This window comes from Electrona antarctica, assembly GCF_951216825.1.
Source record: "Electrona antarctica genome assembly, chromosome: 6".
Taxonomy (NCBI): Eukaryota; Metazoa; Chordata; class Actinopteri; order Myctophiformes; family Myctophidae; genus Electrona; species Electrona antarctica.
In genome coordinates this window covers 9155260-9273702 of record NC_136811.1, presented here as the reverse complement: position 1 = coordinate 9273702, position 118443 = coordinate 9155260, and the positions used below count along the sequence as shown (strand labels likewise).

The 118443-nt window shown below is 43.1% G+C and overlaps 4 protein-coding genes and 1 long non-coding RNA gene across 11 annotated transcripts; 2 read left to right on the top strand and 3 right to left on the bottom strand.

Moving 5' to 3' along the window:
• Positions 1-1304: 1304 nt before the first annotated feature.
• LOC306924931 (PHD finger protein 20-like protein 1) lies at positions 1305-15438 on the bottom strand (the record flags this gene model as incomplete). Its single annotated transcript, XM_079503612.1, has 6 exons — positions 1305-2615; positions 6612-6715; positions 8859-8992; positions 9974-10337; positions 11528-11723; positions 15381-15438. The coding sequence occupies 6 exons, from the start codon at positions 15436-15438 to the stop codon at positions 2473-2475; spliced, it is 999 nt and encodes a 332-aa protein (XP_079359738.1). The 3' UTR covers positions 1305-2472.
• On the top strand, positions 12858-14291 carry LOC306924341 (E3 ubiquitin-protein ligase TRIM35-like; the record flags this gene model as incomplete). Its single annotated transcript, XM_079502833.1, has 1 exon — positions 12858-14291. One exon carries the CDS (start codon positions 12858-12860, stop codon positions 14289-14291), a length of 1434 nt encoding a protein of 477 aa, XP_079358959.1.
• A 20040-nt stretch (positions 15439-35478) lies between the features above and the next one.
• LOC306925600 (PHD finger protein 20-like protein 1) lies at positions 35479-90026 on the bottom strand. 7 transcript variants are annotated; one of them, XM_079504528.1, is made up of 22 exons: positions 89888-90026; positions 86961-87048; positions 83074-83320; positions 82133-82217; positions 79678-79766; positions 78411-78626; positions 77671-77779; positions 73798-73959; positions 72940-73098; positions 70648-70707; positions 68190-68492; positions 64171-64449; positions 63171-63224; positions 62571-62663; positions 61568-61750; positions 57136-57323; positions 54552-54651; positions 50684-50879; positions 47781-48144; positions 46515-46648; positions 42567-42670; positions 35479-37325 (listed from the first exon to the last, which is right to left on the bottom strand). In XM_079504528.1, the coding sequence occupies exons 2-22, from the start codon at positions 87041-87043 to the stop codon at positions 37183-37185; spliced, it is 3351 nt and encodes a 1116-aa protein (XP_079360654.1). In that variant the 5' UTR covers positions 87044-87048; positions 89888-90026; the 3' UTR covers positions 35479-37182. The 7 variants fall into 7 exon arrangements, with proteins under 7 accessions (XP_079360654.1, XP_079360653.1, XP_079360657.1 ...); XM_079504527.1 differs by lacking the exon at positions 35479-37325 and adding an exon at positions 40331-40584; XM_079504531.1 differs by lacking the exon at positions 35479-37325 and adding an exon at positions 40331-40584 and having other exon boundaries at positions 46515-46645.
• LOC306924340 (E3 ubiquitin-protein ligase TRIM35-like) lies at positions 51402-53375 on the top strand (the record flags this gene model as incomplete). The annotated part of the gene is made up of 3 exons (XM_079502832.1): positions 51402-51520; positions 51883-53027; positions 53331-53375. The coding sequence occupies exons 2-3, from the start codon at positions 51948-51950 to the stop codon at positions 53373-53375; spliced, it is 1125 nt and encodes a 374-aa protein (XP_079358958.1). The 5' UTR covers positions 51402-51520; positions 51883-51947.
• A 15549-nt stretch (positions 90027-105575) lies between the features above and the next one.
• LOC306925623 lies at positions 105576-111372 on the bottom strand. The gene is made up of 4 exons (XR_013790273.1): positions 111196-111372; positions 109873-109966; positions 107173-107329; positions 105576-106406 (listed from the first exon to the last, which is right to left on the bottom strand). It is a non-coding gene; the product is annotated as an uncharacterized lncRNA (long non-coding RNA).
• Between the last annotated feature and the right edge of the window lie 7071 nt (positions 111373-118443).

The following is a 118443-nucleotide window of genomic DNA, read 5'->3' as shown; positions in this document are numbered from 1 at the left end:
TGTAATATTGAACAAAAAGGAAAAAAAAAAAAAGTTTATACAAGGTGTCAAAATACTAAATGAACATGTTAATAATTTCTCTCTTCAAGTTAATTTGTATTCTTGTTTGTTAACCAAGAGTTTATCTTTCGCAACTTTTAACTCTTTTCACTTTAGAAAAACTGTACAAAAACGGAAATCTACAGCCTGCATGACATCACTTGCTTGTCACACACATACATACATACATACTGTACACAGGCCGGGCTGTCACTCTGAATTGTGTGTGTGTGTGTGTGTGTGTGTGTGTGTGTGCGTGTTTGTACAGTACACATAACCATCTATGAATCTGGTGATGGTGTGTGTGTGTGTGTGTGTGTGTGTGTATCAGTCAGTATCGGTGTCAGTCTGTGTGTCACCAATTTCGAACACATTGTCCACATTTTAGTCCAAGTAACTTACTGGACGTACGCGACGTACAAAGACAGTGGATTTCTCATAGACTCCATCTTTAAATATCTCTCTCGCTGCTTCATGTAAGGCTGTTGATTGTGTAGCATTTGTTTGGTTTATTTTCCTTCTTTTTTTTTTTTTGCCACGTCAGAAGATGAAACCATCCATCACAGCAGGGATGGGCAACTTTGACGATGGAGAGGGCCACTATATTTCCACACTCAATCCCTCTGGCCAGATATTACTGTCGTAGCAAAAATAGCCGATCTACAAGCTCAAAACGCGTCGCAAGCGCGACGCGTTTTGAGCTTGTAGATCGGCTATTTTTGCTATATTCGAATTGAAATCTTGAATTATTTTTTGCTATTTTTGAATTGGAATCCTGAAAATTAACATTTTTATGTAATTTCAAATGCCTTTAATTATACTTGTGTTGAGCAATGAGCTACTAATTTAGACTGAAGTAATTAAAGTGGGTCATGTTTGCAATGTGTTGTGGAATTGTAACAGCTGAAACCAATATTATATCAGTATTCTGACATTAACCCGAGGGCCGCATTAAGTGAAGGTGGGGGCCACATGTGGCCCCCGGGCCGCCAGTTGCCCACCCCTGGTTTACAGTACCATAATTGTCGTGTTGTCACAGGTTCTTGTCTCATCATGATTGGTGTATAGGGTTTAAATGGCTTGTGGGGGTTTGGCTGGGCTTGGACTGAGATTTGTCTTTTAACCCATTTTGGGGCGGGAATCCCTGTTGGGTGTTTTAAGCATTATGTTATGCTTTAGCTATTGAAAAATAGCAGACCTACAAGCTCGTAGCGCGCTACGAGCTTGTAGGTCTGCTATTTTTGAAAAAACGTGAAAATGTGGCGCAAATCTTTGAATATATATTCTTTCAGAATACTTTTTTTTTAAAATTTCTACGTCAGCTTTGGAATGATCCCACCTCACTTTAAGGGGGATAATTAGATTTATTTTATTCATCCAAAATGTTTCCAAAATAGCCAATCTACAGGCTCACAAAGTGTCGCATTGCGACGTGTTGTGAAGCGGCACAAATTGCAGATCGAACCATCTTGGGGCTACTTTTGAAATGGCGCTTCAAATGTTTAACCAGAATCCTGCTTGTTCTATTGTGAGGAGGACATATACTACGTACGATGACGTGGTTGCTTTATTGTCATGTGTGTACATTGTACGTACATGCAGACATAGTAAATGTACATCGAAAAGTGGATTACTCCGATACTATTTAACGGGTACAGACGAGAACAGTCAAGACGAGACAAGTGAACGCCAGAGCGTCGCTCTCCACAGGATGTTCACACGGCAAAATCCGACACAACACCACCTCCCGTAACATCTCGTTTTTTACCACCTAATTAATACCCTGTACACTTAATTGACCCCAGGGGGTCTATCCTTGGGTCCCTCCTTTTTTCACATCTACACAAAGAATATTTCCCGCTGAAAATAGCCAATAGGCTAGAACTTATGCCGAACCTGTTCGCCTGTTTTGGCTGAATGTTTGCCTATTATGCCGTGCCCGCAATGGAGACGCTAGGGCTCGTGTGGTTATGGCGTTTAACCCATTTCGGGCGGGAACCCCTTTTGGTGTTTTAAACATTATGTTATAATTTAGCTATTGAAAAATAGAAGATCTACAAGCTCATAGTGCGCCACAGAGTGGCGCGCTACGAGCTTGTAGGTCTGCTATTTTTGAAAAATCGTGAAAATATTTATTTCAGAAAACTGGAGGATTTAGAATAATTTTTTTAAATTTTGAGGTCCGGCCTAAATGGGTTAAAAGTACCAGAACCTACTGAGTGAACACAGAGGGAAGTGTTGACAGTCGTTCACATCGTCCTCACAAATAGAAAAGACAGTATTTCGGGTATAGAAATCGATGAAGACGCCGCCCTTTAAATAAGACAATCTACAGGCTAGTGGGTCTGCCAGTTTGTCACTGTGCGTGTGTGTATGTGTGCGTGCGCGCGCGCGTGTGTGTGTGTGTGTGTGTGTATATGCATGTGCATTATGTCAGACAGAGCAGAGTGCACTAATATGCTGCAGCTTGCTAAGGTCCGCCAGTAGCTGTTTGATTGACAGCTTGAGCTGCGGGAGGCGGGCCAAAGGGTCCGGCGGTTCTAGGCCTCCTGATAGGTCCAGCCAGGATTCTAGAACTGCCAATGGAGAGGGAAGCAGGAGAGTGATGTCACCACATGAGTATCAACACCACATTATTAATATATATTATTTGTTATTATTATTAGAACGATTACCGGCCGCCATTCCAACACTGTACTGACTTAACAAAACAAATGCCTTGATTCATCATCATCATCATTTTTCGACCGCGGTCGAGATCGTGGATTTCACAATATTACGCCAGACTTCCCGCTCCTTCATTGCCATCCCCAGTTTCTGCTTACTGATGCATGTGTCCCTATAACGATGACATCAGGGAACGACAGTTTTTTCTACCTCTGGTCTGCTTTGAGGCAGGACTCCAGAGACGAAGGGAAGATATAAGCTCATTGTCAGCTCTGTAGCAGTGGCCGGCAAACTGTGTTCTTCTGGATCGGACTAGTGAAGAGACACGGGGAAGGTTGCCGTACATTAGATTAGTCGATGGGTGGCTCTTCCAAGACAGATTTTGCGCTCTCATTAGAAGGAGGGTGTAAGTGACTTATACTTTATCGTATAAGGACAAGGTATTGTTTCGAGGAGCCCAAGTCGGTAGACCACCTTTCGACCACAAGGTCACCGCCAACTCGGCGTATGAGTAGCACAAGCTTGTGTGGGGCAAAGTCAATGGGGTACGTGCTGGGAGCTGATGTATAGGTGTTGCGCTCCTCAGCAATCCATCTCCCAGAGGTCTAGCGCATTGCGAAACAGGGATAGACTCCATCTCCCAGAGGTCTAGCGCATTGCGAAACAGGGATAGACTCCATCTCCCAGAGGTCTAAGCGCATTGCGAAACAGGGATAGACTCCATCTCCCAGAGGTCTAAGCGCATTGCGAAACAGGGATAGACTCCATCTCCCAGAGGTCTAAGCGCATTGCGAAACAGGGATAGACTCCATCTCCCAGAGGTCTAGCACATTGCGAAACACGGATAGACTCCATCTCCCAGAGGTCTAAGCGCATTGCGAAACACGGATAGACTCCATCTCCCAGAGGTCTAAGCGCATTGCGAAACAGGGATAGACTCCATCTCCCAGAGGTCTAGCGCATTGCGAAACAGGGATAGACTCCATCTCCCAGAGGTCTAAGCACATTGCGAAACACGGATAGACTCCATCTCCCAGAGGTCTAAGCGCATTGCGAAACAGGGATAGACTCCATCTCCCAGAGGTCTAAGCGCATTGCGAAACAGGGATAGACTCCATCTCCCAGAGGTCTAAGCGCATTGCGAAACAGGGATAGACTCCATCTCCCAGAGGTCTAAGCGCATTGCGAAACAGGGATAGACTCCATCTCCCAGAGGTCTAAGCGCATTGCGAAACAGGGATAGACTCCATCTCCCAGAGGTCTAAGCGCATTGCGAAAAAGGAATAGACTCCATCTCCCAGAGGTCTAAGCGCATTGCGAAACACGGATAGACTCCATCTCCCAGAGGTCTAAGCGCATTGCGAAACAGGGATAGACTCCATCTCCCAGAGGTCTAAGCGCATTGCGAAACAGGGATAGACTCCATCTCCCAGAGGTCTAAGCGCATTGCGAAACAGGGATAGACTCCATCTCCCAGAGGTCTAAGCGCATTGCGAAACAGGGATAGACTCCATCTCCCAGAGGTCTAAGCGCATTGCGAAACAGGGATAGACTCCATCTCCCAGAGGTCTAAACGCATTGCGAAACAGGGATAGACTCCCGCGCTCCTACTTACTAAATAGCCGTTCTACATGTTGGCTTCTCCGTTGACTATCGGTATTAAAATGTATGCATGTGTACAACGTTTCAAAGCATCGCACCACGATTCCCAAGGAAGCGGGACCATTTTAAACCAAGTGTTCTAGGTGAAATAGGTCCAAACATTTTTGGGAGAATAAATAAATAGAATAATAAAAAGTGGAGGAAAAAACACAACATCAACATTCCCCCTGAATTAAAGGACCACTTCACCACTTTTCCACCATCTCTTCATATAATTGGTCCTCACTAATGTTCATGATAAAACACCACCATTTTTTCCTACTCAGTCCGTGTCTCATAGGAGGGCTTTGGGCAGTTCGGACACCCGTCCACCAGTGACATCATCATTAGGCAGATTTTTTTTAAACAAGATTTGTTTTAAAATATATTTAGATTTGTATTATCGTGAGCAATGTTCCCTCTAAATTTTTTTCGGTCTGAGCAAACACTCAAACCTCCTGAGCAGACATCAGCAACTACTGAGCAAACATTACGTCACCTTGACACCAACTATCCAAACGTTAGATAACGCTAAGTGAGCGCCCCTCACTTCACACAGGTGGGATTTTTTTCTTTTTTCCAAATGGATTTTGGTATACGAGTGAATCAATGTATAGTTACATAAAGTTACGCAAGTTACAACATTTTTATTTTATAAAAGGTGGTAGGCTAGCAATTTTAAGAATATTCAGTTAGTCTATATCAGTGGTTCTCAACCTTTTCAGGCTGTGACCCCCCAAAGTAATCATATTTGAACTGGGGACCCCCCCACCCAGACAAGCAACAGAATGGTTCCACAGATAAATATTGTGAAAATAGCCGATCTACAAGCTTGTTGTGAACTTGTAGATCAGCTATTTTCACAATTGTTGCCTCTTTCTTTATCATTTAATAATCTGGCCAATGTTTGACCAGTTTTTATAGCATGGTTTGCTGATTACTTTTGATGCAGAAATGGTATTTTTTTCTTTTAGAGCCTTTGAGGTATTGTAAAAGTCTTAAAAGTCCTTAAATTGTCACTTCACTGTCATCTGGGGTCCCCCCCCACCCCCAAATAATGTGGGGACCCACAGGTTGAGAACGACTGGTAGGCTATATGAATACTCAATATTGCTTTACATGGGGGGGCATGAAAAAACGGAAATAATGTATTGGGACACACACACACACACGCTCACACACACACACACACACACACACACACACACGCTCTCTCACACACACACACACACACACACACACACACACTTTGTTGGTTTGTGTTTTTGAACTCCTAGTTTCTCAGATTGTCGTCAAACTGTATTAACAGATTGGAGAATTACAGAGAGGTTCCATATGGGGCTAGACCGCTAGAGATTAACGTTAGCTTCCACATGTTTCATTCACAAGCACACCGGACTGTCTGGAGGCTTGTTGTGCTGTAGTGATAACAACGTTAGCTAACCAGCTAACGAGAAGCTAACGTTAGTCCCCCTCTCTTGTTGTTGCGCACAGCCGTGCTTTTATCCACACTTCCATCCGTTCGCCTTTTAAATCAAAATGTCCCATCAACGCACGGGTCCAAGCAACGCCATCTTATCTGGTTCTTGGGGTTTCATTAACACTGACTGCTGCTGCTGCTGCGTCTCCACCTCTAAGTCCCCACTCGCGCGCTACGCAGTCACACACAGGAGGAGTAGCCTCGGTCCCAGGCAGGAGGAGAGGAGAGGAGACCATAGAGTAATAAAAGGAGGGGAGGAGACCTATCTGTCGCGGTCGCCTCGCCTGTGTAGCCTAATCTAAATAAAGTGTAAAGTAAATAAAAAAGAAAGTGTGGGCAAATGTCGACTCGGGATAGGTAGCCTATTATTACTGTAGTGATACTCTGGGCAATTTATTTTTTAAATAAAAACTTTTTTTTTTTACACCAGCGTCTGTGTCTGTGCACGACAGATTTCAGTTGTGCGCGGGGGCATTTAGCCATGTGCGCGCACGGGCGCACCTTAGGGGGAACATTGAGTGAGAACGATGGCTTCAACTTTTGCATTGCAACTTTTCAGGAAAAGAAAGCCTGCCGTTTCTATTAGCTTGGATTCACCATCGATGATGTCACTGGTGGACGGGTTTCTGAACTGCCCACAGCCTTCCTATGAGACACAGACTGAGCAGGAAAAAATTGTGGTGTTTTATCATGAACATTAGTTAGGACCAATTATAGGAAGAGAAGTTGAAAAGTGGTGAAGTGGTCCTTTAAATGATCCATTATGTTTTTTTGACCCTCTTACCGTCCAGTTCTTTCTCTATGTAGTCCATTCTGGAAGCCAGTTGGTTCTGGACGTCCTCGATGTGGGTGAGCAGGTTCATCTGCCACTGGACACACGTCCTGGTCCTGAAATACCACAGACGGGGGGCGTTAACCCAATTAGACCTGCGGACGATTCTACAAATGTCTGCTAAATCCTGACAGCTTTCCTGTTTCTATGTCAATCGTTCTCGTACATTTTCATGTCAAGGACCCCCAAAAATATATGTAATTGGCCGCCAACCCTCATCTGAAAATATGTTATTCCAGGGACCCCCCCCCCCCCAAGAAGCAAAGATTTGAGTTAAAAAATAGCAAGCTCGTAGGCCACCTCCTTTCACCTGGGCCAGGCTCTGCCAGTGGGCCTAATGAGGCCAACTCCTTTCACCTGGGCCAGGCTCTGCCAGTGGGCCTAATGAGGCCAACTCCTTTCACCTGGGCCAGGCTCTGGCAGTGGGCCTAATGAGGCCAACTCCTTTCACCTGGGCCAGGCTCTGCCGGTGGGCCTAATGAGGCGAACTCCTTTCACCTGGGCCAGGCTCTGCCAGTGGGCCTAATGAGGCCAACTCCTTTCACCTGGGCCAGGCTCTGGCAGTGGGCCTAATGAGGCCAACTCCTTTCACCTGGGCCAGGCTCTGCCAGTGGGCCTAATGAGGCCAACTCCTTTCACCTGTGCAATTGCCAGCCTCAGCCAATTGAGGCTCAACCAATCAGGTAAATGGTAAATGGTAAATGGTGCATTTATATAGCGCCTTTATCCAAGGCGCTTTACAGAGATTGTGCATTACATTCACCCATTCACACACCGATGGCGACGGAAACCATGCAAGGTACCAACCAGCACATCAGGAGCAATTAGGGGTTCAGTGTCTTGCTCAAGGACACTTCGACACCAACTTTGGGGGAGCCCGGGTTCGAACTGGCAACCTTGCGGTTACCATCCAGCCACTCTACCCCTGAGCCACCGCCGCCCCTGCCAGTCGGCCGAATGGGCTCTATGCAGCCAACACTTCCGCGTTCAGTTTGGGCCGCCGGAACGCTTCCGGTCGGCAGAAACTCATTCACTGTGAACGTACGGTCGTGATTTTGTAGGAATAAAGTTCAGTACTTTATACAACACTATTTCATTTGATAATGTGATGGCATAGTTTTTCATAGTTTGTATTATTTGTGTTGCGACGTTGACATGATGACATGAGTTAGAAACGTCTTAAATCTCCTGTTAAAAACGAGAGCTCTTCATGGATTTCTCCGTTGTTGCCATGTCTGCATGTTGTAAGCGACTTGGGGCTTGGCTTCTTTTCATAGACCTGTATGCTTATTTCTCTCACACAATCTGGCGACACCAGCTGTTATACACAGCAGTGTAACAACCGGTGTTGCCAGATTGTGTGAGAGAAATAAGCAATCAGGTCTATGAAAATAAGCCACTCCACAAATGAGCTACTATAATACTTAATATGTATATACTAAGATTATAGGACATCGGCAGCTACTTGAGAATAGCAGATCTACAAGCTCACAATGCGTCGTTGTGAGCTTGTAGCTCAGATATTTTCCAAAATAGTTTTTGTTTTATACAAATAAAAAATTAAAACCTGGCACAAAACATTCAGATGGGGGTCCGTGTGCACAAATACATGGGGGTCCTTGGCTTTATGACAATGTTTGAGCATAATCACAGGTTTAAACAACATTAGGGAACAAGCCTAAATAAGCATACACTTCAGAAACAAGCCCCGAAAAACCTAACCTGTCAATATTTTCAAGCAACTTTACTGAAAAACAAGACCAAAGTCGCTTATAACAAGCGGACATGGCAACAACGGATAAATCCATGAAGAACACAAATAATACAAACTATGAAAAGCTATGCCATCACATTATCAAATGAAATAGTGTAAAGTACTGAACTTTATTCCTACAGAATCACGACCGTACGTTCACAGTGCATGAGTTTCTGCCGACCGGAAGCGTTCCGGCGGCCCAAACTGAACGTGGAAGTGTTGGCTGCATAGAGCCCATTGATTGCCAAGTACACTTTTCAGTTTGCAGTCTTCACACACACAGGCACATACACAGATCTCCATGTGGGACACCGGGTGCTATGACAACATATATCATTAGGCTCCCAAGTTGCATCGTTCCCAAGTAGGCCGGTGGCCGACTGCGACGACGGGCACGTACAGGGTCTAGTTGTTTTTAAGTGATGGAAGCAAGGCCGACCTACCTGGCTCTGGCTTGGTGCTCTGCCTGGGACAGTCTGACTGGACTGATGGATGTTCTGGAGGGTTCTACTGGACCTCCTGGTGTGTGTCCAGCCTCCACCCAGTTTGGACACGGAACCGCCACCGTGCTCTGCTGCTGGACGACCAACACAGTATGAAATTATTGTGACATCAATGACATCCGAGAATGAGTTTCACTTAGTGTTTGTTTTTTTTGGCATGAAATCATTACATCATGATTTCCATTAACCCATTTAGGCCTGACCTCAAATTTTAAAAAAAGTCTTCTAAATCCTCCAGTTTTCTGAAATAAATATTTTCACGATTTTTCAAAAATAGCAGACCTACAAGTAGATCTGCTATTTTTCAATAGCTAAATTACAACATCATTTCTTTCCCATTTTGACCTGAGATCAGATTCTAAAAATGTCTTCTACATCCTGACAGTTTTCTGAAAAAGCTATGTTTCTATGTCAGTCGTTCTTAGATTTTTTCAAAAATAGCAGACCTACAAGCTCGTAGCGCGCCACTCGGGTGGCGTGCTATGAGCTTGTAGGTCTTTGAATATATATTCGTTCAGAGCGAACGTTTTTAACTCAAATCTTTGCTTCTGGCAGGGAGGGTCCCTGGAACAACATATTTCCAGATGGGGGGGTCGGTTAACCTGACTCCACCAGATGGGGCAGCAGAGAGTACCCTGAGTTTCCCCACTCCTGCTCCCATCTGGGAACTCTCAGGCAGACTTGATGCCCGGCCACAAAACGGCCTGGCCATTCAGTGGCAGCTAGAGGCGGGATCAAGGCAGCACTGTGTATGCCTTGATCGTTTTGTGGCCGGAGCATCAAGTCTGCCTGAGAGTTCCCAGATGGGAGCAGGAGGGGGGAACCCAGTGTACTCTCTGCTGCCCCATCTGGCGGAGTCAGGTTAGGGGTCGGTGGCAAATCATATATAATTTCTGGGGTCCTTGACATGAAACATTGAGAACCACCGATACAGAAACGTGAGGTTTTTTTCAGAAAATTGTCATGATTTAGAAGACATTTTCTAAAATGTCGACGTCAGGCCTAAATGGGATAATATTGATACTAAGGGTGTCCCTAATGGACGGTGATCGTACCCGTGCGTGCTGCTGCATGGCGCTACAGCCAGCAGAGTCCCCACCACCCCCAGCTGGGCCCGGGGGGTGCAGGGAGCCCTCAGGGCTGTGCACCGGGTCGGCTGGTTTCTGGTAGCTGTGCTCGCTGGTGATGTAGGTGTCGAGGAGGGGGGCGTCCGACGAGGAGGAGGAGGAGGAGGAGGGGGGCGGCTGGGGCAGGGGGTGCGGCTGAGGTAAGGGGGAGGAGCCGTGGGGCAGCGGCGGTAAAGGAGGGAGGCGGGGATCCAGGAAGTGCAGGCAGTCGGGCAGGCCTCCCATTGGCTGGTGCTCGTCCGAGTTGACCCAGGAGCGTGCCCAGAGCTGTAGGCTGGGACTGTGGCAGTCCCTGGAGAGCCACGCACGCACGCACACACACACAGTGACACACACACAGTGACACACACACACACACACACACACACACACTATGAGGACATCAACATTTTAGGACGGCGATTCTTAACACCCTGAACGCCCAGGACGAAGTTATTTGTCCTTTCTATTAGTAACGCCCGACGCTCAGGACGAAGTATTGTCCAAAAGACGAAGTTTATTGATACGGGAACGGATCGCATGGCTGTATAGCCCAGACGCGCCTGCTGGGCAATCCTCGGTGACGCGCAAGAGTGAGACGTCATCGAAAAACTCCCTCCCCTGTTTAGCTGATGAATCGATCGACTCTAGAGTGGTGTGGCTATTGTTAGCTGCTACACACACATCAACCACTTCCGCCGGTCCGTCCGGAAAAGGGGTCCGTGTTTAAAAATCGACTGGGCGCATGAATGTAATGGATTAAATAACCCTGGCCGCTGTAACCCTAAAGCCGAAAATAGCAGATCTACCTTTGAGATATTTTTGGTTTGTACCCAAATATAAAAATAAGGCAACCCTTTGTCATCGCGATGCCTTGTGAGCTTGCAGATTCGACCATGTTTTACTTTGATGCCAATAAAGTATTGAATGCAAGAGCCTTGCATGTAACAGTATTTTGATATTGCGTGTTTTAACATGTCTTACTGTACGATGTCAATCTTCAGAGTGAGAGTGCATGTATGTGCACGCACGCATTTTGGGCGGGAACCCCTGTTGGTGTTTTAACTAAGCATTACGTTATACTTTAGCTATTGAAAAATAGCAGATCTACAAGCTCATAGCGCGCCACCGAGTGGCGCGCTATGAGCTTGTAGATCTGCTATTTTTGAAAAAACGTGAAAATGCGGCACAAATATTTGAATATATATTCTTTCAGAGCGAACGTTTGTTTTTATTTCGACGTCAGGCCTAAATGGGTTAACCCATTTTGGGGGCGGGAACCCCTTTTGGTGTTAGCATCATGTTATGCTTTAGCTATTGAAAAATAGCAGATCTACAAGCTCATAGCGCGCCACCGAGTGGCACGCTTACGAGCTTGTAGGTCTGCTATTTTTGAAAAAAAGAACCACCGACATAGAAACACAGCTTTTTCAGAAAACTGTCAGGATGTAGAAGACATTTTTTTTAGAATCTGATCTCAGGCCTAAAATGGGTTCGACGTACTGCAGTATGTCCATCTTGAGGGTCAGGCCGTGCAGGACATGTCGGAGGCTGAACAGGTCGGCCAGCAGCTGGTGGGTGGAGACGATCCTCTGGCTGTTCTGCTTGGAGTAGTTCTCCGACAGGACGGACAGGCCGAACATGTGACCCTTCGCCAGCCAATCGCGGTCGTGGCGGTACTTGGCGCTGCACCTCTGGCCTGCGGGGGGGGGGGGGGGGGGGGACGACACACACACAATGTGGACACCATAACATGATAAAAATATAGAGTAATATACATAACAATATAATTTATCAAATCTACGGTGACATGAGATTCATTTCCACGTCTCCGTTTGGCTCTTCACCTGTGGAATGAACGCCAAAATAAACCCAATCGAACGCAGAGCTGTCAAATAATATAATATATATAAAGTGGCACAAATTGTGAAAGTTTGTCAGAGTTCATCAACTTACTTATCCGACTATTCAGATTCTTAAAAAAAACGCCTTCTAAATACTGACCTAAGTTTTCTGGCATTTTTGAGGGGGGCTAGCCCCTCCTACGCATGTCCAGCTTTTGGTATGTGTCCAGTCTGTCCACACATTTTAAATTCCCGTTGACAATGAATGGAGAATCTCACGTCATAGTGTCTGAGAAAATAGACGGTGTCTATTTATGTCGTGATGATGTACGATGATAAGAGCTCCCCTCACTTCACAGTATTCTGGAGTAGCCATTGAGTACTAATACTCTTATAAGTATACAAGCAGTTATTGTGGAGTATCCATTGAATTAATGCTCTCATATTTATTTCTGCCTGGGAGCCAAAGTACAACCACTGAGTAATCTACAAGAACATGAACTTTGAATCATTGTCTTATTGTGTTATTGTGTGTGTGTGTGGTCTTGTTATCGGAAGGTCGCCAGTTCGAATCCCCGGACCAGCACGTTAAAATTACCACCGCTGAAGTGCCCTTGAGCAAGGCATTGAACCCCTACCATGAAATGTTCTATGAGCAGGGTCTGGCTGTAAACAAGCATCTCGAGCTTAGTCCATTCACCCTGGGTAAACAAAGAACTTTGCTTTGTGGGTGTGTGTGTCATTCCTGTTATCAGAAGAATATGAATCAAAGTCCATTTCCTTCTATAGTCGTCTCAGCATTTTCTCTTCTCGCAGACATTGTTGCGTTGTTCAGATTATGGGTTTTATCATGGGTAGGCTAACAACTATTTATAACTACTAATACTACTATTGATACTCATGTTATTGTTGTCGTTTGTCTAGTATTCATCTGGTGTGACAACATCCCCAGGGAACATTCCAGATCAGGTGTGCGACCGGCAGACAAAATGGCTTCACGTTGTACTCGTCAGGAAGAGGAGCTGAGCTGTCCCGTGTGTCATGACATCTTTAAACATCCCGTCGGGCTGTCCTGTGGACACAGCTTCTGCAAAGGCTGTGTGCAGGATTGGTGGACGGCAAGACCAACAAAAGAATGTCCCGTTTGTCAGAGAAGATCCTCCAAGGACTTTCCTCCTTTTAACTTTGCACTGAAGAACATGTGCGAGAACCTCTTGGAGGAGAAAGGTCGGAGCTCCTCGTCGGTGAGCTCCGAGGACCTTTGCACCGCACACGGTGAGAAGCTCAAGCTTTTCTGTCTGTACCACCAACAGCCGGTGTGTCTCGTGTGTCGCGATTCAGAGAAACACGCCGGACACAAGTTCTTACCCGTGGACGAAGCATTCGGACGTTGCAAACAGAAGGTCCGGAAATCACTGAAGCCTTTAAAGAAGAAACTGAAGGTCTTTGATGACGCTAAAAAAGGTTACGACATAACAGAAAATCACATCAAGGTCCAGGCCAGGAACACAGAGACGCAGATTAAGGAACAGTTTGAGAATCTCCGTCGGTTCCTACAGGAGGAAGAGGAGGCCAGGTTGGCCACTCTGTGGGAGGAAGAGGCTCAGAAGAGTCAGGAGATGAAGGAGAGGATTGAGGCTCTGAGCAGAGAAACGGAAACCCTCTCCGATGCAATCCAAGCTGCCGAGGACCTGCTGAGAGCAGACGACCACGTCTCATTCCTGCAGAACTACAAGACCACCATGGAGGGAGTCCAGCTCACCCGGCAGGACCCACCGCCGCTCTCAGGAGGAGCGCTGATAGACCAGGCCAAACACCTGAAGAACCTGACCTTCAGAGTCTGGGACAAGATGAAGGACATCGTCTCCTACACTCCTGTCAGCCTGGACCCCAACACTGCTAGTCCATATCTCATGGTGTCTGACGACCTGACCAGTGTGAGACATGTAGAAGAGGAACAGCAGCTTCCTGATAACCCAGAGAGGATTGACTGGTGTCCGTGTGTCGTGGGTTCTGAGGGCTTTACCTCAGGGTCCCACAGCTGGGATGTTGAGGTTGGAGACAATGCAGTCTGGGTAGTAGGTATGTGTGTTGAGTCTTACTGGAGGAATAGAGACACTGGGAGTGGACACCGATGGTCGATACGGTTCAGTGAGGATCAATACACAGCATACTTCATATTAGGGCGTTATGTTGAGGAGAATCTCTCAGTGAACCAGAAACTCCGGAGGATCAGAGTCCAGCTGGACTGGGACAGAGGACAGCTGTCCTTCTCCGATCCTGATTCTAACACACACCTACACACCTTCACAAGCACCTTCACTGAGACACTGTTTCCACTCATTAATATTGATGATTATGACGGTCCGTCTCTGAATATGTTACCAGGGAAGATCTGCGTCACTCTGGAAAACCACAGTTAGAACGTCTGGGCTGGCGTCCGATAAAAAAAAATCCCACCCGTGTGAACTGAGTGGTGCAACTCCCCTCTCCCCCTGCCCCCCCCCCCCCCCCCCCTCTCTGTCATTAGCAGGCAACAGTGCAGCACTATCTCTCTCTCTCCGTTTCTGGCACAACAGCGCCACTTTTGCCCCTACTGGTACTCATAGTCACATAGTTGAACCAATACATAGGTGAACCAACACATAGGTGAACCAACACATAGGTGAACCAACACATAGGTTAACACGGACATTGCTGTTCCTTGGAGTGGTTGCACCACTCAAGAACGTACAGAATATATTGATCTGGTAATCTGGTATTGATTAAGGGCTAGTATTTTATGTTAGGTTGTTAATTATTATTTTAAATCGGTTGCAGTGATTATTTAATTAATGTATTGTTTCAAATTACTTTGACAGACAGGAAAAATAATTCCTGATAAAATACTTTTTATTTTGTAGTGCAGGGGTCTTCAACATGGGGTCCGGGACCCTTAGGGGGTCCTCAGAGTTACTACAGGTGGGCCAGCAAAAATCTTTGTGTGATAGAAACTTAATTTTAGCACCTCCTATGCCCAGCTTTGTGTGTCTGTGTGTACCACGGAATGTGATGATTGTATTGGCTGAGCACGGAATGTAATGCATGATGATGTATGATGAGCACACATCACTTCACTTCAAGTGTGATTTTTCAAATGTTAATTCAAATATTACAAAAATCACACCCGTGTGAAGTGAGGGGCGCCCTTATCATACATCATAATACTTGCGTCCTCACCTTCGTCTTCAATGTTTGTGTTTATATATTATCGTGATGTGTTGTGCACTTGTAGATCAACCATTTCTGGTATTTTGTAAATTTTAATAAAAATCATTAAACGTGTTTTTATTTGTATATTTAATTTATTTGTCTTATCCGCCCTGCGCATTTTAGGATTACAAAGCCCAACAGGCAAACAGAAATACAAATTGCAATGTTCCAATGTTCAATGCAAAACACACGATTAAAAATCGTTAATCGCAATCATGTGTGTGACAATAATGAATGGTCAATTTAAAATGTGTCATTACCTGGAGGATCTCTGCAGATGTAACAGATGTACTGGTGTCGTATCTGGTGGAACCACATTTCATTAATATAGCCTAAATCATGTTAAACTAGACATAGACTAAATTGTTTCACATCTAAATTTGTAGGCCTGATTAATACTAGCTATAGAACTGACCAACAGGGTAGACATTTAGGCACCAGTTCACAGCTTGCATGCTATGAAAATAGCTATTGATCTCTTGTTGATGATGAGTAGGCGGCCAGGGGCTCCTGCTGTGCTTACTGTGACCACACCTATAGTGACCTGGGACCATTAAGGTTTGGGTGTCAAACGACTGTCTGCTTGAACTATTCAAATGTGTATTGGGCTTGTATAAAATCTACTGAAATATCTGTCTGTGTGTCAGTGGCCCCACACAAGCCGTCAGGCTGGTGGGGTGATCAGCTCTCCAAGGTAGAGAATTAATTTCGAAATGGACAAGAGGACAGTGTCAACAAACAGCGGCCGTATAGTGTGCAGTGTACTGATCACACATTGCACACGACACGGGCCAAAAAGGACACACTCCGTGCTGGCGCGTCAAGGAACTGCAGCCTTGTTGCCTGTGCGTGGTGACTGATGAACATTGAGGTTATGTGTTGTGAAAGTGATTTTAATTGCATACTAGGCAAATTGGACAGCCGAGAAAAATATATTGCAGTGTAGTATAGGATGTTTTTTCGCTTTATAGTGGTGTCTAGTATTTAATGTGTTGATTAGCTTAGTCATTGTGTAAGTTAGCTTAGTAACTCTACATAAGGGGAGTTTCATCTTAAGTTTCACCCGGCTGCAAGTATACGACTAGTGGGGGGTAAGGATCAATCAACATTTCAGATTCGATTTTAATAGAACACTAAAAGATTCTACTTATGCTGAACCGAAATGTAGTTATGTATAAAGTGTGTAATGAGAATTGCCTGAAGAAGTTATGTAACCTTGAATTCCGTCTGTCTCTGTAACCATTTTAATTCTAATGTAATTGTTTCACATCTAGAACTGACCAACAGGGTAGACATTTAGGCACCAGTTCACAGCTTGCATGCTATGAAAATAGCTATTGATCTCTTGTTGATGATGAGTAGGCGGCCAGGGGCTCCTGCTGTGCTTACTGTGACCACACCTATAGTGACCTGGGACCATTAAGGTTTGGGTGTCAAACGACTGTCTGCTTGAACTATTCAAATGTGTATTGGGCTTGTATAAAATCTACTGAAATATCTGTCTGTGTGTCAGTGGCCCCACACAAGCCGTCAGGCTGGTGGGGTGATCAGCTCTCCATGCAGGAGAGCTGATCTGTACTTTGTCTTTGCAATAAACTGGACTCGGAAACCCTCATTCATTAATCTGTCTCCGACTTTCTTCTGAGTATTTTGGTACGTTTGTTTATGGGCTTTATAGAGAGAAAAGCAGTCTCTCTGTTTAGTTCAGATACTTCACTGGTCTGGGATGCTGTCTTCCAGGAGACCCATGCACGCACTGTGCTGCCAACACATGCACTCCTCACACTACAGCACACACACACACACACACACACACACACACACACACACACACACACACACACACACACACACACACACACACACACACACACACACACACACACACACACAGTTAGCATGAGACAGGTCAATAGTGTGTGTCAGTGTGTCAGGGTGTTGGGGGAGTAGTAGTCGCCTGGCTAGTTTTGGACTGAGACCATGCACTCCTTGTGTTTTTAGTGCTTTTTCCTTCTTTTTCTTTTTTTTACTGTGGAAGGGTTACAGTGAAGCCACTCATCACTGCCCTCTTGTGGGCATCTCACTGACAACTCTGAATGTAGATCCACTGAGAAAAGAACGGGAGCAGAAGTTTCTTTCTTGTCCTCTCCCTTCCAATTTTCTCTTATCTTAAACCCATTTAGGCCTGACCTCAATTTAAAAAAAATCTTCTAAATCCTCCAGTTTTCTGAAATAAATATTTTCACGATTTTTCAAAAATAGCAGACCTACAAGCTATGAGCTTGTAGATCTGCTATTTTGTTGTTTAAAACACCAAAAGGGGTTCCCGCCCAGAATGGGTTAAAGAATATTTTTCCTCTCAGGGGAAAAATATAGGGTTGTCACAAGGACAACATTTAAGTTGACGATTTATTGTCATACAAATAATTGCGATTAATGACTTAATTAATGACTCTTAATCGCAATTATCTGAGTGACAACTAATGGCCAGGTGACTAATGGTAACAGCCTTGGATGAGTGGTTTTGAGTGGTTTTCAACCAGTGGTCCGGGGACCACCCGTCTCAGAGCATATCAGGTGTGCATAAGACTTTGTTACCCCTTTTGGTTTGTTACTGTTAAGTAACTTGAAAAATAACCATACAAACTGCATGAAAGAATATTGTGATATCGTGTATCGTGATACTGCTTGAAAAAATATCTTATTCTTGATACTATATTTTTTCCATATGGCCCACCCCTATAGCCTGGCTTGGCCAGCCTCATAGCAGGGATTCACTGAAGATTCTTCCCCGCATATGAGTCTGGACTCGGGCTCATTGGCAGAGAGTATGCGGAAGCTGGAGAAATCAGAAAATGATCGGGGCCAATCAGTGACTGTGTTTCAACGGCTGTCTGTACAACAGTGAAAAGCAGCCTCTGATTGGTTCAAGTGTATATGGTGACGTAACATTCATGCTGCAGTACTTTCAAAACAACAATGGCTGCCCTCAACGCAACAAGTTTAAAAGTTTACACAGAAACGATAAGAACAGCAGTTATTTCAGATATAGACTGACATATATCCGACATATCTCGCTCACGTATAAAGTAGAAACTATAACAGACCTTGTTGTTTTTAGCGTGGTATGAGGAGCGGACCAGCGCGTGTGGTGACGTCAGCTTTTTGTTACGCTGATTGGCTAGATGGATCTGTCTGTCAAGGAAACTACTAACGCCCACTTTTCAAGCTGCCTATGGCCGAAGTCCAGACTCATATGCGGGGAAGAATCTTCAGTGAATCCCCGCTATGAGGCTGGCCAAGCCAGGCTACCACCCCTCGGCCTTGACTATATTGTTTCTATATCGCCCACCCCTAGGCATTGATACTATATTTTTTGAGTGGTGTAAACCACTCCTACAACTGGCTTTTGTGTGCAGAAAAAAATGAGCATGGTTGCTATGTTCAAAATAATTTCTGACGTAATTAAATCACACCCGGGTGAACTGGATGACCGTAGCAACCGTGGTCATTTTCTCTGCGCAAAAACAGCCAGTTGTGAAATCACATCCGGGTGTGATACATACATTTATCAAAAATGATAGCTTTTTTTACTTAACATATTTTGTGTGATTTCATTACGTCAGATCGGAGCTGATCAGGGTATATAATACCTTACCTTATATAATACTTCACATCGGACAAAAACTCCAGGTGAATCAACTTCATGTTCACAAATCATCACATCAGAAGACGAGTCTACCTACGAGTCTACTTAGCGAAAGATATTGCCGAGACAGACCCTCCTGACCAGACCCGAAGACGACCCTATCAGAATCAAACAAGGCCAATAGACGAGACGGCTGCTTTTTGCCGGGACAGACCCTCCTGACCAGACCCGATCTTTAAAGACGGTGGGAGCCCAATAGACAAGACGGCTGCTTTTTGCCAAGATAGACCCTCCTGACCAGACCCCAGCCAGACCCTCCTGACCAGACCACAGTTCATAGCTGATTAGGCTGACGAGTCTACCACCGAGTCTACCTAGCGAAAGATATTGCCGAGACAGACCCTCCTGACCAGACCCGATCTTTAAAAACGGTGGGAGCCCAATAGACAAGACGGCTGCTTTTTGCCAAGATAGACCCTCCTGACCAGACCCCAGCCAGACCCTCCTGACCAGACCACAGTTCATAGCTGATTAGGCTGACGAGTCTACCACCGAGTCTACCTAGCGAAAGATATTGCCGAGACAGACCCTCCTGACCAGACCCGATCTTTAAAGACGGTGGGAGCCCAATAGACAAGACGGCTGCTTTTTGCCAAGATAGACCCTCCTGACCAGACCCCAGCCAGACCCTCCTGACCAGACCACAGTTCATAGCTGATTAGGCTGACAAACACCCCAGTTGAATCAACTGCATGGTCACAGATCATTTTCAAGGAAAAGAATATCAGAAGACGATACTTTCCATTCACATAAAATGAAACAACATAAAATTGATATTAAAAAAAAAGCCACTCTGCTCCAAATTAAAACTACAGACAGAAGTGACGAAGAAAAACGTCAAATTCAGCGATTACGAAATTCAATAAGAAGAGTAGAAAAAGAAAGACCAAAGAAGAAAAAAATGACACAGAAAGAGGTTAGAAAGAAAAACAGAGAAAGGACGACACTCGGAAGAACTAAAAGGAAAATACTTGGAAGACCTAAAAGAACACCTCAACACAAAGAACTTGAAAACAAAAACATTGTAACACATATGAAAACCACTCTGCTCCAAATTAAAACTACAGACAGAAGTGACGAAGAAAAATGTCAAATTCGGCAGTTACAAAATTCAATAACAAGAGTAGAAAAAGAAAGACCAAAGAAGAAAAAAATTACACAGAAAGAGGTTAGAAAGAAAAACAAAGAAAGGATGACACTTGGAAGGACTAAAAGAACACCTCAACAAAAAGAAAACATTGCAACATACAGGAAACAAGCCAGGATGCAGAAAGGGCAAACACGACAAGACAGGCTAGAAAATTTCAGAAGGTATGTCAAATATGGTCCGGTCTTCCCGTGCTGTTGTTGTGAACAAATGATGTTTGAAAATGGAGTTACCATCATTGATGACAATATCATTAGTTCTATTGAAAGAACATGCAATGACAAAATTGTCAATTTATTTGAAGACATTTTTGAAAAGAAATTGAAGAATCCTAAATTCAGTGTCTACATTGATCTTAACACAAACTGGTATCTCTGTCACACTTGTAAGAAATATCTTTATAAAGGAGAAATGCCACCCATGTCAGCTGCTAATGGTCTGAAGGTTATCTTTGTACCAAGCCATCTCCAACTGTCAGAATTGTCAAATAATCTTATTTCCAAGAAGATCTTGTTTCAGAAAATATTCAGACTTCCAGTTTCGTTGATGCCAGCTGTGAAAGACAGACTTATTAACATTCCCATAGGAGACGATGATGTGATGAACACTTTGCAAACTCTTCCCAGGACTCCATCTGACGCTGGTATAATTATCATTGATGTGAAGCTGAAGCGCAAGAAGACATACGAGAATTATGTTCATCACACAACTATAAATCCTGTACAACTGTTCGAAGCAATGCAGTTTTTGAAGGACAGTGCAAACCCTCATTATCAATTCTACTCAGATCCTTCCATCTTCCGAAAGAAATGTGAACAGAGGGACCTTCTAGGATCACACCTTCTCTACATAAATGAAGATGCAATTATGGATGAAAGTCTTGATGAGGTTAATGATATAATTATCTCCGATGATATTGATGACATATCCATCATTCAACAACACGTATCGCAAAACAGTAGGGACACCAATGGGCAGGATGTTGATACAGCAGACTCGGTAGAGACAAATGAAATACAAAATGATGAAGAGAAAGAAGAAGCAGAATACAGAGAGAATGACCCGATCAGAAAGTTTCAAATTGATTATGACGATTCAGTCTGTGTAACGGCAAGATGTCCAGAGGCATTTCACGATGAAAACCAGCAGAGAGATTCAAATGTGCTTGTATTTGCGCCTGGTGAAGGAAAAATTCCAGAAAATATCCTATATAGTAAAGACTGGGATTCCATGGCTTTTCCAATGAAGTATCCAGATGGAAAATTCAACTTACACTATCCAAGAGAAGTTAAACTCACTGATCAATATTACTTTATTCAAAGATTGAGAAATATGGATTCAAGATTCAGAGATGATCCCAGCTACCTTTTTGCAGCTCTTTCTTATATTGAAAAGAAACAGCTTCAGAGAAACATAAATATTTCCTTCATGAGAGGAAAGAAGTCCATCTCAACATCGGGAGAAACTATGTATAACCTTGAGAATGCTTTCTCAGTGTTTGACAGTATCTCCAACACTCCTAGTTACCACAAGAAAGGCAAATATGAAATGATGGCCAGATTGGATAATCTTGGTCCATTCCAATTCTTCTTCACTTTGAGTTGTGCAGATATGCGCTGGGAAGAAAATATCACTCCTATTCTAAGAGAAAGGGGTTTGAGGATTGAATATATACTGCAAAAGAAAATCAAAGAGAGTGATGGAGAAGAAGAGGAAGAAGAAATAACTATTGTCCATTTCAATGGAGGTCAGTCTTCTCTTCCTTTGTATGAGTATCTACAAACAGAAGAAGGACAGTCAATCCATGAGATTCTTCGAAACAATGTTGTCACTGCCACAAGAAACTACAAGCATAGAGTGCAGGCCTTCATTAGAGAGATTATGCTAAATCCTCATAATCCAATGTCCGTGGAATACTACTCAACCAAGCTGGAGTTCCAAGGCAGGGGAGCAGGTCATAATCATGGAGTTATCTGGGTGGATATGGAGAAAATGGAAATGAAAATCCATAATGGAATACATATTCGTGACATTGAAGATGTGTTTACGAAGAATGAAACTGTGGACATCCATATAATAATCAAAGAACTTCTTCACACTGTCATTGTTAAGAAGGACAGTGTAGAAGAAGATAAGAGACAAACTTTGATTCATATTCTTAATAAACTTCACTTAACCACTTTGACCTCAGAAGATCTTCTCAACACTTTCAAATTCTTTGGCCTGAAGTCGGCTTTCAAGAAATTTCAAACCCTCGATGACTTACACGAATATGAGGAAAGAGCCGTTATCAACTTTGCTAACACGTTTACTTCCGTCACCCTCAGTCCTGCTGTTGTCGGAGAAAAAGTATCTAAAATTGTAAAAGCAGTAAACTGCCACAAACACACAAAAGCCTGCAGAAAATATAACACCACCTGCAGATTCTCTTTCCCGAAATTCCCTGTATGGACCACAGTGATAGCTTCACCCTGTAAAATGATAGGTGATGCATTCAAAGCAGATACAATAAACAGAAAGAAACGCAAAGACTTACTTGAAGCAGTGAAGGAAATATTGCTTGATGACAAGGTTGTGTCCAAAATCTTTATGCAATTTCCCACCATCAATCCACATGACAAACAGGAATATGAAACAAAACGAGAGAAGAGGATTAAGGAAGTCCTCAAAATGGCCGGTCTGAATGATACCAACTTTGATTCCTATCTCGAAGCTTTGAAGACAAGTACAGGAGGCTACTCTCTCATTATGGCAAGGGACATAGACGAAATCTTTGTCAATAATTACAATCCTGAGTGGACTGAAGCCTGGAATGGTAACACTGATCTGCAAATTACATTGGACTACCATGCTGTGATAACCTACATCTCTGAATATTACACAAAGGATGACACTGGAACAATGAAGTTTCTCCTTGATGCCTTAAAAGAAACACAATCAAGTACTCTAAAAGAAAAGATGTTAACACTCATGAATACCTTCATTTTACATCGACAAATGGGAGAAGCAGAAGCAGTCTATAAGTTATTCCCAGACTTCCATTTTAGAGACTCCAATATAATTTCAGTCTTTGTTCCCACAAATCGCAGAGAAGAGAGATACAAGTTTCTCATTAGAGTTGACGATGATCCACAGTACACTCACATTCCAAAGGTTAATATTCCAGGAAAGGAAGGGGAATATGTAGAGAAACATGACATTGTGTCCAAATATGAAAGAAGGGCAGTAGATATGGAAGATATTTGCTTGGCCCAATTTGCCAAAATGTACAGTACTGCTTGGAAATTCGCAGCAGACGAAGAGCATCCACAACGAATTTCTCCATCATCTGCCAATCCTAAAGATAAGCTACATTTCTTCATCACTTCCCGGGAAGGAATATCTGATAAACCCCTTCCACCAATTTTCCCATTAACACACATACATCCAGATGAACCACCATACATGAGGAAGAGGAGCAAACCTGCTGTAATGAGACTTCACAAGTTCAAGAAAATCACAGATACACACTCATATTGGTTTTCAGAACTGCTCCTATATAGACCATACAGACAAGAGGAAGACATTGACAAGATATTTCGAAGAATTGATAGTATTTTAGATGAAAATGACAAAAATGCAGAATACACAAAGCTACAGCAAGAGATAATAATGGTTAAGAGACATGTCATGGAACACCTAAACAGCGTGGAAGAAGCAAGGCTGGCAGTACAAGAGTCTTCACGAAATACAGAGGTGGAGGCCATGTTAAATCCAGAAGGGGAGCAAGACATTCTTGACTGTAATCTGCTAGGTCCTCTACCTCATCCAGATTTTCATCACCTTGATCCTGATAATCATGCACTACCACAAGAATGTAATCAATCGGAAAAAGTATTTCGACCTATTGAAATAGACGCTATAGACATCCTTTGGACAAAAACAAGAAACCTTGACTATCATCAGAGGAAGGTTGTGGAAAAGGGCATAAAATATGCAAGAGATCTTGTTAAGGCATTAAAAGAGAAAAATCCTCTACCAAAATCTCCAATGCTGATGGTAAATGGTGGGGCAGGTTGTGGAAAATCTACTGTCATCAATATCCTGAAACAATGGCTTCATCAGATTCTACATAAGACTGGTGACAACCCAGAATACCCACATGTGTTGATCACTGCCCCAACTGGAACAGCAGCCTCTAAAATCAGAGGTCAAACACTACACACAACGTTTGGGTTCAACTTCGGTAATCAGTACTATCCATTGAGTGATAAGAAACGCGACAACACAAGGATAGAGCTTAAGAACCTTAAGGCGATCATTGTGGATGAAATTTCCATGGTCAAAGCAGATATGCTCTACATGCTTGATTTTCGACTTCGTGAAATCATGCTGCAACCCGAAAAGATATTTGGAGGTCTTGCAATGTTCTTCTTCGGTGATATAATGCAGCTCAAACCATGCCAAGCAAGGTATATTTTTGATGAACCCCAGTGTGAGGACTACAAAATACCCTTTCAGATCCGACCTCATTGGGAACTGTTTGAAATCATCACATTAGAGGAGAATCACAGACAAGGAGATGACCATACATATGCTGATATTCTCAACAGACTCAGAGTGGGTCACCAGACTGAAGAAGATCTAATAGTTCTAGCTACCAGAATCAGACCTGAAGGCCATTCCGACACAGTTGGTGCAACATACATTAGCGCTACTAATGCAACAGTGAACAAACAAAATAATCTGAGACTAAATGAACTTAAAACAGAAATGATAGAAATTGAAGCCATTAATCATCATCCAACAATTCCAAACTTTGAACCTAAACTCAATGTAAAAGGAACAGTTGGGAATTCAGCGTTTCTCCAAACCTTGAGGCTCAAGATCGATGCTCCGGTGATGCTCATTCACAATCTGGATACTCTTGATGGTTTGACCAATGGTTCAAGAGGAACCCTTGCTGCAGTCATCAAAGACGAACAACAAAGAGTAATCAAACTGATGGTTAGATTCTATGAAGAATATCGAGGGGCAAACAGGTGTATAACACAAGCAACACTCCAGTCAAAGTACCCTGGCTGTACACCAATAGAAAAAATTCAATTCACATACAGCCTCTCAAAAAAACAAACTCATGCATCCAGCATTGCAACAGTCTATCAATTCCCAGTAGTAGTTTGCTATGCTACAACATGTCATAAATTCCAAGGACAAGAAATTCCAAAACCCGAAAAAGCAGTTATGGATTTAAGAACAATCTTCCAGCCAGCCATGGGATATGTCATGCTAAGCAGAGTCCCATCCTTAGAACAACTCTACATACTCAACTCTCTACCAAAGGAAAAACTACGTGCAGATACAAAGGCCCTGCAGGAACTAGAGAGAATGGAGAATGTTTGCATTAACATGAATCCTACAGAATGGGAAAAGACACATGCACGGTCTATGAAAGTAGCAGCTCTCAACTGCCATTCCTTATTGCCAAAACTGCCCGAAATTCAAGTAGACCCAATTCTGACTTATGCTGACATTATATGTTTAAGTGAAACATGGCTCATAAACAACAACAGCCATGACCAATATTTGCAGATTAATGGCTTTTCACTTCATCTAAACAATATCGGACCTGGCAAGGGATTAGCAACTTACTACAAACCAGAAAAAGTTAAACATCATAAAGATTTTAACCATGACAATATGCAAATCACAATGATGAGTTCTGCAGACATAGACATAATCAGTGTCTACAAAAGCAAAGGTAATAACGCCTTGGTTCAACATTTGATACAGTTAATCAACTCAGAGAAGACAACCCTGATCTGCGGTGACTTCAACATATGCTTTGCTGAAAACTGCAACAATCATGTTTCACAATCACTTCATAAAATAGGCTTCACTCAAATCATACAAGAAGCAACCCATTATGATGGAGGACACATAGACCACGCCTATTTCCGCAATAACAAAGAAGTCACTGCACATCCCTCTTTGTACAGTCCATACTACACAGCCAAAGACCATGACGCTTTGTTGATAACACTAAAGACAACCACGAATACTCAAGGTATGGAATAGAAATTATGTACCGGAATGTACACGGCACCCGGGATCAGTATAGGTTGGCGCCTCAGTTACGCTGTTCCACTGAAGCCGTCTCCACCTTACATCATACTGTCTGAATATGTATGTACCTGTAACTGGTTACACATACTGAAGAGCATGGTTACTATGGTTATTGTGTGACCTCATTGACGTCACAGACATCACGTCAGAGTGATCTCAAAATAACTTATAAGCAATGTCTATCATTATTCTTCACCAGATGTTAATATTGTTTGTAAGAAATTTTATAAGACTATATAAACGCATAGTGAGCTGCTCTTTGCCAAAATAGATGCCAAGAGACACCTTCCTGACAAAACTACATATTCAGAGATAAGACACCTGCAAAAAGATCATTTGGTCTTAAGTCTAGGAGAATTTGTAGCCAAGGAACCAAGGAACATCTTTAAAGACGGTGTCAAGACGGACCAAGATAGACCTCCTGACCAGACTAGATATTCAGAGATAAGATACCTGCAGAGAGATCATTTGATCTTGAGTCTTGGAGAATTTGCTGTCAAGGAATCAAAAATCTTTAATAGAATTTTAGAGTCTTGAAGATTATTGAAGATAGGATAGAGGATATTACATCACAGGAACCAAAAATCTTTAAGAAGGTGTTGAACATCTTTAAAGACGGTGTCAAGACGGACCAAGATAGACCTCCTGACCAGACTAGATATTCAGAGATAAGATACCTGCAGAGAGATCATTTGATCTTGAGTCTTGGAGAATTTGCTGTCAAGGAATCAAAAATCTTTAATAGAATTTTAGAGTCTTGAAGATTATTGAAGATAGGATAGAGGATATTACATCACAGGAACCAAAAATCTTTAAGAAGGTGTTGAACATCTTTAAAGACGGTGTCAAGACGGACCAAGATAGACCTTCCTGACCACACTAGATATTCAGAGATAAGATACCTGCAGAGAGATCATTTGGTCTTGAGTCTTGGAGAATTTGCTGCCAAGGAACCAAAAATCTTTAATAGAATTTTAGAGTCTTGAAGATTATTGAAGCCAAGATAGAGGATATTACATCACAGGAACCAAAAATCTTTAAGAAGGTGTTAAACATCTTTAAAGACGGTGTCAAGACGGACCAAGATAGACCTTCCTGACCAGACTAGATATTCAGAGATAAGATACCTGCAGAGAGATCATTTGGTCTTGAATCTTGGAGAATTTGCTGCCAAGGAACCAAAAATCTTTAATACAGTTTTAGTCTTCAAAACTCTTGAAGCCAAATATCTTTAAAGACAGTGAAAGACGATATTGTTGACAGACGTACCTGAACAGACTAAATAGTCACAGATAAGATAGTCAAAGTCTAGACATACTTAAAACAATGGAATTATCTACAGATGTATCTCCTAATAAAAGAAGTAAAAAGAACAGTAAGGAGATAACTAACATATTGAATTTAAGTTCATTATCAAAACATAATAATTGGACAATTTTGGTACAAGTGCTTAGTAAAAGTCAAGAACGTAAATATAAAAATGGAATATACTTCCATTTTCAAGTTGCAGACAACAGTGGAAGAATTAAGATATTAGCATTTGATCAACAATGCAAAAAGTTTTTTAATTTGATTGAAGAAGACAAGAGCTATTTAATCTCTGACGGACAATTTAAAAGTGTAAACCATACATTTTATAAGGGTAGTGATGAATATGAAATTACACTGACATCAAATACAGCAATTATTCCATTTACTGATAATTTAGATATTCAGCTACCAAATTTTACTTTCACCAAGATTGCTGATATAGAATTTTTAAATGTAAGGGATGTTATAGATGTAGTGGGAGTTTGCATTCATTTCTCAGAAGTCGAAATTTGCAATACACGTTTTGGAGAACGTAAGAAAAGAGAATTACTACTAATGGATTCATCAAAAAAGATTATATATACAGCTTGGGGAGATTCAACTGAAATGGATACTATGTCTCCTTTTCCTATTTTAATTTTAAAAAGAACCAGCGTAACTATGTTTAAAGAGAAACAGTTGAGTGGAAATACAGATACTATATTATACAGAGACCTTGATATACCAGAAGTTGTTGAATTAAGATTATGGTTTGAAAAAGAAGGTAAGGAAGAAATATTAAATGAGAAACCAATAGAGTTAAAAGATCTTTCTTTTAATATGAACAGTGAACATAACTTAGAAACAGTTATATTAATTAGTTATTTTGGAACGATTACTGATTTTAAGTTGGAAGATTCGTCAATGGGTAAATGTAAAAGTTGTGATGATACTGTCATTGCATTGAAGAATAAACAGTACTTTTGTTTTGGATGCAATGTCAAATCTGTGACCTGTAAATCAGGATTAAAGATAATTTTAAAAACACAAGATATAGCAATGAAGAATGAAGAGCTATGGATAACTTGTCAACATGATATTATTGCCAAAATGTTGGGTGAGTCCGAAGATTATTTAATTGAATTGAATATTAATAATAGGAATAAGTTTATTGAACATTTAGATGAATTAAAATCAGAGATTGTTTCGTTTAGAATTAGTATTAAAATAAACACAAATAACACAAAGAAAAATGTAAGTATCTCAGCATTAGAAATAAATAAAATCGATAAAAAACAATGCAAGTTAATTGATTCTTTACATAAATAAATGTGATTATAATAACTGATATATATTTTTTTTATATAAATTTTTTTAATATTTTTTTTATATACATTTATCAAAAATGATAGCTTTTTTTTACTTAACATATTTTTTTTTCAACTAACCACCAGAGAAACAGAGATGCTCAATACTGAACTCAATAGCCTAGATCTAGGAAAGTGGTCACTCAGTTCACGCGGCTGTGATTTCATTACGTCAGACATTACGTCAGACCACAACTGATCATGCTATATAAAACCTTACACCACTCAGTTCACACGGGTGTGATTTTTTTTTCCATATCGCCCACCCCTAGGCCTTGACTATATTTTTTCCATATGGCCCACCCCTAGGCCTTGACTATATTTCTTCCATATCGCCCACCCCTAGGCCTTGACTATATTTTTTCCATATGGCCCACCCCTAGGCATTGATACTATATTTTTTGAGTGGTGTAAACCACTCCTACAACTGGCTTTGTTGTGCAGAAAAAATGAGCATGGTTGCTATGTTCACCCTGTTCACCCGGGTGTGATTTCATTACGTCAACTGGCTTTGTTAGTCTGTGCAGAAAAAATTAGCATGGTTGCTATGTTCACCCTGTTCACCCGGGTGTGATTTCATCACGTCAGACATGATTTCATTACGTCAGACAGGCTATATAAGACATTACACCACTCAGTTCACACGGGTGTGATTTTTTCCATATGGCCCACCCCTAGGCCTTGACTATATTTTTTCCATATCGCCCACCCCTAGGCATTGATACTATATTTTTGAGTGGTGTAAACCACTCCTACAACTGGCTTTTGTGTGCAGAAAAAAATGAGCATGGTTGCTATGTTCAAAATAATTTCTGACGTAATTAAATCACACCCGGGTGAACTGGATGACCGTAGCAACCATGGTCATTTTCTCTGCACAGAAAAAGCCAGTTGTGAAATCACATCCGGGTGTGATTTCATTACGTCAGATCAGAGCTGATCAGGCTACATAATACCTTACCTTATTTCATTACGTCAGACATTACGTCAGACCACAGCTGATCATGCTATATGAAACCTTACACCACTCAGTTCACACGGGTGTGATTTTTTCCATATGGCCCACCCCTAGGCCTTGACTATAGTTTTTCCATATCGCCCACCCCTAGGCCTTGACTATATTTTTTCCATCTGGCCCACCCCTAGGCCCTGATACTATATTTTTGAGTGGTGTAAACCACTCCAACAACTGGCTTTGTTAGTTTACGTGTCCACGTGTCCACGTGTTTGTTCGTACCAAAAAAATGAGCATGGTTGCTATGGTCACTCAGTTCACACGGGTGTGATTTCATTACGTCAGACATTACGTCAGACCACAGCTGATCAGGCTATATAATACCTTACACCACTCAGTTCACACGGGTGTGATTTTTTTCCATATCGCCCACCCCTAGTCCCTGATACTATATGTTTTCCATATCGCCCACCCCTAGGCCTTGACTATATTTTTTCCATATGGCCCACCTCTAGGCCTTGACTATATATTTTTTCCATATCGCCAACGCATAGGCATTGACTATATTTTTTCCATATGGCCCACCTCTAGGCCTTGACTATATTTTTTTCCATATCGCCCACGCCTAGGCCTTGACTATATTTTTGAGTGGTGTAAACCACTCCTACAACTGGCTTTTGTGTGCAGAAAAAAATGAGCATGGTTGCTATGTTCAAAATAATTTCTGACGTAATTAAATCACACCCGGGTGAACTGGATGACCGTAGCAACCATGGTCATTTTTTCTGCACAAAAAAAGCCAGTTGTGAAATCACATCCGGGTGTGATTTCATTACGTCAGATCAGAGCTGATCAGGCTATATAATACCTTACCTTATATAATACCTCACATCGGACGTCAGACATTACGTCAGACCACAGCTGATCATGCTATATAAAACCTTACACCACTCAGTTCACACGGGTGTGATTTTTTCCATATGGCCCACCCCTAGGCATTGATACTATATTTTTTGAGTGGTGTAAACCACTCCTACAACTGGCTTTGTTGTGCAGAAAAAATGAGCATGGTTGCTATGTTCACCCTGTTCACCCGGGTGTGATTTCATTACGTCAACTGGCTTTGTTAGTATGTGCAGAAAAAATTAGCATGGTTGCTATGTTCACCCTGTTCACCCGGGTGTGATTTCATTACGTCAGACAGGCTATATAAGACATTACACCACTCAGTTCACACGGGTGTGATTTTTTCCATATGGCCCACCCCTAGGCCTTGACTATATTTGTTCCATATCGCCCACCCCTAGGCATTGATACTATATTTTTTCCATATGGCCCACCCCTAGGCCTTGACTATAGTTTTTCCATATCGCCCACCCCTAGGCCTTGACTATATTTTTTCCATCTGGCCCACCCCTAGGCCCTGATACTATATTTTTGAGTGGTGTAAACCACTCCAACAACTGGCTTTGTTAGTTTACGTGTCCACGTGTCCACGTGTTTGTTCGTACCAAAAAAATGAGCATGGTTGCTATGGTCACTCAGTTCACACGGGTGTGATTTCATTACGTCAGACATTACGTCAGACCACAGCTGATCAGGCTATATAATACCTTACACCACTCAGTTCACACGGGTGTGATTTGTTTCCATATCGCCCACCCCTAGTCCCTGATACTATATGTTTTCCATATCGCCCACCCCTAGGCCTTGACTATATTTTTTGAGTGGTGTAAACCACTCCTATTGAGTGGTGTAAACCACTCCTACAACTGGCTTTTGTTTGAGTGGTGTAAACCACTCCTACAACTGGCTTTTGTGTGCAGAAAAAAATGAGCATGGTTGCTATGTTCAAAATAATTTCTGACGTAATTAAATCACACCCGGGTGAACTGGATGACCGTAGCAACCGTGGTCATTTTCTCTGCGCAAAAACAGCCAGTTGTGAAATCACATCCAGGTGTGATACATACATTTATCAAAAATTATAGCTTTTTTTACTTAACATATTTTGTGTGATTTCATTACGTCAGACATTACGTCAGACCACAGCTGATCATGCTATATAAAACCTTACACCACTCAGTTCACACGGGTGTGATTTTTTCCATATGGCCCACCTCTAGGCCTTGACTATATATTTTTTCCATATCGCCAACGCATAGGCATTGACTATATTTTTTCCATATGGCCCACCTCTAGGCCTTGACTATATTTTTTTCCATATCGCCCACGCCTAGGCCTTGACTATATTTTTTCCATATGGCCCACCCCTAGGCATTGACTATATTTGTTCCATATCGCCCACCCCTAGTCCCTGATACTATATGTTTTCCATATGGCCCACCCCTATAGCCTGGCTTGGCCAGCCTCATAGCAGGGATTCACTGAAGATTCTTCCCCGCATATGAGTCTGGACTCGGGCTCATTGGCAGAGAGTATGCGGAAGCTGGAGAAATCAGAAAATGATCGGGGCCAATCAGTGACTGTGTTTCAACGGCTGTCTGTACAACAGTGAAAAGCAGCCTCTGATTGGTTCAAGTGTATATGGTGACGTAACATTCATGCTGCAGTACTTTCAAAACAACAATGGCTGCCCTCAACGCAACAAGTTTAAAAGTTTACACAGAAACGATAAGAACAGCAGTTATTTCAGATATAGACTGACATATATCCGACATATCTCGCTCACGTATAAAGTAGAAACTATAACAGACCTTGTTGTTTTTAGCGTGGTATGAGGAGCGGACCAGCGCGTGTGGTGACGTCAGCTTTTTGTTACGCTGATTGGCTAGATGGATCTGTCTGTCAAGGCAACTACTAACGCCCACTTTTCAAGCTGCCTATGGCCGAAGTCCAGACTCATATGCGGGGAAGAATCTTCAGTGAATCCCCGCTATGAGGCTGGCCAAGCCAGGCTACCACCCCTCGGCCTTGACTATATTGTTTCCATATCGCCCACCCCTAGGCATTGATACTATATTTTTTTCCATATCGCCCACCCCTAGGCCTTGACTATATTTTTTCCATATCGCCCACCCCTAGGCATTGATACTATATTTTTTCCATATGGCCCACCCCTAGGCCTTGACTATATTTCTTCCATATCGCCCACCCCTAGGCCTTGACTATATTTCTTCCATATCGCCCACCCCTAGGCCTTGACTATATTTTTTCCATATGGCCCACCCCTAAGCATTGATACTATATTTTTTCCATATGGCCCACCCCTAGGCCTGTAATGATTTAATTACGTCAGACAGGCTATACCTTACACCACTCAGTTCACACGGGTGTGATTTTTTCCATATGGCCCACCCCTAGGCCTTGATACTATATTTCTTCCATATCGCCCACCCCTAGGCATTGATAATGAGAGGGGTTGAAAACCACGGACCTGGATCATGGAGCCATTCTCCTCGTCCACCTAGCACACGAAAGGCAGGGCTTGACATTAACCCATTTTGGGCGGGAACCCCTTTTGGTGTTAGCATTATGTTATAATAATAATATTGAAAAATAGCAGATCTACAAGCTCATAGCGCGCCACCGAGTGGCGAACTACGAGCTTGTAGATCTGCTATTTTTTTTAAATCGAAGAACGACTGACATAGAAACATAGCTTTTTCAGAAAACTGTCAGGATGTAGAAGACATTTTTAGAATCACATTTTGCACCACTCAGTTCACACGGGTGTGATTTCTTACTTGAGAGCTACTTTCAAAATGACCAGCGCGACAAAGTCTATCCACCCAAAAAATATATCATTGCTGAAAATAGTTTAAAAAAAATTACCTGAAGGGGCTTTGGAATAGCGGCGCTGGTGTTACATAAGACAAGCGCACATGGAATGGGAAATAGCGGAAATGGAATTGGTACCGTTTTGTTTTGTCTAACTTTGTAATGCATCTGACGTTTGTGCGCAACACTTGAAAACAAAGCATTGCATTGTGGGTTTGAGCCGACAGGCCCCATTTAACAGCTTTACTTATTAATACAAATATACATGAATGGTGAGATCAATTCAATTCAAAAGCAGCAGATCTACAAGATCAAAGCGCGTCACTTCACGCAGTGTTTCGAACTTGTAGATCTTTAAAATAGAAAAGGAGACAGCTCGTGGTCCCGATGCCAAAAATACTTTTTTTGTATTGCTTGTAGATCTGCCATATTTGATACTTTTGTCACACTGTGGTTAGTCCAGTAGGCTTAGGGCGTTCATTTACCAAACACACCAACGTTTTAAATCAAAATTCGTAGATAAAGAGGCTTCTGCCCGACAGCAACGATGTAGGTAAGCTACTCAACGATGTAGGTAAGCTACTCAACGATGTAGGTAAGCTACTCAACGATGTAGGTAAGCTACTCAACGATGTAGGTAAGCTACTCAGCATCACAACGTAATTAAAGGACAACTTTAGTTGTTTTGAGTGGTGCAACCACTCCAAGGAACAGCAATATGTGACTCGTGTTAATGTGTGTGACTCATGTGTGACTCATGAGTACCAGTAGGGGCGCTGTTGTGCCAGAGACAGAGAGAGAGTTTTGCACTGTTGCCTGCTAATGAGAGAGAGAGAGGGGGTGGGGGGGGATTTGCACCACTCAGTTCACACGGGTGTGATTTTTACTATACTGTGTTGTATGGCTCAACATGTCACCCCCTTCACATTCAGTAGATCCCGTGATCTTTTGTGGCCAGATGTAATTTCCTGGTGTCTAGTAGGACTATAGTAAATAATAAAAAAATAAATCGCTATAAAATGGTGTCAAAAAAATACATATTTAGGCCCATGTTCGAATGCCAATCCCAACCCCCCGGTCAAAAATAGCTAAAACGAAAGAAAAAAATTGACACTCATCATTTACTTTCTCTAATAACAACCTAAAACATGAACCTTGGTTGAAAAAAAACTAAAATAAAGTTGTCCTTTAACATTCACGTGTCTGGTGTTGACAGAGAAAAACGAACACAGTTATTATCCAGAATACTTTTATTGGTCTCATGTGCATGTAGGAAACCTCATAAGAATGACCTTTAAATAAAACGCAATGTACAGCGGTATATGTAATATTGAACAAAAGGAAAAAAAGTTTATACAAGGTGTCAAAATACTAAATGAACATGTTAATAATTTCTCTCTTCAAGTTAATTTGTATTCTTGTTTGTTAACCAGAGTTTATCTTTCGCAACTTTTAACTCTTTTCACTTTAGAAAAACTGTACAAAAACGGAAATCTACAGCCTGCATGACATCACTTGCTTGTCACACACATACATACATACATACTGTACACAGGCCGGGCTGTCACTCTGAATTGTGTGTGTGTGTGTGTGTGTGTGTGCGTGTTTGTACAGTACACATAACCATCTATGAATCTGGTGATGGTGTGTGTGTGTATCAGTCAGTATCGGTGTCAGTCTGTGTGTCACCAATTTCGAACACATTGTCCACATTTTAGTCCAAGTAACTTACTGGACGTACGCGACGTACAAAGACAGTGGATTTCTCATAGACTCCATCTTTAAATATCTCTCTCGCTGCTTCATGTAAGGCTGTTGATTGTGTAGCATTTGTTTGGTTTATTTTCCTTCTTTTTTTTTTTTGCCACGTCAGAAGATGAAACCATCCATCACAGCAGGGATGGGCAACTTTGACGATGGAGAGGGCCACTATATTTCCACACTCACTCCCTAGGGCCATATATTACTGTCGTAGCAAAAATAGCCGATCTACAAGCTCAAAACGCGTCGCGCTGCGACACGTTTTGAGCTTGTAGATCGGCTATTTTTGCTATATTCGAATTGAAATGTTGAATTATTTTTTACTATTTTTGAATTGGAATCCTGAAAACGAACATTTTGATGTAATTCCAAATGCCTTTTAATTATACTTGTGTTGAGCATTGAGCTACTAATTTAGACTGAAGTAATTAAAGCGGGTCATGTTTGCATGTTGTGGAATTGTAAACAGCTGAAACCAATATTATATCAGTATCCTGACATTAACCTGAGGGCCACATTAAGTGAAGGTGGGGGCCGCATGTGGCCCCCGGGCCGCCAGTTGCCCACCCCTGGTTTGCAGTACCATAATTGTCGTGTTGTCACAGGTTCGAGTCTCATCATGATTGGTGTATAGGGTTTAAATGGCTTGTGGGGGTTTGGCTGGGCTTGGACTGAGATTTGGCTTTTAACCCATTTTGGGGGCGGGAATCCCTGTTGGGTGTTTTAAGCATTATGTTATGCTTTAGCTATTGAAAAATAGCAGATCTACAAGCTCGTAGCGCGGCACCGAGTGGCGCGCTACGAGCTTGTAGGTCTGCTATTTTTGAAAAACCGTGAAAATGTGACACAAATCTTTGAATATATATTCTTTCAGAAGACTTTTTTTCAGGCCTAAATGGGTTAAGCTTTGGAATGATCCCACCTTACTTTAAGGGGGATAATTAGATTTTTATTTTATTTATCCAAAATGTTTCCAAAATAGCTACAGGCTCACAAAGTGTCGCATTGCGACGTGTTGTGAAGCGGCACAAATTGCAGATCGAACCATCTTGGGGCTACTTTTGAAATGGCGCTTCAAATGTTTAACCAGAATCCTGCTTGTTCTATTGTGAGGAGGACATATACTACGTACGGTGACGTGGTTGCTTTATTGTCATGTGTGTACATGTACGTACATGCAGACATAGCAAATGTACATCGAAAAGTGGATTACTCCGATACTATTTAACGAGAACAGTCAAGACGAGACAAGTGAACGCCAGAGCGTCGCTCTCCACAGGATGTTCACACGGCAAAATCCGACACAACACCACCTCCCGTAACATCTCGTTTTTTACCACCTAATTAATACCCTGTACACTTAATTGACCCCAGGGGGGTCTATCCTTGGGTCCCTCCTTTTTTCACATCGACACAAAGAATATTTCCCGCTGAAAATAGCCAATAGGCTAGTACTTATGCCGAACCTGTTCGCCTGTTTTGGCTGAATGTTTGCCTATTATGCCGTGCCCGCAATGGAGACGCTAGGGCTCGTGTGGTTATGGCGTTTAACCCATTTCGGGCGGGAACCCCTTTTGGTGTTTTAAACATTATGTTATAATTTAGCTATTGAAAAATAGCAGATCTACAAGCTCATAGCGCGCCACCGAGTGGCGCGCTGCGAGCTTGTAGGTCTGCTATTTTTGAAAAATCGTGAAAATATTTAGAAGATTTTTTTTTAATTTTGAGGTCAGGCCTAAATGGGTTAAAAGTAGCTCTCTCAGAACCTACTGAGGGAACACAGAGGGAAGTGTTGACAGTCGTTCACATCGTCCTCACAAATAGAAAAGACAGTATTTCGGGTAAAGAAATTGATGAAGACGCCGCCCTTTAAATAAGACAATCTACAGGCTAGTGGGTCTGCCAGTTTGTCACTGTGCGTGTGTGTGCGTGCGTGTGTGTGCGTGTGTGTGCGTGCGTGTGTGTGTGTATATGCACGTGCATTATGTCAGACAGAGCAGAGTGCACTAATATGCTGCAGCTTGCTAAGGTCCGCCAGTAGCTGTTTGATTGACAGCTTGAGCTGCGGGAGACGGGCCAAAGGGTCCGGTGGTTCTAGGCCTCCTGATAGGTCCAGCCAGGATTCTAGAACTGCCAATGGAGAGGGAAGCAGGAGAGTGATGTCACCACATGAGTATCAACACCACATTATTATTTGTTATTATTATTAGAACGATTACCGGCCGCCATTCCAACACAACACCATGAAGGCACTGTACTGACTTTAACAAAACGAATGCCTTGATTTATCATCATCATCTTTTTTCGACCGCGGTCGAGATCGTGGATTTCACAATATTACGCCAGACTTCCCGCTCCTTCATTGCCATCCCCAGTTTCTGCTTACTGATGCATGTGTCCCTATAGCGATGACATCAGGGAACGACAGTTTTTTCTACCTCTGGTCTGCTTTGTGGCAGGACTCCAGAGAAGAAGGGAAGATATAAGCTCATTGTCAGCTCTGTAGCAGTGGCCGGACTAGTGAAGAGACACGGGGAAGGTTGCCGTATATTAGATTAGTCGATGGGTGGCTCTTCCAAGACAGATTTTGCGCTCTCATTAGAAGGAGGTGTAAGTGACTTATACTTTATCGTATAAGGACAAGGTATTGTTTCGAGGAGCTCAAGTCGGTAGACTACCTTTCGACCACAAGGTCAACGCCAACTCGGCGTATGAGTAGCACAAGCTTGTGTGGGGCAAAGTCAACGCGGTACGTGCTGGGAGCTGATGTATAGGTGTTGCGCTCCTCAGCAATCCATCTCCCAGAGGTCTAGCGCATTGCGAAACAGGGATAGACTCCATCTCCCAGAGGTCTAGCGCATTGCGAAACAGGGATAGACTCCATCTCCCAGAGGTCTAAGCGCATTGCGAAACACGAATAGACTCCATCTCCCAGAGGTCTAAGCGCATTGCGAAACAGGGATAGACTCCATCTCCCAGAGGTCTAAGCGCATTGCGAAACAGGGATAGACTCCATCTCCCAGAGGTCTAAGCGCATTGCGAAACAGGGATAGACTCCATCTCCCAGAGGTCTAAGCGCATTGCGAAACAGGGATAGACTCCATCTCGCTACGAGCTTGTAGGTCTGCTATTTTTGAAAAATCGTGAAAATGTGCCTCAAATTTGGAATATATTTTTTCAGAACGAATGTTTTTAAGTCAAATCTTTGCTTCTGGAGGGTCCCTGGAACAACATATTTTCAGATGGGGGTTTCTTTCAGAAAACTGTCAGGATTTAGAAGACTTTTTTTTTTCAGGCCTAAAATGGGTTAACATTCACGTGTCTGGTGTTGACAGAGAAAAACGAACACAGTTATTATCCAGAATACTTTTATTGGTCTCATGTGCATGTAGGAAACCTCATAAGAATGACCTTTAAATAAAACGCAATGTACAGCGGTATATGTAATATTGAACAAAAATGAAAAAAAAAAAAAGTTTATACAAGGTGTCAAAATACTAAATGAACATGTTAATAATTTCTCTCTTCAAGTTAATTTGTATTCTTGTTTGTTAACCAGAGTTTATCTTTCGCAACTTTTAACTCTTTTCACTTTAGAAAAACTGTACAAAAACGGAAATCTACAGCCTGCATGACATCACTTGCTTGTCACACACATACATACATACATACATACTGTACACAGGCCGGGCTGTCACTCTGAATTGTGTGTGTGTGTGTGTGTGTGTTTGTACAGTACACATAACCATCTATGAATCTGGTGATGGTGTGTGTGTGTGTGTGTGTGTGTGTGTGTGTGTATCAGTCAGTATCGGTGTCAGTCTGTGTGTCACCAATTTCGAACACATTGTCCACATTTTAGTCCAAGTAACTTACTGGACGTACGCGACGTACAAAGACAGTGGATTTCTCATAGACTCCATCTTTAAATATCTCTCTCGCTGCTTCATGTAAGGCTGTTGATTGTGTAGCATTTGTTTGGTTTATTTTCCTTCTTTTTTTTTTTTTGCCACGTCAGAAGATGAAACCATCCATCACAGGGACAGTTGGTTGGTTTACGGTACCATAATTGTCGTGTTGTCACAGGTTCGAGTCTCATCATGATTGGTGTATAGGGTTTAAATGGCTTGTGGGGGTTTGGCTGGGCTTGGACTGAGATTTGGCTTTTAAGTTGATCCAACAACTCGCGGGAACCACTTTTGTTGTTTTAAACATTATGTTATAATTTAGCTATTGAAAAATAGTAGACCTACAAGCTCATAGCGCGCCACCGAGTGGCGCGCTACGAGCTTGTAGATCTGCTATTTTTGAAAAATCGTGAAAATGTGACACAAATCTTTGAATATATATTCTTTCAGAAGACTTTTTTTTCCAGGCCTAAATGGGTTAAGCTTTGGAATGATCCCACCTTACTTTAAGGGGGATAATTAGATTTATTTTATTCATCCAAAATGTTTCCAAAATAGCTACAGGCTCACAAAGTGTCGCATTGCGACGTGTTGTGAAGCGGCACAAATTGCAGATCGAACCATCTTGGGGCTACTTTTGAAATGGCGCTTCAAATGTTTAACCAGAATCCTGCTTGTTCTATTGTGAGGAGGACATACTACGTACGATGACGTGGTTGCTTTATTGTCATGTGTGGACATGTACGTACATGCAGACATAGTAAATGTACATCGAAAAGTGGATTACTCCGATACTATTTAACGAGAACAGTCAAGACGAGACAAGTGAACGCCAGAGCGTCGCTCTCCACAGGATGTTCACACGGCAAAATCCGACACAACACCACCTCCCGTAACATCTCGTTTTTTTACCACCTAATTAATACCCTGTACACTTAATTGACCCCAGGGGGTCTATCCTTGGGTCCCTCCTTTTTTCACATCGACACAAAGAATATTTCCCGCTGAAAATAGCCAATAGGCTAGAACTTATGCCGAACCTGTTCGCCTGTTTTGGCTGAATGTTTGCCTATTATGCCGTGCCCGCAATGGAGACGCTAGGGCTCGTGTGGTTATGGCGTTTAAAAGTAGCTCTCTCAGAACCTACTGAGTGAACACGGAGGGAAGTGTTGACAGTCGTTCACATCGTCCTCACAAATAGAAAAGACAGTATTTCGGGTAAAGAAATCGATGAAGACGCCGCCCTTTAAATAAGACAATCTACAGGCTAGTGGGTCTGCCAGTTTGTCACTGTGCGTGTGTGTGCGTGTGTGTGTGTGTATATGCACGTGCATTATGTCAGACAGAGCAGAGTGCACTAATATGCTGCAGCTTGCTAAGGTCCGCCAGTAGCTGTTTGATTGACAGCTTGAGCTGCGGGAGGCGGGCCAAAGGGTCCGGCGGTTCTAGGCCTCCTGATAGATCCAGCCAGGATTCTAGAACTGCCAATGGAGAGGGAAGAAGGAGAGTGATGTCACCACATGAGTATCAACGCCACATTATTAATATATATTATTTGTTATTATTATTAGAACGATTACCGGCCGCCATTCCAACACAACACCATGAAGGCACTGTACTGACTTAACAAAACGAATGCCTTGATTTATCATCATCATCATTTTTCGACCGCGGTCGAGATCGTGGATTTCACAATATTACGCCAGACTTCCCGCTCCTTCATTGCCATCCCCAGTTTCTGCTTACTGATGCATGTGTCCCTATAGCGATGACATCAGGGAACGACAGTTTTTTCTACCTCTGGTCTGCTTTGAGGCAGGACTCCAGGGAAGATATAAGCTCATTGTCAGCTCTATAGCAGTGGCCGGCAAACTGTGTTCTTCTGGATCGGACTAGTGAAGAGACACGGGGAAGGTTGCCGTATATTAGCCCATTTTGAGCGGGAACCCCTTTTGGTGTTAGCATTATGTTATGCTTTAGCTATTGAAAAATAGCAGATCTACAAGCTCACGAGCTTGTAGGTCTGCTATTTTGACATATAAACATAGCTTTTTCAGAAAACTGTCAGGATGTAGAAGACATTTTTAGAATCTGATCTCAGGTCAAAATGGGTTAGATTAGTCGATGGGTGGCTCTTCCAAGACAGATTTTGCGCTCTCATTAGAAGGAGGGTGTAAGTGACTTATACTTTATCGTATAAGGACAAGGTATTGTTTCGAGGAGCTCAAGTCGGCAGACCACCTTTCGACCACAAGGTCACCGCCAACTCGGCGTATGAGTAGCACAAGCTTGTGTGGGGCAAAGTCAACGCGGTACGTGCTGGGAGCTGATGTATAGGTGTTGCGCTCCTCAGCAATCCATCTCCCAGAGGTCTAGCGCATTGCGAAACAGGGATAGACTCCATCTCCCAGAGGTCTAAGCGCATTGCGAAACAGGGATAGACTCCATCTCCCAGAGGTCTAAGCGCATGCGAACCAGGGATAGACTCCATCTCCCAGAGGTCTAGCGCATTGCGAAACAGGGATAGACTCCATCTCCCAGAGGTCTAAGCGCATGCGAACCAGGGATAGACTCCATCTCCCAGAGGTCTAGCGCATTGCGAAACAGGGATAGACTCCATCTCCCAGAGGTCTAGCGCATTGCGAAACACGGATAGACTCCATCTCCCAGAGGTCTAAGCGCATTGCGAAACAGGGATAGACTCCATCTCCCAGAGGTCTAAGCGCATTGCGAAACAGGGATAGACTCCCGCGCTCCTACTTACTAAATAGCCGTTCTACATGTTGGCTTCTCCGTTGACTATCGGTATTAAAATGTATGCATGTGTACAACGTTTCAAAGCATCGCACCACGATTCCCAAGGAAGCGGTACCATTTTAAACCAAGTATTCTAGGTGAAATAGGTCCAAACATTGTTGGGAGAATAAATAAATAGAATAATAAAAAGTGGAGGAAAAAAACACAACATCAACATTCCCCCGGACTTAAAGGACCACTTCACCACTTTTCAACATCTCTTCATATAATTGTTCCTCACTAATGTTCATGATAAAACACCACAATTTTTTCCTACTCAGTCCGTGTCTCATAGGAGGGCTTTGGGCAGTTCGGACACCCGTCCACCAGTGACATCATCATTAGGCAGATTTTTTTTTAAACAAGATTTGTTTTAAAATATATTTAGACTTTTTATTATCGTGAGAACGATGGCTTCAACTTTTGCATTGCAACTTTTCAGGAAAAGAAAGCCTGCCGTTTCTATTAGCTTGGATTCACCATCGATGATGTCACTGGTGGACAGGTTTCTGAACTGCCCACAGCCTTCCTATGAGACACAGACTGAGTAGGAAAAAATTGTGGTGTTTTATCATGAACATTAGTTAGGACCAATTATAGGAAGAGAAGTTGAAAAGTGGTGAAGTGGTCCTTTAAATGATCCATTATGTTTTTTTGACCCTCTTACCGTCCAGTTCTTTCTCTATGTAGTCCATTCTGGAAGCCAGTTGGTTCTGGACGTCCTCGATGTGGGTGAGCAGGTTCATCTGCCACTGGACACACGTCCTGGTCCTGAAATACCACAGACGGGGGGCGTTAACCCAATTAGACCTGTGGACGATTCTACAAATGTTCTGAAAAACCCCATGTTTCTATGTCAATCGTTCTCGTACATTTTCATGTCAAGGACCCCCAAAAATATATGTAATTGGCCGCCGACCCTCATCTGAAAATATGTTATTCCAGGGACCTCGTAGCGCGCCACTCGGTGGCGCGCTACAAGCTTGTAGATCTGCTATTTTTCAATAGCTAAAGTAAACATAATGCTTAAAACACCAAAAGGGGTTCCCGCCCTGAATGGGTTAACTACTCACTAGCGTGACGCAGACAACGCAATTAGGTTGGGGGCCCAGAGGCATTTGGGGGCACATAGCCGTCCACCCGTGCCGTCGGTAAAATAAAATGATAAATACAGATGCAACTAGAAAAAGTGCCCTTCTGGGCACAGGTCTCCACCAGGAGGATAGGACTGTGTGAGATGTTTGGCAAAATGTTTAGGAGTAATATAAACATGTTTGCCTTTGATGGCAATTGGATGATTTGAGGCATTTTGTTCCAAAAATGTGTTTTGCAAAAATCAACCTGTTGGTGGCGCTATAACAGGCCAATGTGAAAAGGGTGGGATATATTTCTCAGCCTAGTAAGAAAATGTGTGAAAGATTTCACGTAAATTGCATGGTGCGTTCATGATTTGAGGCTTTTGTTCAAAACGGGGCAATCTTGCAAACTGTGAAAGCCAATTATAGCCAATTAGGATGGAATATGAAATATCGGACGGATCCGACTTGAGCACATGACCATAGAGATACTGTGTAACGATTTGTGAGATTTTTGGACAGAATCTGGAGGAGTAATATCAAAAAATGTGTTTTACAAAAGTCGGCCTCCTGGTGGCGCTATAAAAGGCAGATGCGGAAAATGCAGGTCAAAGGTTTGTCCTTGGCCTCTAGGGAGTGTGCATGCAACGTTTCACGCAGATCGGTGCAGTTTTAGGTAAAAGGTGAAAAGCTGCCTCATGGTGGCGCTATAACAGGCCGTTCTGGAAAATGCGGGGCAGAGGTTCATCGTTGGCATCCAGGGAGTGTGTGTGCAAAGTTTGGCATCGACCGGGTTAACGGTGCCGGAGATTAGCTGGTAACGGACGGACGGACGGACGGACGGACGGACGGACGGACACACACACACACACACACGGACGGAGTGCAAAACATACTCTCTCCCCATGCCTTCGGCCTGGTGGAGACAATGACAGTTGAGTTGACCAAAGTTTGGCGGAGCCTGGTGGTGGGCTACTGCTAGCACACACACCATAGGCACCATTATGCATCGATGTACATACATCGTTAAACCTCAGAACTTGATTTTATTCCATAAATCAATGCTATTGAACACCCTTTACGTCGTGTGTGTCGTTTCGAAAATATTTAACCAATGGAAAGTAGTACAAAAACGCATTGGACAAAACCTCTTAACTCCATTGGACGCTCAAACGGTCTGCTAAAACGGCTATAACTCCACCACCTCTCTCCTTCTCATGCAAGCAATTGACAATATCTAAAGTCACAACACCGACTTTGATGAGGCAGTGTTGCATTGTTTAAAAACATATATGGTTTTATTAATTTCCTTAAAAATGTATATTTTTGGCCTGGGTCATGGCTCAGTGGTCCAGGCACCTTGGCTGGTATTCCAGTCTGGCAGTGTGCCGCAGGTTCGACTCCCGATCCCGACGGCCTTTACTGCATGTCTTCCCCCCATCTCTCTCCCCATTTCCTGTCAGCCTACTGTCTGTCCCTCCATAAAATATATAAAATAAAGGCGAAAGCCACAAAAAAAACATAAAAAAAATATATATATAATATATTTTTTTTTTTTTCATTTCCTTAAAAATTAACATTTTACACACTTAACTGCGGTAACGTGTGTGACAAATCGGACGACTTTTATGTCTTTGGGACTCATTCAAATGACCACCAGTGAGTCCCGGGACTCACTACCTGTACATTGAAAACCTCGTTACATCACTGTGTGCATACCCTCTATCCTACTATAAATGCGCCACGTCTCTGCGTGCGTGCGTGCGTGCGTGCGTACGTACGTACGTGTGTGTGCGGTTGTAATGCACGTAACTCGAGAACCGTTAGACCCACCGACTTCACATTCGACACACACGTTCCACACCCCCACAGGGAGTGCAGTGCCAGGTATCGAGTCGGTCGGACCCACGGTTCTCCAGAACCACCACAAAAGGCTCTGGTCAGGCTCTGCCAGTGGGCCTAATGACTGAGGCCACCTCCTTTCACCTGGGCCAGGCTCTGCCGGTGGGCCTAATAAGGCCAACTCCTTTCACCTGGGCCAGGCTCTGCCAGTGGGCCTAATGAGGCCAACTCCTTTCACCTGGGCCAGGCTCTGGCAGTGGGCCTAATGAGGCCAACTCCTTTCACCTGGGCCAGGCTCTGCCAGTGGGCCTAATGAGGCCAACTCCTTTCACCTGTGCAATTGCCAGCCTCAGCCAATTGAGGCTCAACCAATCAGGCCCTGCCAGTGGGCCGAATGGGCTCTATGCAGCCAACACTTCCGCGTTCAGTTTGGGCCGCCGGAACGCTCCCGGTCGGCAGAAACTCATTCACTGTGAACGTACGGTCGTGATTTTGTAGGAATAAAGTTCAGTACTTTATACAACACTATTTCATTTGATAATGTGATGGCATAGTTTTTCATAGTTTGTATTATTTGTGTTGCGACGTTGACATGATGACATGAGTTAGAAACGTCTTAAATCTCCTGTTAAAAACGAGAGCTCTTCATGGATTTCTCCGTTGTTGCCATGTCCGCATGTTATAAGCGACTTGGGGCTTGGCTTCTTTTCATAGACCTGTATGCTTATTTCTCTCACACAATCTGGCGACACCAGCTGTTATACACAGCAGTGTAACAACCGGTGTTGCCAGATTGTGTGAGAGAAATAAGCAATCAGGTCTATGAAAATAAGCCACTCCACAAATGAGCTACTATAATACTTAATATGTATATACTAAGATTATAGGACATCGGCAGCTACTTGAGAATAGCAGATCTACAAGCTCACAATGCGTCGTTGTGAGCTTGTAGCTCAGATATTTTCCAAAATAGTTTTTGTTTTATACAAATAAAAAATAAAAACCTGGCACAAAACATTTAGATGGGGGTCCGTGTGCACAAATACATTGGGGTCCTTGGCTTTATGACAATGTTTGAGCATAATCACAGGTTTAAACAATTAGGGAACAAGCCTAAATAAGCATACACTTCAGAAACAAGCCCCGAAAAACGCGACCTAACCTGTCAATATTTTCAAGCAACTTTACTGAAAAACAAGACCAAAGTCGCTTATAACAAGCGGACATGGCAACAACGGAGAAATCCATGAAGAACTCTCGTTTTTAAGACGTTTCTAACTCATATCATCATGTCAACGTCGCAACACAAATAATACAAACTATGAAAAACTATGCCATCACATTATCAAATGAAATAGTGTTGTATAAAGTACTGAACTTTATTCCTACAGAATCACGACCGTACGTTCACAGTGCATGAGTTTCTGCCGACCGGAAGCGTTCCGGCGGCCCAAACTGAACGCGGAAGTGTTGGCTGCATAGAGCCCATTGATTGCCAAGTACACTTTTCAGTTTGCAGTCTTCACACACACAGATCTCCATGTGGGACACCGGCTGACAGTTAAAACGGGTGCTATGACAACATAATCATTAGGCTCCCAAGTTGCATCGTTCCCAAGTAGGCCGGTGGCCGACTGCGACAACGGGCACGTACAGGGTCTAGTTGTTTTTAAGTGATGGAAGCAAGGCCGACCTACCTGGCTCTGGCTTGGTGCTCTGCCTGGGACAGTCTGACTGGACTGATGGATGTTCTGGAGGGTTCTACTGGACCTCCTGGTGTGTGTCCAGCCTCCACCCAGTTTGGACACGGAACCGCCACCGTGCTCTGCTGCTGGACGACCAACACAGTATGAAATTATTGTGACATCAATGACATCCGAGAATGAGTTTCACTTAGTGTTTGTTTTTTTTGGCATGAAATCATTACATCATGATTTCCATTAATGACATCCGAGAATGAGTTTCACTTAGTGTTTTGTTTTTTTTGGCATGAAATCATTACATCATGATTGCCATTAAAACGTATTTAACCACTAAAATAATTTGTTGTCCACTACCTAAATCATACATGGGCAACTGGCTTAATGAGTAGTATTACAATGTTATTGTCTTTTTTTTTATGTCCAATGTATTTGTAATTAGTTCATAAAGTTAACAACTATAATTTGAAAAGGCATTTGAAATTAAATTAAAAATATTACTTTTCAGGATTCCAATTAAAAAAATAGGGGAAAAAAAGCAAAAAAATAGCTGATCTCAGGGCCCTCTCCATCGTCAAAGTTGCCCACTTCCCTGACCTAAATAATGGATAGTAGGGACGTCCCGATCCCATTTCTTTGCTCCTATATCTGCCGAAACCAATTCTTCCCGATCCAATATTTATCACTTATCACAATAGTACACAATATCCCAAATCACAGACAATATCCCCAAGTCTAATCCCATTCACGGGCGGGAACCCCTGTTTGGTGTTTCAAGCATTACGTTATACTTTAGCTATTGAAAAATAGCAGATCTACAAGCTCGTAGCGCGCCACTAGGTCTGCTATTTTTTGAAAAATCGTGAAAATGTGGCGCAAATATTTGAATATATATTCGTTCAGAGCGAACGTTTTTAACTCAAATCTTTGCTTCTGGGGGGGGGGGGGGGGGGGTCCCTAGAACAACATCTTTTCAGATGGGGGGGGGGGGGGGGTCGGGCGGCAAATCATATATAATTTCTGGGGTCCTTGACATGAAACATTGAGAACCACTGATACAGAAAAGTGAGGTTTTTTTTCAGAAAATTGTCATGATTTAGAAGACATTTTCTAAAATGTCGACGTCAGGCCTAAATGAGATAATATTGATACTAAGGGTGTCCCTAATGGACGGTGATCGTACCCGTGATACTAAGGGTGTCCCTAATGGACGGTGATCGTACCCGTGATACTAAGGGTGTCCCTAATGGACGGTGATCGTACCCGTGCGTGCTGCTGCATGGCGCTACAGCCAGCAGAGTCCCCACCACCCCCAGCTGGGCCCGGGGGGTGCAGGGAGCCCTCAGGGCTGTGCACCGGGTCGGCTGGTTTCTGGTAGCTGTGCTCGCTGGTGATGTAGGTGTCGAGGAGGGGGGCGTCCGACGAGGAGGAGGAGGAGGAGGAGGGGGGCGGCTGGGGCAGGGGGTGCGGCTGAGGTAAGGGGGAGGAGCCGTGGGGCAGCGGCGGTAAAGGAGGGAGGCGGGGATCCAGGAAGTGCAGGCAGTCGGGCAGGCCTCCCATTGGCTGGTGCTCGTCCGAGTTGACCCAGGAGCGTGCCCAGAGCTGTAGGCTGGGACTGTGGCAGTCCCTGGAGAGCCACGCATGCACGCACACACACACACAGTGACACACAGTGACACACACACACACACACACACACACACACACACACACACACACACACACACACACACACACACACACACACACACACACACACACACACACACACACACACACACACACACACACACACACACACACACACACACACACACACACACACACACACACACACACACACACACACACACACACACACACACACACACACACACACAATGAGGACATCAACATTTTAGGACGGCGATTCTTAACACCCTGAACGCCCAGGACGAAGTTATTTGTCCTTTCTATTAGTAACGCCCGACGCTCAGGACGAAGTATTGTCCAAAAGACGAAGTTTATTGATACGGGAACGGATCGCATGGCTGTATAGCCCAGACGCGCCTGCTGGGCAATCCTCGGTGACGCGCAAGAGTGAGACGCCATCGAAAAACTCCCTCCCCTGTTTAGCTGATGAATCGATCGACTCTAGAGTGGTGTGGCTATTGTTAGCTGCTACACACACATCAACCACTTCCGCCGGTCCGTCCGGAAAAGGGGTCCGTGTTTAAAAATCGACTGGGCGCATGAATGTAATGGATTAAATAACCCTGGCCGCTTAAAGTGTTAACTGTAACCCTAAAGCCGAAAATAGCAGATCTACCTTTGAGATATTTTTGGTTTGTACCCAAATATAAAAATAAGGCAACCCGTTGTCATCGCGATGCCTTGTGAGCTTGCAGATTCGACCATTTTTGACTTTGATGCCAATAAAGTATTGAATGCAAGAGCCTTGCATGTAACAGTATTTTGATATTGCGTGTTTTAACATGTCTTACTGTACGATGTCAATCTTCAAAGTGAGAGTGCATGTATGTGCACGCACGCATTTTGGGCGGGAACCCCTGTTGGTGTTTTAACTAAGCATTACGTTATACTTTAGCTATTGAAAAATAGCAGATCTACAAGCTCATAGCACGCCACCGAGTGGCGCGCTATGAGCTTGTAGGTCTGCTATTTTTGAAAAATCGTGAAAATGCGGCACAAATCTTTGAATATATATTCTTTCAGAGCGAACGTTTGTTTTTATTTCGACGTCAGGCCTAAATGGGTTAACCCATTTTGGGGGCGGGAACCCCTTTTGGTGTAAGCATCATGTTATGCTTTAGCTCAGCGCTACTCAACCCGCGGCCCGCGGGCCGCATGCGGCCCGACCAACAGATCTGTGCGGCCCGTCATGATAATGCCAATACAAAGATTTTTGCATGTAGAAAAAATATTTCTAGCGTTTCTAACCACAAGAGGGCGATCATGTGTAAGCTATTGAGCTGTTCTACTCTACCTGACAAAAAGTGGGCGAGTTGTCTTCATTCATGTCGATCTACAAGTCCACAAGTAGTGTATCCACAACGCGTTGATAATTTGTAGATCGGCTCGCGTTCGGCACGCAGCGCCGTCATACGAGGAAGTGAGTGCACAACAAGTCACAGGGCGCGCAAACAAAACAGGCTGCATGTAAACAGGCTGCAGCAACATGGCGAAACGAAAACTAGCAGATGAGCACAGAGTGTTTCAGGAGAAGTGGGAAGAAGAGTTTGCATTCGTGGAAATAAACAACAAGCCAGTGTGTCTCCTTTGTCAGAGGCCAATTGCAGTCGCAAAACGTGACAATATTAAGCGTCACCATACCACACTTCACGGGGATTTCGGTGACGAATACCCACCAGGTACCAACATAAGAAAGGATAAAATACGCTCACTTATTGCAGCCTTACGTGGGCAACAAAACACGCTGAGAGTCAGCTGTAAAGAGAGTGACAGAATTACAGAGGCGTCATACAAAGTGGCGTGGAATGTGGCGAGAAGCAAAAGACCTTTCACTGAAGGAGAGCTCATTAAAACATGTTGGCTGGACGCGAGTGAGTCACTGTTTGCCGATTTTAAAAATAAGGATGCTATCATCAAAAAAAAAAAGCAGTTTTCTATGCATTTCAGGGGTACTGTGGGGTTTGAACCCCCAATGTTTTTATTGGCTGTGCCAAAAAAAAGCAGTTTTCTATGCATTTCAGGGGTACTGTGGGGTTTGAACCCCCAATTTTTTTATTGGCTGTGCCAAAAAAAAGCAGTTTTCTATGCATTTCAGGGGTACTGTGGGGTTAGAAACCCCAAAATTGTTTTGGCCGCGCCGCTTTGCGGCGCGTCCTGGTGTCGCCGCAGAATGAAATTTCTGGGAGATCCTGTAAGAAAGGAAAGCCACTTTCACCCCTGGGCTTGCGGCCCTTGGACTTCTGGCATTTTGCTGAGTGGCCCCTGGGCCATCCAAAGTTGAGTAGCCCTGCTTTAGCTATTGAAAAATAGCAGATCTACAAGCTCATAGCGCGCTACGAGCTTGTAGGTCTGCTATTTTTGAAAAAAATCGAAGAACCACCGACATAGAAACCCAGCTTTTTCAGAAAACTGTCAGGATGTAGAAGACATTTTTTTTAGAATCTGATCTCAGGCCTAAAATGGGTTCGACGTACTGCAGTATGTCCATCTTGAGGGTCAGGCCGTGCAGGACATGTCGGAGGCTGAACAGGTCGGCCAGCAGCTGGTGGGTGGAGACGATCCTCTGGCTGTTCTGCTTGGAGTAGTTCTCCGACAGGACGGACAGGCCGAACATGTGACCCTTCGCCAGCCAATCGCGGTCGTGGCGGTACTTGGCGCTGCACCTCTGGCCTGCGGGGGGGGGGGGGGGGGGGGGGGGACACAATGTGGACACGATAACATGATAAAAATATAGAGTAATATACATAACAATATAATTTATCAAATCTACGGTGACATGAGATTCATTTCCACGTCTCCGTTTGGTTCTTCACCCGTGGAATGAACGCCAAAATAAACCCAATCGAACGCAGAGCTGTCAAATAATATAATATATATAAAGTGGCACAAATTGTGAAAGTTTGTCAGAGTTCATCAACTTACTTATCCGACTATTCCGATTCTAAAAAAACGCCTTCTAAATAAATAAGAACATGAACTTTGAATCATTGTGTTATTGTGTTATTGTGTGTGTGTGTGTGTGTGTGTGTGTGTGTGTGTGTGTGTGTGTGTGTGTGTGTGTGTGTGTGTGTGTGTGTGTGTGTGTGAGAGTCATTCCTGTTATCAGAAGAATATGAATCAAAGTCCATTTCCTTCTATAGTCGTCTCAGCATTTTTCTCACACCGACATTCACTCGTCAGTCTGAGACTGCGACACGAAAAGCTATCCGAGACAAATATCGATCAATCAATAAATAAATAGAACAATTAATAGACGGACGGATCAACAACCTGGCAGACCGACACCGCTATCTGCTACAATCTCCACCGAGGTAAGAACAGAAGGATTATAAACAAGAATGACACTCGAGTCATAACTGGCCGTCTCCGTTGTGCATATTTTTCCCTTTATTTTATTTTACCCCCCAAAAACGTCTGTCACAACCTCCCGGACGTTGTTTTCGATCGTTTCAGAGGTTCTTTTGTTGGTTCAATCACTGTGTTTTGTTATGGCTTTCCTTTAGCTCCAGTTAGCTCAGAACATTAGCTTCTGCTGCCACTCTCGCTCCAACCGCTCTTCTCGCAGACATGTTGCGTTGTTCAGATTATGGGTTTTATCATGGGTAGGCTAACAACTATTTATAACTACTAATACTACTATTGATACTCATGTTATTGTTGTTGTTTTGTCTAGTATTCATCTGGTGTGACAACATCCCCAGGGAACATTCAAGATCAGGTGTGCGACCGGCAGACAAAATGGCTTCACGTTTTACTCGTCAGGAAGAGGAGCTGAGCTGTCCCGTGTGTCATGACATCTTTAAACATCCCGTCGGGCTGTCCTGTGGACACAGCTTCTGCAAAGGCTGTCTGCAGGATTGGTGGACGGCAAGACCAACAAAAGAATGTCCCGTTTGTCAGAGAAGATCCTCCAGGGACTTTCCTCCTTTAAACTTTGCACTGAAGAACATGTGCGAGAACCTCTTGGAGGAGAAAGGTCGGAGCTCCTCGTCGGTGAGCTCCGAGGACCTTTGCACCGCACACGGTGAGAAGCTCAAGCTTTTCTGTCTGTACCACCAACAGCCGGTGTGTCTCGTGTGTCGCGATTCAGAGAAACACGCCGGACACAAGTTCTTACCCGTGGACGAAGCATTCGGACGTTGCAAACAGAAGGTCCGGAAATCACTGAAGCCTTTAAAGAAGAAACTGAAGGTCTTTGATGACGCTAAAAAAGGTTACGACATAACAGAAAATCACATCAAGGTCCAGGCCAGGAACACAGAGACGCAGATTAAGGAACAGTTTGAGAATCTCCGTCGGTTCCTACAGGAGGAAGAGGAGGCCAGGTTGGCCACTCTGTGGGAGGAAGAGGCTCAGAAGAGTCAGGAGATGAAGGAGAGGATTGAGGCTCTGAGCAGAGAAACGGAAACCCTCTCCGATGCAATCCAAGCTGCCGAGGACCTGCTGAGAGCCGACGACCACGTCTCATTCCTGCAGAACTACAAGACCACCATGGAGGGAGTCCAGCTCACCCGGCAGGACCCACCGCCGCTCTCAGGAGGAGCGCTGATAGACCAGGCCAAACACCTGAAGAACCTGACCTTCAGAGTCTGGGACAAGATGAAGGACATCGTCTCCTACACTCCTGTCATCCTGGACCCCAACACTGCTAGTGCATATCTCATGGTGTCTGACGATCTGACCAGTGTGAGACATGTAGAAGAGGGACAGCAGCTTCCTGATAACCCAGAGAGGATTGACTGGTGTGTCATGGGTTCTGAGGGCTTTACCGCAGGGTCCCACAGCTGGGATGTTGAGGTTGGAGACAATGCAGACTGGGTAGTAGGTATGTGTGAGGAGTCTATCTGGAGGAATAGAGACACAGGGAGTGGACACTATTGGTCGATAGAGTTCTGTGAGGATCAATACACAGCAGCACACTTAACATGTTGGACGATGAGGACTGTTCTCTCAGTGAATCAGAAACTCCGGAGGATCAGAGTCCAGCTGGACTGGGACAGAGGACAGCTGTCCTTCTCCGATCCTGATTCTAACACACACCTACACACCTTCACATTCACCTTCACTGAGACACTGTTTCCACTCATTTTTACTGATGATTATGACGGTCCGTCTCTGAAGATGTTACCAGGGAAGATCTGCGTCACTCTGGAAAACCACAGTTAGAACGTCTGGGCTAGCGTCCGATAAGAAAAAACGTACAGAATATATTGATCTGGTAATCTGGTATTGATTAAGGGCTAGTATTTTATGTTAGGTTGTTAATTATTATTTTAAATCGGTTGCAGTGATTATTTAATTAATGTATTGTTTCAAATTACTTTGACAGACAGGAAAAATAATTCCTGATAAAATACTTTTTATTTTGTAGTGCAGGGGTCTTCAACATGGGGTCCGGGACCCTTAGGGGGTCCTCAGAGTTACTACAGGTGGGCCAGCAAAAATCTTTGTGTGATAGAAACTTAATTTTAGCACCTCCTATAACCAGCGTTGTGTGTCTGTGTGTACCACGGAATGTGACGATTGTATTGGCTGAGCACGGAATGTAATGCATGATGATGTATGATGAGCACACCTCACTTCACGCAAGTGTGATTTTTCAAATGTTAATTCAAATATTACAAAAATCACACCCGTGTGAAGTGAGGGGCGCCCTTATCATACATCATAATACATCATCTCATTCCGGCCAATTAGAACTTGCGTCCTCACCTTCGTCTTCAATGTTTGTGTTTATATATTATCGTGATGTGTTGTGCACTTGTAGATCAACAATTTTTGGTATTTTGTCAATTTTAATAAAAATCATTAAACGTGTTTTTATTTGTACATTTAATTTATTTGTCTTATCCGCCCTGCGCATTTTAGGATTACAAAGCCCAACAGGCAAACAGAAATACAAATTGCAATGTTCCAATGTTCAATGCAAAACACACGATTAAAGGAGCATTCAGTGATTTGGGTGATTTGGAAAACCACCCAGTCCGCCCGGCAACAAAATGTGCACATGCACGCCCTACAGTGGGGGGAAGTGCAACAGGCCAACAGCATGTGCACCAAGGCCCGCCCCCAGTCGATCATGATTGGAGGAAGGCCCCTCTCATCCTGATTGGATGAAGGCTTTGCCACCCGCCACCAAAACTGAAACTAGGGTTTTTTGACCCCAGGGGCTCACTGGGGACAGGGAGGAACTCCTTATATGGTCAGCACACTCTATAGTAGGGAGGATTATCCAGAAAAGTTATATTTGAATTAAGTAAAATCACTGAATATACCTTTAAATCGTTAATCACAATCATGTGTGTGACAATAATGAATGGTCAATTTAAAATGTGTCATTACCTGGAGGATCTCTGCAGATGTAACAGATGTACTGGTCTGGGATACTGTCTTCCAGGAGACCCATGCACGCACTGTGCTGCCAACACATGCACTCCTCACACTACAGCGCACGCACACACACACACACACACGCACACACACAGTTAGCATGAGACAGGTCAATAGTGTGTGTCAGTGTGTCAGGGTGTTGGGGAGGGGGGAGTAGTAGTCGCCTGGCTAGTTTTGGACTGAGACCATGCACTCCCTGTGTTTTTAGTGCTTTTTCCTTTCTCTTTTTTTTTTACATTGTTAAGTGAAGCCACTCAACACTGCCCTCTTGTGGGCATCTCACTGACAACTCTGAATGTAGATCCACTGAGAAAAGAACGGGAGCAGAAGTTTCTTTCTTGTTCTCTCCCTTACAATGTTCTCTTATCTTTAAAGAATATTTTTCCTCTCAGGGGGAAAAATATAGGGTTGTCACGATGACAACATTTAAGTTGACGATTAATGACTTAATTAATGACTCTTAATCGCAATTATCTGAGTGACAACTAATGGCCAGGTGACTAATGGTGACAGCCTTGGACACGTGGACGAGTGGTTTTCAACCAGTGGTCCGGGGACCACCCGTCTCAGAGGGTACAAAAGACTTTGTTACCCCTTTGAGTTTGTTACCGTTAAGTAACTTGAAGAATAACCATAAAAACTGCATGAAAGAATATTGTGATATTGTGTATCGTGATACTGCTTGAAAAAAGATCTTATTCGTGATACTATATTTTTTCCATATCGCCCACCCCTAGGCCTTGACTATATTTCTTCCATATCGCCCACGCCTAGGCCTTGACTATATTTTTGAGTGGTGTAAACCATTCCTACAACTGGCTTTTGTGTGCAGAAAAAAATGACCATGGTTGCTATGTTCAAAATAATTTCTGACGTAATTAAATCACACCCGGGTGAACTGGATGACCGTAGCAACCGTGGTCATTTTCTCTGCGCAGAAATAGCCAGTTGTGAAATCACATCCAGGTGTGATTTCATTACGTCAGATCAGAGCTGATCAGGCTATATAATACCTTACCTTATTTCATTACGTCAGACATTACGTCAGACCACAGCTGATCATGCTATATAAAACCTTACACCACTCAGTTCACACAGGTGTGATTTTTTCCATATCGCCCACGCCTAGGCCTTGACTATATTTATTCCATATCGCCCACGCCTAGGCCTTGACTATATTTCTTCCATATCGCCCACGCCTAGGCCTTGACTATATTTTTTCCATATCGCCCACCCCTAGGCCTTGACTATATTTTTTCCATATCGCCCACACCTAGGCCTTGACTATATTTCTTCCATATCGCCCACCCCTAGGCCTTGACTATATTTCTTCCATATCGCCCACGCCTACCACGGACCCGGATCATATGGAGCCGTTCTCCTTCGTCCACCTGGCACACGCAGGCAGGGCTTGACATTAACCCATTTTGGGCGGGAACCCCTTTTGGTGTTAGCATTATGTTATAATAATAATATTGAAAAATAGCAGATCTACAAGCTCGTAGCGCGCCACCGAGTGGCGCGCTACGAGCTTGTAGGTCTGCTATTTTTGAAAAATCGAAGAACCACTGACATAGAAACATAGCTTTTTCAGAAAACTGTCAGGATGTAGAAGACATTTTTAGAATCTGATCTCAGGTCAAAATGGGTTAACGCTTGTCCTGTTGTCCTGTACAAGTAATAAATGCCTCTTTGTCTGTTGTTGACAAGTAACTCTCGGTCTCACCTTTTCTGTGGCGCTCCTATAGCAGCCTACAGTATTGTGTGGCATTATTGTCTGGCTTTCCTAATAAATCACCATTCCAATATTGGAAATAGCCTATAGAATGTCTGTGATCTTACATTCTGTGATCTTACATTTCATGTATTTCAAATACACAACTGTAGATCGGTCCTATCCGCGCACAGGTTAGCAGACTGACCACGTCGGCATTTAAACTTCTAGCAATGCGTGTGTACTTTACCCTGGACCCAGAGTAACAAACATGCATTCATGAAAAACAACTTACAATTTGTCGATTTAAAATGTATTTGTGTGTGTGTGCTCGAGCTCCGGACAAGTGACTCTTGTGCCCCGGGCAAGTGATATGGGAAATGTACTTGTCCGAAGGACGACAAGTGCCTCAAAAAGTTGTTTTAACTAAGCATTATGTTATACTTTAGCTATTGAAAAATAGCAGATCTGCAAGCTCATAGCGCGCCACCGAGTGGCGCGCTACGAGCTTGTAGGTCTGCTATTTTTGAAAAATCGTGAAAACGTGCCTGAAATCTTTGAATATATATTCTTTCAGAGCGAGTTTGTAACTCAAATATTTGCTACTGAGAGGGTCCCTGGAACAACATATTTTCAGATGGGGGTCGGCGGCCAATGTCATATATATTTGGGGTTCCTTGACATGAATATGTTTGAGAACAACTGACATAGAAAAATGGGTTTCTAATAAAACTGTCAGGATTTAGAAGACTAAAAATTTCGACGTTAGGCCTAAATGGGTTAAACTGTCCTAATGGTGACAGGCCTGGTATAGAGACCGACCTGGATCATGAAGCCGTTCTCCTCGTCCATCTGACACACGCAGCGCACGATCTCCTGACACGCCTCGCTGAGCTCGTCCTCCTGCAGCGGCACGTCCTCCTCCTCCAGGTCCAGCTCCAGCTCTTCCTCCGCGCTGTACGGCAAGGACTCCGTGGTGGAGTCCTCGGGGAAATCTCCCTCAGACAGATCTATACCATAAAATAAAAAAAAACGCACACATTATTAACCCATTTTGACCCTGGTAACGATTCTACAAAATGTCTTCTAAATCCTGACAGTTTTCTGAAAAAAACCCATGTTTCTATGTCAGTCGTTCTCAAACATTTTCATGTCAAAGACACCCAAGATTATATGTAATTGGCCGCAGACCCACCCCCCATCTGGAAATATGTTGTTCCAGGGATCTCCCAGTAGCAAAGATTTGCGTTAAAAACGTTCGCTCTGAAAGAATATATATTATTCAAAGATTTGCGGCACATTTTCACGATTTTTAAAAAATAGCAGACCTACAAGCTCGTAGCGCGGCACTTTGTGCCGCGCTATGAGCTTGTAGATCTGCTATTTTTCAATAGCTAAAAGTATAACATAATGCTTAACACCAAAAGGGGTTAAACAAGTCTTCTAACTGTCAGGTAAGGACTTTCTGTGGTGGAGTCCTCGGGGAAATCTCCCTCTGACAGATCTACCAAATAACCAGTAACAACTTCTAACGTGGAACAGTCAATCAAAAAATCAAAAAATAATAAAAGAAAACGTACAAAATCAAAATCTCTAAAGAGAGAAAAAACAGCAGTTGCGGAGCTGTAAAATGGTGCATTTATATAGCGCCTTTATCCAAGGCGCTTTACAGAGATTGTGCATTAATACATTCACCCATTCACACACACCGATGGCGGTGGTGGAAACCATGCAAGGCACCAACCAGCACATCAGGAGCAATTTAGGGGTTCAGTGGTCTTGCTCAAGGACACTTCGACACCAACTCTGGGGGGAGCACGGGTTCGAACTGGCAACCTTTGCGGTTACCATCCAGCCGCTCTACCCCTGAGCCACCGCCGCCTGAGCCACTGTCTTTTAAGGCGTTTTTTTATTCAATAAATACATTGGTGTGGTACGCTGCAGAGCGGGCAGCACAACGCATGCGTTTGGGGCGGTCAAGCCTTCATCAGCGTTGCATGCTACATTAGTGTCCCATTTATAGTAGTGACCCTAAGACGACGCCGTGACCTCAGACAACAAAGTGAAATCACGTTAACAATTGAGCAGTTGAGACGAATAACAGTCCAAGTCCATACTGTATAAATTATGGATAAGGGGTCAGGACAGCTATGCCTTTTTCGGGGAGGGATCGGAAATAAATTATGGTTTTTGACTGTTATTCGTCTCAACTGCTCAATTCATACACAGCAAAATTCACAATAATACACATCAGAGGCCTTGAATAAATATAAGCACATAATAGATTATTATTATTGAGAGTATCAGAGTACCAGACGTTTAGACAAACATATGAAATCACTTAAAGGGATAGTTCAGATTTTTTGAACTTAAGTTGTATGAAATACTTGACATTAATATAGTGGTTGCAACTGTATTAATTGATTGCCCGAGTCCCAGGGTGGGAGTTCTGCTCTGGTTTTGGTGAAATATCAAGTAGTTCCGGTCATTTTGTGGGGGGCACTGGGGGCCACGCAGTAAAAGTAAATTAATCCACAAAACTAACGTAATTTGTATTGTTGACCTATTTCTAAAATATTAGTGCAACTTTCGTTATTTTTTTACCCCTCTATCACACAGAACTATGTTTTTTGTGTCCATATCACTATGCCCAAAAAATAGTTCCATGTGATAGAGGGGTCAAAGTTGAACGAAAGTCGTGCTAATATTTTAGAAATAGGTCAACAATACAAATTACGTTCGTTTTGTGGATTCATTCAGTGCCCCCCACAAAATGACCAGAACTACTTAATATTGACCAAAACCAGAGCATAACTCCCACCATGGGACTCGGGCAATCAATTAATACAGTTGCAACCACTATATTAATGGCAAGTATTTCATACAACTTAAGTTCAAAAAATCTGAACTATCCCTTTAAGCAAAATACACTAAGATAATCAAGGTGTAAATGCATCACCAGACAGAACCAGAAGCCTCCCATCGATGTCCACCCAACCTCTTTCAAACGGTCAACATCCAAAAAAAAAACCCAAAACATTGAACATTATTGTCTGAATGCTGGCCGTCCCGAGTAAGCAGAAACTTTAAGCTTGGGGAGGAGGCCTGCCAAGCCTTTGCTCTCGCAGCCCCGACAAGCTGTGGAGCAGCATTCCCTTCTCTGTCTGGTCTTCTGAAACACAGGCTTTCAGGACTCGTTTTGTGTTATTCACAAGCGTTTAAATCCCCTGGTGGTTGAATTGAATTATTATGCTTAATTGTTTTACTACCATCCACTGTGACTGTCCGTTGTTTAGTATTATTTTGACCCGAGGCCGATTCCACAAATGCCTTCACACACTTTCAAGAATGTTTAAAACATTTTCAATATATATATATAGGGCCATTTTATAGTGTTGTCCTGTACAAAATCCATCTAATCCATTGACCTTGGAGCTGTAAATTCAGTTCATTGATAAAACCCTCAGCCACTGTGTGTCACTCAAAACCTTCATATGCTACGTGGTTGGACTGCTCCTTTAATATGTAAACCATCCCATTTTTTTGTCTTCATTTATTTACCCAGGGAAGTAGCTGAGCACAGGTGCTCATTTGCAGCAACGCCACCCCCCCCCCCACACACACACACACACACACACACACACACACACACACACACACACACACACACACACACACACACACACACACACACACACACACACACACACACACACACACACACACACACACACACACACACACACACACACACACACACACACACACACACACACACACACACACACACACACACACACACACACACAGAGGAGCTGGCCAGTACAACCACAGTCTTATACTGTTGGCCACTAAGCAGCTCCAGAGGGAGCAGTTGGGGGTTCAGTGCCTTGCTCAAGGGCACTTCAGCGGTGTTGGGTGAGTGATGACAATCACTTCCCCACCCAGATTTTTCCTGCCCGTCCGGGGAATCGAACCGCCAACCTTTCGGCAACAAGGGTGCTCCTCTAAATCTTGGGGCCACCGCTGCCAAAATGATTACTTGTGTATGGCGAGAATGTGACAAACAAATCATGGGAGGCTGGCAGTGGTTACATTAACTTTAAAGAAAACAGTCCACGCTGTTGTTACGGGTGAGGCAGATGTATTGTCCGTTCAACATGGACAATATATTTAAAATAAACAAATAATTGTGTTTCTATTCTGCGTGATTTTAACTTGAACACACACACACCGACCGACTAACGCAGCGTCCAATCGTAAACCGCCATGGACAGAGGCCTTTTGATGTTTTATATTGATTCAGTTTGAGGGAATCAAACCACTTCCGGTCTAGGAGACACACAGGAAGTGGTTGGTCCGTTCCCCCTCGTTGACTTGAATGGTGTTACAGTTGGAGGCCATCGATATTGTCCTTTTCTTTTTGCTGAGGTTTGCGTGATCTGCGCAAAAGGACAGTTAACCCATTTTGGGCGGGAACCTCTTTTGGTGTTTTAAACATTATGTTATAATTTAGCTATTGAAAAATAGCAGATCTACAAGCTCATAGCGCGCCACCGAGTGGCGCGCTACGAGCTTGTAGGTCTGCTATTTTTGAAAAATCGTGAAAATATTTATTTATTTATAGGATTTAGAAGGATTTTTTTAATTTTTTAGGTCAGGCCTAAATGAGTCAAATGATAAGGGACAATATCGGTGGCACCCAACTGTAGATAGAGGGTACGCGCATGCCATCATCATACCCGGAGGTTATGGCGGGAACGCCTACTGAGTGGGGAAAAAAAACGTTTCGGGCCTCGACAGCCCCAATACATCCAAACAGAAAAGTCCTATCTGATTGCATTAAACGATGTTAAACGACATTAAACTCACTTTGCCACTCGATTTCCCAATCACTTTATACATGCGCACACGCTCTATGGTCAGGTGTGCAAATTTTCAACGTGTGCCACCGCCATGCGGAGAAGTACGAGATGGGCTTCATACAAGGACTATTAAAGGAGGGCAGGAAGGTGGACTCCATGTTGCTCCCTGGAAGGAAAGAAACATGCGCAGTTGAGACCAAGGCAGCTGAACGGCGGAAGTGTTGGCTGCATATAGCCCATTGTTGCGCATGTTTCTTTCCTTTCCAGGGAGCAACATGGAGTCCACCGTACGGTCTTCGCTTCCTAACCTTATTTAATTAACCTCGGTTTCATACAGGAAGTGTGGTTGGTTGGTTGGTTGGTTGGGGGAGGGGTGTTACGTTACGTACTCTCTCCACTGAGGTCCACCTGCAGGATGGCGCGGGGACAGACGAGGTGCTTGGAGGACGACGAGGAGGAGGAGGGGGCCGGCAGGGAGACGGCGGTGTTGCCGCCGCCATGTTGACGATGATGCACAGAGGAAGAAGAATGCTCCAGGAGCGACAGTGACAGGCCGTCGTAGTTATGGTAACCTGGGTTGGAACAGGCACGCGCGCACACACACACACACACACACACACACACACACACACACACACACACACACACACACACACACACAGTTAGATAACAGTTTATCTTACCTATCCACTTTGTGTCTCATGGCACATAGGGCCTCTTTGGCAGTGTACGCAGGGTAAATGAAATAACACATTTCATGTATGTACACTGTGAATGTACAGTAGCGAACGCCCCTTAACCCATTTAGGCCGAAATTAAAAAGAAAATCTTCTAAATTCTGACAGTTTTCCGAAATACCTATTGTTTCTGTATCAGTGGTGCTCAATATTTCATGTCAAGGACCCCAAAAATTATATGTAATTGGCCTCCGACCCCCCCATCTCAAAATATGTTGTTCCAGGGACCCCCCAGAAGCAAATATTTGAGTTAAAAACGTTCGTTCTCAAAAACATATATATTCCAAATTTGCGCCACAATTTCACGATTTAAAAAAAATAGCAGACCTACAAGCTCGTAGCGCGCCACTCGGTGGCGCGCTATGAGCTTGTAGATCTGCTATTTTTCAATAGCTAAGGTATAACAATGCTTAAAACACCAAAAAGGGTTCCCGCCCAAAATGGGTAAAACTACGAACATAGCGAGCGAGCCTCCTAACATGCATACAGTCCAGCTGACCAACACGAGTATTTTTATCGAGTATCGTTCCAGGGACCAGAACATGCATGTTGGAACATTCACTGCGCGTTATCGTTGTCAGGTCCGTCTATGAGCCTTTTGACATGACGTAGAAGCGGTAAATTATGGGTAATGTAGTTGTAAACGTTTATTTACAGTGCTGCTTTGACTTTTTCTTCTTTTTCTTCTTCTTCTGTTTCAACTTGAACGGGTCTCTGTCTCTCCGATCTCGTCTGTCCTTCTTCCTCCCTGTGGACAAACAGACAGACAGACTCCATTAGCAACCAGACAGACAGACTCCATTAGCAACCAGAAAAACAGACAGAAAAGACAGACAGACAGACAGACAGACAGACAGACAGACAGACAGACAGACAGACAGACAGACAGACAGACTCCATTAGCAACCAGACAGACAGACAGACAGACAGACTCCATTAGCAACCAGACAGACAGACAGACAGACAGGCAAGACACAGTCAAACTCACAGAGACAGATACACACAGGGCAGCACAGACACACACGCAGCACAGACACACACAGGGCAGCACAAACGGGCGGGCGGGCGGGCAGGCAGGCAGACAGGCAGGCAGGCAGGCAGGCAGGCAGGCAGGCAGGCAGACAGACAGACAGACAGACAGACAGACAGACAGACAGACAGACAGACAGACAGACAGACAGACAGACAGACAGACAGACAGACACACAGACAGACAGAGACAAAGACACAGATATACAGACGGACATATACAGACCTAAGCTCAGGTGCTTGGCGTCCATTTTCAGTCTCTTCTCCATCTTGATTAAACCTGGAGGTAGAAGGTCAGAGGTCACGCAGGTTTCATCCTTATCATAACCATGTGACTCGCAATAAGGACATCCATTAACTCAAATATGGTGAGTTTTAAATGTCAGAAAGACTGACCACCTGGCTGCATTTAAGTGCAGGATTCAACTCGTGGTTTACATTGCGATCGTCTCGAGTAATTGCGATTAGGCAAACTATTGCGTGATAGGAGGAAACAGCCACGCCAATGGGATTAAACAGCCGGTATCTGATGAATTGAAAATGGAGGACCCTGATGTAAACAAGTCTTAGTGCTTTTTTTTCCTCCTGGTTTTATCCTCGTGGCAGTTTTTGTATTGACCTGTACTTTCATTGAACTGTACCAGTTCTACAAACGGTTAACCCATTCAGGGCGGGAATCCCTTTTGGTGTTTTAAGCATTATGTTATGCTTTAGCTATTGAAAAATAGGAGATCTACAAGCTCATGAACGTGTAGGTCTGCTATTTTTTTGAAAAGAAATCGCGAAAATGTGGCACAAATCTTTGAATATATGTTCTTTCAGAGCGAACGTTTCTAACTCAAATCTTTGCTTCTGGGGGGGTCCTTGGAACTACATATTTTCAGATGGGGGTCGGCGGCTAAATACAGATAATTCTGGGGGTCCTTGACATGAAATAGTTTGAGAACCACTGACATTAGAAACATAGGGTTTTTTCAAAAAAACTGTCAGGATTTAGAAGACATTTGTAGAATGTTTTAAACATTATGTTATAATTTAGCTATTGAAAAATAGCAGATCTACAAGCTCATAACGCGTGGCGCGCTACGAGCTTGTAGGTCTGCTATTTTTGAAAAATCGTGAAAATATTTATTTCAGAAAACTGGGAGGATTTAGAAGATTTTTTTTAAATTTCGAGGTCAGGCCTTAAATGGGTTAATGCAATTTCAATGAATCAAAAACCCTACCTGGCTGTAGAGGGTTGCTAAGCAGGCCGGGGTGTGGATGTGGGTGTTGGTGGGGATGGGGGTGTGGGTGTGGGGGCTCCAGCCTCAGCTCCCTGGGGGGAGGAGGAGGGGGGGACAGCGCCAGGGAGCAGGGGTGGGGGGCGAGGGGGGGCAGGGAGGAGGAGCAGCACAGCTCGGCGCTGTTGTCCGAGCTCACGGACGTGGACGAGCGCTTCTTCTTCCCGCACGACCGGACCGTCGACCGCACGTCCTCCAGATGGAAGGCCTGGGGAGAGAGCGCTGTACACACACACAAACACACACAAGCGTTGAGCGCGCACACACACACACACACACACACACACACACACACACACACACACGACTCGATTTAGAGAAGTGGTTCTCAACAGTGATTCTCAACCTCAGAGATATTGTAATGTGGGGGCCCCAAATAACTGCCATAACTGTGCAGAACCGAGAGTGCTATACTTCTCCAGTACAGCAGTGCAGAACCGAGAGTGCTATACTTCTCCAGTACAGCAGTGCAGAACCGAGAGTGCTATACTTCTCCAGTACAGCAGTGCAGAACCGAGAGTGCTATACTTCTCCAGTACAGCAGTGCAGAACCGAGAGAGTGACACATTCTTTTGGATGTAAATTGTAAACTGCGCAGCTTTTTAGCTTTCTTTGATCGGATTTGCGGATCGGTGAATTTGGACGATTTTATTCGGCCATCGATCGATCAGAGCATCTCTATTGTATTGATATGAGATTATTATAAAAATCTAAATTTAAAAAACAAAACTTGGAAGAGTTTTTATCGTGATAGCGATAAATAGGAACTTAATTATTTTAATGGGATGGGACGAATATATTGTCCGTGCAGAACGAAGCTGATAATAATTACATATATTTGCGGAGTCCCAACGGCATGAAAAACAAAGAATGCGTTCTCTTTCCTGTCCCGTTTCACCTCAACCCTGAGCTTCTCGCTCTCTCTCTCCAGGACCTCACAACCACAAGTCCCTGACTGTAACAATATCACTGTATTTAAACTCCTTCAGTGCCACCTGGTGGACACCAGGTTTGGTCCTGGGTGCCACTGTTCCCATTATAAATAAAATAAAGAAAATGTAATTCTATTGTGCATGGCATGTGCATGGCATCACCTGCACACCAGATTAGAGGAATTTTCTAAATATGAAATTAAAAATAATAATAATAATATAAAAAAAAAAAAAAAGGAAAACTCGTCTTCCCAATCAGAGCATGATTAGATTCATCTCGTCTTCTCGTCCCTGGCACTTGGGATACTTCACCCTTTTTGCAAAAAAATATATGTTAATGACGTTCAGAAGATTTAGAACACTTTGCTGGGGGTCTGTGTGTGTGTAATATGTGGTTTTAGATCTTTTCGATTTTGGCAGTGTCCATGATGTCCCAGACACTGGTCTCACTTCCTTCCTGGACTACAATTCCCATAATACTTTGGTGCACTGCTCCTCCTTGTGGATAGTGGGAGGGCTGTCTTACTGAGACAACGATGTAGTCCAGGAAGTAAGTGAGAGCAGTGTCTGTGACATCATGGACACTGCTAAAATATCTAAAACCACATATTACACACAAAGACCCCCAGGAAAGTGTTCTAAATCTTCTAAACGTCATTAACATATATTGTTTTGCAAAAAGCGTGAAGTGTCCCTCTTTAACTCATTCTGGGCGGGAACGCCTTTTGTTGTTATAAGCATTATGTTATACTTTAGCTATTGAAAAATAGCAGATCTACAAGCTCATAGCGCGCCATGAACTTGTAGGTCCACTATTTTTGAAAAATCGTGAAAATGTGGTCACAAATCTTTTAATATATATTCTTTCAGAGTGAACGTTTTTAACTCAAATCTTTGCTTCTGGGGGGGGGGGGGGGACACAATATATTTTCAGATGGGGGTCGGTGGCCAATTACAGATAATTCTGGGGGTCCTTGACAAGAAATATTGAGCACCACAAACAAACAAGCAAACATAGGTATTTCAGAAAAGACATTTTTTAAATTTCGATGTCAGGCCAAAATGGGTTAAGGAGGAAGCAACAATACAGGAATCCATACAAAAGGGGGTGTCATATATCCTCTGGACAGGGCAGAACCGACGGGATTTGTTTGCACAGGTGGCTTGTGGTCCTCTAATCTCCTTATCAAAGGACTAAAGGTAGCTCCCCAACAAACAAGACCACCGGTGACGTCATCAATGGGAAATGCAAGCCAATAGATACAGTACTGCATGCAGTGCGGTACAGTACGTCACCCCTTCCTCCCCCCCCTCCCCCCCCCCCCCTTCACTGTATAAGTTTCTTTTCCCTTTTTACCTCCTCTATGATGATTTCCTGTTTTGACTATTATAGTTGTGTATATTCGCACGTCTCTAAATGTTTTGATGAATTGAAAACGGTGGGCCCTATTGTAAACAAGTGTAATGCTTTATGGTGTCGTCCACTCACAGTTAACAGTTTGTTGTGTATTTGAGTTGTACTTGAAATGTACTGTAATTCTGCAAAACTGTTAATAAATCAATCAATCAATCGTTCTATTCCTGTAAAGTTGGCACGCTATAATGGAAGCCCTTGAGTTAATACAAATACAATAAAACAAAAACAACCTAATGTTGTCACTTCAATGGTAGGCGGGTTTCTGAAGTGTCCACAGCCCTACTATGACCCAGTAGTGAGGACCAATGGGTGAAGTCGTCCTTATCATGAGCATTAGTGAGGACCAATGGGTGAAGTCGTCCTTTGAGTGTGTCAGTGTTCCTCATTTTGCAGGGGACCCTCTGGAACTACCAACTACTTTGTATGTATGTGATGTATTGCCATGCTTTTTGTTCTTGCTTAACACATTCTGTACATAGGACGTCTGGAAACATCATAGGGACTCGAACCGATGGGGTACAGACGACGTCTGTAGACGTCCTAGCGTGTCCTCAATGATACCGGGCGAGAGAGGAATATTCAGATTTTTTTCCTTTTTTTAATTTGTCAGTTCGCCTTTCGGCTACCGTATGCTACGCTCTGAGCTCTGAGTCTCTCCCGCAAAATATGAACGCTTTTTGGATCATATATCGTATAAATTAAAACGATAGCAATGTAAGCTAGCAATGTAAAGCAAACTATTTTTAGCTGATTTTTTCCGGGTCGTGGGGTTCAGAGTAAAAGCGGCCATGTCTTTCCGGCACCCCAGAGCTCCTATTTTGAAGGAATCCCGGCAACGGTTGTGTTAATGTAAGTAGCTCTGAATTAAGAGCGTCTGCTAATTGCCTAAATCATAAATTGGAACCTCCTCAAGGCCCCCCTGGGGGTCCCCCGGGAAAACCCCACTGTCAGAATCCGTCAGTGATTCATCTTTACATCTGTGTGCGTGGATGTGTGTGCGCAGAGATTAAAACAGGGTGCATTTTGCATCCCAAAACGCAGTTTATAGTTAAGGGACGCAATAAAACAACGACCTCTGCATCCACGGGATGCACTACTGTACTACTGTACTGTTTTTTATTCTAGTTTATTTTGATAGCTTTAGTTATAATAATCATTTCTTCTTCCGTTTTCTACATGAATGTAACCACATTATAACCATATAAAATGAAATGAGTTAAATGCTGCAATTTATAAAAAAAATAAATTAAAAAAAAGGGCAAAGTATGACTCCTAACGTGGTTGAAGTTGGGACTCATAAAATGTCCCTGGGACTCATCTAAAAGACCATCCCTGCATCCCGGGACTCGTTATATTGAAAACCTATTTACATCACTGTGTGTGTGCCCCTTTTGGTGTTAGCATTACGTTATGCTTTAGCTATTGAAAAATAGCAGATCTACAAGCTCATAGCGCGCCACCGAGTGGCACGCTACGAGCTTGTAGGTCTGCTATTTTTGAAAAAATCGAAGAACCACTGACATAGAAACATAGCTTTTTTCAGAAAACTGTCAGGATGTAGAAGACATTTTTTTAGAATCCGATCTCAGGTCAAAATGGGTTTTAATAATTACACGAGGAGGAAGACACGGTCCGTCTCCTCTTGGAGTCGAGCAGCTCCAGGGCGTGGGCCGTGGACACGGGCGGCAGGGAGGCGGAGGTGGCCCGGGTGCGGACCACCCGGTCCGGGGACGGGGTGGCGTGGTGGAGGTTCTGGAGCAGCCCGGGGGGGCTGCCGCTGTGGTAGTACTTGAGGTGGTAGTCCAGCAGCTTGGCCTTGCGGAAGGACTTGGAGCAGCCGGGCAGCGTGCACTGGAACTGCCTGGGCTCCTCGCCGGAGGAGGACGGCGGCTCGGGAGCGCGCAGAGACGACAGGACTGGTCACAGGACAAGGAGAGAGGAACTTGTTATAGTTTTGGGCATTAATATAGCAGAGGCTCAACGATAAATAAGTGATCGTTGCAAATAAGAGTGCAGAGAGAACAGTGTAGCAGTGCCTTAAACCCCATTCTAGACGGGAAATACCTTTTGGTGTTTATAGCATTATGTTATACTTTAGCTAGTGAAAAATAGCAGATCTACAAGCTCGTAGCGCGGCACTGAGTGCTGCGCTACGAGCTTGTAGATCTGCTATTTTTTTTTAAATTGTCACAATGTGGCGCAAATCTTTGAATATATATTATTTAAGAGCAAACTTTTTTTTTTTTTATATATATATATATATTTTTTTTTTTATCCCACGATTTTGTAACCCATTTCTCACCACTGTGTCAATTATCTAATGTGATCGTGGGCTCTACACACCCTCCGCCAACCTAGTCCCCATATTTATTTTAGAGCAAACGTTTTTAACTCAAATCTTTGCTTCTGGGGGGGGGGGGGGTGTTCCCCTGAAACAACATATTTTCAGATGGGGGTCAGCGGGCCAATTAACATATATTTTTGGGGGTCCTCGACATGAAAATGTTTGAGAACGACTAACATAGAAACATGGGTTTTTCCAGAAAACTTTCCAGAAGACATTTGTAGAATTGTCCTTGGGTCTAAAATGGGTTAAAGAAACTAGGATACCAGGTAAACTGGGCTAAAACATGCTGAACCTGGCAGCGGTGGCCGAACGGATTGCGGAGCGGTCTTGATACCGGAAGGTCGCCAGTTCGAATCAGCGGCCCGACACGTTAAAATTACCACCGTTGAAGTGCCCTTGAGCAAGGCATTGAACCACTACGATTAAATGTGTTCTATGAGCAGGGCCTGGCTGGAAACAAGTTCTTGAGCTTAGCCCAGATACCCTGGGTAAATATAGTAATCATTTCATTTCAACCTAAATAACATCTAAATAACATTCTGTACAGACGAAACTATGCATACCAGGTAAACGATGAACACATCAAGTACTTTGTACTGTCATAAATGTTCAAATGTTGTCAAAAGCAGGACAGAGAGAAGGGAAAGTACAGTACATGCAGTAAAGGGTCCTGGTTCGGCTGCTCAAGGGCCGAGCGATAATGGTATGCACTCTACCAGGTATGCCCTGTAGCTTCAAAAGTTATAATAAGTAAAGAGTAAAACTGAACTTGCTAAATTAATCAAAAGCAGGAAAGAGCTAAATAAAAATGAGCCCTGGCGGAGGGCTCGTCCGAGAACGGCCTAGAGAGAGAGAGAATAAGAGGCACTGGAAATGTCTGCGTCAAACCTCGACACAATAACATTTAAACCATGTAGCCTGCAGTCAAATTTCTGCGCTCATTCAAAGTAGCAGCCTGTGTTGTATGGAAGGGACAGAGTGTTGTGAGGCGATGGTGGAAGTGCAGTCTGTGCTTTATGGCAGGGGTTCTCAACCCGTGGGTCGCGACCCCTCGGGGGGTCGCCAAATTATTTTAGGGGGTCCCCAAATTATTTTTTTTTAAAAAAGGTTTTTTTTAAAATTTTATTTTCACGATTTTTCAAAAATAGCAGACCTACAAGCTTGTAGATCTGCTATTTTTCAATAGCTAAATTATAACAATGCTTAAAACACCAAAAGGGGTTCCCGCCCAAAATGGTTTAAGGTTATTCTAGCAGTCCATTTATATTGGGGGTCGGGAGGGGGCGGGGCGGGGGTCCCGAGACGTTGCCGAAGCATTTCCGGGGGTCCCCGGCCAAAAACGTTGAGAACCCCTGCTTTATGGAAGGGACAGAGCGTTGTGAGGAGATGGTGGAAGTGCAGTCTGTGCTTTATGGAAGGGACAGAGTGTTGTGAGGAGATGGTGGAAGTGCAGTCTGTGCTTTATGGAAGGGACAGAGTGTTGTGAGGTGATGGTGGAAGTGCAGTCTGTGCTTTATGGAAGGGACAGAGTGTTGTGAGGTGATGGTGGAAGTGCAGTCTGTGCTTTATGGAAGGGACAGAGTGTTGTGAGGTGATGGTGGAAGTGCTGTCTGTGCTTTATGGAAGGGACAGAGCGTTGTGAGGCGATGGTGGAAGTGCAGTCTGTGCTTTATGGAAGGGACAGAGTGTTGTGAGGTGATGGTGGAAGTGCAGTCTGTACGTACTGGGTTCTCTGGCGTGTCTGTTTTTGGGCGTCCTGACAGAAGAGGTCCTCACGCCCACAGCTGGAGAAGACCACAAACACAGCAGGTTAAAAACCAACAGTATGTTACCGTTACCAATACTGCTACCATCAACACTACTGCTAGTATACAGTTGGAGGCCTTCGATATTGTCCTTTTCTTTTTGCTGAGGTTTGCGTGATCTGCGCAAAAAGGACAGTTAACCCATTTTGGGCGGGAACCCCTTTTGGTGTTTTAAACATTATGTTATAATTTAGCTATTGAAAAATAGCAGATCTACAAGCTCATAGCGCGCCACCGAGTGGCGCGCTACGAGCTTGTAGGTCTGCTATTTTTGAAAAATTGTGAAAATATTTATTTCAGAAAACTGGAGGATTTAGAAGGATTTTTTAAAATGTTGTGGTCAGGCCTAAATGGGTCAAATGATAAGGGACAATATCGGTGGCACCCAACTGTACATTGTGTATTTTGCCCTGCCACTAAAAAGAGAGCATAGAGCACCGAAGTCTGACGTCACTTTCAGTAGAGGGCGCCAACACACAGGTTTGTGTATTTTTTGATTTGTATTGAAATCTCCATAGGGCGATTTTATGTCGCTTCATATAAGAACTGTGTTTGAAAAATAAACCGACCACCCCGGCGTTTCTGTCAGGGGAGTGGCTGTGTGTCGTTAATGATGTCCATTCATATTTGATACAGCCAGTTTATAGAGAAAATGGAATTAATGTGACCGCAAAAGCCTTGAAACTACATGAATGCAATGTCGCCGAGCATATACGTCACGCCCAGCTGTCAACATATTGCGTTCCTGAGATTCCTCGTTGACGTAAGCTCAGCTGGTGGTGACTCGACTCGTACTAACCACGATACATTATATATCAATAAAATTAAAATTAAAATAAACGTAATTAACGTTCAGTTTCTGTTGTGCGACGGGCTGCGGGCAGAAGCAGCCTACCCGGAAATGTAGTCTCTGGGTTGTTTGGCTCGTTTCTAACGCTTATTTTGTTACTCTTTGGGTATATTTGTACATTTCCACCTTCAGTCGATGCTTCATATCCATATGAGTTAAAAGGCCGGGGTGATGGGTTTATTTTTCAAATACAGTTCTTATATGAGGCGATCTAAAATCCCCCTATGGAGAGTACAATGCTTATAAAAAAATACACGAACCATGGGACTGGCGCCCTCTACTGATAGTAGAGGGCACTGACGTCAGGACTTCGGTGCTCTATTGTGGTGATTTGTTGTATATATATATTTCATAGGTACTTTGAGGTGTATCATGGATGTTATTATTTGCTGTTCTGTAATTTGACATGTACGATTGTAATTTAATTTCTGCCTCTTGGCCAGTGCCCACTTGTAAAAGAGACAAAAGTCTCAATGTGTTTTACTCAAAAATTAAAAGATTAAAAATAAAATAGTTTGAATCATCTTCACGAGGATCTGAGACTGGAGCAATGCGATGGGAAGGTTTGTTTTCACACCGCAATGAACTGGTTTGGATGCATAGTTTTTTATGTGTAAATGTCAACAAGGATGCAGTGTTCGCTGTCAATAATCAACCTCACCAGCCTGCAGTAATTCACAACATAATTCCCTCATATGAAGCCGGTTTATACATAGCCACAATGTTTTTTTTTTTATATAATTTTTATCCCACGATTTTGCAACCCAGTTTTTTCACCCAGTGCCAATTATCTAATGTAATCCTGGGCGCTACACCTCCTCTGCCAACCTGGGGGGCAGCGGACTGACCTCATGCCTCCTTCCATGCATGAGGAGTCCAAGCTGCTTCTTTTCACCTGACAGGGGGGAATTTCCCTGGCCGGACGTAGCGCGTGGAAGGAACACGTTATTCCGACCAGTTCCTTTCCCCTCCATCAGGCGCCCCGGCTGGCCAGGAAGAGGTAGTTTAGAGACCAGGATTACTGCATGTTTTTGTGAGGGTACCTACCCTAGGGGACACGGGAGAACATGCAAACTCCACACAGAAAGGCCCTATCGCCAACCCCACCTCGGGTATGGGCACTGATGACGCGGAGGAGGGAACGCGCCTCCAGCGCCCACAGCGTCCCCAGCAGGAATCGAACCCAGGACCTTCTAGCTGTGAGGCGACAGCACTACCGACCGTGCCACCGTGCCCCCTCCCACTGTGCCCCCTCATAGCCACAATGTAATGTAATAGCAACACAGCAATGTACAGGTAACTATGTGCATACTATCTTTGTTGAGCCGAGCTGCTCGAGCATCAGTTTCACATGCGGTTACCTGCGATAGGGGGCGGTGACTTCTCTTCTAGGACAACGTGATTGGTCGAAGGGCTGTCAGTCACCCGGCTCTGTTCCATGGCTGGCTGGGCCGGCGTTGTGGGCGGGGCCCACGTGCAGTAGTTGTGGTGACTTGACTCCTCCCTCTCCGTCGATGCACCTGGGCACGGCGTCGCACAAAAGCATCAACATTAGCAGATGTACAACGTGGCGCAAAGCGACGCGTTTTGAGCTTGCAGATCTGCTACTTTTGAGTTTGAATTGGACATATGAGTTTCCACCCGACCCGACGGAGACGATATTCAAATAAATGTTCCAAAACATCTGATTACTTCTAAACCTTTTCCAGGCATGGAAAACTTGTTTTTCTTCGTTCTTTTCTCTCCTAATTTCAAATATGTCCAGGAATTTCATGAGCGTGGGAACCCGGGAGAATGATTTGATTATTTCTGTGGCGTGGGTGTCTCACCCGGTGTCTGGGAGAACGCAGCAGGCTGCGGGGCACAGGGCTGCTCGTGGTGGTGGGAGGATCAGACTTACCCGGTGTCTGAGAGAACGCAGCAGGCTGCGGGGCACAGGGCTGCTCGTGGTGGTGGTGGGGGGGGAGGATCAGACTTACCCGGTGTCTGGGAGAACGCAGCAGGCTGCGGGGCACAGGGCTGCTCGTGGTGGTGGTGGGTGGGAGGATCAGACTTACCCGGTGTCTGGGAGAACGCAGCAGGCTGCGGGGCACAGGGCTGCTCGTGGTGGAGGTGGGTGGTGGGAGGGTCAGACTTACCCGGTGTCTGGGAGAACGCAGCGGGCTGCGGGGCACAGGGCTGCTCGTGGTGGAGGTGGGTGGTGGGAGGGTCAGACTTACCCGGTGTCTGGGAGAACGCAGCGGGCTGCGGGGCACAGGGCTGCTCGTGGTGGAGGTGGGTGGTGGGAGGATCAGAGGGCGCGTCCGAGGTGGGCGCTAGGCGCTGCGAGCGCCGCCTCTGGCTGCAGGTGAGAGAGCAGGAGGGGGCGGGGTCAGTGTGACCTGGAAGGAAGGAAGGAAAGGAAACAAATGAGTGGAGTTAACCCATTTAGGCCTGACCTCAACATTTAAAAAAAAAAATCTTCTAAATCCACCAGTTTTCTGAAATAAATATTTTCACGATTTTTCAAAAATAGCAGACCTACAAGCTCGTAGTGCGCCACTCGGTGGCGCGCTACGAGCTTGTAGATCTGCTATTTTTCAATAGCTAAATTATAACAATGTTTAAAACACCAAAATGGGTTAGAATCACAATTCACCCTTTTGGCAAGTCCCGCCCCTGTGGTTGTGCCCCTCGTCTCACCCATTGGTTGCCGTTTCGTGGTTGGACAAAAATCCTCTCTCTCCGTCCACTACCATTGAAATAACATGTTTTTCCAGTTGCTTCGTATTGATATTCTGTGCATTCAATTCTTATTTTAACCCATTTTGGGCGGGAACCCCTTTTGGTGTTAGCATTATGTTATGCTTTAGCTATTGAAAAACGAACGACTGACATAGAAACATAGCTTTTTCAGAAAACTGTCAGGATGTAGAAGACATTTTTAGAATCTGATCTCAGGTCAAAATGGGTTAAACTTGGTGTCAGTAGAAAAAGGAACATCACAGGTACAGCACGGTGACTCTGCATATCATGTTTGTTTTCTAGTTTTTTTCCAAAAAAAGATGTTTTAGCAAATTCAACATAAACAAGGCGGAACCAGGGCCGGAAAAAGGCAGAAAGAGCCTGCTGGTCAGGGACCAATCAGAAGGCTGACAAAAAAGGGTGAATTATTGGCTTAGGAATCAGACAAAAAACAAAAAAATCTTTACATTTGAAGCAAGCATTTGAAGCAGCCTCAAAATCCAGCAGCCTCAAAAAAGCGAGCACGTTTCTCTAGAAACATGTCCTGTCCCCACAGCCCAAGAGGGTCTGCATACCGGGCCAATTCAATTCGAAAGGGGCTTTATTGGCATGAGAAAACATACATTGCCATAGCAAACAAAACAAATGTATGTACAATAAAATGTGAATAGAGAAAATGTGTAAAACTCTCTTTCCCCCCCTCTCTCTCTCTCTCTCTCTCACCGTGTTGTCCTTCTCCAAGCTCTCCACAAAGAAGTCCCTACTCTGTAACAAACGTCACTCTTCTTAAAGGAGGAAGCAACAATACAGGAATCCACACAAAGGGGGGTGTTATATACCCCCTGGGCCAGGGCAGAACTCATGGTCTTTGTTCAAACAGGTTGCTTGTTGTGGCCCTCTCTCTCTCTCTCTCTCTCTCTCTCTCTCTCTCCTTATCAAAGGAGTGACACTTCTGGCCACCCACAAACAGTGGGTGTTACTGTGGAGCAATTCCCTAATCATGAAATGATAGGTCGAGATGTTTTTTTTACAGCATCCAATATCTCCATATACAGCTCACAGAGCGTCACATTGCAAGCTTTTAGGATTGATGTCCTAGTATTTTTAAGTGTTTTTGAGAATTACACCATAATCTCGTAAATTGAGTGTAGGTTATGGACTTTGGTGGGGGGTTGTGGGTCATGGGGGGTGGTCTGGCATTTGGGGGGTTGTGGGGGTATGGAGGTGGGGGATACAGGGTTTGGGTTGGAATTAGCATTGAGCAACCGTTAGCAACCATTGAGTTTCCTGCACTACCTGTACCTTGTAGACCTCTTAGACCTACTGCACATAATGATCACAGCTGCTACCTTTAAACCCATTTAGACCTGAGGCCAGGTTCTACAAAAATGGCTTCTAAACAGTTTTCTGAAAAAAACCTATGTTTCTGTGTCAGTGGTGCTCAACCTTTTTCATGTCAAGGACCCCCAAAAATATATGTAATTGGACCCCCATCTGAAAATATGTTGCACCAGGGACTCCCTAGAACCAACGATTTGAGTTAAAAACGTTCGCTCTGAAAGAATATATATTCAAAGATTTGCGCCACATTTTCACGATTTTTCAAAAATAGCAGACCTACAGACCTACAATAGCGGACCTTGTAGGTCCGCTATTTTCCGCACATTTTTCAATAGCTAAAGTATGACATGATGCTAAAAACACCAAAAGGGGGTTCCCGCACCAGAATGGGTTAAAACTGAGGCAAAGTGACTGAGGCTGGGTGACTCCCATTATCTGCTGGGCAAAGTACAACAATGTGCAAACACAGCAGCAATACAAGATTCGTGAGCTGCTGCTGTGACAGGAGAAGGATATCAAATGGAACACAACCACCCTAAAGACTAGTCATTGTGTGTATTCCTCCACTGGCTGCATCGAGTGATCTCGGTTACATAGAAATTGATTTATTGGAGATCTTGACTTTCAATTTATATTTTGTTTTGATTGTATCGTTCCACTTTTTGCTTTGGCAATGTAAAGTAAACGTATGTTTTCTCATGCCAATAAAGCATGAATTGATTGAATTGACTGCAAAAGAGTGCTGCTTTTTTTGTTTCAAAAAGCTTTATACAGACCTGTGTTTTTACTTTTATTTTTTATTTACTTTTGTCCTGTTTGTCCTTGTTTCGTTGGGGGGGGGTGTACGTTGTTTGTTGATGTTTGTGATGAGAAAAAAAAATGGGTAACTATGTGCAAAGATTTTCTTGTCAGATGTGCTGCTTAACTGTCCCCAATACAAACAAATTAACGGAGCTGAACGTGAATCCCCCCCACCGCCCACCCCTTTTTTTCCCTCACTGTATATGTTTCTTTTCCCTTTTTACCTCCTTTATGATGAATTCCTGTTCTGTCTATAGAAGTGTCTATTTGTACGTCTCTAAATGTTTTGATGATTTGAACATGGTGGACCCTATTGGAAACAAGTGTAATGCTTAATTGGGTCGTCCACTCACAGTTAACAGTCTTTGTATTGAGTTTGTGCTTGAAATGTACTGTAATTCTGCAAACTGTTAATAAATTCTTCAATCAATCAATCAATCAATCAATAAAAACTACCGTATATATCTATATATATATATTTGAAAAAAAAAGCTTTATACAGTGTATATATAATAACAAGTATATAAAAACGAATTAATGTGACATAGCTCTGTTTAAAACAATGCTATATCCTGTTTAACTGTATATACTTTCCATTTTCTTAAACTCGCTTTAGCAATGTAAACGGGTGTTTTCTCATGCTAATAAAGCTCCTTTGAATTGAATTATGCTGGGGATGCTTCACACCTCCCCCGGCGTTTCCTTGCACTTCAATATAAAGGATTGTGGCAGCTACTGAAATAATTATATTATGCACGAATGCACATAATTATACATACGCTGAAGTTCTCTTTTTTTGTGTTGCTCTTTTTAGCACTATCCCTTTCTTTCTATTATTGTTATTAGCTATGCTGCTGCATTGTCATGAGGACAAGGAAAACAGATTTTACTCTTCGGGCATTACCCCTAAACTTATTTGCCTTTTTTGTTTTTACCATTTTGAAAAACATTTTTGAATAGTTCAATATAGCCGATTTACAAGCTCACAATGTGTCAAAAAAGTGTAGATCGGCTAGTTGAACTATTTAAAAATGTTTTTCAAAAAAGTAAAAAAGAAAAAAAAAAAGGGCAAAGAAGTTTGGGGATAAGAGATAACAAAAATATGGCCTGTGTACACAAGATGTTAACAATAAACACAACCATGAACCTTTATGGAGGATGGGCCAAATACCAGCACGCGCGCACACACGCACGCACGTACACACACAGTGGTAATTAGAACATACCTGTGTTGTGTTTGTTGTCTGTGGTGAAGGGGGGCGAGTCAGAGTCCGACTGAGGCTCGTCCTTCACTGAACTTCCACTGCTCCCACAGCCTGCCGATGCCGAGACGCCCTGACACACACACACACACACACACACACACACACACACACACACACACACACACACACACACACACACACACACACACACACACACACACACACACACACACACACACACACACACACACACACACACACACACACACACACACACACACACACACACAGAGAGAGTATTTTCACAGTGTCAACACTGCCTCAATCAGGGCCAAACAGACAATCGTAAAGTGCGAATTATCTATTTGTACAAATGTATTTTGCACTCTCTCTGGGTTAACTAAGCATTGAGGACATTTACTGTGTCGCATCCAGTCATACATTAATTCATCTTTCAAGATACATTTGGTGGAGCACCGGCTGCCACATGACATCATCATGGGGGGGGGGGGGGGAACACACAAGGTAAACAGAAAAAGTCCATAGACTTGGCTGCCACATGAGGTCATGGGGGGGGGGGGGGGGGGGGCGCACACAAAGCCAGGCTTCAAAATGGAGAGGACCAAGAACCAAAAAGGGTTTACCATCCATAGTTGACTACCTGGATTGTGGGCGGGTCTTTAAGCTCCGCTACCTGGATTGTGGGCGGGTCTTTGTGCTCTCCTAACCTGGATTGTGGGCAGGTCTTTAAGCTCCCCTACCTGGATTGTGGGCGGGTCTTTGTGCTCCCCCTCTCGTCTCTTCCTCCCGCCGTGCGTGTCGTCGTCCTCGTCCGTCTCTCGGTCGTCCTCGTCCTCCTCCTCGTCTTCGTCCCCCTGGACGTCGGGCCGCAGGCGGCTGCTGTTGTTGCTGGTCCGTGGCTTGCTGAAGCTCCGGGAGCGCGTGGCCGTGGCCGCCTTCACCAGAGCCACCCAGTCCTGGTCGGTGCGGAAATGCAACGCAATCCACAAGTAAGACGCGCGAACGCGGGAAGCGAAGGCAGCTCGTAAATTGCAATAACAATTAGAATAAATGACGTACTTTAAGTTCTTTTTTAAATTATTATTAAGTGTTTTTTTAAAGATTTTTTTAGTGTGTGTGTATGTGTGCGTGCGTGTGTTTTTTTGTTTTGTTTTTAAGTTTTTTCTTTTTAAGTTTTTTTTTAAGTTAAGTTTTTTTTAAGTTAAGTTTTAAATGCAACGCAATGCACAACAACCATGCATCATTCAATTCATCAACAGGCCCTGAAAGAATATATATTCAAAAGATGTGCCGCATTTTTACGATTTTTCAAAAATAGCAGACCTACAAGCTTGTAGCGCGCCACTCAGTGGCACGCTATGAGCTTGTAGATCTACTATTTTTCAATAGCTAAAGTATAACATGATGCTTAGTTAAAACATCAAAAGGGGTTCCCGTCCAGAATGGGATATATTACGCATTAACCCATTTAGACCCCGAGGACGATTCTACACATGTCTTCTAAATCATCATTTAAATCAACAGTTTTCAGTAAAAACCTAATGTTTCTGTGTCAGTTGGTTGTCAAAGTTTTACATGTCAAGGACCCCCAAAAATATACATGTAATTGGCCGCCGACCCCCCATCTGGAAATATGTTGTTCCAGGGACCCACCCAGAAGCAAAGATTTGAGTTAAAAACATTGGCTGTGAAAGAATACCTATATATATATTCAAAGATTTGCACCACATTTTAGCGATTTTCCAAAAATAGTAGACCTACAAACTTGTAGCGTGTCACTCGGTGCCGCGCTATGAGCTTGTAGATCTGCTATTTTTCAATAGCTAAAGTATAACATAATGCTTAAAACACTAAATGGGGTTCCCGGTTCAGAATGGGTTAATAATACATGTAATCAACAAATAGCTATATTTACAGAGGAGAAAAGGGGAAAGGAGAGGAGAGAAAAGCAGAGGAGCGGGTAGGAGAGGATTCCCTCAGAAAAGGCAGCAGGTAAAATTTGCTGACCTGTCCCTTGGCGTCTTCTGGCATTGACTTGATGTGGATTCTCTTCACACTGCGCACCACACCGTCATAGAACTGGACACGGTACATACCTGCACATATTAGGGCATTAAGCAACTAGTCGACTAGTAAATCCACTAGTCAACCTTGTTGGTACTAGTTGATAAGAAAAAAAAAAAAAAGTAATTTTTTTTATTTTTTCCCCGATTTTGTAGGCCTCAAAATCAGGTAGATTATAGTTAGAGTCACCAATGTACACAGTTTTTAAATGTACAAATATTTGTATAAAAAGATAGGTAGTTAAACAACTAGTCGACTAGTCAACTAGTAAAAATGACTAGAAGTGAATGCCCTAGCACATATGACACACACACAGTAGAGCAATTCACCGGGTTCCCCCCCCCCCCCCCCCCCCCCCCCCCCCCCGAAAATACCCGAGTTGACCCGAGACCCGCTCGGGTCGGAGTCGTGTTTTAACGTAATCACTCGGGCAGGGTCGGAATCGGGACGTATCCCCCTCGGATCTCGGGTCTGTTCAATCATTATGTGTAATGTCCGAGTGGGTCCGAGAAGACCCGTAGGCTACTGTGTGTGTGTTAACTGTCTGTGCTTTTTTGTTGTTGTTGTTGCAAATGTTAATAAAATATTAATTCAGTGTGTGATTGTGTGCCAGTCTGACTGAGCCTATATACTCTTTCTCTCTGTCCGCTGCATGTGCGCTCATGCTCCGCACGGCTGCGGAGGAGAAAAACGGGGGAAAAAGTTCTGTTTAAAGTGTGATCATTTAGGCTGACCTAGGATCAGGTTAGTGTTGCAGCGACACGAACGGCTGTGTTACGTGTGATGATTATGCTGATTTAGGATCAGCAGCGCAAGACTTACCACACAATTCAAGGCCCAGTCCTGCATGGTTTTGCCTTGCGCTGATTTGAATGAAAACACCGGCGTGCAATTATACTTTATATCACGATCAGTGTTGACCTCAACGAGGTGAAGGCAAACTAGCAAAGCTCAAATCAAATTAATATAAGAAGGATTAAAGCAACCATGACAACTCTCCTGTGTATCCCATTCCCCACACGTGGATAAAGAAGAGAGCAAAGTAGGAGCTGTTTATAAGTGCATTGAGTGTCGCGCCTTGTTAATATTCCATTCAGCCAAGACCGGTACATGCATGATGCATGTGCTTCTGCTAAAACTCTGATGATTGTGTGTAAAAACAAATGATCTGTTTGGTTAATTTTAAATGCAGGCACGCTGAGGAGACGCGTAGAGACAAGACTCTTTTTTTCCCCTCTCCCACCCTCTACTGCAGCGCGCAGTCTCTCTCTGTCTGTCTGTCTGTGTCTCTCTCTCTCTCTCTCTTTCTCTCTCTCGCGCTTTAAAGGGATAGTTCAGATTTTTTGAACTTAAGTTGTATGAAGATTTTACTGCGTGGCCCCCAGTGCCCCCCACAAAATGACCGGAACTACTTGATATTTCACCAAAACCAGAGCAGAACTCCCACCCTGGGACTCGGGCAATCAATTAATACAGTTGCAACCACTATATTAATGGCAAGTATTTCATACAACTTAAGTTAAAAAAATCTGAACTATCCCTTTAATCATAAAATGGTAATTGGTCAATACGTTACAGTATTTCTATATAGTCCACATTTATGTCTGCCTGGCTCAGCTGGGTCGGGTCTCTCGGAATGTCGGAAATAATCGGATCTCGGTCGGACTCGGCGACGCAATTTGAAAGAAATCTCGTAACGGGTCGGAATCCGACGAAATTGTCACGGATCCATTCGGGTTTGGTTTAACCATTTGAAAATATTTTCGGAATGGATTCCATTTGATCAACTCACTTCCTTGTTTTCCGACAAGCCCTGCAGCTGGCCAGACGCAGCCAGCGCAAACTTATGGAATACTTTTTGTGTTGTGTTTTGGGTCAATGTATTCATTTATGTTTAGTAATAGGTAGCCATGTAATAAGCGGGATAATATCTGGCTAGGTGTCGGGAGATAATTCACCTTCAGGCCGAGGTGGTTAAACTCCCTGTCGGTGAATTATCACCTGACAATGACCACTTAGCCAGATATTATCCCTTACTTTGCTAGTAGTACTCACTAGGGCATTAAGCAACTAGTCGACTAGTTTACTAGACTAGTTTACTAGTCGACTAGTAAATCCACTAGTCAACCTTGCTGGTACTAGTTGACTAGTTGATAAGAAAAAAAAGTTTTTTTTTTTTTTTTTTTTTCTTTCCCGTAGGCCTCAAGATCAGGTAGATTATAGTTATATTCACCAATGTACACAGTTTTTAAATGTACAAATATTTATTTCCCCAAAAAAAAAGAAAAAAAAAGATTTTATTTATTTTTTTACATAATAGGTGGTTAAACAACTAGTCGACTAGTAAAATAGGCAACTAGTCAACTAGTTGACTAGAAGTGAATGCCCTAGTACTCACCCTCTTTGTTGACAGCTTCAATCTTTGCAGGGTAGTAGCGACAATCTGTCCAGCGAGCCAGAACCTCCTCACCATCTCGGAACTCCTGCATAAAGGCATGCGTCGCTTAAAAAAACAACTCCTGCATAAAGGCATGCGTCGCTTAAAAAACAACTCCTGCGTTTAAAGGCATGCATCACTTAAAGGAGCATTCAGTGATTTGGGTGATTTGGAAAAAAAACCCGGTCCACCCGGTAACAAGATGTGCACATGCACACGCTCTACAGTGGGGGAAGTACAACAGACCAACAGCACGTGCACCAATGCCCGCCCCACTCGATCATGATTGGAGGAAGGCCCCTCTCATCCTGATTGGATGAAGGCTTTGCCACCCAAAGCCCAAAACGAAACTAGGTTCACGATACGATTTGTCACGATATTAAAAAATATATATATTTTAAAGAAAAATTACCGTTTTCTTTTAATTTTATATAATTTATCTTCCCCCCTGAGATTTCTTATTTAACTACATTGCAAAAGAAGTAGCATTACTTTTGACAGTGCAGAAACATAATTGCCTTCCTTGATGAGCATCAACGACCATCATCACCCATGGGCACAGTCACAGACACACACAGCTCCCCTCTACAGTGCTCTACTACTGAATCATTTCTCTCCAAAAGCACTTGAATATGATGGAATATGACTAAAGCTCACATTTCACATCACACACTAGCCCCCATAAAAAAAAAGAAAAAAAAGATATATTATTTTTATTTTGAAAATCGATTTTTTAATTTCAATGAATCGATTCATATCGTCGGGATTAATATCGATATATATCGATATACGATATATCGTTACATGTCTAATAATAAGCCTTGATGCATGGCAAGAAGCATCTCAATAACATGAGACATCTGTGTGTTTGTGCGTGTGTATAATCCGGTAAAGGGTTCTACCTGCGAGGGAGAGACTGTGGATGTTTGTGTGTGGTGACAGTGTGCGTTTGTATGTCGTACAGTCTTGTCGTGGTGGTGGTGGTGGTCGTCGTCCTTCAGCCCCTCCTTGCGGAGGGCGGGCCTTTCGAGGGGGCGGAGTCGGCTGCTGTCCCAGGAGATCCACTCGTCGTAGCGATGGCTCCAGCGCTCAAAATGCACCAGCAGCTTGCCGTTCTCTGGCTCCAGCTTCTCTATACGGGCTGGGTACCTGAAACACGCAACACGCAGAAGTTACACGCCATGAGTGAAGAATTAGTTGAACTGGGTGCACCAGAGCTCTATACGTTTTTGGCTGGGGACCCCCTGAAAATGCGCTTGGACATGTCTCGCGACCCCCTCCCCACCACCAATACAAATTGTTTATGCATGCACTCCAATGTGTACTTATGTAAACTCCATTTTCCAGCCATGCAGTCGCAAAATAAATAAATAAAATAAATAATTTGGGGACCCCCACAAAATAATTTGGGGACCCCCAGATTGAGAACCCCTACTCTATACGAGTAGGGGTACGAGTTATGCTGTTTTTTTATAAATGGTAAATGGTGCATTTATATAGCGCTTTTATCCAAAGCGCTTTACGTATAGATTGTGCATTACATTCACCCAGTCACACACCGATGGCGGGGGAAACCATGCAAGGCACCAACCTGCTCCTCGGGAGCAATCAAGGTTTCAGCAGCATCTTGCTCAAGGACACTTCGACACTGACTCTGAGGGGAGAGCCCGGAATCGAACTGGCGAAACGTGCGGGTTCCCATCCGGCTGTTCTGCCACCCCAATCTACAATCACATCATCTCTTTGCTGAAAACAGCAGATCTACACGTTCACAACGGAGCGCGTTGCAACTGCATATCTTCAAGCTCAGAGTCACAACACAATGCACTGTGAAATTGCTAGATCTGCTATTTTTTGCCAAATGCTCGCCTTCAGAATAGGAACACTAGGGTACATGTGGTTTAATGGTCCAAAGAAGAAGCAACAAATTGTGTCTAAAAGATCCTGCTATCGCTAGCACCATGGGAGACGTGAGCAGCTATGCAGAGAGAACCGACTAGTTTGTGTACAGTTTGGCACAGCTGTACAGTTCTGGAGGCTTGAGACCATTTGTGGAGATTACCATGGCTAGTTTAACCACTTAAGTCTCATTTTATACTTTTATACGTGAAGATAAGAGTAGACAATCAATCGACAACAATTGTGATGCCTTGTGAACTTGAAGAGCTATTTTCTTTGCCTATAATGACATACCCAAAACTAGGGACTCCATGTTAGAATAGTCCCCAGTGCCCACTCCTTGCAGGGGTGTTTTGGTCACTGACTTATATTTGCAGTTGCACATACTGTACGTGAAATGTATCCATTATATACTAGGAGTAGTGAGTGTCATTTTACGACACCACACAGATAACTCGTCATACTGCCGGGCCCCTTCCCTAGCTACTTCCTTCACAGCTGTTACCGATGATACTAAATGAAGGCTCTGTTCCATTCTGGTCAAACAGAGTCAGAGTGCTGCTTATTGTGCATGTTGGCTCTGCTACACCAGTGGGTCTCAAAAGTGTCCAAATGGACCCGTACAGGTGTGTAACTCTGAGAGTGTACACATCATGGAACCAAATGGACCCGTACGGCTCCATTTGTACACTCGCAGAGTTATGGGGGGGGGGTCCTTGAAATTAAAACGTTTGAGAACCACTGTACACAAAATGGAACAGAGCCTTAACCCATTTTCGGCGGGAACCCCTTTTGGTGTTTTAAACATTGTTATAATCTACACGCTCGTAGCGCGCCACCTAGTGGCGCGCTACGAGCGTGTAGGTCTGCTATTTTTGAAAAATCGTGAAAATATTTATTTCAGAAAACTGGAGGATTTAGAAGAATTTTTAAAAATGTTGAGGTCAGGTCAAAATGGGTTAATTATCATCGGTAACACCTGTGAAGGAAGCAGGGAAGGGGTCCGGAAGTAGAAAGAGTTATTCTGTGTGCATAGAGCCTATTTAGGGGGTGTTGCTCTGGGACCCACATGGACACATTGGTGGCCTGGCCTGGAATCCAACCTCGGACAACGAGGGCCTCGGGCTCACTAACCACTCAGCTATGGCCACGCAGGTTGAAACTAAAGTGTTTAATTAAAAGGGATTTCCGTTTTCCTCCTGACACTCTGGTGTTTACATTCTCCGGGAAAACATAAAGGACTGATGATAAAAAAAAAACAAAAAAAAACAATGGAACATTGTGTATTGTGGAGCGGTCAAGAGGATATATTCAATGAATCAAAATAGTCCAAAAGCTGGCCTGTATGATGCAATTAACTTAGTCATAAAACAAACTACACTGTCTTTGTCAGAACCATGTAGAAGTTATACTTTTCACATTTCCTGTTGTCGTCTCATTGAAAAACCCCAAAAGAGTACACCGGCCTGGCTGCAGGCTTTCTCCTTTGGGGATATTAATAAGAAAGTCAGGGAGTGAAGTTAGGTACCGAGATGTCTAGATTAGTGAGACTACCTGCAATACTTTGTTCACATCAGAGAAGCTTTACAATTGTACAATGCCTTAGTGAGGTCATAATCCCCCACTCTGCAACACTGTACCATTTCTAATGTTTCCAAAATAGGACATTGCTGGACTAAAATGCGGTTTTATAACAGTTCAATTGTCATTAGGCCTATCTCACAGCATTTCCCCGCCCCCTTTTTACGCCCCCTTTTGGAGATAGTGGTGTTATTTTTTTTGCGGTCCATAGGCTTCCATGTTAAGAGGTATTTTCACAAGCCACAAACTACCGTTTTGTAAAGGTAAGGTTTATTCTACTTATTTGAGTTGTTATACCATTGTGTTTTCTTCATATTATAATATTATTATCTTTGACATTTTAACATTAGGAAATGTACTTAGATTCTCCAGAGAAAAAAAAGTGTAAATGCCTAATGTTAAATGACACCACTATTTACCGGAAGTGGGCGTGGAAAGGGGGCTGTGAGATAGGCCTAGTCAATTAATGCATACTTTGTGAGCGCACTATGATGAATGTTGCATATTATTTCTAGGAGTTTTTGCAGGGGTTGACACTAAGGTCTCAGAGGCACTTTGCCAGTCGGGCAAGTACAGGTCGTGTTCTACTTGCCCACAGGCTTTGCCCACTTGCCCGAAAAGTAAATCTTCCATTATAAAATGATAGGTAAAATGTCAATTACAGTTCAATTTAACATTTGTTTTTTACTTTCTGGCTGGGGCTGTGCGATAAAAAAAAAAAAAAAAGTCAAACCTCAATTCTTATACCAAATAAATACCTACATAGCTATTAGCCATGAATATATAACTATGGGTTCACACTTGTTATATTATATTTTTAAGTGAAGCCACAGTGAAAACAGCACATTGTAGGTAAACAGTGCTCTTATTTTACATTCCACAGACTAGGAGACATTCAGGTGTTTAGACCGATATCTCGTGTTGCGTTTATAGACAGTTGCGCACTTAGGGCCGATTCATACTCCTATTTTACCGCTGTAGTGCCGAAACGATTTCGGCTCGTCAGAAATTTTCAGTAGCACCGAAGAGCCGACTTTAGGACGGTAACCGCCCCCCCCCCCCCCCCCCGAACCTCAAATGACGTCACATCGTAGGCTCTACGGAGCCGAACCGACTTTTATTCGGCTCTAAAATAGGAGTATATGAATCACGCCTAAAGTTGCCCAGTCGGGCAACCTGAAGGCACCTGCCCGGGAGTTTTATTTTAGCTGCCAGGGTCAGGTGGGCGACCCTTAGTGTCAACGCCTGAATGACTATGGTCAAGTTCATAATTCTATCTATAGATAACAGTCCAGTGTTAGTGCCGTACCATTTCTTCAGGTAGTCCTGGGCTTCCACTTTGGCTCCCACCTCAAAACTGATTCCAGGTCTGTTGGGGGGTTTTCTGCTCATTTTGCCTGGTTCACGACAGATAATCACACAGATAAGAGGACGTACAAGTCAATTTAGTACCCAAATACTGTGTTCCTGACTGACAAAATATATTCCCTGTCCCTGATGATACTAAAAACGGTTGCTGATGATACTAAAAACGGTTGATCTTTATTTTAAAAAGTTTATGTTTAATGTAAATATAACCACAGTTTTATGCTACCTAGGTCATTCTGAAGTGAACAGCGGATGGTTTATCTTGTGCAGCATGAGCTGACCCAAGAAGATCACCGAGAAATCAAACTGAGGTTGGATGCCCGGTGCAGGCAGTTTAATAGTCCCCCAGACAATACGCTCCGTTGCAAGTGCAATGACCCAAATTCAAACCATTATTTATTCTCGAAAGACATTGAGGTTGCCCTAATTTGCAGTGTCGTCGAGGTGCATCACAATACAATTTCACATCAATGATAAAAACAAATCCGAAAATAACTTTCCCCTATCGTGTGATCATACAACACAAGTTTAAAAGCAGTTGCACGCATTTGTGGGTAGGTCTGCGATAAAAAACATTTAAATTGACCGTGTGTTATACGAGAACATAACGTAAACATTTTAATTTAAGCTGTAGCTCATTCCAAGTGGTTGGGGCACAAAAAGTTAAAAACAAAAAAGGCTGTTTTTCCCCAGTTCAGATTCAGATTCAGATGCAACTCATCAACAGAATAAGTACACCACGCGGTGCTACCAAATCATCATGAACTGTACGGTTACAGTATGACTTGACTGTAACATGGCTATTGGTTTTATACATCGACAATTGAGTTGACAGACAGGCGTAGGTTTTCAGCAAGTTTCTTTGCTTGTGAAGTCTGACAGAGAGCATATTCATAGTTCATAGTTTTAGGTGATAATTGAGTGACCACAGAAACGGTGGTGAGTCAAAACAGAGAGATGCGTAGCCGAAACGTTTGTCTTTGATTCATCACGCGAGAATAAAAACTAAAACGCAGTCTTGGTGTGTGCGACCCATATTACCTTTATTTCCATAATATGATTTGAACAGGTAACGCACCATAAAGGCTCATACATAGTCTGGATTTTCGGTGGCGAGGTAACCACCGAACTACAACATGACGTCACGGAGCCGCGGTGAAGAGCAAACCACCGCCACCGCTCCAGCCCTTCTCTCTTGTTTTTACTCACCACCGCTCAACGTTATTTCAGCTCCGGTGGTCACCTCACCACCGAGAATCCAGACGAATGAATGAGCCTTTAAGTCAGAGCGCGGTGGTCACAAGAAAAGTTATCCATGTTGTAGTTTTCCCAACCACCGCAGTGGTCACCTAAAACTGGAGTATGGCCGTAAGAGTTCTGTTCAGTGGTCCTGGTGGACTAGCTAGCAACGTGTTTCGCAGTCTGTGTATGTAATATTGCATTGTCAACATATCTGTTTAACAGCAGAATATATACTATAACAGTGTCATAACTAATTTCCCCATTGGGACAATACAAATCTATCCAATCTAGCTCTGAACAGAAGTCTAAAAGAGGGCATAAGGCTCTCTAGCATTTGGAACAGAACAGTACTGTCTAGCACTACTATAGACACATGTTATGTAAACTGACAGCTTATCAAATGTGTCTAATATCAGCTGAAGTAACTTAACTGCTGAGTTGAATGTCCTGTGAGGGACATGTGAGGGCATGCCCCCCACAGCTGCAGCCGCTTAACCATTGCATGCAGTTACACTTCAGGTTTATAGCCAGGGTTCCAACAGTTACAGCTAGACAGTTCAGTTCCATACATTCACCTGGATCACTTGGTCTGTGGAACTGCTCAGCTGCTTGTAATCATATCACAGTTTAATTCTAGTATGTTGTCAATGTGTCAAGGCCAGGGGCCGGTAGATGTTCCACTGCACAATAGTCAACTCAAGTGTATCAACATTAACAACAACACACTCCAGAATAGATGAGACCTTTTCGTGTGTGTGCAACCAGTTCAACAGACCTAGCTACTGTCAGTTTATCACCGTGCTACTACCAACATTAACCCTGTGCTGTCCTGTGCTGCTAGAAATACAGTTAGCATCATAATATGCTAAACCTTAATGCTGTGTGCACGTAGCCACTGACCTGCCATGTAGCATAGTAGCACCGTGCTAACCTTTATGCTGTGTGCACTGTATGTGCAGGTTAGCTCTACTGGTCTACCAGTTAGCACCATATGCTAACCTTAATGCTGTGTGCACGGTTAGCCACTGATCTACCAGTTAGCACCATATGCTAACCTTATTGCTGTCTGTGCAGGTTAGCCAGTGATCATCTACCAGTTAGCACCATATGCTAACCTTTATGTGTGCGCTTTCTGTGCAGGTTAGCTCTACTGATCTACCAGTTAGCACCATATGCTAACCTTTATGTGTGCACTGTCTGTGCAGGTTAGCTCTACTGATCTACCAGTTAGCACCATATGCTAACCTTTATGTGTGCACTGTCTGTGCAGGTTAGCTCTACTGATCTACCAGTTAGCACCATATGCTAACCTTTATGTGTGCACTGTCTGTGCAGGTTAGCTCTACTGATCTACCAGTTAGCACCATATGCTAACCTTAATGCTGTGGACAGGTTAGCCACTGACCGTGCCACCAATATAGCCACCAATATAGCCATTGACCTGCCAGTTAGCACCATATTATGATAACGCCGTTAGCCGTTAGCTCCAGCAAACAGCCGGCCAGCTAGGCAGGCAGGCAAAGTTTGTGACTGTCAACCATTCATTAGGTTTGCGGTTTGTCTGCGACGCGCGTCAAGTGCCTGTCTCTCTCTCTCTCTCTACATGCCATGCAGATGTGGTTTTACCTTTGCGGACACATTTGAAACGGCTCAACGGGACGCAGATTGTTGCAGAAGTCAACCTTCAACCAACGATCCGTTCTTCTGCAAGAAGAAGACCTCAGTCAGTGGCCAAAGTGAGTGACGTCACCAGTGTTGCCATATCTGATTAGAAAAACAAGCCCAAAAGAAGCCATCTTCTTATTCTTCTTCTTCTTTTAGGTTCCTGGCAGTGTAGACGCTATAGGCGTATTACTGCCCTCCACTGGTTTGTTTGTTCACCTACTGCAGGAACTGCAGTACTGCCTTTGTAATCAGCTGGTGATTCTCACAGTGGCCAAATAAAGAGCAAATAGAAAAAAGCCTCTATTCCTAACTCTGTCATCCTTGAGAAGAGCGCCTGTCTTTCTATGTTATACATCCTACACTCTAAAACGATGTGTCGCACTGTCTCCGGCTGCCCACATTGGCATAGCCCGGTGTCATGTTTCCCTATTAGCCGTAGGTTTTTGTTTAGGCCACAGTGCCCCAGTCTCATTCTACATACTTTAAGTTTAACCGCATCCCTGCGTGGCGCAAAGTTACACCCACACTCTCTGTTTACAGCTGGCTGGACCTGGTGAAAATGCCCACCCCTGCCCTCCTTCTCCCACCCCGCCTGCCACTCCTTCACCAAAAGAAGCCATTCCACAAATTGAGCAATTTAAATAATATTGTCTGCTATTTTTCTGCTATTTTCCCCCAAAACCTTGGGAAAAAGTGATTTTTCTTTCTGTGAGGGGCGCTATAGCCCCTCCAATATAATACGTGGCTTTTGAAGATCATAGCCTACGTCATAGTAGGCCTATGGCTGCCAAGTCTGATTGATTGATTGATTGATTTATTGATTGATCGAGATTCGAAAATGTTATTAACAGTTTGTAGGGTGTTTGTGGGTATGAAAGTACAGGTCAGTACAAATTCTGCTATGAGGATAAAACCAGAAAAAGCATTAAAAGACTTGTTAACTCTAGGGTCCTCCATTTTCAGTTCATCAGAACATTTAAAGATAATACAAATATACACTTGTGCAAAAAAGAAAAAAATCACAACTCTGTGTGGGGGTCCCTGGAAGTTCCAGGCCCACAGGAACGCGCCCAGGGTGGCGAGCCGCCCCGTGTCCGAAACGGTCCAGAAATGACAGAGTTACTGTGTGGGGGTCCCCGGGAACACCCGAAATCATCAGTTAATTAATATGTGTGTGTGTGTTAGGCTGCGCAACAGTGACAGTTGGTGGTTGCACCACTCAAAAATCATCATAAAGCCAGTTAAAAACTAAATAAAGTGCCCATCGGGGCACAGGTCTCCACCAGGGCAGGTCAGGTTGTGGCCTCCTGGTGGCGCTATAATAGGCCAATGTGAAAAGGGTGACATTTCTTCTTACGCCTTGGATGGCAATTGGATGATTTGAGGCATTTTGTTCCAAAAATGTGTTTTGCAAAAATCCACCTGTTGGTGGCGCTATAACAGGCCAATGTGAAAAGGGTGGGATATATTCCTCATCCTAGTAGGAAAGTCTGTGAAAGATTTCACGTAAATTGCACGCTGCGTTCATGATTTGAGGCTTTTTGTTCAAAATGGACCAATCCTGCAAACTTTGATTTGGCATCGATCAGGTTAACGGTGCCGGAGATTAGCTGTACACAGACGGACTCACACACACACAGACTCACACACACACACACACACACACACACACACACACACACACACACACACACACACACACACACACACACACACACACACACACACACACACACACACACACACACACACACACACGGACGGAGTGCAAAACATACTCTTTCACCATGCCTTCGGCCTGGTGGAGACAATAAACACAACACAAGTATGATTGCATTTGGTGTATTTTTTATTAAGAGGAACTCTCAGAGCCAATATAATGGCATCATTGCATGTGTGTTTGTTGCTTATTTAGTATATTTACAGAGGCCCTGGTCATGGTCACGAAACTTATACTGTTTTTTTGCTCTGGCGAAACACATGGCCGCTTCGCTGTCGCAGGCACAGGCCCATGCCGCACATCGACCGTTGCCAACTGAGTCAAGTATAAAACAAAGAAATAAATACAATCAAGGAGATTAGATCAAAAGTATAAATCGTTTTTTTACAACAAGAGTTCCTATAGCATTTAAAATGGATTAGAAAAACACTGATCGTCTTTTACATCATTTAAAACCCTAACCCATGATGACCACACCAGTACAAAAGAAGATCAGTAGTCTTCACATGTTAGAATTGTGTGGATTAAAAATGTACAAAAGAAGATCAGTACGTCTTCAAAGTGATTCCTCTAGAGTGACTTTATACTGATTGTTGCTCAAACTTGTAGTTGCTTTAATGCTTTAAAGAAGCTTAAGAAGAAAAGAAAAAGAAAAAAAAAAATATATATATATATATTTATATATATATAAAAGCTTATACAGTGGTTAGATTTAGTTACTGAGATCTCGATCACATGTCAATTATCAATAAAATCACAGAGTGTCAATAATTGGCAAAGATACTCACTGTCACAAGTAACAGTCTTGGTGGCCGCATCACAATTGTAACCGTAGGATTGACGCTTAACAGAATACGTCTGCTTCATTCTTAGCTTCATAGTGAGACTGTATCCCCAATACCAACCATTACAGGCCGTTGCATCACCATCACCATAGCACTTGTCATGGACCTGACAGCATCTGACACAAACAGAGAACAGACAGAAGAATAAGCTGTTATTAATGCATTTCTTATGTCACATAAAATCACAGCACGGATAATAGGCTATAATATTTGCCGTCCCAAATGACCATCAAGTACAAACTTTTGAAAAATCTACAAGCTCACAATGCGTCGCGGCACAAAATGTAGTGAAGTAAAAGTACAGAAAATTGTAGCCTATAAGTACAAATACCTCAAAACTGTACTTAAGTAAATGTACTTGGTTACTTTCCACTACTGATAGGTAAGTAAGTAAGCCTTGCGGCCCATAAGGCAGGAGCTTATCTAGTATGTCACAGGGAGTCTTTGGTAAAAGCATGCAAAAGCATTTATCATAATTATGTACGCAACTCATACATAAAGAAAGGCGACAAAGAAATACTACATACAACAAGCAAGCAATACAACATTATCACATTCCCATCCCATTTTGTTGTCCTTGAGTGCATAGTTACCTGTCAAGTTCATCAACGGCTACGTTCCCGTTTGAACCGGCCCCGCAGAAGCAACCATAGTCCATGTAATAAAACACATTGAACGGGTTTCCAGTGACACAGCCAATCATGTTCCCAAATTGCAACAGAGTACGTTTTACTGGCACCAGGTCCACCACTGAGGCTATATGAGGGGACAAGGAGAGAGGGGATGTGATTATTCATTCACATGGTCAACAATCATACAGTCCACACAATTGATTGAAAGTTCAAACCTTTTCATTCCCCCTCCTTACCCTGTCTGACTGTATCTCCACAGCTGAGGATATTATTTGAACACGTTTGCTGACATATGTATTATGTGCAAGCTAAATGAAGCGTCTTTTGTTCATACAGGTCACAGGAGTCATACTGTATGCCACAGCTGTCTGATTGCTTTCAATCAGTCGTGCTTTTCTACACAGCAATCACACCTCATTCCCTCCTACTGTACACTGGACCTCTGCTTTTCAATTGCTGCCACATGCTGCTGCTGGCAAAGCTTGCCACAAACCCCAGCCTCTACCTCAGGGTGGGTCGCCAAATTATTTTGGGGGGTCCCCAAATTATTTTCCAAAAAAAAAAAGTTTTCTTTTTTTTTCTTCAACTGAATGGCTGGAATATGGAAATGAAGAGTTTGCATAGTACACATAGTACATGCATAAACTTTCCTTAATGATTATATCTGGTTTCAGTATTCAATTATGATATATTTTCTCTTTTATAAGGTTAATTTTGCAGTCAGTTTGTATTGTCGGTGGGGATGGGGGGGCGGGGCGGGGGTCACGAGACATGGCCAAAGCATTTCCGGGGGTCCCCAGCCAAAAAGGTTGAGAACCCCTGCTCTACCTTATAGTTCAGAGTCTTGCATTACTCAAATGTTTAAACTGAATGGTCCACAAACTTATATTGCGTTTCCCAAAGAGATCCTGTGTAGGGAGTTTTGTGCGGTCCTTGCGAAGGCTCTGGTAAGAAGGCTGCCTTAAGTTACGGGTGTTTCCCGAAAGCGCACGTAAGCGCCTCTCTCAACACAGGCTATGCGGTACCAAACTGTTAATAGTATTCAATCAATCAAACAATACCACTCAATCCTGGGATGAGCACCTTTTTACTATTTTTATATTTTGTATACCTGCACACCTCCTGAGCACCTGGTTGCTTCCTTTCCTCAAACAATGCCACTGTTTTAAATATTATGTCATATGATTTCCTTTATATTATGTTTTTATAGGCTCAAAGTCATCATGTCAGTCATGCCCAGATGATTTTGATGCCCAGTTGTCCATGTACCCACTCGTCCAAGGTGCCCACATCTCCAAGTCCCCACCCCCTCTAGTAGCCCTGGTCCAGTGCTTACAGCGAGTCTCTAGCCCTGGTCCAGTGCTTACAGCGAGTCTCTCTAGACTCGCTGTAAGCACTGGACCAGGGCTACCCCTCTAGGTGCCCAGTTATCTTCACCCCTAAGTGCCCACTCGCCCAGGTGCCCACATGTCCCTAGTGCCCAGATGGTTTTGGTTCCCTCCTGTCCTGAACGAGACATTCTGTATTTATTGAACATAAACATCATACAACAAGATAATCCAAAGTCTGTCTGTAATACGTGTTTCCAAATTGAACAGAAAGCAGCCAAATAATATTGTCACAACATATAATCCATGTAATCAGGGCTTGACATTAAGGCTTGTCCGCTGGACAAGTGACTCCTGGTTTAGATTTTTCTGTGACGCTCCTACCAGCCAACAATATTGTCTGGCATTATTGTCTGGCTTTCCTAATCATCATATTGTTAATAGCCCTAGAATGTCTGTAATCTTACATTTCATGTATTCCAAATACACAGCCATATATCAGTCCTATCAGAGCAGTTAGCAGACTGACTAAGACCACTTTTAGATGAGGAAAAGCTAGAATGAAAATATAAAAACTTCCTTTGGGAACAGTTGATGTTTGGGAAGCACAAACATATGGCGCACACATTGACACATGTGTTGCGATTGGTTTTGGGTAATTGATCACACCACCTATATTTTGTGTGCCCCATACATGTGTGCTTCCTAAAGGGAAGTCTTGATATGTTCATTCCTGCACTCGATCCAGGCCCCTCGCCGGAGATAATGTCGTCCGTGTGCAGCTCGTGGAAAAGTGGAGATATTTGACTAAATACACATTTACTGCCAGAACTTTCAAATGAAACTAGTCCCCAAAACGACTCCAAGTCTTAGGAATGAATTATTGGGAGAGTGTGCATGCAGTGCTACAAGTTTAAATGTCAACGAGGTCAGTCTGCTAACCGTGCACGGATAGGACCGATCTATGGCTGTGTATTTGGAATACATGTAATATATCGTTGCTGTCGGGAGGAAACCTCACAACTCCATTTTTGAGGTTTTTGATTATTGTTTTTGCATAAATCAGTGCTATTGAACACCCTTTACGCCTGTGTGTTGTTTCAAAAATATTGAACCAATGGAAAGTAGTAAAAAGTGCGTTTGGACAAAACCTCTTAACTCCATTTGACCCTTAAAATGTCTGCTAAAGCAGCTAACTCCACCACCTCTCCCCCTCTCATGGAAGTAATTGACAATATATAAAGTTACAACACCAACTTTGATGAGGTTGTATTTTTCTCTGTTTTAAAAATATAAGGTTTTCTTAATTTCCTGAGTTATGATGTTTCCTCCCGACAGCAGAGATATGTAAGATCATAGACATTCTAATCTAGGGCTATTAATTTGGAATATTCATCTAATATTCAAACATGTATTCACCAAGTAAAACCAACTTACAGTTAGTTGATTTAAAATGTAGGCCTATTTGTGTGCTCGAGCTCCGGACAAGTGACTTTTGTGCCCGGACAAGTGAATGGGAAATGTACTTGTCCGATGGACAAGTGCCTCAAAAAGTTAATGTCAAGCCCTGCATGTTGGATGTTGAATACTCACGGACTAGGAGACAGATGGACAGGAAAACCACAACACTGCGCAAGTTCATTTTGCAGCTGAAGAAGCTGTGAAGTGGAACTGGCTTATATGGAGTGAAGACCTTGAGGAGTGGTCCCAGGGGCCCACCTCCATGGCAATGCTCAGGTTACATTTACTCTACTGGTACGCCTTCTGCAGCACGCACGCACATGCACACACGCACGCACACGCACACACACACACACACACAAAATAATGGCCATCCAGTCGGTTAACTTTATTCAAATAATAAGCAGTGGTAATGATGCACGTGTCCCAGAAGTATATTTGCAAATAGGATAAGAACCAATAAGAATGTAAATGATAGAAAAGGAAGATAGAGAGAAAATTAGAGCAGATAAAGACAGATATAGGCAAAACATGACGTGAGTGAGCAGAGCAGAGTGCAAGCTAATTTAAATTTAAATGACCAACTGAACTTGTGATATTCATGATAATGACGTTTGTTTGCAGTGCACCATGAACAAGAATGTAACTGGTTTGAAATAAGGCCTATGCCTTATAGACCTAAATTGGACGTGCTTGTCGCCTACTATTGGACTACAATGGAGGACCTGCAGCAAACCTACTGAATGTAAACATGACGATCATCCTGCGAACTTCACACAGAAAGGTGAATGGCTTGATATATTTCATTGTACTCACCTATTAGTTTGCATTGCACAGTGCGCTCAGTGCCGATACTGTACTGGTATCGGAAAAGTATCGGATCGGCCCTTATTTGGTCATATCGGTAACGGCTAATATGCCAGTCTAACCGCAGATCCGACACAGGGGTAAGGGGTTGACTCTATAGCAGGTAAATAAAATGTTGGGGCATGTGGAGTTTGCTTTCAAGTTGCCCAAACTGCAATTGCACATTTGAGTGAGGAGTCAAGGCTCATTCATAGTCTGGATTTTCGGTGGTGAGGTGACCACCGGAGCTGAAATAACATTGAGCGGTGGTGAGTAAAAACAGAGAGAAGGGCTGGGGCGGTGGCGGTGGTTTGCTCTTCACCGCGGCTCGTGACGTCATGTTGTAGTTCGGTGGTCACCTCACCACCGAAAATCCAGACTATGAATGAGCCTTCAGGAGCTATAAACACAACACGAAATATATATAGCTAGATAGATATAAACACTATTCCCGGTCGGTGGACTTCAAAATAAGATATTTTTTTCTTTTTGTATTATTATAAATATTATTCTCTGGTATCGGTATTCGGTATCGGTATCTGTTAACACAGAAATTGTCGTATCGGGATCGGATCGGAAACGAAAAAAGTGTATCCCTAGTAAATAGTAATAGCTTGACTATGCATCACCATGCAACATCCATCTCTTCAAACACTTAGTCAGGTCGCAGGGGCAAAAGCTCCACCAGAGAGCTACAGACTACCCTTCATTCTGGGGGATTCCGAGGCGTTCCCGGAATCCCCCAGAATTGGAGAATTGGAGATATAAACCCTATACAACTCATCCTTGGTCTGCCCTGGGGTCTCCTTCCAGAAGGACGTGAATCGAGGGCTTCCCTATAGGAGACGCTCGAAACCACCTAAGCTGGCTCCCTTCCAAGCGAACTCAAGCAACAACTCTTCCCCGAATCTCTCTCATGTGACTGAACTTCTCACTCTATATCTCTAAGAGAGATGCCAGCCATCCGTCTGAGAAAACTCATTTCGGCCGCTTGTATCTGCAACCTATCCGCAACCTTATTCTTTCAGTCATTTCATGACCATATAGGTGAGAGTGGGAACGAAGATTGCTCAGTAGACCGAGAGCTTTGCTTTCTGCCTCAGCTCTCTTTGCCTCACAACAGTGTGGTACAGTGACTGCAATACCGCCCCTGCCGCTCCGATTCTCTGGCTGATCTCCTTCTCCATCCTCCCCTCACTCGTGAACAAGACCCCGAGATACTACTGTGAACCGGTCCAGTGAGAGCTGAAGGTCTTGGACCTGATGGTGCCATCAGGATCACATCATCTGCAAAAAGCAGTGAAGAAACCCTTAGCTGCACTGAGCCGTATACCCTCTCTGCCACAACTTCGCCTCGAGATCCTGTCCATGAAACAATGTGCAGCCCCTGGTGGAGGCCAACTCCCAAGCAGTGTTGTTTTCGTCGACTAAAACTAAGACGAAAAATGTTTGTCGACTAACTTTTTTCACTGACGAAAACTAAACGGAAACTGAATGAAAACTAAGCTATGATGACTAAAACTAAGACTAAATATAGTGACAATTTCGTCAACAAATAAAAACTAGACTAAAATGTTAGGAAGGGACTAGTGGACGAGAGATACAGTACAAGTCATTTTACACTTGGTTGCATGCTGAAAATAGCCGATCTACAAGCTCACAATGCGTCGCAGCGCAAATCAGTCATTACGACGGCATCAAGGCCCACCAAAATACATTTTAGTCGACTAAATTAACTGTAGATTTAGTCTACTAAAATCTTATGATATTTAGTCGACTAAAACTAGACTAAACACTAAAACATTCCAGGTGACTAAAATGTGACTATAACTAAATGAAAGCTATTCAAGAGACTATGACTAAAACTAAAATCAAAATTTGCTGCCAAAAACAACACTGCTCCCAAGTACACAGTCATAGTCACAGCTCTCTCTTTGGGTGTACAGAGATTGGACGGCCCTCATCAACCCGGTCATATGCCTTCTCCAGGATCCCTGCAAGAGTATAGATCTGGTCAGTTGTTCCACGGCCATGAGACGGAATCCACATTGCTCCATCTTGAATCTGAGGTTTGAGTATCGGCCGAACCCTCCTTTCATTGGTACATTGGCATAAACTTTCCCGGGGAGGCTGAGTCATGTGATACCTCTGTAATTGGCAAACACACACACACATCCATGGAGAAAGTTATTACTTGCGCAAGCAGAGCGCGCACGTAATAGTTTTCGTCCAGGGCGATGTTTGATGCGTATGCGCCGTGCCAACGTATGACATAATGACTACTTGTGCTTGATATGGCAGTGGTGTCAGATTACATACATGTATACATAGGGGCATTACCTCTAATCCTCCCGACACTAAAACATATCGTCATTATGTCACCATCGAAAACCAATTACACCCTGGCATTGGGTCCTTTAATCCACATCTTTATTACGTCATCATTGAGAGCTATAGTTATACCAGTTATACCCCGACGTCATATGCTGCTACGATACATATGCAAAGTAACCACAGTATACCGCTAATCAACTTACAAATGACACATACATATACATAGAGGCATTTCCTTTAATCCACCAGAGTCACCCGACACGGATCGACATATACGCCACCAGTACTTGCGCGCTCTGGCATTCGCCAGAGTGCAGTTCTAGTTCTCCATGGATTCTCGTAACTCAACCACATTTCTACACCTGACCCAATAGCGGTAATTCATAACCTGACTAGGAATCAAGCCATATTAGTATGAACTATGAACATGTTCTGTCATAGCTTTGTCTCTCACACAACCAAACCAACTATTGGTTTGTAAGTGCAGAATATAGTACTTCCTTATTAGTGCTGATTGAAAACAGGCATGTTTCCCTCACCCCATCTCCTTGTAATTATCTGTTTAATATACAAACTGATTGTAGTGTATATTGTTAAAGGATAACTTTCTTTCTTTTTTTTAAAGACACAACTCAGCAATTTGTTTAATTTGTGTGAAACTGACACCCTACCAGTGAACAAGCGTCGGTAATACTTTATTTCACTAGCTAGAAGAGTCCATTCAAAAGCCGTATCTAACAAATTGAGTTATCTACTCACTTTGCTTAAAATGTAAGCTAACTTTATTCAAATATCATATAATACAGCGTTGATCATGTTGTACGTGTCTTTGTGTTGGCAGGTTATACGGATGAGAGAGAGAGAGAGATAGAGAGAGATAGACACAACTCAGCAATTAGTTTAATTTGTGTGAAACTGATACCCTACCAGTGAACAAGCGTTGGTAATACCTTATTTCACTTACAGTAGATTACATTCAAAAGCCTTATCTAACAAATTGTGTTATCTACTCACTTTGCTTAAAATGTCCTCCCAGTAAGTTAACTTTATTCAAATATCATATAATACATCTTGTATGTGTCTTTGTGTTGGCAGGTTACAGATATGAGAGAGAGAGAGAGAGAGAGAGAGATAGAGAGAGGAGAGAGACAGAAGAGAGGAGGGAGGGAGGTAGTAGAAGAGTGAAGGAGAGCATGGTGAAAGCCCCAAATTTAAATGATCAACTGAACCTGTGATATTCATGATAATGACGTTTTATTATGTTTTATTTTTCAAATGTAACCATTTAAATGGCAGTTTAACGTAATTGGTTTGAATTAAGACTTATAAAACGTAGGGTAAGTGATATTTTTTGGTTAAGTGCTTTTTCTTTTTCAAAGGTTTTTCTGATACTAATATATCTGTCTCTATTTCTGTCTCTCCTCTCCATAATAAACAAAAAAATACATTTAAGGTGTCAATTTCAGCCAATCAAGAGAGAGTACCCATACCCATTCATCAGCTTCATTTGTATAGTGTTCCTGTTCCAAGACCTGTAAACGGGGACACAGAGACCTATAGGCAGAAGAAAGGACGAAGGGTTAGGAGGGAATTGCGGGAGACTAGCGGCCGTAACGTCTTACCTGCATAGCGGGTTTAGAACCTTCCACTATCCGTAAACGGTATCTTGTGGCCACGATACATTATGCCGAGTCCTTCATTTGCGGCTGGAGGTGTGCCCGTGGGCGTGTTGATGCGCTTTCCTTGTCATTGCTATCTTGCCCATCACGCGTTTGGGAAAGCGCGTCCTCAGACCACCCGCGATGCAATTTCCGTTTGATAGAACACGCTCCTGTAATGGATATGTCGGGAGAGTTGGAGCTGCCTCAACACGTACACAACAGTTACCGCTTACATAAGTTACATTCACAGCTTAAAGGTCTCGTTCTGTCTTAATTCTCCACAAATCTCTGTGATTGTGATTTTCCTATAGTCAGCAGAAATGGGAGTGTCAATTCCTTGTGTTTATATCAGATAGACTATTCAATGAAGACGATATTTATGCCTAGCCCCATGTGGAACCTCTCCCTCCGCTCAGCTCCGAGATGAGGTCCCACTGCCTTACCATTCCACCGCTGCAGATTTACCACTAGGAGCACCCTTTTCCGCACATCATATCCAAAAGGTAAACGTTGGAAAAAGAAAATCTAAGTAACGGGTTGAAACAAGCATTTAAATCGCATATTTAGTCAACCGTTTCCATGTTTTTCAAGGAAGTTGTGGCCGGGGAGGCTTTAGCGCCTCCCCTGGTCAGATGTCGAATGAACTGAAGTCAGCACGAACATACGCGTAGGGCTACCATATATGGTCAGCGAAGTCCCTGCTTTATTGTGAGTGAGATGTGTTGGTCACTCGCTCGATTCACATAACAAACTGGGGTTACTGAAGTAACCTAGAGTTTTGTATTGTTTTGTAATTTGTATGTGTCTAATATGGAGTTAACATTACTCTAATAGCCCCCTGGTTGTTGTTATAATTATTTTCAAATATATCTTCCATGTTTTTCAAGGAAGTTGTGGCCGGAGAGGCTTTAGCGCCTCCCCTGGTCAGAAAGTCCCTGCTTTATTGTGAGCGAGATTGTGAGTGAGAGTAACCTAGAGTTTTGTATTGTTTTGTACTATGTGTCTAATATGGAGTTAACATTACTCTAATAGCCCCCTGGTTGTTGTTACTTATAATTATATTCAAATATATCTTCCCTATGCATTTTTGGTTTCTTCCTGAAAGCTGAAAGCTTTGAGTTAAAAGGCCAAATCGAAATACGCCCCTTTTGTGACACACTAAAATCATCTTCTCTTCTCTCTCTTTATATTCTAATTTTCTCTCTTTCTTCCTCTCCCATCATTAAAATTTGTGTGTGTGCGTGTGCGCGCATGCGTGCGTGTGTGCGTGCGTGCGTGCGTGCGTGCGTGCGTGTGTGTGTGTGTGTGCGCGTGCGTGCATCTGTGTGTGCGTATCTAGTTCTGTGTTCAGCTTCTTTTTTTTTTTTTTTAAGTTAAATAAAAATACAGTACATTTACCCAGCCCCACAGGTTACTACTCTAAGCGAGGCACTCGTGCCAGTGTCCTCTGATGGTAGAAGTGTACCTTACAGAACTACGGCCTGGGTCTGTCATCTGTCCAATGAGTCCATTCAGTGAGCGATCCAGCCTGCTCATGAATTTGAATGTCAGGTTCCTCAACAGAGCCATGAATGTAGTGAGACCCAATGAACAGAAAAGCCCACTGGCTCTAGTGCTCCTGGGTTTTTTTAACAGGATTCGAAGACAGTCATTATAGGCTACTTGCAGCTTGCGTAAGCTCTCCTTCTTATACTTCACCCACAGTGGAGCTGTGTAGAGAGGGGTGCAATAAGCTCTAAAGAGGTTTACCTTAACATCCGTAGTACAATGGTGAAATTTACGGACCAACATGTTGGCTTGTACATATAGCATTCTCCTCTGTCTAAACATGTCCTCATCATCCTCTAAGGTATCTGTTATGATATGCCCAAGATATTTTGTAATCTTGGACACGCCCATAATTTGACCAGACAGATGAAAGGCAGGAAACTTAAGTTCCAGATCTTCTTTAGTTCTACATATCAGTACCATGCTCTTCTTAGCATTATAAAGAATATCAAAGTCAATACCATAATTTGTACATACATTGAGTAGCTGTTGGAACCCACTGCTACTAGGAGAAAGTATAGCAAGGTCATCTGCGTACATAAAATGATTAATCAGGCTATCACCAATCATACAACCTGTTCTGCACCCCTCCAGCTGCATTGACAGGCCGTCCATATATAAATTGAAGAGGGCTGGGGATAAAATCCCCCCCTGCCTGACACCATTACCCACCCGAAAAGGGGTGGATAATGTGCTCCCCCACTTTACCTGCATTTTCTGGTTAGCATACCAGTAAACAAGAATGCGTATTAAACAGTTTGGCACACCCCTAAGCTTGAGCTTATTAAAAAGCTTGTAGTGATGAATTCTGTCAAAAGCTCTCAACGCATCAATAAAACCAACCAGCATAGTAGAGCCCTGCCTTCTATAGGTCTCCACTGCTTCTTTCAGAGCATAAATACATAAGTCTGTACTATGTTTGGGCTTGAAGCCAAACTGATTGTCAGTGGTGGAAATGTATATACTTAATCTATCAAGGAGTAGTTTTTCTAGTACTTTAGACACAATACTGGCAAGAGCTATGGGTCTGTAGTTATCTATACTTCCTACTTTCCCAGCTTTGTCTTTTATTATAGGAACCAGAACGACAGACAGCATGGACTCTGGTAAAGTGCCATGAGTCAACATCCCTGAGAAGCAGATAGACAACAACACTGCCAATCTGGGACCAGCTAGCTTTAAGTGTTCTGCTGTAATATTGTCCAGACCACTGGATTTTCTGTCAGCAAGTTGCCGTATGGCATTAACAACCTCATGGGTGTTAAAAAATATACTATCCTCTTCTAGAGCACCTATATGGTAAGGCTCACCCTTAACACAATTAAATAATGTTGCATAATGCTGCCTCCAGAGGGCAGCGATGCCTACTGGATCTGTTACCCCCTCCACATTACATGGGAGCGCTGTTTTAGCCCTGTTAAGGGACTTTATCTCTTTCCAAAAGTTAGTGATGTGATTATCAAGTAGATTATTAGCCATAGATTGAGCACTCAGGGCCTGCTCTTGTTTGCTTATAAACCTTAATGCATATTTGTACTTTGCAATTGTTTTCTTTTTATGTTCAAGGACAGGTCCCTGTCTGGGCCTGCCAGCTATTACCCAGGCCTTATGGGCCTCATTGGCCTCTGCATGGTGGCTAGCTACAAATTTATTCCACCCTGGCTTGATGTTCTTGGCCTTTCTAGGGCGGGTGAATGAAAACCTGCTAGCATCATGAAGAGCTCTCACTATTTCATCATACATCAGGCATAGACTTTCACCATGGGAGGAGTCCTCACAGTTTACATTTGTGCAACAAATGGCATTCATGGGCAAATTCACTTTACTCAATAATTCATCAGAACAAAAGCAATATTTAAGGATATCAGCTTTCAATAGTTTACCCCAGTCTATTTTAACCTCTCTGTTTTCTTCATTCTTAGCCAGCGAGGGGACATTATCCATATTTAGTACCATGGCAATGGGGATGTGGTCAGATGTAGCTAACCCATAACATATCTCAAGGCTTTCTAACGAGGCATGAGCATCAACAGTGGAAACCACGTGATCCAACCAAGAAGTAGTATTCCATGCTTCACTAACATAAGTAAAACTCGTGTCAGGCAAGAGCACTTTACTTGATATTACTAAATTAGCGTCATTTGTAAACCTCACCATACTTTTAGCAAATAAAGACTTACTATCTGTCAGATCGGCATTATAATCACCCAGGACATAAATACATGACAAGTTGTTATCCTCAATAAAGGATTGAATAAATGCAAGCCTGCTCACAAATTCATCGAGATGATCGTAGGACTCATATGGCGGGTAAATATTGAGAATAATAAAATTCTTACCATTGCAATTAAACTCAAGCCCAATGGCCCAGTCCACATTTAAACGTAAAATTTTAACCATAGGGTCATATTTAATATTCCATAAAATTGCAACTCCTCCAGCTATCCTACCTCGGAGAATTCTCGTGCTGAGGTCCGTGGTGGACGTAGCGTATTCACTACATTGGAGTCTTGACAATGACAACCAGTAAGACACCTGAGGGCGAGAAGCGAGGTCACGTGCATGCATCCGCCTCGTTGATGGCGAGGGGGGGGACATTAACTTTTTTTTACAGGGGCCAGTTTTGAATTGCTATTTGAGGGCGTTTCTTTTTAGGTGTCTATGGATTCACATATCAATGGCTGTCTATGGGATTTTGAGCGGTGCCTCCGCAACATTACGCAGATATGTGTGTCCCTGTGTCTGTCCGAGCACAGAAAGCTGCAACACGGTAACTCTGTCATTTCTCGACTGTTTCGGACGCAGGAAGGCTCTCCGGAACAGGGCAGCCCCCCCTCTGGGCGTGTCCCTGGGGGTCTGGATGTTCCGGGGACCCCCCACGCGGTAACTCTGTCAGCACACTAGCACAGTACACTATAATACAGTACAGAGCACAGTACAGTACAGTAACTATAACAATACATGTAGCTCTATAGTTGCACCGCTCAGTTCACACAGGTGTGATTTTAATAGTTTGTTTAGAGCATGACGTAAATCGTTTACCAGCCAAGTCTATGGACTTTAATGTTTGCTTAGGGCAGTAAATGACAACCTTATAGACGTCATGTGCATGGCCGATATAAATACATCTTGTAACTAGTTTTGTTTCATACGTAGCAGCCAAATATGAAAATCACACTCGTGTGAAGCAAGGGGCGCCTTTTTTGATTTGGGTTAACAAAAAGACACATATTAGAAACAGAAAGAGACCAGACATCAGATACACACTCCCGCTAAAAATATTTTTAATTTGCAAAAGTTGTAAAACATAACGAGAAGAGAACCATGAATCAACAGTCAGAATTTGTTAACAAAATATGAATGGGATATTCTCGTAAATTTAAACTAAAGAATGAAAATGGGTGTTTAAATGAGACAAGTTGATGATGTGGATCATACATGGGCATGCGTAATATCAGAATACTGATATATTATTTTATTTTTTTAAATGTTTTTTTTGTGGCTTTTGCCTTTATTTTATATTTTGTTATGGAGGGACAGACAGTAGGCTGACAGGAAATGGGGAGAGAGATTGGGGGGAAGACATGCAGTAAAGGCCGTTGGGATCGGGAGTCGAACCCGCGGCACACTGCCAGACTGGATTACCAGCCAAGGTGCCTGGACCACTGAGCCACGGCCCAGATTACAATTCCAAACATGCAAACATGACTTTAATGACTTCAGTCTAAAAGAGATTGGACTAAATTGATTTATTTTGTTTCTCAACTGATTCTGACAGGACATTAGGTCTACTAGCCAGGATAAAAAAATCTACCCTGATCTGCTCACTGCAAATACCCTAAATGTGCCTTAATCCAAGATGCCACCATTGACAACCTATTATAAGGCAATGTTTTCTAAATTTCATTATGCTTTAAGTAGCATGTGACAAACACTCACTGCGGCAATAGATGCCCCAGTGAGCTTTGATGGAGGTGATCCCGTATTTGTCGTAGTGTCCACTGACCAGCAGCAGCTCATTGTAAGGCTGAGCGTCGTAGTTGAAGGATGGGCCAACGGGCTGGCCAGCTGTCAAGGTGCGGCCCATGTTGGTCATGAATTGCAGCTGCAAAAGAAACAGGAATGAAAGGGTTAACTCAGTATATTGAACTGGAGTGTAGGCTCCAGTGGCAGTGCTGCTGTTACAGTCAGACCCCTTTTCCACCGGTTGGTTCTGGTTGGTTCCGGTTCGTTCCCAATGGGAACCGGTTCAGTTGTTTTTGGTTCTTATAGTCCATGAGCCAGAGCTCCAAAAGTGGAACGTTAATTATGAATTGAGTGTGCAAAACCATACCTATATTAGATTGTTATCACCATGAAACTTTCCCAGTTGAATACTTACACAAAGACAATGATTTAATGCAAATTAGGTATTAGGCCTACGGTATATAGGAAAATATGCAAAAAATAAAAAAGATGGATATGTTATCATATATTAATGTACTTACCGGTATATTGATCTTATAAACAATTTAATATACTGTAGGTATAGATTTTCCCACTCAATTCCTACATAATTAACGTTCCAATTTTGGAGCTCTGGCTCATGGACTAAGAACCAAAAAGAACTGAACCGGTTCCCATTGGGAACCAACCAACCGGTGGAAAAGGGGTCTCAGTGTCATGAAATAGATTGGGAAGGTTTATCCATACCAATATGTTTGGACTAGCTGTGCACTGTACATCATTCACACCATGTTGTGAGCTTGTTGATTTTCACTATTTTACTACGAAATCTAAGGATATTTTCTCTGTGGTTTTAGTTTCCGTTAACCAAAGTGTTTTGTCAATAATTGTAGTTTTTGTTATTTCTTTAGTTTTTAGGTTCTTACCTGATTGATATACTGAGAGTGACTGGGATTCCATTTCCCAGAAATCCGAATAATGGTCTCGCCATTATAGAGCTCCATCTGCACTGCAGGCCAAGGGGGATGGCCGACTGTGGGATGGCCGACTGGAGACCAGAAGCCATTATACTGAAACTGCAACCTGTGTGTGTGTGTGTGCGTGCGTGCGTGCGTGCGTGCGTGCGAGAGAGAGAGAGAGAGAGAGAGGGAGGGAGAGAGCGTATAATTAGAGGGAGAGTGAAAACAGGTTTGTTGCCAAATGCTGGCAGATTCTGTCAGCTTTCATTAAATAAAGGTACAGTATAAAACATGAAAGTATACAGTTGCAGTTCAGGTTCAGAGAAAACATGACAACACTGAGCTGTATGTAAGATTTATCGCGAGACACTGACCCCCTCCACTTGTTTATTCATTACTGCTGTGTATGTGAGTGTCAGCTAAATGACTAATATGTGCCAGGGATTCATTGCGAGACACAAATTTACTTATCAGATTAGATATTATGTATACCATATGTTGTGTTATTATTTAGAGGCAAGGAAAACTACGAGAGCTTGGGTTAATATAGTTTACTGAGCAATTGTTTGTAGGTCAATATATATAACGTGTTCACAAGTAGCTACAACTTGAATATGACGTCACCATTAATGTGTTCACCCAGGTAATGACATTACACCACACCGTAGACACGGACAGTTTTACAACTTGCCTATATGTCGTGTCAGTCAACTCATCTTCACGCTCATCATTCCTATGCGTGAAACTTTGTTTCTTATCAACATACCAAAATAGTACACTAATGGAACTTCACTTCTATATATCACTTCTATTTTTAACCTCCTTAGTCTTGGTATTGCCTGATTTACTGGATGTGACATGTAGAAAATAGCTGAACAACTGACAGAAATGAATCCACTTTCTGACCGGCTGTCACTATTGGGCATTTTTTTATAGGGGTTTCTTGTGACCCTACCATTAACGTCCTATGGCAGGCAAAATTGTCTGAATTCTGAATCCATTCCAAGCATTAGTTTTGCACAAAAAACACTCCTTGGGCTAAAAACGGCCATAGACGTCATGACAAATGTGATGAGGTCAGCACAAGTGTATTTTGTGCAAAACTAATGCTTGGAATGGATTCAGAATCATGAAAACCCCCTAATTTGACATGACTCTGGACATAAGGACATTGTTTATTTATTGTGCACAAATGCATTGCTATTGCATGCCTGACAAACCCAATTTTGTTATCCTCATTAAGATTTTGTCCACAATTCCATTCTGATGATCGAAATAACAATTCTTCTACATTCTCTAGTTGTGTAGACTTGGTCCATTTGGTTTAATTTTATGCTCTCAAGAGTTAAAGATCTATAATGGTGGATTTGGTTACCAACTCAATATAATTTAGCTGGGGACCACCTGGAATCCCCTTACTGATTGAGAACCACTGATTTAGTCATGGGCCTGTATAAATCTCACACACTTAAGGCAGCGGCAGCCAGTGATTCCATGCGCCACACAAGATGCCCTTTTCTTTCCACTTGAGCAACTGCCCCTCAAAATGTCTCTGCACGCCCCTGAACTGCAGGTTGAAAAGGCCCTAGCTCAGCTCTGAACTAGGTAGAATCTGCACCTGATAACAAAAACTGAATCCATTCTTTTTGGATCAAGCATGAATCTCAGCAAGGCAGATGGCTTCTTGATTAGAGCGAGTGACAGTTTTATCACACGAAAATATGAAATTACCTATACCTAGGTTCCATCTTGGAGGCAAATCTTTACGGTGATAAAATGGCCACCAACGTAATCAAAAAAGTCAACCAAAGAACAAGATTGCTTTACAGGATCTCCTCACTGGTCGACAAAAACACCTTGAAGACCCTAACAGGAGCCCTCAAGGTTTCTTCGACTATGCATGCACCTCTTGGTACCACAGCACCTCAAAGGCCCTTAAAACAAGGCTCCAGACTTCCCAAAACAAACTGGTCAGGCTACTACTTGGCCTCACTCCCCGAACCCACCGAACCCCTGCCCACTTTGACAGACTGGAATGGCTTAGGGTTGACGACAGAGTACAGCATCTTGCAATGGGTCTGGTCCACCAAGATACCCATGTGTCTAAATACTTCTTTAAAGGGACACTTCACCCTTTTTGCAAAACAATATATGTTAATGACGTTTAGAAGATTTAGAACACTTTCCTGGGGTCTTTATGTGTGTAATATATGTGGTTTTAGATATTTTAGATTTTAGCAGTGAGCCCAGTGTCTCTGATGTCATCAACACTGGGCTGACTTCCTTCCTGGACTACAATTCCCATAATGCTTTGGTGCACTGCTCCTTCTTGTGGATAGGGGGAGGGCTGTCTTACTGAGACAACATGTAGTCCAGGAAGGAAGTGAGACCAGTGTCGAAGTGTCCCTTTCATGTTAATGAAGTCCACACCCACAACACCAGAGGGAGTTCAACAAACCATGTGCAACCCAGATTCGGCACAAACAAGGTACTAAATTAATTTTGCTCCTATGCCACCAAAATGTGCAACGCCCTACCAACATTAGGACATGTGAATCCCTTGACTCCTTCAAAACTGCTCTCAAAGGGAAACTGCTAAATGCCATAATTGTCTCAATAATACAGGAAAATAATATGTTTCTACGGTTGTCAGAACTGTACATATACCCTGAGATGGAGCCGCTAGGGTTCTCCCAGAGCCTGATGCCTGTGATGCGTCCCTCGACGCCATCCGCTTTTGAGTTGTATTCGGTGGCGGTGCCTACCAAGGTAGACAGACAGACAGACAGACAGACAGACAGACAGACAGACAGACACCAAAGTTATTTTACGTAAATAAAACGTACACAAATGCATTCCTTAATTGTGTTTTACTTGAATCTGTTTCTTTTGTTTTTCATTTCTGTTTTGACATTACTGTCAGTAATGTATGCCAAGCTAGTTTGACTTTGAATTAATTGATACAAAGGATAGATTATTAAACCCATTTCCCGCCAGGATTAATGAATCTATTTATTGCGCATTGCCAAGGTTTTATCGCGCGCAACCCTTATTTTGAAGAGCCAAATATCCCTAACCGGATGTTACAATGACATAATGCTGTGTGTGGTGTCTTGACCGGTGATCAGGTGATGAAGGCCGCCCGCGGTCGAAACGTTGTGTCTTATATTATGGTGTTTTAAATAAAAGAAAACACCATTGGAGCAAACCTGTCTGCGGACTCTCTTCGACAGTCTGGTGAGACCATGGGGCAATAGGCCAACGAGCGTGGTTACGAGAGGGTTAACATTCGGGGATAACTCTGCCGCCATCTCGTTTCCATGCACATTTTCCAACGTGGAAACGAGTATGCAAAAATAAAATAAAGTTAACTAAATATGTCCAATATTCTTTGGTATATTTGGGTTATTTGTCATATCTGCCCTGCACGCAACTTCAAAGACCTCAGCAGCGAAACCTCTATAGAGCGTCGCAGTCCCGCCTCCTACCCTGGACCAGGAAATGAAACCCAATGCATTTTTCCCATAGACATTTCTTAAAGTATTTATTTAAAGACGGTTACGCCGCGGACAAAGCCAACTCGAGTCGTGACAACTCATGACAACACAAACAATATTTTGGACCAAACAAATAATTACAAAGAAGAAAAACAACAAAAAAAGTGTTGTAACCTGCCGTTTTTTTCTTCTTTCTAATTATTTGTTTGGTCCAAAATATTGTTTGTGTTGTCATGAGTTGTCACGACTCGAGTTGGCTTTGTCCGCGGCGTAACCGTCTTTAAATAAATACTTTAAGAAATGTCTATGAGGAAAATGCATTGGGTTTCATTTCCTGGTCCAGGGTAGGAGGCGGGACTGCGACGCTCTATTAAGTCGTGATTAGCGATTATCTGTGTGACAATGGTCGTCAGGTAAAATGGAAACAGCTGGTGAATAATTAAAGAAAAGTAAATAGAAGTTAATGTTAAAAGATCTAGATTGTAGGACTCACCCTCGCCACTTTGCTCGATCTGTTCGGCACACGCCACACACGCCAGCAGCAGCAGCAACGCTGTCGTTCTCAGGATGAAAGCTGATTGGTCCATTCTCTTCACCTGCCTAACAGCTGTTTGAGCTCAGTAGGTGATTTCAATCTCTGAAAAGCTGATCTGCAGATGTAGTATATGCTGTCACTTAGACGCACACACGCACGCACGCACGCACGCACGCACACACACACACACACACACACACACACACACACAAAATCGAATAACACACCATTTAGTTTTAGTACTATTTTAGTCATCTGAAATGGTTTAATCTTAGTCTAGTCACTAGACTAACTCTGGCACAAATACACACCTGCTGTTGCTACTGCTGAGTGCTGCACTGAGCCAACCCTTACAGTGGTTATATATGCAGGCCTCAGAGGTAGGTAGGGGTGTGTGTGTGTGTGTGTGTGTGTGTGTGTGTGTGTGTGTGTGTGTGTGTGTGTGTGTGTGTGTGTGTGTGTGTGTGTGTGTGTGCGTGTGTGCGCATGTGCGTGTGTGTGTGTGTGTGTGGGAGGGGGGGGGGGGGGGGGGGGGGTCACAGAGAGACTAGGAAGAGAAGGTGGCTCCAGCCCCTAAATCACTAGCCACGCCCATGAAACATTATCTAATTCAGACGTCACGCTATGGAAGGGATGGATAGAGAGATTCCTTTATTATCCCATGGAAAAAAGAAAAAGGAAAAAGTAGCCTACTGTAGTAAACAAGGCAAAAGAAAGGACAAGAAGCATCAAAAAACAATAATAATAACCAGTAGGACGCCCAGAGGGCGACTAACGACCTCGCCCTGTCAGAACAGGTCAGCTCCATATATGGAGATCTAAGGGTGGCAGCGGGCAAGAAAGCTCACAGAAGGAAGAGTCATGGTCACGTCACATGACGCTCTCGGTGGAAAATCTCTCACCGGAAGTTCGATGAAATACATGTCAGTGAATGGAGCCGGCTGCGGACCAGCTCATGAACAATTATTTATGAAACATTGAGACCTTTGTCATACAATCGGTTCAGGAATATAAAAGAAGATAATAACACATTATTGTCTGCTGTGTTGCTTTTCGATGTGTACACTGTGTAATTTTATAGAGGTATCTAAAGAGCACAAACTAGTTTCTGAACGGGTCTGCAAGTATCCCGAGACTGTCCATGCACCGTTACCCGTCTGGCAACCAAATCTCGCGATACCTCAGAGACAGAAAGGATACCTGGCCCTGTTTAGATGCCTCAATAAAATAATGTTTGATTGCTAAATTGCACTTATGTATTACAGTATACTTATTATGGAGATGGCTTAAGGCTTATGCCTGGGTTGTCTGTCTCTCTGCAATGTCTGTACAATGCTGCTATCTGTGTATTGTCTGTGTGTGTTTTGTAAAACGTTGATGTACTAGTGCACTTTGCCCAAGACACATTTCCCCCCCGTACGGGACAATAAAGTATATCTCATCTCATGTACTGTGCACATTGAAAAGCAATACGTTATTAGAAAACAACCTGTGATATGTCGTCTTCTTTTATATTCCTGAACCGTTATGACAAAGGTCTCAATCGTTCAGAAAAAGTGTTGTTTGTTCATGAGCTGGTCCATCCGGCTCCATTCACTGCCTTGTATTCAACTTCCGGTGCGAGATTTACCACCGAGAGCGCCATGGAGCAGCCCAGTCATGTGACCATGACTTTTCCTTAAAAATGAAGACAAATCTGTTCAAAATCATGTTAATGAGCTGGGCTGCTGCAGTGCTGCAATATGGAGCATCTCCCCTTAATTCACTTTGTTGACACACTGGACAGTTTTGAGTTCTCACACAACGTCACAACGCATTGTGAGCTTGTCGATTGGCTATTTCCATAATGCCCGAAATGTAGGTGCATGGTTGTTAATGTATGTTTGGTAACAATAATCAAAACCTTCAGTAACTAGTAAGTAATGTTTTCAAAAAGATTTAGTGGAGTCCGACCGTCCGAGGTGTAGTGGAGTAGATGTAAAAGTATTGTAAATTGTAAATACTCATGTAAAGTACAAATACCTCACAATTGTACTAAAGTACAGTACAAGTAAATGTACTTCCACCACTGGTCTACATAATACCACACGGCTCCAGTTGACCTCAGAGAGATGGTGGTACACGTGCATAAGATGATTGTCATGAATTATACTTTATGATCTTTATCTGCCTGGCCCATTCAGTACACACATGTGGTCAATCACTCACTTGATACGACGACGAACATCAACTACTTTATCACGTGTCGTAGACTGACGTCTGTGCACAGCGATACGAAATGTTTGTTCTATTCCTATTGAAATCTGTCCTTGTCTCATATCTTCCGGTCACGTCATGTGTCCAAAGCGGTATCTATTCTCCATGTGTATTATTGAACTTCAGAACTTGTCGTGTGATACTGCCTGGTGTCATGTTGTTCTCTGCACGTTCTCAACTGGAACTGAAACATTACTCACACCCTTTAGTTAGATGGAGACTCTTAAGGGACCACATGGGTGGTCAACCGAAATCACAACAATGCCGACTTATTGATGGATTCAAAAGCATGTGCCTTTTTAGATTTTAGGGTTGGCTATTCAAAAGTAGCAGATGTACAAGCTCACAGCGCGTCACTTTGTACTGAAAAGTCTTAAGTGTGAGAACTACTAATTTAGAATGGACTTCTAAAGGCCTTAGGTCTTAATGGGTTCATAAACTTGTAACTAACTATATATAGTTAGCCTGCAGCAATCTGAAGTTAGTGGATATATTTATTTAAATCCTTACTGTCCTTCTAGGTCAGACAATTGTTTCCCTAGTCAGTGCCTCACTCAAATACAATATCGTCATTGCAAGATGCTGTACACTGTCGTTAACTCTAAGCCATTCCAGCCTGTCAAAATGCGCAGGGGTGAGGTGGGTTCGGGGAGTGAGGCCAAGTCGTAGCCTGACCAGTTTGTTTTGGGAAGCCTGGAGCCTTCTTTTAAGGGCCCTTGAGGTGCTGTGGTACCAAGAGGTCACTGTAGCCTAGCCTTGGAAACCTAGACGTTTTTATTTCCAGGAAGAAAAGCTATAGCCAGGATCCTCATCATCGTCTTTCTGACAGGCCGATGTGATGTTGTCAAATGTTAGCACACTTATTTGCATACGTTTTTAACACAATGCATGTCTAATGGTTCTCATACATGTGTCTACTCTGTTTGACCCGCTTCCCGTTTATTGCCGTCCGGTATGGTCATGTCATCTTTGAACTCGGAACGATGTTATACGACCTCAGTCGTCGTTTCCAATTTATCCATGATTGAGCTTGGGGGACACTTTAGGAGTAGGAGAGCTGATCTGGAAGAGTCATGAATTTAACTTGTTTGGTCCGCATGGCCTCCAAAGTTTCACCCTCTGTACATATTCTGCTCCAAAAGCAAGAACTCTCAATGGCATTTGTGACACTGCACGTATTCCTGTCTCATTTACATTTGGTATGGAGAGAGTGTTTCTGTGACTTCCTCAGGATTTGGAATTTGACAGCTTTCTTCTCTGTCTATATGATGTTCCTGCTCTAAATCATATTGGGGTTCATACTCTGTGCTAGAATAGTCTGTTTGGTCAGCCGTACTTTCTATCCTGTGTAAGTGTTTGAGTTGGTGCTGCATGAACCTGTCCTCTTATCTCTGCATGGCCCTACTGCTGCTTCTGCTATCTCTCTCTCTCCTCTCTCTCTTTGACCTTGGAGTAATGTAAGCTTATACTATCTCTCTCCTCTCTCTCTCTCTTTGACCTTGGAGTAATGTAAGCACGTCTTCCTCTGAGTCTGACAATGTCTTTACATTTCTGTATTAAATTAGGGAAACTGCAACACTCTCACTTCCTTCATTCTACAAGCTCGTTTTCTTTCGCCTGTTGTGATACTAGACATGTCAAATGAGTTGGACAATGGTGACTCAGTCTGTTCATAAACTTAAACTGAGACTAAAATAAAATAGTGTTGATGTTGATCACTGCAATAAGACAATTTTGCAAAAACTAAAATAAACTAAATGACACAATGCGAAAAATAATAACATAAATAAAATTGCATATAAACCGAAGTTCTATTGTGTGCTACTATAGAATATATGCTCAATATCACACTTTACATATAACACACGTAACAAGTATTGTTCGTATTGCAAGGTGGTTGCACACTGGACGCGTTTTTCGTAAAACCGATGGAGAAACACAGCTTAAAATCTGAATAACATGCTCTGTGTGCAGGGACCTTTAGTCATTTCTCAAAGAACACTATAATACAGTTGTACAGTACAGAGCACAGTACAGTACAGTAACTATGACAATAAATGTATAGTTGCACGGCTCAGTTCACACAGGTGTGATTTTAATTTTGTTCAGAGCAGAACTAGCAGAACTAATTTTGTTTCATATCGTAGCAGCCAAATATGAAAATCACACTCGTGTGAAGCAAGGGGCGCCTTTTTTGATTTGGGTTAACAAAAAGACACATATTAGAAACAGAAAGAGACAAGACATCAGATACACACACTATTTTTTATTTGCAAAAGTGGTAAAACATAACAAGAGAACCATGAATCACAGTCAAAATGTGTTAAGTTTGCACAAAATATGAATGGGATATTCTCGTAAATTTAAACTAGAGAACGAAATGGGTGTGTTAAAATGAGACAAGTTGATGATGTGGATCATACATGCAAACTGGTGGCCCAGGGGCCACATGCGGCCCTCACTTCACTTAATGCGGCCGGCAGGTTAATATCAGAATACTGATATATTATTGATTTCAGCTGTTACAATTCCAAACATGCAAACATGACGGGCTTTAATTACTTCAGTCTAAATTAGTAGCTTAATGAGTAGTATTAACATTGTATTGTCTTTTTTTTGTATAAGTCCAATGTATTTGTATTTAGTTCATAAAGTTAACATATAACTACAATTAAAGGCATTTGAAAGGTATTTGAAATCAAATAAAAATGTTTTGTTTCAGGATTGAAATTAAGAAATAGCAAAAAAGAATTCAGGATTTCACTTCAAATATATAGCACAAATAGCTTCTTTTTTTTTCTGCAGTGAGTGTGGAAATATAGTGGCCCTCTCCTTCGTCAAAGTTGCCCAGCCCTGATGTGGGACGGTTTGATTCAGTGAAGAACGTCCCAGTGAGCTCCGATGGAGGTTATCCCAGCGCTGTTGAAGCGTCCGCTGATCAACACAAGCCGAGCTTCAGGGTTAACTGGGTAGAAGTTGAAGGAGTAGCCACTGGGCGTGCCAGCTATCAACATGCGACCTCTGTTGGTCACGAAAAACAGCTGCAAAAGCAACAGGAATGAAATGGTTAGCTCAGTATATTGAAAGTTGAACTGGAATGTAGGCTCCAGTGCTGCTGACCCCTTTTCCACCGGTTGGTTGGTTCCCAATGGGAAGCGGTTCAGTTCTTTTTGGTTCTTATAGTCCATGAGCCAGAGCTCCAAAAGTGGAACGTTAATTATGAATTGAGTGTGCAAAACCATTAGAACCATTAGATTGTTATCACCATGAAACTTCCCCAGTAGATTACTTCTTACACGAAGACAATGATTTATATTAAACATTTTAAAATAGGAAAATATTCAAAAAATAGAAAAGATGAAAAAGCTACTATGGAAGGGTTATCTTATCATATATTAATATATTGATCCTATAAACAATTTAATATAGGTATAGTTTTGCCCACTCAATTCATAATTAACGTTCCAATTTTGGCGCTCTGGCTCATGGACTAAGACCGGAAACCAACCGGTGGAAAAGGGGTCTCAGTGTCATGAAATAGATTGGGGAGGTTTATCCATACCAATATGTTTAGACTAGCTGTGCACTGTACATCATTCACTTTTACTTTTATTTAATTTTGTCTTTATGGTTTCAGTTTAGTTTTAATTGGTATTTAACCTGGTTTGCTAGTTTAATTTAGTTTTTAAAAGGTTTACTTTTAGTTTTTTTTTTAAATTAGTTTTCGTGTTTTATTGTAATATGGGGTACTAGTCAAGGGTGAAATTCCAAAGGCTCAGAAAAGTAATTCAATTCAATTCAATTCAATTCAATTCAATTCAATGCTTGTTGATTTTCACTATTTTACTAAGACTAAAACTAAGGACATTTTCTCTGTGGTTTTAGTTTCCGTTAACCAAAGTGTTTTGTCAATTGTAGTTTTTGTTATTTCTTTAGTTTTTAGGTTCTGACCTGATAGATGTAGTGACTGGAATTCCATTTCCCAGAAATCTGAGTAATGAACTCGCCAGTACGCAGCTCCATCTCTATTACACTGGCACCACCAGAGTTATGGCCGACATGCGCAGCCCAGATGCCATCGTACTGAAACTGCAACCTGTGTGTGTGTGTGTGTGTGTGTGTGTGTGTGTGTGTGTGTGTGTGTGTGTGTGTGTGTGTGTGTGTGTGTGTGTGTGTGTGTGTGTGTGAGAGTGAGTGAGTGAGTGAGTGAGTGAGTGAGTGAGTGAGTGAGTGAGTGAGAGAGAGAGAGTGAGTGAGTGAGTGAGTGAGTGAGTGAGTGAGTGAGTGAATGGGAGGGAGGGAGAGAGCGTATAATTAGAGGGAGAGTGAAAACAGGTTTGTTGCAAATGCTGGCAGATTCTGTCAGCTTTCATTAAATAAAGGTACAGTATAAAACATGAAAGTATACAGTTGCAGTTCAGGTTCAGAGAAAACATGACAACACTGAGCTGTATGTAAGATTTATTGCGAGACACTGACCCCCTCCACTTGTTTATTCATTACTGCTGTCAGAATATGAGGCCCCCATAAATACCTATGACATCATTATTTTGTTGATACAGCCGTATTGATACAAATAGTTTGACTGTTCAATATCACACACAGCCATTACTCTCGACAATTAGCAACAACACCACCTCTCCTCATCCTGTCGTGGGTTGACTGACGCCTGACGTTCAGTTGGAGCTTGGAGGCCCCCCTGAGGGTGGAGGCCCGTTTCAATTGAAACTGGTAAACATAGCTAAGGCCTCCTATGACTGCTGTGTATGTGAGTGTCAGCTAAATGAATAATATGTGATGTGCCAGGGATTCATTGTGAGACACATTTATTTTTCAGATTAGATACTAATTAACAGAGCCATCTAATAGAAGAGTTACGATATAGAGGGGGCGTAAACCGAGCGCTCGAGCGCTGTTCATGCAGCCCTGAACTGAGAGTTAATTGGAAAT

Excerpts from the sequence above, each read along its gene's own strand:
- LOC306925600 (XM_079504528.1), bottom strand. The coding sequence starts at position 87,043 with ATGAGCAGAAAACCCCCCAACAGACCTGGAATCAGTTTTGAGGTGGGA. Across the intron at positions 64,450-68,189 it reads GACCGTGTCTTCCTCCTCGT|CGCTCTCTCCCCAGGCCTTC; the intron begins GTAATTATTAAA and ends GTGTGTGTACAG. Across the intron at positions 61,751-62,570 it reads GAAAAAGTCAAAGCAGCACT|GTTACCATAACTACGACGGC; the intron begins GTAAATAAACGT and ends GTTCCAACCCAG.